The sequence below is a fragment of the Cupressus sempervirens genome, chromosome 8 (genome assembly GCF_028749045.1).
Source record: "Cupressus sempervirens isolate cs-2001-9-10 chromosome 8, ASM2874904v1, whole genome shotgun sequence".
NCBI lineage: Eukaryota > Viridiplantae > Streptophyta > Pinopsida > Cupressales > Cupressaceae > Cupressus > Cupressus sempervirens.
In genome coordinates this window covers 370,773,729-370,917,907 of record NC_143125.1, presented here as the reverse complement: position 1 = coordinate 370,917,907, position 144,179 = coordinate 370,773,729, and positions in this window count along the sequence as shown.

Sequence of the window (144,179 nt, the reverse complement as noted above, 5' to 3'; positions counted from 1 at the left end):
TTGTCCTCAAGCATTATACTTCCTTACCATATCTCTGAAGTCTCCCACTGTAGTTTCCCCTTCCTTCCCACTTCTGAAAGTGTAGAAGAATCCTTTGGTGTGCTTCCAATGTTCACTCATGTGTTCTTCAATCAATGGATCTATGTTGGTAGCATCATTACCAAAAAAGGGGCCAAAGAAGGGTAAGAAGCTGAAAAGTCAATGACATCCATAGTTCCTTTTTGATTTGTCTTCCTAGTTGGCCACCCTATTAAAAAATACCTCATAATTGATAGGTCTATGTGGTTCTACCTTTTTGAAAGCTTTTGGTAGTCATTTCCATCAGTTCCTAAGCCCTACAATAGCTCTTTTTTGTGCAAATTTTGGAAGTTTCTGGTAATCTCTATAAACCTTTTCTTTTTCTACAAACACTTTCTCCTTGATCTTTGGTTTCAATTTCCCATAGGTTAGTCAAAACCAATCTCTTAGAAGGTCATTAGGCTTATGTGATTTAGCCCATAGTGGTAATGGTTTCGATTTCTCAAGATCTCTAGAGGCATTTAATTGCCTATCATAGTTTATCTCATTGTACATCCAGGACATTAAATCTCTGAGGTGAACATCCCATATGTAGAGTGTTCCACTCTATCTCATGTGGTATTATTCAATTATGTAAATAAAGTTCACACAACAAATTCTTCTAGCATGAAGGAAAAGTCTTATACACATTTTAGAAATCTTGAGCATTTTTAAATTCTCAATCAACATCCTTTATTATCGTCATCAGTTGAAATTGTAAAAATTGCTCCTTTAGAAAAATGGAATACACCCTTGGTGTTGGCCTATAGGCCATTACCTAGTCAGATAAATTTAAAGCCTTATTCATTCATTGTTTCTATTTCTCAAGTTACTCTTTCAGTGACTCAATTTCCTCATCTTTGTCAAATATTGCTTTATGCATTTGGTCTCTTTCTTGCCTAGACAAGGCCTTTTGAAAATTGAAGTGATTGTACATACTGAATAATATAGATTGAATTATAGATGAAGGGAATTCTTGAGCCATAGATTTCTTCTTTTGTTCCTGAGAAACTTGTTGGAAGTAATGGGTATACCTGAAGGATCTATAAGGCATGATAGAAACATTAGAATATACAGGGACTGGTGGCAAAGCAGGTTGATCAATTTTAGGGGCTTTTTCTAAGACAATAACATGGTTTGATACACACATTTCCTAATTTCCTTTTGGCATTTCATTAATAGGCTCATTTTCAATTTTTTTTTACATTTTGGGGTTTCAATCGTATAGGAGAGTCATCTAGAATATTTTCAACCATTGATTCTACATGAGATTTTGAAATCGAAGCATTTATGTTTTTAGTGGAAACTAGGGATACTTGACCTCACAGATGAGGGCTTTAATCCATAGGAAACTCTTTAACTTCTACTATTTTGATGGAACACAACCCAACAATAGAATGGACACAATAGAAAAGGGGAATTATATTAACTGAGAAAATAAGCTAGTACAAATAGTGCAGAGAAAATAAACTTCAAAACATGCCCTATAGGCTTACAATAGCATAACTCTGGAGAATATTTCTCCTTTTAGCACCTCCTCTCAAGCTCCAATCCGAACTGCCTTTTACAATGCCAAAAATCTCCTTAAATAGACCCCGAAGGGTTAAGGACTAGGAGTACATTCTAGAAAGTGCTAGTAGGCATCCACCGACAAAATAGAAGGTTCCAGAAGCCGCGTTAGAAGTCGGTGCAAATCTAGAAGAATCCAGAAACGGTAGCCGAATTTTCGGGAGGCATAACTTTTGAACCGTAGCTCCGATTGATGAACCGTTTACATTTTTGGAAAGCTCTCGAAGCGCTCTATAGCCCTATGGACAAGATTTGCTTGTTCCCCATTTTTTGACCCTTTTCGAGGTCATTTAATGCCCCAAACCTGACTTTGAAGCATTCTTAGGAGGTCTCCAAAACCCAAAAAATTGCAATAACTTTCAAACCGTGGGGCCTTTTGACCTGATTCTTTTTCTAGAATGCTCTAAATCTCAATTACCTTCATCTGGCCAAGTCACACCTTCTAGGTCACCAAAATGATGGCCAAATTGCATGCTCCTATTTTTTCGGGATTTTCAAATGCACTGATAGTTGAACTATGAGAGTTGGAACCTTTATTTGAGCCAAATGGGTATCCAAAAATGTAAAGACATAAAACAGAAACTAAGTCTAAGTACATTTTTTTGGGTGACACAGGATTGCCCTTATACCTCTGGATGCTCCTGCATCATATTTTGTGGGTTCACTTTGGTTTAGGTGCTATTGGGGTAAATGTTGTAAGAGTGGTTGCTATAGGAAGATACCTTTTTCTCTTTGTCACTTTAACAAAAGGGTTTTGGGCTTCCTTTTCAAGATTAGGGCTCTCTTTACCAACCTTATGCTTGCCTTCATCTCTAGAAGAGCTAGGTATATCACACTTTGAAATAGGCTCAATAGGTTTATCAAGAGAGGGTAATTCTAGTTCTTTTTCTATTTCAGCCAAATTCTAACTAGGCTTTGCAATTTCTTCCTCATTCCCTAAATTTTGTGGAATAGGGTTAGCTTGAGGCTGCAAGGTTTTAAATTTAACAAGTTCTACCCATGATATAGGGGAGGAATCCCTAAGAGACCTTTCAACTAAAATTTTGATGAGGGCATGATGAGAAATAGAATTTTCATTTCCTTTCTGAGTTTCTTCAATGCTAATACACAACATATTATAAAGAAAATTGGGGACATTAACTTGAATGTTATGTCTTAGACAACTGAGCAACTTAAAATGGTGATCGTGCAATTTTAAAAACCTACCTTTGCAGGTCAAATACCTGATGATATACATTGCCAATTTTGGATATGGAGCTGGGAGAGAGATTCTTTTATACCCTTTCTTTGAAATTTCTAGTAGAAGGTCACTTGTTTGAGAGAACTACACCTACAAAAACTTAGCATCATGTGTATTTGGATAATGCTCCCCATTAGATGGTAGTCCCGTGACTTCTGCTATCTACTCCTTAGTAGCAATTACTATTAATCCCATACTATGGCTTCCCCTTCATAATGTCCTCATAAAATCCATTGCTACTTCTTCATTGAGCTCAGTTAACTATAGGAAATAGCGAAGCCATTCACAAGCATTAAATCATCAGATTGCTTCCACATCCGCAAGTAGAATACTATGAACAACTGACTCATGTCTCAACAACTGTCCTCCCATCTTCAAAATGCCTAGCCTGAAATTTCTATTTTCACCACCTTGATAAGTTTTACACCTATTAAACTTCTACAAATACCCTCTTCTCAAAATTTCAAATTGATCTTTTTGAGAAACGTCAATACCACATTCTCTTAACAAGACTCCATCATGTTTGGCATGTAAAATAATGGCAATTAATTATGAAGGACATCAGGGTTTAACTAGAAGTGTTCTTGAAATAAATCATAGTCCTTTTCAATCATGTTAAACATAGGAGATCTTTCCCAGAATCACAATGAAAAGGTATGACAGATACAAAAAGATTTTAAAATTAAAATCAGATTGCTACCAAAGTACAACCTATAATATAGACATGACTAAGGTGATGTGGATATGACATTTGAAAATTAATACACTATCTTGCCCTCCACTAAATTTTGAAAAGTGTCCACACTTAAAAATTTTGGCATAGGAATGAGAAACTAGATTAAGGCTTCTATGATACATTTAATGCATTACTATATATAAATATTGAAACTTATGCACTAAAAATGAATAAAGAGTAAAAATTTTGTACATAAAATTTTTAGAGCATAGTTCTGTATGTAAATTGGTGAGGTGGCAAAGTTTGGTGACCGCAGAAAAGGTGTTGATGGTATGTTTTATTGAAAGCAAGAAAAATAGAATTTGTGGGTGACGTGTAGTGTGAGTGGATGATAGATAAATAAATGAGATGAGTTGATATGAATAAAAAGAAAATTGAATGTAAGAATGGACCTCAGATTAAATGAGGTTTAAGTATGAGTACTTGTTAAAGGTTTGTCATGGTATTGCTATAGGAAGAAGGTTTGCAACCTCCGCTGTAGGAACTATGTCCATAGGAGCTAGTCAACTATTTAGTTGGAACTATTGCAGAAACTCATCTTTGGTCTATGGTTTATGATAGAGGAATAGCCTTTGGCTATTTACAAGAAATTTGAACTAGACATGATCAATGGTTGTCAAATGGACTGCTCCATTGTGAAATACATACTAAATTTCATAAGGCCCTAGCCACCGAGTGTACAACTTTTTCTAGATTCTCTTTCAAATGAGAATAATGTAGGAGAGCCCAATCTCCCACTTGGAATTATTTATTACTAATATATGTGTCATGCCACTTCTTTTTCTACTATTGAATGATCTTTATTCTTTCCAAATATATCTTTCTCATTTCATCTAGTGAGTTTAAGTGGAGAAGTATCTCTTCTTGTGCTATAGGAAGACATTATGTACAAATTTTATAGGCAAAATTCCTACCTTGCCATACACAATTTGAAATGGAGTGAATCTAGTTGTTTTCTTCCATGTAGTTTGGAATGCCTAGATAGCTTCAGTTAACCTGTTGCTCCAATCCTTCTTGTGTATTTGCACTATCTTGGTTAGAATGGCCTCAATTTCTTTATTGGTGACCTCTACTTGCCTATTTTCCTAAGGGTGATAAGGACTAGATTTTTGGTGCCTTATGCTGTATTCTTTCATTAGTTTAGTGATCAAATTTGATGTGAACTAGGTGGCTTGATCTGTGACAATTTCTCTAGGAACTCTATAGCATGTGAATATTTCCTCATAGGAGAATTTAGCTACTTTCTCATCTCTTGCATTTTCTATTGCCTTGACTTCCACCCATTTAGTTAAATAATCCATCATACTAAAATGTAGGATTTTCCATTTGATGGTGGGTCAATTAGATCTATGAAGTCCATACCCCACTTATCAAAGGGTGTTACAACAACTTGTGGATTGAGTGACATCTCATCTAACTTGGTTGGTTGGCCCATCCCCTAGAATTTTGGTTTTATAATTTGCTACATCCTTATGTAATGTTGGCCAATAATATCCAGTTGCAAGTACCTTCAGTGCTATTCTTTTTCCTACAAAATGGCCTTCACATGGTTGTACATGATAGGCATGTAGTATGTCATATATCTTATTTTCCTTGACACATCTCCTCGTGATCTGATTTGGTCTATTATAGAAGAAATTGTTATCTATCCATGAATAATGAAAACTTTTCTCTGCTAGCTTCCTTATATTTTTGTGAGAGAAGTATGGGGGCATTCTATTTGCAACAAGATAGTTTTCTATGTCTGCATACCATGGTGTATAAGTTGCTACGTGGAACAAATGCTCATCTAGAAAGTTATCTTCAATTGGAGTCAGATCTTCATCAACAATGTGTAGCCTAGAAAAATAATTAGCAAGTACGTTGGACTTGCCTAACTTATCAACAATGGCAATATCAAACTCCTACAACAATAAGAGCCATCTTGCCAATCTACCAGTTACAACAGGTTTGTTCATTAAGTACTTTATAGTTGAGTGGTCAGTATGAACAAAAATAGGATATCCATTTACATAATGTCTAAATTTGTTCAATGCATAAACTATAGCTAGAAGTTCTTTCTTAGTTATTATGTAGTTTATTTCAGGACCATAGAGGCTTTTACTAATATAGTGGATTGGATTTTCAAGGTTAGTAGGCTTTTGTCCTAATACAACACCTATAGCATAGTCTGATGCATTAGTATGGATATGAAATGGAATTGACCAATATGGTCCATTCAGAATTGGTGCTATGGTGAGGAGTTTCTTAAGCTATAGGAAGGCTTCATTACATGTGGGTGTCCAAATGAATTCAACTTCTTTAGTCAACAATGTATACAAAGGACTAGAAATTTTACTAAAATCTTTTAAGTAACACCTATAATAGCTAGCATGACCTAAAAAAGATCTTACATCCTTTGGTTTTGTAGGTATGGGAAATGTTAGGATTACCTCTATCTTAGTTGGGTTGACTTGTATGCCTGTAGCTGATATAAAATGACCAAGCACCGCTCCTTCCTATATGAGCATGAAACATTTCTCACTATTGAGTGATAGATTATTTTCTTTGCATCAGACAAGAACCTTTTCAAGATTCATCAAGGCTTTCTCGAAGGTGACTCCAAATGTTGTGAAATCATCCATGTATATTTCCATGCAATCATGCAATATATCAACAAAATATTGATTATAGCTCTTTGAAATGTTGTAGGAGCATTACATAGGCCAAATAGAAAGATAGAATATGCAACATACCCCATGGGCATGTAAATGTAATTTTATCTTGATCTTTTGGAGCTATACTTATCTAATTATAACCATTGTACTCATCAAGAAAAGAAAAATAGTTCTTACCAGCCAGAGTATCCAGAACTTGATCAATAAAGGGTAAAGGAAAGTAATCATTCTTGGTTGTTTTATTCAATTATTTGTCATCTACACAAATCTACCATTTCCCTCCCTTTTTACATACTATAACCAGAGGTGAGACCCATCTACTATTAGATATAGGTTATAAAAAACCAACATTAAGCAACTTTTGTAGTTTAATTTTAACTATTTCTTTGAGTGTTGGATTAATACTCCTCTAGGTTTGATGGAGTGGTAGGAACCCTTCATTAATATATATATTCTATGAGTGCATAATGTAGGGCTAAACCCTTTCATATCCCCATAGTCCCATGCAAAAGCCTTGTCATGTTTTTGAAGAAGCTCTGTTAATTGTTTCATCTATTTGGGAGGCAATTTGTTATTGACATGGAGATTATGACCTTTTGATAACTCAATAGTAGTTGTGAGATCAATCATAGCCGCTTTAGAGATTGGACTTATATCTAGTTCACATGGTAAAAGATGATGGATAATGTCTGTCTCCTTAGGTAGAAAACAATTCTTATTGTATTCCTCATATGTAGTTAGTTCCAACACAAAATTGTCAAATACATCCTTTTCTACCACACAATTATTAAGAATACTCTAAATTACTAAATCCTCCTCCTATAGCTTTAGAAAAGACTATTTATGTAACATTATAAACTGTGCTATAGAGTTTAACTCTTCCTCTTCATTCCCTAAATCTAGCCATACAAGTATGCTTAAATTTGGTTGGGGTTGTGGTGGAGGATCTAAGACAAATTTCTTTGTTGCCTATCCATTTAGTATGGTCAGACTCCCTAACCTCAAACTTATATTTGCATTAGTTGTAGCTAACCATGGTCATCCTAAATGATAGGGTAACCAACTAAGTTGACTTTTGGGGATAGAATCATGAAATTTGTAGGGTACTCTAGAGAGTTTAGGGTTACTATTATGTCTTCTATGATCGCATTAGGAGTGATAGTAGAACTATCTACAAGTTGTAGAATTGTTGGGGTAGCTCTTAATCCTTCTATATTCAACTTTTTCATAGTATCCTTGATCATAATATTTATAATAGCACCAAGATCAATCAAGGCATTTTTAATAGACTGACCATTTATAATCACATTCACGATTGGACTTCCTAGATCAGAATATTTAGGAATAACCAATTTTCCTGACATAATATCAACCAATTAATAGCTTGGAACAAAGGAATCTAGACATGCATGTTCTTTAGCTGATCAATGACGTCAAAGGATTGTTCCTCTATTTGTGCAAGTTTACTTTGTATGAGCTTTTGTGGAAAATAAAGTTCAACTATTGTTTGAGTTTGAGTTGAGCTAGTTATATTGGTTGGGTCAACAATTTGTGACAGAGAAGTTGCTAGTGTTGATATTGTAGGAGTATCTGGTATTTCAGTTATGAGAGGCTTTTTAGGTGCTAGTAGGGTTGTACCAGATCTCAAATGTATATCTACAACATTAATAGCATAAAAAAGATATTTCTAAGAATCAACATAATACATGGGTTGTTGTGGTTTTTGGTTATTTGAATTTGGTTAAGGTTGTATAGGCAACTGAGTCTACTTTTGAGGTCCAAAACTTGAAAGTGGTGGCATTAGTACAGGCATATTTGCTAGAGGTGGTAAAGGTGGGTATCAAACATTGTTAGGCCATTTTTGAGGTCCTCTCCATTAGTTTTTAGACTACCAATTCCCTTGGGGTGTTTTCCATTGGATTGGGAACTATAGCCATTGAGGCTATTGTGGATTATTTTGCCAAGCACTATTCTAATTAGGTTGACTATATTGTGGAGGACCTTGGACACTACAGTTTTTCCATTGATTACCATATGGATTTGAATTTTGTAAAGGGTCTTGAGGTATAACTTGATATGGGGCCCAGGGTTGACATTGAGCAACGAAGAATACTTTCTCATCCTCTCCTTTTATCTTGAGGTACTCAGTTGGAAGATGTTGGTTCTCCATACTAGCAACCAATTTTCATTGACAATCTTTCTTCTACTTTGGGTACTATGGACAGTACTTAGCTAACTATACCTTAGCCTCTACATGCTTCTTCTTTATAACCATTGTGTTGAGATGTGTAGCAACATCATTTATGATGTCTTGATTGAAACATAAGAGTAGATTAGTTATCTTGAGCTTTGAAATACCTTGACTGATCTCTTTAGTGGCTATGGACTGGTATTCTCTACCTTTCTTCATAGGTGATCTTGATTATTTAAGATAGATTTTCTTAAGGTCATCCTAAGAGGATTTATATACATCACCACTAGCCATTAGGTCTAATAATTCTAGACAATTATCATTTACCCCTCTCAAGAAGACTAGTTTTTGTGAATCCTTCACTAGTACATGTTGGGGGTTCTTTTGTAGTGTATACAAGAAATGTGAAACATAGTCTTCCAATGTTTCATCCTCCTTTTGTGATATTCTAAAGACATGATCTTCTCTTGGATCATTCCCCTTTCAATACTCTTTTTATTTCTCTAGAAACATAGTTTGCATTTCATCCCAAGTACCTACTACATTGGCTCCTAAGCCCATGAACCATCGTAAGGCTAGTTCTTTTAGTGTTTCTGGAAACAACTTGAGCTTATGGGCATCAATGTTATAGTCAAATCCATGAAAAATTATGTCAAACTCAAATAAGAAAGTATTAGGATCCTCAGTTACAAGGCCATAAAACTTTGGATGAGTAGTTGTGGCTACATTTTTGAGATTAGCATTGGTTATGAGGTTGAGGAGAGGAAATGGAAAAGTAGGTTGTGCTATTACTAGAGGTATTTGATTATGGTTGCTACTAAAAAGGAGTGTTGGCTATGGAATTGTTGACAATAGGTGGATTTGGACTGGAACTATAAAAAAAGCTGGCCAAAATTTTTAAAAAAGGATGAAGACTGCTTGAGTCAAAGAATTTTTCTCTAGAGGAAGATTCTATAGGAAAATCAGTGCTTGCATCCTCAAAAGGAAACTCAACTTCTTCAATCTCTTCATTCAAATTAATAGACTCCTATGGAAGAAATCTACCATATTCATCTTGTTGTCTTCCTCTTTGATGCATCCAATTGAATTGGTGACTTGTTAATCAAGCCCACAACTTTGTGGTTTTTAGCTAACAAACTAATATGAAAATAAAGGACTCATGAAGGTTCCTAGTTTGACACCATCTCCAAAAATGGTGCAAAAAATGCATGGTTTCATAATAGATAACGATAATCACACCATTGTCTCTCTCAATGATACTATATCTATTTTGAAGACTACCTATTCCATCATGAAATACACTTGAATTGTCAACCTACGGATGTAGGACTTGAAATGGGTCAGCATGGTATGTGTACTAAGTTCCTTTAAGAGTCTCAACACCTATGATGTAGGAGAGTAAAATGAATGAAAATAATCTATGCTAATGTTACAAAATAGTAAAAACACTTGGGCTAACAATAGGATAAATATAGAAAGCTTTGGAAAATGAACCTAAACTAGTTAACAACTCAAAACATCCACCATGATTTTTTTTGCAACTGCTGTAGGAACTTTCACACTAATAATGTTGTAGGACTAATACAGTAAATGTATCTTGAAAATAGGAAATTGCAAAAAATGAATCTACTCTACCTAAATCTATTCCACCTCCCAAGTGGCCCCCCTTGGATGGTTTCAAATAACTATGAACACAACAAGTATTCCAAAATCACTCTTTCATTAAAATCCTTCTTTGATTACATCAATTGAATAATTCATGAAGAACAAGAAAAGAGTAACTTTTGAATCTTAAACCAACATTGTCTATTTTCTCCTTAGCTTGCTAAGATGATCCAAATCCATTATATAGAGGATTGAATACTTATTAAAAACATGACATAAAAGTCTTGAAAAAACATCGCTAGAAAAGAAGGCAAAAGATAAACCATGACATAGTACATTTATTACTAAGCAACATAATAACAACTTGTAGGAAACATAGCAAGTTGTGCCTCCTAGATTTTCTAGAATAGTAACTCCTCTACAAGCATGACTTATCCATAGGAATTGAACTGCGCTTTCCTTACCATGATCAGTCTCCATCATCCTCTTCCTTTAATTTAGTAATGAACACCCTTTGCATTGCTCTTCATTTTCTCTAAAGTTAGAAACATCTGAGACATATATGTAAGATAACATTCTTACTCTTATTCAGATATTAGAATGTAGCTTAATATATTTATATGAGATACTACATTCTATGTATAATATTAAGCAAAATATTTCATACACACTACCCATAGGTTTAGCAAGTTCTAGCTGTCTCTGGCTTAAGTTCACAAGATGTTTACACAAATGTTTTGGAAATATTTTTAACAAAGCACAAAGAGTAAACGCTGACACTATGGCACACTCCCTTGGGCTCCTCTATCTGGCTAGATAGCTATTAGTTACTCAACTATGAAAACTATATCAAAATTAAGACATTAATATGCCTCATCAATTACATAAATTTTCAAATTTATTTGATGTAAACTCTCCATCTCTGTCAGATCTTAGACATTTCAAGATTTTACCTGTTTCCTTTTCAACTCATTCCAAATACCATTTAAACATTTGAAAAGCATTAGATTTTCTTTTTAAAAACATTACTACCATCATTCTTGAGTAATCATCAACAAATAGGATAATGTGCATGTCACCTTTATAGCTTTGTACATCAATTGGTCCACACAAATTAGTATGAATGTATTCCAGAATTTCTCTTGAAGTATAAGTCTTACTTTTAAAAGTAGACTTTGTCATCTTGCCTAACTAACATTGTTTGCAAATCACATTATCAAAATTATTCAATTTTGGAAATCCTTTGACTCTATTCATCTTATTGATAGTAATCAAATTCTCAAAATTTACATGACATAACGTTGTGTGCCATAGCTATACATGATCAAATTATACAACAAGACAAGTAGCATCATTCGTATAAAGATAAAATAAATGACTTCTAGTCCAATCTCCACTCTTCCAATTAGTTTTCCATTGTATCATAGATCTTAGCCCTTCTATTATCAAATTCAACTTTTCAACCTAAACTATTCAATTGTGACACTTTCAACATATTATAGTTAAGTCCTTCCGCATAATAAGCATTTTCACACATGATCTTGTCTATTAATTTTATTATGTGACTCATTACAAAATCTAACACTATTTCCATTTTAATACTCAAGGGTAATGAACTTAATTTTGGCTTTAGTCATGTGATGTGAACTAATGTAGAAGCATCCTGGGTTGCCTCGTAATCCTGCACTTTTGTTCATTATATCAGTTGCTACCAAGTTCTTAAGTTGATGCTGAGTCTTTGGTTGCCAAGTGATCCTTTGGGTGTTGAGTGATTCCTTTGGTTGTTGAGACTCCTTGGTTGCAAAGTGATTTCTTTGGATGTCAAGTTTGGAGTTACTATCGAGTGATTCCTTTGGGCTTGGAGTTCATATGGATGCTGAGTGCCAATTTTTGAAAAGCTTTCACATATTGAGTTATCCATGTTTGCTTCTATTTTGGGCCAAATTTTCTCATATTTAGTTTAGTATAGGTAGTTAATATTTGATATGGACCAAATTATGGCTTTTCTATGTTTTAGAATCTTCTGTAAGTCATTTTGGAAAGTATTTAAGGAAGTCTAGGATTGAGTTTTTAGAGAATTTTGAAGAGATGATGGGAGAGAAGAATTAGAAGATGCAAATTTACTGTTGAATCTTGGATTTGAATGTATTGTATCTATCCATAACCCAGAAGGCGTTACAGCTAGGCATGTATGGTAATCATTCGATGAATCTATAAGAAATATTTTGTTCTTCCTCTCCCTAGTGTTGTTCTTGTGTATGGTTTCTGTTGTGTTAACTCTTGCATGGTGGTTCAGATAGCTGGGTGTGCCTTTGGCCTTGGTTACATTCATCCCTTCCTATGTCAAGTGGTATCAAAGCCTGAGGTTTATCCTTGTGGTGATTAGATCATATATAACCCTAAGTGAATTAGGTTGTAGGGTTGTAGATCTACATATTTGGCCTATAACTTGTAGAGGGTTACAATCTTGCAAGAACATGATTTGCAAAGATGGTTCGTGGTAGAGGAAATGCTGATAATACTATATTGGATCAATTGAGACAAATTTCAGCTAGATTAGATTCTATGGAGATAGCCTAGAGTAGAGGAGCACATCTTGATGATGTAAGTGATGATGAAGTAGTAGCACCAAACCCTAATCCAAAACATGAAGAAGACCAATATGAAGAAAGATTGTTTAGAGTGTTTTCTAGGGAAAATTCAAAGCCTACTACAGAAGTTGTTCTTATGATGGAAAATTGGACACCAATACTATATTGAATTGGATGATGGATATGGAGAAGTTCTTTGAGTATCAAAACAAACATGATAATATAAAGGTGAAGATTGTAGTTACTAGGTTGAAAGGTCATACTTTACTATGGTAGGAGCATTTACAAATTGATAGACAAAGGAGAGGAAAAGAGAAGATCAAGATTTGCCCAAAAATGGTGAACAAGGTAAAGAAAAAATTCCTTCTTGCTGATTATCAAGTTAGCTTGTTGAGAAAGATGCAAAATTTGAGACAGAAGTACATGACTGTGAAAGAGTATACTGAGGAATTCTATAGATTGGACATCAAATCTAGACATGTAGATGATGATGTTGAGAAAATTGCAAGATACATAAATGGATTGAGATCTAGAATTGAAGATGAAATAAGTTTTGTAAAGTTGGGAAGTGTGGAAGAAGCATACCAATATGCCTTGAAGGCCAAGGAGATCTTGATAAAGAAGCATGAACAAAGACAAAGAGGTAGAGGTGGTAGATTCTAGAGAGGAATAGGTAGATCTTATGGTGAATGTGGCAGATCTAAAAATTTTGTATAGGATAAAGGTAAATTTGAGTGGAAGAATTATGGTAAAGGCAAGACCGAATGAAAAAGTGGTAATTCTTACTAAGGAGGTACTAATTCTTACCAAGGAAGAGGTAATTCTTATTCTAGAGGTGGTTTCCATGGTAATTTTTTTAGATGTGGTAAAGAGGGACATAGATCTTTTGAATGTAGATCCTTTGAAAGTGGGAAAGGTAATAGAAATTCTATGATTCAAGGAGATGATAAGGGTTCACCAAGTGGACTTGAGACTAGAGAAAATTTGATGATTAAAAGAACCTTATGTAATAAGAGAAGTGATGAGGAACCTATTTCAAGGAGAAGTCTTTTCAAGACTAGATGTAAGATGGATGGAAAATGTTGCAAGGTGATAATTGATTGTGGAAGTTCAAAAAATTTAGCATCAGAAGAGTTGGTTACAAAGTTATAGTGGCCAAGGCTGAAACATCCCAAATCCTATCATGTTTCATAGATCAAAGATGAGCATAAATTATTGGTAAGTGAGCAATGCTTTGTGAATTTCAAGATTGGACATTACTTTGATGAAGTTTTGTATGATATTATGCCTATGGATTGTTCTCATATTTTTTTGGATAGACCTTAAAAATATGATAGATATGCTATGCATGATGGAAGATTGAATCAATATACTCTTTGGGTAAATGGGAAGAAACAAATATTGTTGCCTTTGATTGAAAGTCCAGATGAGGTTAGTTGTACTACAATAAAAGTTTGTATGGTTAATGGAAAATAATTTGAAAAGGAAATGAAAAAGAATCAAGTCTATTTTGTTATTGTCCCAAGGAGACCGAGTTGTGTCAATAGTAGCTGAGTGCCAAAAAATAGTGCAAACTGAGTGCCAGTGAGTGGTGACTGAGTGACAACTGGTAGTATTGATCAAGTACCAGAAGAAATTGTAGAATTGCTAAATGAGTATAAAGAGATTGGTGCAGAGGATATACTTGATGGTTTACCTCCAATAAGAAGTATAAGTCACTGTATGGATCTGATTCCTAGAGCTAGTTTTCCAAACAAAGCACCATATAGATTGACACATACAGTGAATGAAGAACTTAACAGACAAGTGCATGATTTTTTGTAGAAAGGTTTGATTAGAGAAAGTTTAAGTCCATGTGCTATACCTATCATATTAGCACCTAAAAAGAATGAAAAATGGAGAATTTGTTCTAATTCTAGAGCTATTAACAAGATCACAGTAAAATATAGGTTTCCTATGCTAAGGATGGATAGCATAATGGATTTTTTGAGTGAAGCAAAGTATTTTACCAAAATTGATTTGAAGAGTGGCTATCATCAGATCAAAATTAGAGAAGAATGGAAGATCACTTTCAAGACAAAAGATGGTTTGTATGAATGGTTGGTTATGCCTTTTGGTTTGATTAATGTACCTAGTACTTTCATGAGGTTGATGAATGAAGTTCTAAGAAGATTTTTGGGTAAGTTTGTGATTGTTTATTTGGATGGTTTGATATTCTGTAAGACTAAGGAGGAACATCTTGAGCAAATTAGACAATTATTGTAGAGGTTGAAAGAGGAAAAGTTGTTGATTAATCTAAAAAAGTGTTCTTTTATACAAAAAGAGATTATATATTTGGGATTCGTAATTTCAGATGATGGTTTGAGAATGGATCCTGAGAAGGTTAAAATAATTTTGTAATGGCCTACACCTAAGAATGTGGGTGAGGTAAGATCATTTCATGGTTTGGCTAGTTTTTACAGGAAGTTTATAAGGAATTTGAGTTCTATTTGTAATACTATGACTACGACAATGAGAGGGGATAAAAAGGAATTCAAGTGGACACATGGAGCTAATAAGAGTTTTGAGACTTTGCAACAAAAGGTTGTTGAATTACAAGTATTGGCTTTACCTTATTTCAAATTGAACGTGATGCAAGTGGTAATGCAATAGGAGCTGTACTAAGTCAAGAAGGTAAAGCTATTGATTTCTTTAGTGAAAATTTGAATGATGCTAAAAGGAAGTATTCTATGTACAATCAAGAATTTTATGCTATTGTTCAAGCATTGAAGAAGTGGAGACATTATTTGATTCCTAAGGATTTTGTGTTGTATACTGATCGTAAATATTTACAATAGTTGAGAAGTCAACATAAGTTGAATTAGATACATGTGAAGTGGGTTGAGTATTTGTAAAATTTTACATTTGTGATCAAGCATAAGAGTGGAGTTTCTAATAGAGTTGTTGATGCATTGAGTAAAAGGCATTCTTTGTTGACTGAAATGAATGTTGAAGTTCTTGGTTTTGATGAAATGAAAGAGTTGTATGATGTTGATCCTAATTTTTTTAAGGCATGGAGAAAGTGTAGAGAACCAAATCTAATAGATCACATAAGTAAGTATGATGAATATTTCATTCAAGAAGGTATGTTTTTCTTGAAGGTATTCATTTGTGTATTGCTAAAAGTTATATGAGGTTGAATTTGATTAAGGAAAAGCATAGTGGTGGATTGGTTGGACATTTTGGAATTGATAAGACATTGAGTTTGCTAAAAGAGAAGTATTATTGGCCAAAAATGTCTAAGGATGTTTAGAAATTTGTAAAAAGTTGTGGGGTTTGTCAAGTTGCAAAAAGGGTAAGTCAAAATACTAGTTTGTATACACCTATTACTATTCCTGAGAAACCTTGGAGTGACATCAATATGTATTTTTCTCTTAGATTATCTAAGAGAGTGAAGGGGTATGATTCTATATTTATTTTGGTGGATAGATTTTTCTAAGATGGCTCATTTCATACCATGTAAGAAGACATCAGATGTTGAGCATGTTGCTGAACTTTTCTTTAAAGAGATTGTGAGATTGCATGGATTACTAAGAAGTATTTTTTCTGACAGAGGTAGTAAGTTTGTTGGTTATTTTTGGAAGACTTTGTGGAAGAAGATGGGAACTGAGTTGAAGTTTAGTTCTACATCCCATCCATAGGCAGATGGATAGATAGAAGTTGTGAATAAAAGCTTGGGTAATTTGCTGAGATGTTTAATTAGAGATAAGCCAAGTAATTGGGAAGTAGTGTTGGCACAAGCTAAATTTTCATAAGTATAATTTTGTGAATATGAGTATAGGGAATACACCTTTTGAGATTGTTACTAGAATGTAGCCTAGAGGAGTATCAAATTTGAGGGATGTTGTTGGTGAAGACAAAAGAAGTGCTGCAAGGGAAGCATTTGTTCATTTTATGAGGCCTTTACATAAGGAAGTGAAGTTGATCTTAGAACAAAGTAATTAGAAGTATAAGGAGAATGCTGATAAGTCTAGAAGACATCATGATTTTGGAGTTGGTGATGAGGTGATGGTTCATTTAAAGAAAGGAAGATTTCCTATTGGAACATACAACAAGCTGAAAATGAAGAAGTTTAGACCTTGTAAAATTTTGAAGAAGTTTAATAGTGGTAATGCTTATGAAGTTGAGTTACCTGATGACATGGATATATCTCCTATATTCAATATTGCTGATCTATATAAGTATCATGAGTCGGATGATCAAGTTGTTGTACCTAATGATTATCCTAAGAAGTAGATTGAAGAAGTTGAACAGATATTGAATTAGAGATTTGGCAAGAGCATAAGAGGAAGATATTACTATGAATATTTGGTGAAGTGGAAGAATAGACTAGTTGAAGATGCTACATGGATTTCTCAATCTGAGTTTGATGTAGCTCAGGTTGTGACACTTGCATGATTTGAGAGAATAATTTCTTCCAACCCTAGTTGTCTGATGCAAGAGCATCATGGGTTGCCTTGTAATCCTGTACTTTTGTTCATTCTGTCGCTTGCTGCCAAGTTCTTAAGTTGATGTTGAGTCTTTGGTTGCCAATTTATTTCTTTGGATGCCAAGTTTGGAGTTACTATTGAGTGATTCCTTTAGGTATTGAGCTCGTATGGATGCTGAGTGCCCATTTTTGAAAAGATTTCATTTGTCGAGTTATCTGTGTCTACTTCTAGTTTGGGCCAACTTTGATTATATTTAATTTATTATAGGTATTTAATATTTGTTATGGGTTGACTTGTGGCTTTTCTATGTTTTAGAATCTTTTGTAAGCCATTTTGGCAAATATTTAAGGAAGTCTAGGATTGAGTTTTAAGATAGTTTTGAAGAGATGATGGGAGAGAAGAATTAGAAGATGTGAATTTACTGTTGGATCTTGGATTTGAATGTATTGTATCTAGCCATAACCTAGAAGGCCTTAGAGCTGGTCATGTATGTTGATCATTCAGTGAATTTATAAGAAATATTTTGTTCTTCCCCTCCCTAGTGTTGTTCTAGTCTATGGTTTTCACTATGTTAACTCTTGTAGGGTTTTTTGGATAGCTAGGTGTACCTTTGGCCTTTGTTACATTTATCCCTCTTTGCATCATGAACATCCACTATCAATGATCCATCTATCAGTTGTTCACATATGATATCAATATAACTACCTCATCTTCATCAGAATCATCCTTTATAGAAACATAGACAACTTCATCATTATGATCTTTAGATTACTCATTAGATTCTTCTCTAGCAATGTAACAAGCCTTCTATTCCTTATCCTTGTAGCCTTTGTTACTGTCATCTTTTCTACCTCTGAATTTGTCTTCATTCTTGCTGTTTGACTTTTCAGGACATCTTGCTACAATATGACCAACCTCATTATAATTAAATCATATGATGGGTAACTTACGTTTGTATTTTCCTTTTCCTCTATGAAATTTACTAGCCAACATTGTATCTAGTTCTTCTAGCTCTTCATCATCCGTACCACTATCACTAGTAGTAGGTTTGATCTTTTTCTTTTTCTTATCTTTAGGTTCTTTTAGTGTCATCTTAGCTTTGAAAGTAGATTCAACATTCTCGTATTTGAAATTATCAAAATTTGAAAGTTCAAAAGAAGCGAGTCTACTAACTAATCCTTCGAGGGCTAGATTACTACTAGGTGTACACCTCAGTTCTTGTATAGTAGAGACTCTAATAGCATCAATAGGAAATAGGGCTCTCAAAACTTTTTGGATCACAGTCTCATCTTCAATATGTCCATTAGATCCTCAAATTGCATTAAAAATATCTTTGATTCTTGCATTATCATTTCATCAAATTTTCTTTTGAGACTTTTTTCTTTGGCTCCAACCACATTCTTGTCTCCTCCATAGATCTTCTATAGGGCATCCCACATCTTCTTAACATAATCACATCATTTTATGTCAACAAACTTTGAGTAGCATAAGGCAGATGCAATCTCCAAAATTGCTTGATTGTGTTCCTTGTTTTGTTTCAATTGTTTAGTAGTTGGAGCTTTTGTTGGATCAACATGCCTAGTGGTGATAGTTGAATGTGCATAATCTCCAAGACTTCCTAGATGTAGCTTCATCAAAATTTTCCATGAAGGAAAGTTTACCTTGTTTAACTTGGGCACCTCCTTTTTGTACACCTTGATCTTTAGCTTTGAGTACATTCAAAGTTTTCTCTCAAGAAATTGGTTCTCTAATACCAATTATTGAAATACTTTAAAACAACTGAGAGGGGGGTGAATCAATTATCCAAGGTCCAAATGTACAAATAAAGTTTTTTAGTACCTCGACTTATATTCAATATCTTAAACATATCCATATTATTGTCCTAGGTCAAAATAACTTTGCAAAAATGTAAACATGCAATACCACAATCTTTAATCACACATTTTGACACAAGGATTTTATTTGGAAATCCAATTTGGGAAAAAGCACCATTAACATGTTACCAATTTTCACTCTTTTGAAGTGAACCCTTTGAGGAGCCAACCCTATTAAAGGTTACAATGCACACTGTTAAATGTGACTTAGTTAAAGGATTTCAATCACCCTATTAGGAGTGAGCCTTATTAAATGACTTTAGAAAATTCCATTAGAATGTCACCCTATTAAAGGATTTACTAATGATTGTTAGGTCAACCTTAGTCCAAAGGATTTATTCAGATTGATACAATTGTTTAAGAGTAACAATAGAGCTTGATTTGATAACAATAATAACTCACTTGTAGATCATAGATATCACATTTAGTCCTCCATTCTTCTTGGCATTCATACTCTTCATCTCTAATAGGTTGTTTACTCTTCAATAATTCAACACCTTAAGCCTTCTTGCTTTGTATTCCAACTATAAACTCTTCTATTCGGTCACCATATGAAGCAACACCCTAGACTTGTTTTCTTTCTTAGGTTCTTGCACATGATACCAATTTATTTTAGCTTTTTACCTCCTTATAAAGATAGTTTAAGTCTTTTTATGCTTAACCACAATTGTTCATTCTAAGATTAGGTCAGATTCATTGAATCTACCCATCTTTCCATTTTATTCCCTTCTAGAAACATCCTCTATAATCCTCTTTGAATTTGCCTCAAAATGGTTTATCTTGAATTCTATGCCACTAGCTCATCATACTTATCTTACAAAAACTTCAAAAAATTCAAGAAATCAACTTTTTAAGATCAAATTTGTTAAATCTTAAATTTAATTCATTTTAATAGTACTTAGAAATAACACTCTGTTTGCTTGCTAAACACTGTCTTTTAATGCTCAGCCAGAACTGGGTTGCTCAACAACTACTAAGTCTTTATTGGTGCTCAACACATACTAAATTTATTCAATTGGAACCAACAAGATTTCTCTTGCTTGGCACAAACTGAACTTACTATTTGACTTCAACTAATTTTCTGCTCAGCCTACACTAACTTTTCTTAGCTTGCACTATTTGCTTGGTTAGGCTTTGTAGACATATTTCTTTGCTTAGCCTTCTTCAAGTCTTTTCTCAAGTATCCTTTCATTATAGCTTTATGTAGATAAATAGTACACTATATCATCAATGTCTTGCTTGGTCTTAGTGCTCCCTTTATAGACCAAATAACTCAACCTTTCTCTAGGTTCTCTTATTATGCTTTCTTTTCAAATCCTCTTGATTAATCAATAAATTGATAGCATTTAGACCAAAGTAAGCAATTGTCTTACCAATAAGTAGCAAGTTTGACACTAGTGACAAAATATTGATTGTTCCATAATAGGTTTCATCAATATTCTTCACTCCAACAATCTCGTTTCAACATTATATATTCTTGGACATTATTATTAGGAAAATATTGCAAGTCATCCTTTTGACTTGAACTACTCCTAAGATATCACATGTGGTTAATTCCAATTTGGACATGAGCACACTTATAGATTGTAGGTGAATTCTAGTTGGCTAATTCCATTAGGATTCTACTTCCTCCAAGTTGAGACACTTGTCTCAATCTTGTCCAAGCATCCTCCAAGTTCTTGCCTATATAAACAAGTTAGCTTTTATGTATTACACATTAGTAAATATTGATGCTATTATGCCTTTGAGAATTTACATAAGAGATTGTTCTTATATTGTTATTTTGATAATTATATTTCCTCTTGATTAATCTATCTCTTTCATTAGATTTTGGTTTTTATTTGTTTTACAAAAATTCTAATATGACATTAGAATAATTTTGAAAGAATAGAAAATATTTTTGTAGAGGTCTTGGAAAATCCCATATGCTCTTCTCTTGTGTTTTTGTACACATTGGAGAATTAGAAAGGAATTATGAAGAACTTGTAATCCCTTTTTTGCATGTATGTGTGTTTTCTTGATATGTTAGTAGCACTATGGTGGATTCATAGAGCCATTATGATAGTTCCATTACATTTAGAAGGTTAAAAATAGGTTAAAATTGGTTTTTATTTCATCCAAATCTGAGTCCTTTTGCATCAATTACAAACACATGCTTGTAGCTCAAATCTAGAGGAGACACACAAAATAGAGTATTTACAAGCCAAATAAACCTTGCCATTGCATTTTAAAGACTCAAATGGTGAATTTTGATATATAACTCGACCTCTTTTGAAGTTTAGAACTCTATGGGAAATTTTTGGTCTACCCTTGACACATAGTTTTAGTAAATATTTTATTATTATTAAAAAATATTAATTCTAGGCCACCCATAATGGAAATCATTGAACACACCATGGGTCAGTCATGTGAAAATCATCGACATTAAATGACCACATAGTGGGGCCCACACATAGTCATCGGCCACCAAGATAGACCACTGACCATCCATCATTGTTTCCAATTGGAGCACTCTTCAATATAAAGAGCTTTGAGCTCTTTACTCCCATGAATGTGGGATAAAACTTTTTACCAAAATCTGCTCGTTCACTATGGTAAATTTGATGCCCTCACAACCATTATAGCGAGTATTTTTTCTTTACCATGAAACTCATTCGACCATCAAGTTTAAACTATTAGTTTTCAAGTTTACCCTACTTCATTAGCATTTCTTATTTGATAGTCTAACTTTGGAAGACCATAGCTTGGTCATCTAGACTCTAAATTGGATGCAATGTTTTTTTAATTTTCGGTAGAACTCTCCATATAATGTAGTGGTGCTATTATTTTTAATTTTTTAATGCATATGGTATTGCTAAATTGGAGCTTTTCATGACTTTACCTATGTAATGCTACATTTTTCAACTTCTAAAGTATCGTAGGGATCATACCAACATATTTTGTAGTGCTTTTTTTGTTTTTTTTTTTTTTTTTCTGAAAGTGAATGATTTTTTGAGAAGAATCCAAGTATTCTATAAAAGGTAGTCTTATTTGGATGAAAATTGTACTTTCATCCTTTCACCAAAATTGGCACTTGTAATAGTTTGGATTCATAGAAATCATTTGTCCTGATTGTATAAGTCTTCATTCTCTTTAGATTGGAATTTTTAATTAAAAAGAAAGTCCACTATGATCCATATTTTGTAAAAGTGGAAATTTTACATGCACTGAATTATAAAGTGCCAACATCATTGCATCTTCCGGGGGTGTGTGTGTGAATTTTTATCTAGTAAAAAGGGAGACAGTCTTGTGTGTACTCTATTGTACTCTCATTACTCTCTTGTGTTAACCTTTCTTCTCTTTCATTCTAAAAAAAATCTTTATTTCTACACTAAAATGGATCAATCAACAATACCATTACTCACACCATAAAACTACTATGAGTGGAATTCTAAAATGACAATCTATCTTAATAATTTAGGGTTATACAGAGTAATAATGAGTTTTGAAAATGAACAAATATTACTTGTAGAAAATCCTAAATGAGACAACAAATGTGATGAACCATATGGTACCTTGCACATGACTATATCTGTAGATCTTCTCTTTCATGTGGAATCAACTACAAATCCTAATAATACATGGACAACATTAGAAGGATTATTTGGAAAACAAGATGAATTGAGAGAGTATTAATTAGAGAATGAATTGATGGGATTAAATCCATGCAATTTTGATTATTCTTCACTAAGTTAAAATCTTTAAGATTTTAGTTAAAATAAAGTGGAATTGAGAAGAATGATTCACAACTAATTTTAAATATTTTTTTCAAGCTTGGTCCTACATATTCTGTGTTTTCCTCCACCTTCTATGCCACTAAAAGTGTCTTAGGAAAAAACTAAATAATGTCTTCTCTTGATGAGTTTGCAAATGAACTCACAAAGGAGCAAGATAAGTTGATCCATATGGGTTTAATCAAGCCATCTAAGTCTCACTCCTTGACTGAATATTAGGGTATAAAGGAAAAAATAGGGCCTTCCAAGAAAGAAAATAAACAAAAGCATTAAGTTGAAAATAATCAAGAAAAGAAGTTTGTTACTCCAAGAGCAGAAAATGATGCTTCTTCTTCAAATCAAAATAAACCTAAGAAGGAAAGAACAACATGTTCCTACTATAAGAAACTTGGTCATGATGAACATAAATGTCTAAAGAAGTAAATTTATTACTTGTCCCATCTTCTTGAAATGAACAATATCAAAGTGCCTGATTTAGTCAAGTCAAATTCATCCCAAGAATATTCTAAGGAATCAAGCAAAGGAAAAGGAAAGGGAAAGGCCCCAAGAGTTATTGCTTCATAACCAAATTCATGGATTATTGATCTGGTGATTTACATCACATGGCTTCATCAAAAGAGAATTTTTTTCTCATTGAAGTCATGTTCTACGCCATCCATTATTTTGGGTGATGACACTCCTACTAATGTGCATGGGAGAGGGTTTGTTGACATGAGTGAAGGGACATTTTATAATATTCTTTGTGTTCCATTTTTGTTAACTAATCTCCTATCTATTTGTCAAACCCCTCACATAGGGTCTAGCAACAAGTTGAGTTTACTCTAGATATAGTGGTTATTAGTGAGATGAGAAATGGGTTTTAAATTATAGTGGAAAAGGTAGAAAACTAATCAAGATGGTATCACTTCTCTTACATTGTTCCTAATTTACCTTCATTTGCATTTTCACTCACTCAGATGAAGTGAATCGTTTGTGGCATCAATGGTTTTGCCACTTGAATTATTTCTATTTACAACAACTTAGTCAAATGATATGGTCACACAGTTGCCTTCTATTTAATTTTCTAATGGAGTTTGTCAAGGATGCATTTTTGGCAAGAATCCTAAAGAAAAAATTGATAAAGGCAAAGCATGGAAAGCCACACAACTTTGGAGCTAGTACATAGTGATTTAGTAGGACCATTTGCACATCCTTTTTTTAGAAAAGCCAAATATGTTTTAACATTCATTGATGATCTTTCTCGATACACATTTTTATATTTTCTCAAAAAAAATTCTAAAGTCTTTGAGTATTTCCAAGAGTGCAAACCTTTTGCAGAGAAATAAACTAGGAAGTTCATCAAGGTCTTGCACACATATAATAAGGGGGAATATGTCGACCAAAGGTTTGACCAATACTCTATCTCAGAAGGAATTTCCCTTCAACACATAGTTCCATATAGTCCACAACAAAATGGAGTTGTAGAAAGGAAGAATGGGTCCTTAAAGGAAATGACCAATAATATGATCCACTCCAAGTCATTGGCACCTCAGTATTGGGGAAAGGCCATCAACTATACATGTTAGATTTAGAATTGGGTTCATCATCAAGCTATAAAGAGAGTAATTCCTTTTGAAGCTTGGAATAGTTGAAAACTTGTAGTCAAACACTTTTGAGTGTTTGGTCTCCTACATGAGCCCACATTCCAACAAAGAAACAAAAAGCAATGGATCCATATAATATGTCCTATATATTTGTTGGGTATCTAAATGGTGTTAAAGGTTATAGGCTTCTTCATCCCACTACAAATGAGCTTTTCATTGAGAGGAGTGTTCACTTTGTGGAAGATACCTCCAGTTCTTCCTCTATCACTTCTCCATCATTCCTATGGAGACATTGTGACTTAATAATGATAGTTCTTATAAAGTTCTTGATCCTCCTAATCCAGACATTAAGTCTTCTTCTACTTCAAATGATGATGATGAGGATCCATCTTCCTCAAGTCATTACTTAGAGAATGATTCTCCTCCAAATTCTCTGCATGCTCCAGATATTGGGCCTCATCAGGCTTGACAACCATTAGAATAAACATGCAATTGGGTTGGTGATCCTTTAGATGAGAGAATAATAATGTCTTAGTTCAAGCAAGCTCCACATCTCTTTATTGCTATATCTTATGGTTCATAAACATTTCAAGAAGCTTCTGGTGTTCCTAAGTGGTATATTGCTATGAAAGAAGAGTTTAGTTCCTTAAAAAGGAAACATACTTGGGATTTAGTCCCTATTTCTAAGAGAAGAAAACTTTTTTAGTGCAAGTGAATCTATCAAATAAAATTTTAAAGGATGGGTTAGATGATAAGGCTCACCTAGTCACAAAAGGATTCTCCTAAGTTCTTGGAATTGACTTCTCTAAGACCTTCGCACCAATCACAAAGATAAATTCTATTTGACTTGTCCTTTCCATTGTTGCATCCCATAATTTAGAAGTTCATCAGATGGATGTGAAGAGTGCATTTCTTCACAATGACCTTTAGGAAGAGATCTATATGGAGCAAACAAAAGAGTTCATTGAGGATACTACACTTGTCTGGCACCTTCAAAAATCCCTCTATGTCCTTAAACAAGCTCTATGAACTTGGTATTCTATAATGGACTCCTTCCTATTATCAATTGGGTTCACTCACTACCATTCTAATCTAAACATCTACATCTTATTGAAAGATGATACTCTCACCTTCCTTGTCCTCGATGTTGATGATCTGTTGATCACATGGAATCACTCATCTGACATCATGGCAATCAAAATTGAACTTCATGATTAGTTCTTGATGTCTAACATAGGCCTTCTTTATTACTTCTTAGGGATTGAGATCTCTCAGTCACCTTCTGGTATATTTATTGGCTATCCTAAGTATGCTCTTGATATGCTCTCCAGATTTGACATGGCCGACTGCAATTTTGTACCAACTCCAATTCTATGATGGGTCAAACTTGAGGCTTCCTTTTCTTTGCCATTAGTTAATGATACTTTGTAACATCAATTGGTTGGTAGTCCCATATACTTGAATCACACAAGGTTTGATATTTTATATGTTGTGGGCATGGACTCTTGGTTTATGTAGAAACTACATGAGCTACATTAGAAAGTAGCTAAGATGATTCTTCATTACATCCAAGGTACTCACAATTATGGGATTCATTATGCAATAGGTGTGAATATTGACTTGGTGGGATATACAAATTTAGATTGGAGAGGTGATTCTTAGGATCGTGAGTCTACTTCTAGGTATTGCTTGTCTTTTGGTTCTAGTCCTATTTCTTAGTCAAGCAAGAAGTAGTCTGTTATTTCTCTTTCATCCACTGAAGTTGAGTATTAAGGAGCAATTAATGTAGCCACTAAGGTTATTTGGCTTCAACACATCCTTATTGAGTTTGAAATTCCTTTCTAGAAGCCAATAGTCATCTTCTATGACAATCAAAGTGCTATTTAGATTTTTTCCAATCTCATCCATTATCAAAGGACCAAGCACATTGAGATTCACATGCATTATATCTGATATTTGATTCATAAGAAGGTTCTTGACCTTTAGTACTTATAGACATCCATTCAAACTATAGATGTACTCACCAAACCCTTCACTGAGAGAAAGTTCATTCACGTACATGCCTTGCCTCAAGTGCGACAGGTGTCTTCTTCAAGAACTTTTTAATTTCATTTCTACTCTCTTTTGGGGAGGATTTTTATCCCACTAGGTTTTCTCCTTTTTCTTTGGTTATAAGGGGATTCTTTTTAGTTGTATATGGGTACCTAACATGGCTTTGATGCTAGGAGCCATTATCTATATATTGCATTATAGTACTCCCTAAGTTGTACTTAAAGAGAGGTGTTAGAGTAAATGATTCTTTTCTATTTCACTCTTTTATTAAGTTTACTTAGGTGAGCTCATAAATTAGGAGGAATTATATATTCTTGAATATTACTATTAGGAGGATATTGCATGTTATCCTTTTGACTATAACTACCCCTAAGATATCACATGTGGTTAATTCCAATTTGGGTACCACCCTTCCAGATTATAGGTGGATGATAAGTTGTTGATTCCATCAGGACTCTACTTCCTCCAAGTTGAGACACTTATCTCAATCTTATCCAAGTATCCTCCCAATTCTTTCCTATCTAAATAGGCTAGCTTTTATGTATTATACATTAGGAAATATTGATTCTATTATGCCTTTGATCATTTAGATCATAGACTATTCTTGTATTGTTATTATGACAATTTTATTTCCTCTTGATCAATCCATGTCTTCCATTTGATTCTACTTTTTATTTATTTTACATGAATTATAATAGCACACTAGTAAGTGATCTTGGTAATCTCATGGGGAAAACCTCTACCTAAACCAAATATTTTCAAACTGCTCTTAGTTGTTGGCCAGCTGGGTTGAGAGAAACCTTGGATAATCATTTCTTTAAATGACTAAAGTTTTGAGAATAATCAATTCAAAATTTGAGTTGGAGGCTGAGAATATTTTTTGCATGTATATGACACCTAATTTTATTTTTTACAAGAAAAAAATCTTTAATTGCTTTCGCAACACCTCTTCCAAATATTGAGGTTAGTTGGGATGGTCCACTGACCAGGATTAACACCAAGTACACATTATCACCCTGCCTTCGAAATAAAAAAATTGAAACACACCACACAACTTTAAACAAATGACATAAAATTGATTTTTTTGCTTGAAAATTTTCTTTAAATTAATTTATGGAGAATTGGCCATTAACTGGTAAGGGAACCCATTCCCCTTCAAGTGTACAAAACCTAAAAATATTATCCCTTAAAATTTTAGCGATCTAGTAGGGGCCAACCCATAGGTGTTGGAACTTGGTGTATCTTCCTAGTTTTTCCTTAGCTTTATTCCACATGAGGACTAGGTTAGATATTCTAAAGGATTTTACCACGGCCCTTCTATCGAACCAATTCTTAAAAATAGCCTGGTGTTTTGACATATGTTCTAGTGTAGTTGTTCTCTTTTCATCTAATTCTAAAAGTTTCATCAATCTAAGTTAGACCCTATTATCATTTTTAATATATCCTCTCTTGAATTTTAACATAGGGGTCTTGAGGTTCAGAGGAATAATGGGTTCTTGACCATAGATGAATAGATAAGGTGACATTCCTAAAGAATTTTTTACTCTAACTCTATTAGTCCAAAGCATATTTCACTTGTATGTGCCAACCCCTTAGGTTATCACTGAGTAGGCATTTTATTATAGTTATCAAGTCTTTGTTTGTAGAATTAGTGACACCATTAGCTTTTGGATAATTGTTAGAAGAGAATTTGATTATAATTATTTATCCAATGCTCATTGCATAAGAAAAAATGATGAAAAGGAGGATTCATTATCACATACTAGAAAAAGGGCATCTCAAACTTGGTGATGATGTGTTCTTTTAGAAAGTTAGTGACCACTTTAGTTGTGTAATTCTAAAATGTGTCTACCTCTATCTACCTTGTGCAATAATTAATGGCTATCATGATGAACATGTAACTAGTAGAAGATGGTGGGTTTATAGGCTCGATGAAATCCAACCCCCACTTGGTAAAGGGAGGACCTCAAATAATGGTTGCAATGTCATAGCTGGATTACTCTCTCTACTAGAACTGGTTTGATGAACATGAAAAGAATGGACATATTCATGAGTATCCTCAAAAAGGGTGGGCCAATAGTATCCTAAGTTGGACATCTAATGGGATGTAGATTTTTTTGACATTTTGCTAGTGAGGATATGTAATTTTTTTCATTTATGGCAATACATGATGTACATGCTTACATGAAACCTCAAAAATCAAGATACTTAGCTTTTAGTACTTAGAAAATTGTCCAAGTTTGAATTTGGTATACAATAGTGTATTGTTTTATTTGTAACTTGTTGCTAACATCATATTATGACTAGTGAAGTTAGATGGAGATATTATACATGTCGATGATGATGTTTATAACCTTGGAAGTTAGTAAAGACTATTTGAGAAAGAGATATTCATGTTTTAATCAAATAGGACTGTGAAATTAAAGGAAAATAATTCATTTAAAAAATAATTACTTGTTGAATAGGGGCTGACATCGCAGACGTTTATTGTAAGTTGGAAAATTGTATTATGGTCTTAGCCAACCAAGCATCAATTTTTGTAAAGGCATGGTATTTATGCAAAGGAAATCTTGTGATAATAAGTGAATTTGTGATGTAAGTTGTGTGAGTATTGTGATATGAAAACTTACTATAAAGAAATATAAGTGAATTTTGTGAAGCTATTTCAAGATCCAAGATTGAATTGAGAAAGAGTATATATTATTCTAGAAGTTTGATTACTTTTTTGGGCAGTGACCTCTTCTTATAATTGGAATTGCATGTTTGGGCAATGGGCTCATCTTGCATCTACTATACTACAACTCCTAATATAGTTGGTATAACTCTTAATAGGGTTGGAATCTCCTAATAGGGATTCAAAGTCTCGTAATAGGGTCTATCCTCTAACAAGGAACTTATATATTAGTATATTATCTAGTGGGTATCATCCCCACTAGGGTTTTCCCTTGGCCAAGATTTCTTTACTTAACAAAATATGGTGTTATGAATTATTTTTGTACATGATGACTATTACTGTTCACCATTACTTTACTACTTTATTATATATGGTTTAAAGTAAGAAATGATATCCAATTGGAAACCAAATTTTGTAGATTACTAATTCACCCCCCTCTCAGTAATCCCTTTTTCTAACAATTGGTAACAAAGTAGAGTTACTCTGAAGAGGTTTAATTGATTGAGTAAGCTCCCTATACATGTGGAATAGTTGATGAAGGACCTTGAAGAGACACTTGAACAAATTGATCTCCTTACCGAAGAAAGAGATAAGCTGAAGGATAAATATGAAGACTCCAAAGTATACATTGGATAATTAAAGGAAAATATTGAACATCTCAAATTTAAGCCTGAATCTACCAAATTTAATATTAGTGATGATGATTATTCAAAAATAAAGAGAAAGTACTATTGGAATAATTGATTAGTTGTATATTGTCTTTGATGTTGCAAAAAATATCATATCATTAATAGTCAGTGTATGTCAAGCTCACGTGGGTAGTAAATATAGTTTTTTGTGTCTACCAAGTGTTTCAAACCTTGCCAAGTTTAGAAGACAATTTCTACTAAGTTCACTTAGATGTCAAAGAAAAGTTTGCAAAAGATGAGTGTTAACCAAGCTCACTTGGTTAATAAAGGAAATGTTGGAAGGAACCAGTACAAATCGAGCTCACTTGGTTATCAAAGGATTTGTGCAATTATACATTATTAATTGAGTTCACTTGGTTAACATAGGAAAATTATTTTTGAGTTAGTTTCTACCAAGTAGGGTCGGCTAACAAAGGATTTTCTATTGAGATCTAATTGAAAAAGACCATTATTGAAGAAGAGATATTGTTTTCAAAGAGGGAGAGTTAGTTTCTACCAAGTAGGGTCGGCTAACAAAGGATTTTCTATTGAGATCTAATTGAAAAAGACCATTATTGAAGAAGAGATATTGTTTTCAAAGAGGGAGATTATTGATGAAGAATGTTTTCTATCTTTGTTTTGTCACTAATGTCAAACTTGCTATTTGTTGGACTGCTAATTACTTATAAGATCTAAGTATCACTTAATTGATTGATGAAGATGATTTAATCAATAGGATGTAACAAAAGCACCTAAGGGAAAGGTTGAGTTATGGTTTTGTAATAAAGTACAAGGATCAGTTAAGACAATGGTAAAATGATGTATTGATAATATACTTGAATATACAGAGGTTGGCTACACTTAGAAACTTTGGAAGAATAAGTTGTAACAAAGCTATTTGCAAAACTTGACTAAGTTATTTAGTGGGTTCCAAGCAAGCTAGTTCATGCCGAGTAGATTATCAATAAGTGTCGATCAAATGCAAAATCTAGTGTATGTTGAGTGAAATAGAAGGTGTTGAGCAAAGAGTAGGTGATGAGCATCAGTAAAACATAGTAGGTGCCAAGCATCAGTAAAATACAATAGGTATTGAGTAACATAGTATGTGCCAATCATCAAAATTTCAATAGTTCTGAGCTGGTGCATTATTTGAAAAGTTAAAGATTCACTAAATTCGAGCTGACAAGTTTGTTACCTTGAAGTTTGTGAACCAGATGGAAGGTAAGAATGATGAGATGGTAGCACAAAATTTTAGATAAACTATTTTTGGGAGAATACAAGAGGATTGTTCATGATGTTTCTGGAAGAAACAAGATTATGGGTAGATTCATTGAATCTTACCTTATTCATTCAAACTCAAATTAAAAGTAGGAAAATTAAGAGTGGGAAAAGTATTCCAAACTTCTATTTAAGGAGTTACAAGTCAAGAAACAAGAGTTGTTGTTGAAGTTTTTGGTAAGATGTCAAGGTGAAGGCATTGAGAGAAAGGAAGAACATAGAACAAAGACTCTACTTCAATAGGTGACCATAAAGGAGATTGCATTAGTATATCGAACATGAAAACTGAAGGAGACAAAGCTTGAAAGGAGGACAAGCTATTAGAGTTGCAGAGATTGAAAGCTGGGAAAATTTGAGAGTTAAATTGATATCTAAAATTTTCAAATTATGTTGTGAGTTGTATCAGATTGAAAGCTCTTGTTGTTACTCTCTAAAAATTATTTTAGTTAGGGTAAAATCCTATGTACTTAGGTTGGTTTAACAGCCATTTGCAAATCCTTTAATAGGGTGACATTCCTTGTGAGTGTTCCAAAGTCCTCTAACTAGGCCCACTTCTAATAGGGTGGTTAAATTATTTAACTAGGTCATATTTAATAGTGTGTTATAGCCTTTAACAAGGCAGGCCTTTCACAGGGCATCACTTCAAAAGAGTTAAAATTGAGTAGCATGTTACTGGTGGTTTTTCCCAAATTGGATTTCCACGTAAATAAATCACTATGTTATGTGTTGATTCTTCATGTTTTATTCTTGCATGTTGATTTTATAGTAACTTGCTAAGTAGGAAAGTTTAATCTTGGATGCATGATCAGTTAAATGGGCTCACTATATTTAGTGAAAAAGTTTTATCAAGACATTTGGATTTTGAATAACCGATTCACCCCCTCTCCTCTTAGTTATTCTAAAGCATTTCTAACAATTGGTATCAGACCCATCTACTAATTTGGTTTAAAGGTACTAGAAGTAGGAAGATCAAGATGTCCAAGAGAGAAGTTTCCAAGCTCAATAGAGATAACTTCACTACATGGGAAAGTTTGATGAAGCTACATCTTGGATCAATAAGTGACCATGAACAAACCTCAATTGAAGTGGAACATGTTGATCTAGTTGTTCCCACTATAGAAGATATGAAGAAAAAGAAGGAGCACAATCAGGTGATCCTGGAGATTTCCTCTGCCCTCAACTATGTTGAATTTGATGACATCAAGGGATGTGACTCTACATTCAAGATGTGGAAAGCCTTGAATAATATTTATGGAGGAGATCATAATGTTCAAAGAGCAAAAAGAGAAAGCCTCAAAGGAAAGTTTGATGACATGAGAATGGAGGAAGGTCAGAACAATGCTCAATATGCCTCTAGAATGAAGGAAGTAGTGAGTGCAATAAGAAGTTTGGGTGGTCATTTAAATGATGATGCTATTAATAGAAAATTCTTAAGAACCTTTCTTCCCATCTATGCTATTAGAGTTTCAGCCATACAAGAATTAAGATTTTTACCAAGAACCACACTAACTCTTGAAGGTATAGTGGAAATGCTCACTACATTTGAGTTGTCTAACTTTGATAACTACAGACCTGGGAATCTTGAATCTTCTTTCAAGTCCAACCTATTATTGAAAGATACTAAGGAGGTGAAACCAAAGAAGAAGAAGAAAAAGGTAAAATATGCATCTAGTGATAGTAGCATGGATTAAGAATATGTAGAACAATTAGAAGCACTACTAGTCAGAAGATTTCATAGAGGCAAAGGTAAATTCAAAGGTAAGTTGCCCATCATATGTTTTAATTGCAATGAAGTAGAACATATTTCAGCAAGATGCACATAGAAAAAGAACTATAGAGAAGGTAATAAGAACAAGAATAGAAGAGAAGATGATAACAAAGATTACAAAGACAAAGGAAAAAAGTGGTATATTGTTGAAGAAGACGATTTTGATGAAAATGATGATGAAGTAGTCTATGTAGCCATGAAGAATGAATTAGATGAAGATGAAGCAACAAAACTGATAACCTATGTGAACAAGAATGATAGATTTCATAGACAGTGGATGCTCACATCACATGACAGTAGAAAAAAGTAAGTTTGTTACCTTTACTCAGTATGATGGAAATAGTGTTAGATTTTGAAATGATGCTCCATGTCTAATCAAAGGAAAAGGTTCTATTAAACTTAAAGAGAAAATTTCATGTGATAATGCATACTATGTTGAAGGATTGAATTACAATATTTTGAGTGTGTTAGCATTAGGCAATGTAGGATGCAAAGTAGAATTTGGAAACAAAACTACTAAAATCTATAATACTGATGGAAATCTGATAGGAAAAGGAGGGCAAACTAAGAGTAATTTATTTTACCTAGATATAGAAGATGCATATTGTCTTGTTGTTAGACTTGATGATGTGTGGCTATGGCATAAAAGGCTATGTCATGTCAACTTTGATAATCTGATTAGCATCAATAAAATGAAGAAAGTTAGAGGTCTACCAAAATTGAAGAAGCCTAACAACATAATGTGCAAATAGTGTCAACTAGGAAAGATGACCAAGTCAAGTTTCAAAAGCAAAAACCTACACTTCCAAAGAAGTATTAGAGTTAGTCCATACATATTTATATGGCCCAATAGAAGTGCAAAGCTACAAAGGAGACACATATATAGTGTTTTTTGTTGATGACTACTCTAGGTTGATGACTATCATGTTCTTAAAGTAGAAATTAATACATTCAAATGTTTAAGTGGTATTTGGCCAGGGTTGAGAAGGAAACAGGAAATAGTCTGAAGTGCCTAAGATCAGACAGAGGAGGAGAGTTCACATCAAAATAATTTGAGACATTTTGCAATGACAAAGGAATTAAAAGACAAACATCAACACCAAGAACTCTCACACAGAATGACATTGTAGAGAGAAGAAATAGATCAGTGATAGACTGTGCTAGAACATTAATGATGGAGAAAAATGTTGCTCTAAAGTACTGGAGAGAAGCTGTAAGTAAAATTGTCTACACCTTGAATCAAGTACAAGTTAAGATAGGTACAAATGCAACACCTTTTGAATTATGGTATGGTCACTCACCGAATGTAAAACGTTTCAAAGTATTTGGTTGTAGATGCTATGTTCTTGAAAATAATAAAAATGACAAGTTTGATGCAAAGAGTGATGAAGGAATATTCCTTGGATACTCCACTAGAATTAAATCATATAAGTGTTTGAATACTAACACTAACAAGATTTTGGAGATTGAAAATGTAAATTTTGATGAGCATGTAGAAGTTCAAGATAATGAACCAATCAAGAAACCAGAAGAGTACACATCCTTTGTATACTTCTATGAAGGAATGCCTACTGAAGAAGAAACTGCCAATTAAGTTGGAAATCGACAACAAGTTTTAGTATCAATCGAGTCACAACCAATGAATGTCAAGCTGCATTCAGAAGCCGAGTTGCAGAATGAAGATAATGCACATTCTAATTCTAAATTAGTACATATGAAAGAGATGGTGAAATACTAGAAAGAGATGTGCACAATGACTTGGAAACTAAAACACCAAACTTGGAAATGAGGAAAGAACGAAGGTTATCAAAGTATGTGAGAAGACATCACCCTATAGAACAAATCATTGGTGACAAGGAAGCTAGACCAATGACAAGGAATAGACAAAGGAATGAATCATGTCTACTAAGCAAGATTGAACTCAAAATAGTAAAAGATGCACTACAAAATGAGAAATGGTATAAAGCTATGAAAGAAGAGATTGAATAGATAGAGAAAAATGAAACTTGGACTTTAGTTTCAAGACTAGCTGATAAGAATGTGATTGGTACCAAGTGGGTATTTAGGAACAAGCTAGATCAAAATGGTGAGATCATAAGAAATAAGACTAGAGTAGTCTACAAAGGTTATGCTCAAGAGGAAGGATTGAATTATGGGGAAACATTTGCCGCTATCACAAGGATGGAAGGAGTAAGAACTCTACTTGCATATGCTAGCTGCAAAGGTTTTAAAGTCTATCAAATGGATGTAAAGTCTACTTTTTTGAATAGTATATTGGAAGAGGAAGTCTACATAGAACAACTAGAGGGATTTTTTGATGAAAAACACAAGGATATGGTCTACAAATTGCATAAAGCACTCTATGGTTTGAAACAAGTGCCTAAAGGATGGTATGAGAGACTTCACAAATATCTTGTGAAGATAGTATATGAAAGAATAGATGAAAACAACAACCTATATATCAAGGCAAGAAAAGGTAAAGAAATTTTGATATCTAAAATCTTTGTTGATGATACAATATTTAGAGGAAAAGATTCCCTATGCAAAAATTTTGCTGATCAAATGAAACATGAGTTTGTGATGTCAATTTTTGGAGAAATCAAATTCTTTGTTGGATTGCAAGTTGTTAGTAAACAATTTTGTCCTTTCAAAATTAAATACAAAGAATGACTCAGGATGCCCAAATAGAAGAACAATTACCACTAACAATTGGATAGATTATGATTTTATTGATAATCTTCCTCTGAATTGAGAGGTACAACTCCCTCATAAAGATATTCAATGAATGTGATATATTCTTATGTCTTTAGCCTGAAGACATGAAGGATATTTTGACATTCACCCATAGACATGAAATGAATGCAATTTCAAGATTTAAAACTAGATAGAAAGAGAAAGATGAATAAGCAACCACATGATTACTTAATTAGTCTTTCAAATTACAAAAGGGAGAAAAAAGAAACTAAAAATATGTTTATGCAAAAATGTGAGTACATAATTGAAAAATTACATACATTACATTCAATCTAGTAATAAAAGACTGTATTTGAAAAAGAAATAAAGAACATAGCATTCTTCAAAAACTAGAAATATAAATGTTCAGACCACAAGATCAAATACATATATATTCCTTTTCATTTCAGAGACATGATAAGACAACAATAGTACTATCCTGTCCTTCTATTACAATCAATCTGCAAAAAAACAAAACAACTCTTCCCTCCATATTACAAAACTCTGACTACCTTTTCCTGTAGTAGCTATAGAACTTCCCCCAAAAAATGAAAACAGAACCCTTTACAAATGTTTTTGCCCCTATTAAATAAATTTTCCAAGAAGTTGAGCAACTGCCCTAACTTCTTACCGAACCTATTTTCCCATTATAGTGATAATTAATTCTCTTAAAGAATTAATTATATTTGAACTTTCTAATATACCTTGACTAATACAAATTACAATAATAATAATTAATTATTTTTAAAAGAATTAATTATTTTTAATCATTCTTTTCCAAATATAATCTGCTTCATCAACTTGGCCAATTAAATCTTCTACTTTCACCCTCATATTATAATTAATTCATTATAGAATTAATCATATGAGAAATTAGAGTAATGTTTTAATAATTAATTACTTTGCATTTAACTTAATATAAATGCAAAATAATTTGTAAGTTTTAAAGGTTTCTAATTTCTCATGTTGTGAGCTAAGAGGGGAAATATTTAGGGTTCCAAAACCCTAGCTAACACAAGTACATCAACTAAAACATGGCATATTTGTGACCCAATCAAAATATATCAAGGAGATACTCAAGACATTTGGCTTAGAAGATTCAAAATCAATCAGTACACCAATGGTAACAAGACATAAGTTATCCAAGAATGATGAGTTAGCTAATGTAAATCAAAAAATGTACAGATCAATTATTAGAAAGTTACAATATGTTGTGCATAGTAGACCAAACATTGCATTAGATGTTGGAATAGTGGCAAGATTTTATACAAACCCAAGAGAAAATCATCTTATGGCAGTAAAAAGAATATTGAGGTACCTAAAAGGAATTGATGAATTTGGATTATATTACAAGAGGACTAAAATTTTTGAATTGAAAGCCTACACTGATGCAGTTTGGGGAGGCAATATTGATGATAGAAAAAAAAAAAAAAAAAACTAGTAGAGGAGCACTTTTCTTAGGTAAAAGATTAGTCACTTGGACTAGGAAAAAGTAGAGTTGTACCTCACAGTCCACAACAAAAGCTGAGTATGTTGTTGCTTTTATCAACTGCACCAGTATTGTATGGATCAAGAACTTGTTTTAAGGTATGAAAGAAGAGGTAACTAAACTTGTGATACTGTATTGTGACAACACAAGTGCCATCAACATATCAAAGAATCCTATGATGCATGCCAAAAAAAAGTACATTGCAATTAAGTATCACTATGTAAGAGAATTGGTGGAAGACAAGCAAGTGAAGATAAAACATGTCAACTCAAAAGAACAAATTAATGACATCTTTACAAAAGCATTACCTAAAGATAAATTTGAGTATCTTAGAGGTAAGTTAGGGGTGATACCCCTATACAAGGCTATTTAAGCAATAACAAGACTACCCTGCATCAAATGAGTTGCTTGCTAAAATGGTACAAATTGATGCAGATGATACTTTAGGTTTTTGCATGAAGTAATTAAAGTACTAAAATTACAAATCAGTCACAAGCAAGGTGGCAGAGGGAGAAATTGGAGCTCTTACAAATGCTACACTTGCATGACAAGATCTAAAATAATAGCTCTTTGATATTTTTTTCAAAGAGGGAGAAATAGCAAAAATTGATCAAATCTATAGAATCAAATGAGTAAAGGGAGAAATAGAAATCAAAGTTATAAGGTATAGAAAAGAGGGAGATATACAAAAATGGATTTGACATGTAGAGGGAGAAATGTTCAAAGGGAAAATAATAGAAAACACGAAAAGAAAATAGCAGCTAAGAGGGAGAAAATAACACATCAATCAGGATGACAAGATCAGAGAGGGAGGAGAACAAAAAAAAGAGAGAAGATAGTGTATTAGCAAAAGAGATATTCCTAATACTTTGAAAGAGGGAGTTACTTGCAGAATTTAGAGGGAGTCACAAGCTAGTTTATGTTGTTGATAGAATGAAAATTTCTTGATAAAGTTTTCTTTTTGGCATTTGATTTACTATTTTATCCTAGTTAGCATTTTGATAACATGGTTGATCAGTTTGGTTTTCCATTAATACCAAAAAGGGAAATTGTTGAGATTTGATTGAAAAGATCATTATTGAAGAAGAGAGATTGTTTGCAAAGAGGGAGATTGTTGATAAAGAATGTTTTCAATCATTGGTTTGTCATTGATGTCAAACTTACTATTTGCTAGAATGATAATTGCTTATAAGATCCAAGTTCTATCACTTAGTTGATTGATGAAGAGGATTTAATGAATAAGATGTAACAAAAGTACCTAAGGGAAAGGTTGAATTATGGTTTTGTAATGAAGTAGAAGGATCAGTTAAGACAATGGTAAAATGATGTATTGATAATATATTTGAAGATACTGAGGTTGGAAATACTTAGAAACATCTAAAGTTTTCATACTAAGTGTTTGCTGAGCATATTCAGTATTTTCCTGATGGAGACACAATGCAAGTACAGAATGGACACAACAAGAAAGGGAAACTTTATTAACTAAGAAAATATGCTAATACACTTAGTGCAGAGTAAATAAACTCCAAAACATGCCCTATGGGCTTACAATAGTATAATTCTAGAGATAATTTCTTCTCCTAGTACCTTCTCTCAAACTCCACTCCGAACTGCTTTTTTTACAATGCCAGAAATGTTCTTAAATAGACCATAAAGGGTTAAGGATTAGGACTACATTCTAGAAAGTGCTAGTTGGGATCCAATGCCAAAATGCAGCATAACTTTTGAACTGTAGCTCCAATTGATGAACCATTTATATTTTTGAAAAGCTCTCGAGTGATCTATAGCCCTATAGACAACTTCACTTATCCCCCATCTTTTAAGCCTGTACAAGGTCATTTAGTGCCTCAAACCTTACTTTGAAGCATTCTTAGGAGGTCTCGAGAAACCAAAAAATTGTTATAACTTTCAAACCGTGTAGCCTTTTGACTTGATTATTTTTTTGGAATGTTCGAAATTACAATTTTAATCATCCCTCCAATTTATACCTTCTAACTCACCACAATTATGGCTCAATTACATAGTCTTATTTTTTTTGCATTTACATGTATCCCAAGGTGCTTAAAAATTCTAACCCAGAACACTAGTAGTGGAACTGTGATAGTTGGAACCTTTATTTGACCCAAATGCATATTAAAAAATAAAAACACATGAAACAAAAACTATGTGTAGGTATATTTTTTTTGGGTGACACATGATTGCCCTTATACCTTTCAATGCTCCTACATTAGACACCTAGGGTAGATTAAAAAGTGACCCCGTCACTTTATGGATGGTAGAGGAAATCCCAAATGGAAAACCTCAACTACTAATATCCAAGTTGAGTCTTCTATTGGCTGTCCTATACACTTAACTAGGACTCTTTATACTTTCTATTTCTGGTACTCCTGCCCACATGACTATCTAGAATATCTTCTATCTCCTCCTTCTTAGAAGTAGGAATTGGACATGGCTCTAGGATCAACCCCTCATCTACACCATCATCAAGATATTCTGTTAAGTCCGCAATGTTGAAGATAGGAGAAATGTGAATTCCATCTAGCAACTCCACCTCATATGCATTTCCCGAGTCATGTTTCTTCAAAATTTTGCAGGGGCCAAATTTCTTCATCTTCAGCTTGTTGTAAGTAACTACTAGAAATCTTTCCTTTCTTAAGTGTACCATGACTAGATCCCCTACTTGAAAATCCTTATGTCTTATCCTTTGATCAGCCCTAGCTTTATAATGTTGATTCATCTTGATAATGTGTTCCTGGACCTCCTCATGTAGGTGCTTGATATGCTTAGCAAATTCTTCTGCTTCAGCACTTGTCCTCTCCCCTTGCTCCATCTTCTTCATTTCTGATGCAGTCCTTGGGCTACTTCAATATACAATTTGGAATGGTGATCTACCAGTACTCCTATTTATAGAGTTATTGTAAGGAAATTCTACTTGTAGTAGAATCAAATCCCATCCCTTGGGCTTATCCCCAACTAAACATCTTAGCAAATTGCCCAGACTTCTATTTACCACTTATGTCTAGTCATTAGTTTGTGGGTGATGTGTGGAACTAAATTTCAAGTCCATTCTCAACTTCTTCCACAATGTTCTCTAGAAATACCCCACAAATTTAGTATCTCTGTCAGAAACTATACTCCTTGGGAGACCATGTAGTCTCACAACCTCTCTAAAAAATAAGTCTGCAATATTGACGACATCATGAATTTTGTGGCATACAATGAAATGTTCCATTCTGGAGAACCTATCAACCACCACAAATATTGAGTCATTACCCCTCTGTGTCCTTGGCAATCCAAGAACAAAATCCATACTTATGTCCTTCCATGGCTTTGATGGAATAGGCAATGACTGATATAGTCTAGTATTGTGACTAAATCCCTTGGCTGCTTGACAAACCTAACAACTCTGTACAAAATTCTTCACATCATGTGAAATTTGAGGCCAAAAATAATGTTCTCTAAGAATGGCAATGGTCTTATCTCAACCAAAATGTCCTGCCATTCCTCCACTGTGTTTCTCCTTGACCAAATTTTTCCTCATGGAACTCCTTGGAATGCACAATTGACTGCCCTTGAACAACATACCATCCTGAATAATAGTCTAGCCACTTGGTTCTTTCTACAACAATAGGTTCTTTACAAGCTTTCCATGCTTTAGCAAAATCAAGATCCTCAGGGTATAGATTCTTGAGTTAATCAAACCCAACTACTTCAACCTGTATTACTGTAAGCAACAACTGCTTTCTACTCAATGCATCTGCAACCCTATTAGACTTTCCACTTCTATGCTTCAACATAAATGTATATCCCTAAAAGAACTCTACCCACTTCATATGCCTTCGGTTCAATTTATCTTGGCTATTTAGGTACTGTAATGCCTGGCGATTAGTATATAAATTTTTTTTCTTTGGCAATAAATAATGACTCCATTTCTTTAAGGCTTGAACTATTTCATAGAACTCTTTATCATAAACATAACACTTCTTCTTCGCATCATTCAATTTTTTACTAAAATATGCAATAGGCTTACCTTCTTGGCTCAATACAACCCCAATAACATTGTCACTAGCATCACAATCCACTTGGAACACCTTACTAAAATTAGGAATTGCCAACATAGGTTGTTCTGTCACCTTCTTCTTCAACAATTCAAAACTTCTCGCAACTACTGTAGTCCATTTGAACTCTTTTATATCCCCTCTTATTATGTCAGTCAGGGGTGCACATATGCCACTGAAATTCTTAATGAACTTCTTGTAAGAACTAACCAGACCATAAAATGATCTTACCTCAGTAGCAAACCTTGTAGTAGGCCATTCCAAGATGGCTTTTACCTTCTTTGGATCCATTTTGAGACCTTCAGGTGATACAACAACCCCTAGGTAGACTAACTCTTTTTTAGCAAATATACACTTCTTTAGATTAATTAACAGTTTCTCCTCCCTCAAGCTTTCAATGACACTACGAATATGGAATAAATGTTCTTCCAAAGTTTTGCTGAAAATTAAAATATCATACAAATAAACAATAAATTTTTTTTACAAGAACTTCCTAAGTACCTCATTCATAAGCTGCATGAAGGTGTTTGGGGCATTCATCAATCCAAAGGGCATGACTAGCCACTCATAAAGACCCTCCTTGGTCTTAAACTGAATTTTCCACTCATCTCCTTCTTGTATCCATATCTGGTGATAGCCACTCTCGAGATCCATCTTTGTGAAGTACTGAGCTCCACTCAAGCAGTCCATAAGATCATCCATTCTTGGCAAAGGAAATCAATACTTGATGGTTATCCTATTTATAGCTCAAGAGTCTGTACACATTCTCCACTCTCCATCCTTCTTTGGTGCTAGTACTGTAGGTACTGCACAAGGACTCAAGCTCTCTCAAATCAAACCCTTCCTCAATAGCTCCTGAACCTATCTATTTAACTCCTTAGTTTTAGTAAGAGTCATCCTATGAGCATCCTTGTTAGGAAAACTAGCTTCAAGGATTAAATCTATTAAATGACTAATTTTCCATACTGGTGGCAATCCTTCTGGAACATTATCAGAGATGATATCTCCAAACTCACTTAATAAATTTGAAACTTCAAGTGGTATTTCACTACTACCTTCCTTATCTTTTCTAGGAATCAAAGCATAAAACATATGTTGATGTTTCATGCCATCCAAAAACTTTCTTCCATCAACAAGACAGATCCTAGCACTACTGCATACCTTTTTGCCCTCCTTTGTCATGGGATTTAGTTTGTGGCGAACTCCATCCTTTATCAGAGAGTATGTAATTGCATGACCATCATGTACTGCATGCCTATCAAACTGCCATGATCTTCCCAATAATAGATGGTAGATATCAATTGGAATAATATCACAGAGAACTTCATCATGATAACTCCCAATTTTTAACTTCACTAAACATCGTTCACTTACCAGGACCTTATGATCATCCTTCACCCAAGTGATCTGATAGGGCTAGGGGTGTTTCTCCCTTGTGAGCTTTAGCTTAGAGACCATCTCCTCTGACACCAACTTATCAGTGCTACCACCATCAATGATCACATCACAACATTTATCCTCACACTTGCACCTGGTATGAAATAGATTCCTCCTTGGTCCTAGTTCAATCTCACCACTTAGTAGGACCCTTTCATTTACTAAAGTCTCTCCTCTTTCTGCATCCTCTGAATGTGATGACTATGCATCCTCATCCACATGAGCAACCCTAGTTTGGCCCTCAGATCTCCTATATGTCCTTCCTTGTCATTGAGGACATTCAAAGGCACGATGACCTTGTTCATTGCAATGGAAATAGGTACCATGAAAGCCCCCTCTTCCTAAACCTTGTCCATGTCCTCTACCTCTTTCTCTCTGATCTCCAAAGTTTTGATCATGAGAGCGGTTGAAATCCGCATTCCTCTGGTTCCTTCTTGTAATGCCCCGCCAAGGAATCCAAAGAATTAACCTAAAATTTCACTAAGTTTGGTAGCATTTTTTTTTTAAAAACATTAAATTAATATTATTTACAACTAATACAATTACAACTAATACATAAATATAGAAGGAATAGCAATAACCATCTAAAAGTAAACATAACAGGTTACATTCTTTAAGGATCCCTTAACATTGAGTTACATCTAAATCAATTAACATTATCGAATCCATCTACTACAACAATCCACATGAAATGATAAGTCCAATGTTTATACATTACATTTCTAAATGCTCAATCATCCACTATACATGTCACAGGGTATGAAAGGCTTTAAAGAATATACATATGTGAAACAACATTCATCATCCTATTCTAATCCATGATACAACAAGTAAATACAATCACATGTCACCCATGATACATCAACATAATAAATTAAGTGCACAGTTCCTCTCAACCATTAATAGCATCATTAGATCATCGTGGGTCCTAGCCATCCCTTCATGCATAACATTCCAAATCACCGAGGAGATGATCAATATTAACATAGTAGGAATGTCACTCCTAACATATACTACATCATATGTAGAAAGTAATCTAACATGAAAATATAAGCATAAGATAACATCATCTAACATATGCTAATAATCAATGAAAGGATACATATCCACCGTCATAAAGGACACATCAACCACAATGTCTCAAACGGATCTCAAATGATAATAGTGGAAAAACACTACCACCCAACCACGTGGTACCTAAGTGGTCCACTCCGGCCATGCCGAGGAGATAATCTCAAGTCCCAAACAGGCTATCCAAAACACATAGCATAAATCTCTATAAGTCCAAGAATCCTAAAAGTATACCAACTCAAAGGTTCCAATCACAAAATCGACATCTAATTCCTAGAGGCACACAATGACATGTATGAAACCTACTATGCAAGTGGGAAAGTGTCATTGCATATATCATGTAGAAGTTACCTTGGTAGTTAGCTATACTCCATGGGTCCCTACTAATCCTCATGCGGCCACTAGTGTCCTCTCATACTGATAAGGCATACTATGGAATGCAAGGTCACAACAAAGCATTCTCGCTGCTCCCATCGTAGTCTGTACAAGCACTCGAGGCATGGGTGAGAAAAAAATAATTATCCTTTTAGGTTCATTAAGTCAGTATTAGGTGTGAATGTTTTCACTTATTAAAACAACTTACAATGAGTTACCGTGGTAGCCTGCTAGGGCTCTGGCCCCCATTGCAAGCCACTTCTCGACACTACAAGCAGATAACCTACCCTAAGCTCATGGAATTATAAATCACCCGAATCCTATACAAGCGACTGGAAATAAAAATCAAAAGATAATCCAAAATAAGAACATCAAATATCCACAATAATAGCATTAAATCTCCATGAGCAACTAAAAAGCATTCATAGAAAATCATGACCACAAGAGCTCTCTATTGACAACTAAAGCATCATTGATAATCAAAAGTATCCATTGGTTCTCAATAACCAAAATATATCTTAAATCATACTGATCAAAGACTCCAAAATGGTTGAGTCAAAACATGTCACAACATGACATCATAAATCAACATTTCAGTCCCGTCATGGCGACTAGAAAACATCCCAAGGATAACTGACCGATGACTCAAAAATGGTTAAGTCAAGTGTCTCATACATATGAATTTTAGCTATAACAATCAGTAATTACAAACATTACATAGAGCATTCCATCACATAACCATGGTTGGGTTGATAAAGATCGGAAATAAGACATCATCATGACATCACAATCATAACCCCCAAGCCTCTGGTAGACGTCCTATAACTGGTCAACACTAGTCAACCCAAAACCCAAAATAGAAATATAAAGAATACACAATGCAAGCACATGTTTTGGTTTTTCTAAAATTACATACTTGAATTAAATGTGGAGGTTTTTAGTTTCCATTTCCAATTTTGGATAATGAATGGAGGAACATTTTGTACATTTTCCCAACCCATGTTTTTTTTTGATAGACAAAAGTTTCTCTCCCAAAACCATTAGAATTAATTTTCTAATTGTTCTATTGTTTATATAAACGTTGTTTAAAAAAGACCCCTATCGAGTTCCAATAATCAATTAACAATTCTAATGAACCCAATAATTACATAATTCAAAACTTCGATTTATAACACATTCTAATGATTAATCTTAGTTAAACTAAGTTTAATTAAGTTAATTATTAATATCTTTCCATTTTAAATAATAATTGACAAACTATTATTAAATTTTAAATCATTTATCTTTTAAAAGAATGACCCATTAATTCAATCTTTTAAATATAATAATTGTTTATAACTAATAATATATATATACATATATACTTATATACATACATACATACATACATACATACATACATACATACATACATACATACATACATACATACATACATATATATATATATATATACACACACACACACACACACACACTTATATATATACATAAATATATATATATATAATAATAATAATAACATTTATAAAAATTGAATCACAAATCGCTTCATAACTTTTACCCACGTTAATGAAGTCAATTACATATATATATATTTATGACAAAACGTCACCATTAAAAGGGGAGTACCTTGCGGGCCTGCGACAGTGTCATAGAGCCTACGACAGTAGTGGCGCCAGCCTCTACCATGTATACAGAGTGGGGTGGGGGTACGGGCTCATCCCTCCCTGCCCACTTTAATTTACATTTTCTCTCTTTTTAAAACAAACCAATCATATCATATACGATTTGGTTTTAATACGATTCGAGTTTAATTAATTAATTTTTATATAAATGTTTTAAAAAATATGTAAATTGCAGAATGATATGACATTTGATCTTTCAATAAGATATATATATATATATATATATATATATATATATATATATGTATATATATATATATGTATATATATATATGTATATATATATATATGTATATATATATATATATACATATATATATAAATGTATGTATGTATATATGTATATATAAATGTATTTATGTATATATATACATATATATGTGTATACATATATATATATATACATATATATATATATATATATACATATATATACACATTTATACACACACACACACACACACACACACACACATATATATATATACATAAATACATTTATATATATACATATATACATACATACATTTATATGTGTGTGTGTGTGTGTGTGTGTGTGTGTGTGTGTATGCAGATCTGAATTAACATGTCCATATTAACACAATTTATAAGGGCTTTCAATTCTAAGAAATCCATAAAATATTTGTTCTCCAAATTTCTCAATGAATTTTCTAATGGATTTGGCTATAATTTAAACCCTAGCCCCATGTTCTCTTCAGATCTATGCATATGAGGTTTTCCAAAATAGATTTTACTACCCATATTAAGAATACATACAACTAAAATAGGAGAAACCCTCAGAAAACCTATGGAAGACATGAATAAGATAGGAAGTACAAGATGCATAAATAGCATAAGTAAAATCACAAGATTCTACCTGGATTCTGATGCTAATTCACTTTTCCTCAGAAAACCTGCAGAGCAAGCTCCTCCCTTCTCCAAAGTTCTCGAGTCCTCTAATGCTCCAAAACGCTCTCCCTAAGCCTCTAGGAGTGCCTGAATATAAAGGACTCTCAGGAAGCACCTAGAATGTCTCTAGAAACAACTAGAAGGTGTAGACAACTAAGCACGAGATTTTTCCAACGTTCTATGTTAGTCATAAGGTTGTAGACACCATGTGCTTAATTTGTGCGCTAACCCCGTGTTGTTGACATAAGTGAAATCAAGAGGTGCGTTTACTCCTAGGAAAGCTTAGAACTTTTATTTTAATTTTTATAACTTTTATTATTATTATTTATTTATTACTTTATTATTATTTTATAATTATTATTAATTTTAATTTCTAATTTCTTTTATTTAATTATTTTTCTCAGTTAATTCTCATTTAATTAATTATAGTCAAAATATCAAAGATCATGATATTATATTAATCTTCCCCAAATAATTAATTTATTAATTAAATCTATTTATCAAGACTTAATTAATAGAAAATTCACCATACACGTCCAAGATAAAATATGAAAACCCATCATAGAACAATTCATACAAAATTAGTCTAAAGGGTTAAAAATCACAAATTATGTCATCCGACACATTCAGAAGGTAAAATATTCAAATAATTGTCCTATCTCTCTAGGACAATGGTTTTAAGGGTTTGGAATTTAGACTTGAGAATTTATCTCCCTTCTCTTATCATTGAGATAATATAATAGGGTACGCTCATCCTGGCAATTCAAGGAAGTCGATACCCGGTACCTACAACCTGCATAAAAACCATGCATGTACATACAATATATATAATGCTAAGCTAAATAGGCAATGGCAGGAAGTGGTGCATCATGTAGATCTCGACTAGCAGGTGACTATGACTCCCTTCCTTAACCATATCAAAAATGCCATACAATAAGAGCAAACATGCACACCATACACATGCAAGTATGGGGTAAGTATCCATAATAAAACACATGAGATAATAAACCATCTAACTAATCATCATCAATAACTGAAAGCAATGTAATGATCATCATGCATACATGAAATGTAAGGTCTAAATGATCTCATCATTTATCAACTGAATCCATAACATAATATCTGATAGTCTCAAAACAATACCACTAATCCATCAACATAAAGCTAGTCTAACATAGTCTAATAACAATAGCAACAATGTGTCCAGAAAAATGTGAACGAGGGAAGGAACTACACTGCTAGTACCCACATCTTCATTTTTCTTTTGGGTCTCAATTTGGCGTCTAGATGACCTACCACTGCCTCTTCCTCCTTGACTGCACCCTCTTTGTCTCCCTTCAAACCTTTTATTTAGCTTCTCTTCAGCTCATAGGGCAAACCTGTATGCCTCTTCAACACTGGTCATTCTTACCTGACTTAATTCCTCTTGGATGCTAGGTTGCAACCCACTAATATAATGAGCAACCTTCTCCTTATTTTCTTTTGCATGCCCTGCTCTAATCAGAAGTGGGTAAAACTCCTCCGTATATTCCTAGACTAATTTTCCTGCTTGTTTTAACCTATCCACCTTGTGATTTTTTCCTTTCCTCTTCTATTTATTTCCAATTGAACCTCTTGCCACCAAATTTTGGCATGGCCTTTCAGTTTGGCCTTTGCAAATTTAACCCTGTTTGGATCCCTGATATCCTCATACTCAAAGTACTCCTCTAGTTCATTGATCCAATCGATCAACTCATCCGATTTCAAATTTTTTGAAAATACACCCACATCAATTGTAGGTTATTTTCCAAACTTGTCAATGGCCCTAAAAAGCCTCTCTTTTTCCTTATTCAAAACTTCCCCTTCAACTTCCCCTTTGTGTCCAATGTCTTCTTCTTCATTTTCGTCCTCACTTTCATCTATTGCGGCAACATTTGTTCCTCTACGGAGCTCCTCCTACAATGCTTGAACTTGCCTTTGGAGGGCTCTAACCTCCTCAAGATTAATAGCTCTGGCCCTACCACCTCACTCTCTTCATGGAGGTATCTTCTTAACTCAAAACTCACAACCAAACAGTCCTGGTGCAAACTGCTTCATAGTCGGTGCTCTATCTACACACTCAGGAAAACCTACTCTGATACCACTTGACAGAGACACAACCCAAGTATAGAATGGACATAATAGGAAAGGGAAACTTTATTAACTAAGAAAGTATTCTAATACACTTAGTGCAAAGTAAAAAAACTCCAAAACATGCCCTATGTGCTTACAATAGTATAAATCTGGAGATAATTTCTTCTCCTAGTACCTTCTCTCAAACTCCACTCTGAACTGCTTTTTTTACAATGCTGGAAATGTTCTTAAATAGACTGCAAAGGGTTAAGGATTAGGAACACATTCTAGAAAGTGCTAGTTGGAATCCATCACAAAAATGAAAGGCTTCAGAAGTCTCTTTAGAAGTTGGTGCAAAATTAGAAGAATCTAGAAATGATAGCTGAACTTCCGAGAGGCATAACTTTTGAACTGTAGCTTCGATTGACAAATCGTTTACATTTCCAAAAATCTCTCAAAGTGCTCTATAGCCTATGGATAGCTTTACTCATCCCACATTTTTTAGGCCTTTACAAGGTCATTTAGTGCCTCGAACCTGACATTGAAGCATTCTTAGGAGGTCTCCAAAAATTGAAAAATTGCGATAACTTTCAAACTGTGCAGCCTTTTGACCTAATTCTTTTTCTAGAATGTTCTAAATTACAATTTTAATCATCTCTCCAATGGACGCCTTCTAACTCACCATAATTATGGCTCAATTACATAGTCTTATTTTTCTAGCATTTACACGTATCCCAAGGTGCTTAAAAACTCTAACCTAGAATATTAATAGTGGAATTGTGAGAGATGGAACCTTTATTTGACCCAAATGGGTATCCAGAAATGAAAACACATGAAATAGAAACTATGTCTAGGTATATATTTTTTTTGGGTGACACAAGATTGCCCTTATACCTTTGGATGTTCTTGCATCATTATCGAGTTACAACATATTTATCAAGCATCAGCAGAAATAAGCTTTCATAGAATTATTTTGTACTAACATCTAAGGGATCTAGAAAATATTTTTGTAGTAACAGATTCACCCCTCCCCTCTCAGTTACTCCTCTCATATTTCCAACAATTGGTATTACAGGTTTTGGTGCTTGCAGAGAAGGTTTCAAGGACCTAAGCTAAAGATTGGGATGTCTTACAGAATAGATATTCCTAAGTTGAACAAAGAAAATTTTGTAGCATGGAAATGAATTATGAGATTAAATTTGTCTACTATTAGTGATTCAAGTTGTAAATATCTTGATATTAAATACGAGACTCTCACTGGAACATTGTCAATTAAAGACATTACTGAAAAGAAGAATCATAACATCATGATGATTGATATTGTATCTACTCTTAGTTATGCTAAATTTGATAAAGTAAAAGGCTGCAAAATAGCTCATGCAATGTGGACCAAATAGAAAAAAATCTATGGAGTAGATGACAATGTAAGAAGAGCCAAAGTAGAAAGTCTCAGAGATCAATTTAATTAGATGAAAATGAGAGAAGATGAAAACATTGCAAAATATGTGGAAAGAATCAAAGCAAGTGTAAGCATAATCAAAGCATCCAGAAGAGACATTAATGACAAAATAGTTGTAAACAAGGTACTCAAAACTCTTCTTCCTATTTATGCAATTAGAGTGTCTGCTATTCAAGAGATGCGATGTGATCTAAATAACAAACTAACTTTGGATGCTCTAGTTTAAAGATTGACAACTTTTGAGTTGGATAACTATGATAACTATATTCCTAGTTCCAAAGGTATTGAGTCTAAATTTGAAGCTAAACTCTCACTCAAAGAAAAGAGAAAGAAATCAAAGACCAATCATTTAAGAAGTGAAGAAGAGATAGAAGGAATTTCTAATAGTGATCTTGAAGTTGTTGAAGCCCTAACTACAAAGAAATATACAAAAGGTAAAATAAAGTACAAAGGAAAGATTCCTCTAATATATTTTTCTTGTGAAGAAATTGGTCACATTGCTGCTAGGTGTCCAAATAAAGAAAATCAATAATTACAAAGGCAAGAAGGAATTCAAGAACTACAAGGATAAAGGTAGTAAGTCTTGTTTTATGGCTAAAGATTTTGATAATAGTGAATATGAAATGGTATATATTGTTGTAAAAGATGAATTTGATGATGGAGATAACATGAAACCTATCTTGGATGTTAGAAAAAATGATACATGGATTATTGATAGTGGCTGCTGACATTATATGACTGGAGATAAAAAAAAAATTGAACACATGGAATATTATTATAGTGATAGTTTGAGATTTGGAAACAATGAACCTTGTAACAAAAGAAGAGGATGTATCTCTTTGACTAATGAACTTGTTTGTTATAATGCTTATTGGGTTGAAGGACTAAAGCATAATCTACTGAGTGTGGCAGAGTTGAATAAAATTGGATTCAAGGTAGAATTCGTAGATGGAAAGGCCAAATTACTAGATAGAAAATGAAATCTAGTTGGATCTGGAAAATAAACAAAAGATAATCTATTTTGTCTTGATCTCAGTGAAAGTCCACATTTTATTGCTCAAGTAGAAGAAAGATAGTTATGGCACAAAAGATTATTTCATGTAAACTTTGATAATGTGGTTAAGATAAGGAAACACAAAAGAGTAAGATGTATTCCTATTTTGAAGAAACCTAATATGGGTCTATGCAAGAATTGCCAAATTGTTGTTAGGAACCTGTGTGTTCCTTCTGTTTATTTTGTTAGAGTAGTGTTGTTGGACGCATATGATTTGTAAGTCGTCTCGTGAGTATATTTTATTATCCCACATGCATAGGTAGTATTACTTTTCTAGATCGTACCCAGTATATAAGAATAGGTTGAGGCCCTTGATGGGCACGGACGAATTTATTGTATTGAGCTTGCTCAAAGGAGGTTACCCCCTCGAAGTGGCCTGCGATCAGTAGATTCATTCTGAGTTCTGCTATCACTTTGTATTCTGTTATTCCGAGCATTCTCACGATATTGCTATAAGGAGGTTCCTCACAATTGTTAAGATAGGAAAGACTAGTTTCAAAAGCAAGAATTATCATTTTGAAAAAATATTAGAGCTTGTGCATATAAACTTTTGTGGAACTATTAGAATAGAAAGTTATAGTAGAGAAAAGTTTTTCATTCTTTTTGTTGATGATTATTCTAGAATGATGATTGTAATGTATCTAAAAGAAAAATTAGAAGTTTTTCAAAAATTCAAGTGGTATCCAAAAAGAGTAGAAAAAGAATTTGGAAAGAAATTGAAATGCTTGAGATTGGACAAAGGTGGTTAATTCATCTCCAATGAATTCAATAAATTTTGCATTGGAAAAGGAATTACAATACAAGTATCAACCCTTGGTACACCTCTAGAGAATGGTATAGCTAAAAGAAGAAATAGATCCATCATGGATTGTGAAAGAACATTGATGATAGAAAAGAAAGTTGCAATCAAATACTAGAAGGAAGAAATTAGCATTCTAGTTCATATATTAAATAGAGTATAGCTTTAATAAGACTCAAATAAAACTCCTTATAAACTATGATATGGATACAAACCTAATGTAAGTTACTTGAAAGTATTTTGTTGCAAATGTTGTATCTTGAAAAAATTCTAGAAAAGGAAAATTTGATGTAAAAAGTGATGAAGGCATATTTCTAGGATACTCATATAGAAGTAAAGCATACAAATGTTTGAATTTGTGTACTCATAAAATCATAGAAAGTGCACATGTAAGAATTGACGAGTTTACAAAAAAAGTGAAGAAGAAAGCAACTAAGAGCTAGAGGATTACAAAAGATTTGTCTACTATGAAACTGATACCCTACCAAACCTATCTGGAAGGAAGGAGGCTTCACCTCTTGAGTTCCCAAAATCTCCAATAACTACCAAGTTATAGACAATGCAACCCAAGTCATAGTTTGAAGAACTCGAGTCATAGTTAGAGGCTACTGAGCTAGAGAAAATTGAGTCTAATGGATCTGAGTCATTAAAAGTGGGACTCGAGCTTGATAATGAAGTTCGTGATGAAATTAGTGAAATTCATTCCAAATCCAAAGAACCTATGTTAGCAAGATATGTTAGAAGGCATCATGCACCTGATCAGATCATTGGAGACAAATCAGATGGAATAATGACAAGAATCAAATTGAAAGGCACATGTTTATGTGCTAAATTTGAACTGAGAAATGTTAAAGGTCCTTTGGATAATGAAATTTGGATTGAAGCAATGAATGAAGAAACATAATAGATAGAGAAGAACAAAACTTGGACTTTTGTTCCTAGACATAAGGATAAAAATGTAATTGGCACAAAGTGGGTGTTCAAAAACAAGCTAAATAAAGATGGAAAAGTTTCTAGAAATAAAGCAAGGTTGGTATGTAAAGGTTGTTCTCAAGAAGAAGATATTGACTATGGTAAAACTATTTCTCTTGTTGCAAGATTAGAAGGTTTTAGAACTTTACTAGCATATGCAGCTCACAAATGATTTAACATGTATCAAATAGATGTAAAACTTGCTTCCTTGAATGGAATTCTTGATGAGGAAGTCTACATTGAACAACCTAAAGGTTTTGTAGGTCCTAGCAAAAAGGACATGGTCTACAAGTTACACAAGGCATTATATGGTCTCAAGCAAGCTCCTAGAGCTTGGTATGAAAGACTTCATAACTACATGATAAAAATAGTTTGTATATAAAAGAAGGACAAGGAATGAAGATTGTGTTGGCAAAAATATTTTTTGATGATACCTTATTCATAAGAAATGATGACTTGTGCAAGAGATTCTCAAAAGAAATGAATAAAGAATTTGAGATGTCTATGTTTGGTGAGATAAAATTCTTTGTTGGATTATAGATTCAACAAAAGAAAGATGGTATCTACATTACTCAATCTAAGTATATCAAGGAAATATTAAAGAAATTTGCAGTGGAGGATTTGAGACTAGTTGGAACCCCTGTGTCCATTGGATATAAGATTTTCAAAAATGGTGATTCCAAAGAAGTAGATTAGACCACTTACAAATCAATGATTGGAAAATTGTAGTATGTAGTACACAAAAGGCCTGATATTGCATTAGTAGTTGGTATGGTGGTAAGATTCTTATTAAATCCCAAAGAAATTCACATGATAGTAGTTAAAATAATCATGAGATATCTAAAAGGTACTGAAGAATATGGTTTATGGTACAAAATAGGAGGCTATTTTGGCTTAAAAGTATTAATAGATGTTGATTGGGCAAGAAGTATTGATGACAAAAAGAGCACTAGTGGTAGAGCATTCTTTCTTGGTAAAATAATAGTGTCTTGGACAAGCAAGAAATAGAATTGTATCTCTCAGTCCACAATAGAGGCAAAATATGTGGCAACAACAGTCAATTGTTCTAATATTGTTGATTCAAACAACTATTGATAGCTATGAAGATAGAGATAAAAGATCCAATAGTTATATATAATTATATACTATGATAACACTAGTGCAGTCAATATATCAAATAATCTAGTGATACATACCAAAACAAAACACATTGCTACAAAATATCATTTCTTAAGAGAACCAATACAAGATAAAGTAGTCAGTTTGGAATATGTAAATACTAAAGAGAAAATTGTAGACATATTCACCAAGCTATTACCTAAGGATGCATTTTTGTATATAAGAGGTAAGCTAGGGATCATTTTCCTATTTGAAGCTCACTAAATGAAGTTTAGTGATGCATCAACTAGAGCATGTTGAAGATCAATTAGTTGGTCCAGTATTGATACAAACATATTGCAAATGAATTAGTACTTGAGGTACATTGATATACTCTAAATAGTGTCTTTGGAATGAGATGTCAAAGAGGGAGAAGTTTTTCAATGAGGGAGATTGAACTTGGTCTAATATCAAAGGAAGAGTTTGCTATTAGAAGAAGTTGTTGCAAATAGGAGTTTTCCAATAGAGGGAGAAACTGAAGGCAGAAAGAGTTCACATTGATAGAGGGAATTCTCTTGGATGAGAAACAAAATGAAACTAATGATATGTTCCTTACTTTATTCTTGCTCCAAAATTTCATTTTTTTATGACATGTTGTGTTGCCATAAATGCCAAAGAGGGAGATTGTTGGAAAGATTGATTAATTGTGTATTATCTTTGATGTTACACAAAATTTAATATCATTACTAGTTAGTTTATTTCAAGCTCACTCAGATAGTAAGGACAATTTTCTATGTCTATCGAGCATTCCAGAGCTTGCCAAGTTCAGAAGATAGTTTTTGTTGAGTTCATTCAAGCATCAAAGGAAAGTTTGTAGAAGATAAGTGTTAACCAAGCTCACTTAGTTAATGAAGGAAATGTTGGATAGAACTAGTGCTAACCAAACTCACTTGGTTACCAAAGGATCTATGCAAGTATGCATTGTTAACTAATTTCACTTAGTTAACACAAGAAAATTGTATCTAAGATAGTGCCTACTAAGTAGGGTCGGCTAATGAAGGATTTTCTTATTTTGGAATATTGAGTTTATTTAATATATCTATTGGTTCTAGCTAACTAAGGAGATGAATATTAATTATTCTAAGTTGTGTTCTAGCCAACTTGAAAATATGAAAGATATAAATATAAGGTCAATTTGAGGATTAGAAGTGAGTGAGTGTGTGGAAGATTTGATGATGCTAAGAAGAAGTGAATCAGAAGGATAAGAAAAATATCCTTGTGGAGCTAAAAAGATATCTTTGATTAAGAAGGATCAACTATACAAGCCAAAATTAAGATTTGTAATCAACAATTTAGTTGTATCTAAATCAGATCATGTCATTGTTACTCTCTAACCATTTCAACCATGATCAAAATCTCTTAATAGAGTTGGCTTACTAGCTATTTGTAAATCTTCTAACAAGGTGGTAGTTCTATTGAATTTTCTAAAGAACTCTAATAGGGCCACTCCTAGTAGGGTGACTAAATCCTTTAATAGGGTCATACCTAACATTGTGTTTTGTAACCTTTAATAGGGTTGGCTCCTAACAGGGCTCAATTTAGAAGAGTGAAAATTAGTAACTAATTGCAATTGGTGGTTTTTCCCAAATTGGGTTTCCATCTTAAATCTTGGTGTAAAATGTGTTCATGCTATTTTATTTTATGTGTTTGCAACTAAGTTAGAGAAATGGTAATCATAGATAACATCTAAAGTTTTCATACTAAGTGTTTACCAAGCATATTCAGTATTTACTGAGTTACAACATATTTACTGAGCATCAACATAAATAAGCTTTCATAGAATTATTTTGTACTAACATCTAAGGGATCTAGAAAATGTTTTTGTATTAATTGATTCACCCCTCCCCTCTCAGTTACTCCTCTCATGTTTCCAAAAAGTACAAGATCTTGAAGCATGAATTGAACATTATGAATTTGAAGTTAACTTTGAGGAATGATCCTAGAAAAATTGAATTTGATTTGAAGACTAAGAATTTAGATCTTAGAGAAAGTTTGGAATAGAAGATATCTAAATTTGAAACATTGAAAGAAGATCATGAAGAACTTGATAAGTACAATACTATTGTGAAAGATGATTTAACTCAGTGCAAGCAACAACTTGAGAAGCTTTATTCTAGCCATTTTTTTTTTGATGATTTAATGTCAATACAAAACTTCACTACTATAGTATAAATTTGGCGTATTAAGGCTTACATTGACCACTTCTGATGATCTACCCTATTAAGAGCAATTTGGATTGCTAGATCCACCTTGTTAGAGGTTTTACAAACATACAATGAATTATGCACTCTATTAAGAGATTTAGAAGAAGACTGTTAAGTCTACCCTATTAAAGGATATAGAAAATTGATTCACCTGTTAGGATGAAGTAGTAGATCTGAATTACAACTTGATTGTTGATTAGATCCTTGAAGTATAGACCACCTCTTGTGATTGATATAACCTTACTACTCTTTGTAGACCTTGTTGAATACTCTGCTCTACTACTGATTCACATTCACTCTTCTCAAAACATTACATATCCATTCTTTGATATACTTCTACATATGTTGCAAGTGATACAATACATTACATATATACCATTCCAATATTTACAGTTACAAGGTTGGCTAAAACACAAGTAAACAAAATATTATTGAGTCGGCCAAATAGTAGAAACTTGGGTTCTATAAGCTGACTTGGTGAACTTCTGATACTCGATGTCCATTGCATTACTTGACATCATCATGCACTTGATAGAAGTACAAGCTCAGTCCATACTAATCACACAACATGGCTTCAAACTTGGTAACCATTGGAGACTTGATAGATATAGTGTCACTTGGTAGATACTAAATCCTTTGTTTACCTTGCTTTTAGTCAGTAAACACTATACATCCATCACTCGATAGAAATTGGCTTCTCATCACACAAACTGATGACTTGGTAGACACTGTGAAGCTTAGTGATCACTATCTACTTGGTAAACACTGCAAGACTACACATTATTTGTATTCACTCGATAGCTTCAAGAATGCTCGATATGAACTGATTAGTTGATGAACTAACTTGGAAACCATTAAATGATTGGTATAAGCTGTATACTAAGTGATGATCTCAGTAACCATACAAAATTGAATAAGTGTTATCACTAATGAAAAACATAACTCAATGCCAACAATCTTCCCTTTGGCATTAGTGACAAAAACACTTATGAGCCAAGACTTATGTAAACTGACATACTAATTTTTTATTTTTCAAAATTGATCTTTGTAAAGATGCTATATATACATTTTTCACATATCTTCCCCATACATATGATATAATATATGCATAGTCTTTCTCTTCCTTTTATTTTGTACATATATCAATCTACTTTCTCCCTTATTGTCTCCACAAGTCTCTTATCATTTCTTACTTCCCCTTTTTGACAATAATGCCAAAGAGTTATGCAATATATTCAAATAGAGACATCAAAATGTGAGAGAAACTTAGAATGTACCTTGAAAATAAGAGCTAAAGTCTTATTCTAGTTGACTTGAAAAATTTTGCAGGTATGGAGAGCTATTTGAATCTATTCTGAGAGTTCAATCATATGATCTGTAATAGAAAAATTATTATCCTAGACTAATGTCTTTGAATATGCAATATGTTTCTACATTGTGTCCATTATTGGAAGGATCATGTTTTGGGTATCTATTAGTGTGGACCTGATCTTAGCTTCCTCTCTTAGCAATTCTACCTACATAACTGACAAAAATCTCACCTCAATGTGATGTGTTGAGCTTGAACTAGGGTCAGGCTATAACCTTTGAGCACTAGCTGTCATATCAATATCAATCTTATTCAATTTCTCCCTTATCTCCTTGGTATGCTTGGTAACATCACAAAGCTTAGCAAAGAGTGATGTCACATTGGTGAAAGAATGTTCAAGATTACTCAAAATTGAAGATATTTCTACCTAGTTTATAGCAATGTGCTGAGTAATGCACTCAAGCACCTTATTATCAAACTTTTTCTCTGCCTTTTCTATTAGCTTCTGTTGGCCAAAATTATCCTCATTGAACTTATTGACTACTTCTTCTAATTGTAGCAAAATATGTTGAGATGAATCCACATCAACACCTATAGCCTCTATTATTATATTCTTTGCATTTTCAATTATTCTAAACTCTTTATCTCTTTCAGCTCTTAGCTAGTTTTGCCTTGCCTTCTGTTCCAAAAGTTGACTAACCAATCTCATTTCATCAACTATAGCAATATCCAGATCCAATTTAGGAATTATAATTTCTTTGTCCAAATCAATGTCATCATCAATTTTTTTACCAGTAAGCAGAAGTTTTAGGGGTGTCCTTGGTTCTACTTCTAACCTTACTGCCTTTGACTTAGAAATGGAAACAATTGTAGAGATAGTTGGGCTTGTAATAAAAACTTGAATAAGACCAATTGAAGGAAAATTGAAAGAAGTGCTAATTCAATCCAAAATTGATGTGCTATCCAAAATTGAAGAAATAATAGGTGGAGCACAAACTAGAGTACTTACAATAGAAGAACTAACTAGAACAAAAATTGATGCTAACAAAGCTATAGTAGTCAAGATTGTAGAACATGAATGTGAACTTACTATATGTGCTGATGATGAAGTTGACAAAATTGTAGAATTGGGTGTTGCTGATGTTTTTGACTTGGGAGTTGATGAAGAGGAGGGCTATAGCTCAGTAGATGAAGTGGTAGACACTTCCATTATTGATACCTGGAGCTAAGAGGTAGCAAATAGTGACTGAATAGATGATGTGTCTATTGTAGTTCCTATCACATTTTCTAAAGCTATCTCCAACCCTGATGATGTAGCAGTATTAGGTGGAAAATGAGGAAGGGAGGCTATAACTTGTGCTACTATTCTTACTGGATCAATTTCTTCATCCCCTTCCTTGTCTTCCTCTTCAGCTTCTTCCTCTTTCTCTTCATCATCATTCATTAATGCCTTTGGAGCAATTTGTGATTGAGCTCCATTTGGGTCAAGTGACTCCACAACTGTTAGTACTATCTTGAAGTTTGATGCTTTCAATTCCACACCTTTTACCAACATCTCAGATCCTCTTTTTTCCTTGCTACTACTACTACTTATAGATGCCATGGTTGCTTGGTAAATGAGAAAATATTTTCAAACAAATCTTCACTACAAATTCACTTTTGATTGCTTGGATGCACCTAGAATCATTTTGCTCTGTGTATTCTGAACTTGTGGTGAAAAAATGAAGTCAAATTCTGCCCTTTTTAATGAAAAATTCTCCATTAATGCTTGGTACCATAATGACATAGTGCATGATAGATTGTCATCCACTCACTTGCTTAGTAGAAGCTTGTGACTCAACATTTGAACAAAACTTTTATTACTCCCAACCTAGTGCGGTTGAGTCTATGACCAACCTTGCTTAGTGAATGTTGATTTCTTATGATCCATCTATATATAAAATACTAATTTGGACCTTCTACTTTATTTCATTGGAACTACTCAAGATTTGACTTGAAGATACAGTTCTAGTGCTTCCTTTGAGAATCTAATTGGAAATGGTGGAGTCACCCACTTCTTGAGTGACACGGCCATCATTTGAACTGGTTTGCTTGGTAGATTTGGGAATCCACTGCTATCTCATCTACTTCATGATATTATTGGCTTTAGCTTTCTTTTCATCTTCAACCTTTCCTATGTTCATGCAGTTCTTAGCTATATGACTAAGTTTAGTGCATGTATAACATCTTACTGTTGTATCCTTCTTTCTCAAGTGATGCCTTTCACAGTTTATGCCAATGTGTCCATATTCTCCATAATAGTGACATCTAAATCAAGTATTGTAGTCCCAACCAAATATTGCCTTTATAAGTTGTTTAGCCAGATTGAATGGTTTAGATCTACATTCATATGCCTTGTGACCTTTTTTCTTGCATTTGTGACATTTGCCTTCAAATTTTGGTTTCTCTTTGTAGTCATTAGCTTTATGACCATGTTGACTACAATTGTAACATTTTCTATTGAATTTGCCTTTCCATTGCTCTAATATTTGTTTGATGTATGACCTAACTTACCATAGTGATTGCAAGTAGGTCTTTGATTCCTTTGGGCACCTTGTTTGAAAGATTCACCTTCTTCTTTGTATCCAAGTCCTGCTTTACCTTTTTTCTTATAGAGATTCTGCTCACTCTACTAATTTAATTGATCCATGTCTGCTTGAGATTTCATCATCCTTTCATTGAGTTTTTTTTTAGAAATTAGATCAGCTTTTAATCTTTCATTGATTTGTCTTTTAGTGATTAAATCATTCCTTAAACTTTTATTTTTAGATCTTAGACTCATGATTTCCTCATTTGCATTGGAGCTGATTGATAAGACTTGCTAAAGGGATTGATTTTGATTTGTATTGTTCCTTGCCTCCAAGTCTTCACTTGCCTTATTCCTTTGTTCTAAGATTTCACACATTCTTATTGATTGAATTTCCTATTCTCTTTTCAATTTTCTTACCTCTTCTTACAGAGAGCCATTCTTTTCTAGGAGTTCTTTGATTTCCTTATTTGCTTCATCTAAACTACTTGAGGGGAAAAAGTCTTCAATCTTTTCTTCAACATACTGGTGGTCATTCATCTATTTTACAAGTTCCTTTCTTCATTTTAGGGATTGGGAAAGATGCTCTTTTGCTTCCTTGAGTTGAGCTATGTCCATCTCTGGATCTAGCATCTCATTTTCAATGGATTTGTCAAGTTTGAATATCTCCATTGTCCTTGATCTTTGCTCAAGCCATCAAACTTTATCCTGAGAACCACAAAGCTTTGATACCAATTGTTGAAAATAATCAAGACTAGCTAGGTTACTGAGAGGGGAGGGGTGAATTAGTAACCTCAAAAACTTTAAATTAATTCAACACTTAATCAACATAATCTATTCACCATTAATTCATCTAATCTACTACATGCATAAGAAATTGAAAGATAAACATTCATGGCACATGAACACAAAATTTGGTGACCTAGAAACCTTCCAAATAGAAAGTAAAACTGGGGTGGGGATGATACCCAAAAAACTTCACTATTGTAGTATAAAGTTGGCCTATTAAGGCTTACATTGACTAGTTCTAGTGATCTACCCTATTAAGAGCAATTTGGATTGCTAGATCCACATTGTTAGAGGTTTTACAAACATACAATGAAGTATGCACTCTATTAAGAGATTTAGAAGAAGATTGTTAAGTCTACCTTGTTAAAGGATTTAGAAAAATGATTCACCTATTAGGATGAAATAGTAGATTTGACTTACAACTTGATTGCTAATCAGATCCTTGAAGTACATATCACCTCTTGTGATTGATATAACCTTACTACTCCTTGTAGACCTTGCTGAATACTCTGCTCTATTGCTGATTTGCATTCACTCTTCTCAAAACATTACATATCCATTCCTTGATATAACTATGCATATGTTGCAAGTGATACAATACATTACATATATATCATTTCAATATTTACAATTACAAGGTCAGCTAAAACACAAGTAAACCAAATATTACTGAGTCAGCCAAATAGTAGAAACTTGAGTTTTGTAAGTTGACTTGGTGAACTTTTGATACTCAACATCCACTACATTACTCAACATCATCATGCACTTGATAGAAGTAGAAGCTTGGTCCCTACTAATCACACAACATAGCTTCAAACTCAGTAACCATTGGAGACTTAGTAGATATAGTGTCACTCAGTAGATAGTGAATTCCTTGTTTACCTTGCTTTCACTTCATAAACACTACACATCCATCACTTGGCAGACACGGGCTTCTCATTACACAAATTGATGACTTAGTAGACACTGTGAAGTTTGGTGACCACTATCTACTTGATAAACACTGTTGGACTACACATTATCTATATTCACTCGGTAGCTTTAGAAATGCTCGGTATGAACTATTTAGCTAATGAACTTACTCGGCAACCACTGAATGCTCAGTATAAACTGTATACTAAGTGATGATATTAGTAACCATATAGAATTGAAAAAGTGTTGTCACTAATGAAAAACATAACTCAATGCCAATAGTATCAAGATAAGTTTAGACTATATCTAAGCTCATTTATAATTTGGAGCTTATCTAAACTAGTTAAAAAGGAATTAAGAGTTACTATTATTATAAAGAAAGTCAAATCTGTAGCAGAAGATGAAAACTATATTTTTGCTAAGAATTTATGGAGTGAAGTTTTTTGGAACATTTTCATGATGAAAGGAAGCTATGGAAATCATCAGGTAGCATCTGAAGATCAAATCAAAGATCTTGAGAAGATATTTGATTTTAAATGTAATTGACAATTTTTTCATGTTTGCAAAGTACACAATTAATGCAAGTTCAAGTCTAAAGAATAAAATGGAGTACAAACTTGATTACTACTTCATTTCAATTACATCCAAAGCAAATAGCACTCAGAAGTGACTTGTTAAGGAAACTTTGAAGCAAAACCTATTTTTCAAAGGGGTATTTTATCATTTATCTACAAAATTTATTTGATAAAAGTTCATATTTGTTAGAAGCATGGATATGTTTTTCATTCATAATATGGAGAACTAGGATAGACCTTTTTTAAGGATTATTTCCATGAAAAACATAGAAGGAAAACCTAACTCAACTTTATCCATTACTCTGAAGAATGTAGTATATTTGGAAGATATAGGAAGTTATCTTACCAAAATGTTTGAATCTATTGGGAGTGAATATATGAATAGGGATATGGAATTAAATTTTGAATCATGATATTATTGTGAAACCTAGATTTAAACATTTGAAGGAACTTGACCTATTGAAATATCATTTCTACCATGAATTAGACATAGATGAGTGTAAAAAGATCATATTAAGTAGGATACATGATGATAAACTATGGATGCAAGATAGTGTAGTTGATATTTCACCTGACCTTATTCATGAGGTAACTAGTCTTAGTAAACAAGGTAGTGTACCTATAGGTGAGAAAATGGTTAATAAGAAAGTTGATAGATACACTAAAGAAATATAAAATGGAAAGACCATGGTGGTAATCACCATCAAACAAGATGATGTAAGATTCCTGAGTAGAATCATTGCCTAATCTATATGTGCAAGTTCAAAGATTAATGAATTGTTAGCCATATTCATCTATGCAACCTACAAGATATGTGTAGAGAAGGAACAAGTTAAGCTTAGTGAAATTATGAGAATGCAACTACTTGAGAACCTAGAAAAGATCAAAAGGATTAAAAATGTTTAGATTTTAGTCATTGATCAATCACATATTATTTCATGTTCTTAAAATATTTTCATATTTGTCAGTCACAAAGATTATGAGCAATGATAGATGTACAATAGAGAAGATCATAGAAGTATGTAAAAGACATCTAGTAGATAAGATATTGGATAGTGGGAACTTGATAATGAAGACATTTCAGAATGAAATGAGACAAAGATTTAGAATTACACTTTTAATTGTAGATAAATTTAAGGAAGATATCTGTGTCATGGTTGATATATATTTTACTTATATTCAAGCAGTAGAACCTTGGGAAACATTTTTTGATCCCTTATGTTATGAATTAAGTGATGATATAGCATTTTTGGGTACACTGATTTATTCTTGAAATCTGAGAAGGACCAAGCTAAGAATAGATTTGGAACCTATGACAAGATTACCTAGTTAGCTCATTAGGCATCCTTGGAGAAGGCTTCTCATAAGAAGATAGAGACAATAATGAAGAAAGCCTTATCATAAGCCAGTATGACTAAGAGTGAATCACACGAAGTCAAACAAACCATGAAAAAAGGTACAATGAATGTGCAACCTTTGTTAGTATCTATTTCAGAGACATCTTAAAAAAAAAGCGTTACCTATGCAATAGTATGAAATGTGCAACCAAGTGTATTGAAGAGAAAATCTAAGAGACTAGTGGAAGTTGCGGTCATAAAGAATAAAAGGGTCAAGTGACAAGCCATTGGACCAGGCAAGAGACAAAAGACATTGTTGACAATTTTTTAGTCTAGCAAAGAAGAAGAAGAAGAACAAGAAGTTAAACAAGCAGAGAAGATTAAAAACTTTTAAGAAATTAGTAGCAAAAGCTTAGCAACCTTGGAAGCTAAAGATAAAGGAAAAAAAATGAACTATTGCTAATGAAGGCAACTTAGTGCATATGAACAAATTTTATGATTTGTATAATAGCTTTGATAAAGATAAGATTGATATCTCTATTGTGATATACATTATAGCCAACAATCTAAAACTAAAGGATATTGAAGGCATGGTGAAATAGAAGGTCTATGAAAGACTTATTGAGAAGAAGGCCCCAATTAGAGAAGAAGATTTAGAACTTCAAAATTTTATGCTAAGAATAATATGCAAGACTAATGACAAAGAAGAGATCAAGAGATTGATGAAAATTCTTGCACCATACTTGAGGAACAATGTGAGACCATTTTTATTTATGGTGGGTAAGAAATACAAGTTAAGAAGTAAAACTATGGTAGCTATAAGTTAGATGATGGCATAGTCCAAGGCAACATCTTCACCTGCACCAAGAACCTTAGAAATGTCAATGAGTAGTGACATAATACAGATAGATTGGACCACTGTTACCATTAACATTGAGGATATTAACCCATTTGATAGTTCTGAACCACCTGAATCTCATTCCAAGGATATAGAAGACAAACTAAGGAAAATTAAAGAAGAGAAGAGGTTATTAAAGGAAGAGAAGAGGAAAGTAGAAGAGACCAAGTAGAAGTTTCCTGAAGATGACAAGAAAAGAAAAATAGAGGAAGAAAAGAAAAGATTAATTGAAGAAGAAATGAAAAGGAAAATAGAGGAAGGCAAGAAGAAGAGATTATAAGAAGGAGAAAAGAGAGAAAATGAAAGGAAGGAAAGAGAAGAAAGAGAGGAAGAAGAGAGAAGAGTCAAGGAGCTATCCAAGAAGCAAAGGGAAGGAGACACTAAACCTTCTAGTTCATCTGCTCTACTTTCACTTGCCAGCCTAACAACTGATGATGATGATCAAACTGAATTAATCTCATCTTTGTAAAAACTCATTTAAAAGACTAGAATAGTGAAGAGATTGCATAAATCATTGACGGAGGTTACTGACAGACTACATAGTACTCTGCCAATACAACACATAGAGGTAGACCCAAAAAAAAGGGCATAGACAGTGCTAAAGTTATTTGATGAAGAATTAACTAATTTTTTGAGAGTTGCAGAAACAAAGGCATGAATTTCATATGATGCTAACTTGTTTAGCACCATTTGTCAAAATATTAAGAATGATTTGATAATTCTTGATACTTGTATCAAGGAACTTTAGAAGTGTCAACATGATGGTAAGATATTGTACATTAAGTGTACCCTATCTTATAAAATGACTAAGGATATTGATAGTCAGATTGGAGGAAAGATGAGTGAGCTAGAGGCTTTATCTAGCTAGTTACAACATCCATCTTGTAAAGTTGATGATTTTGAAGGACAAGTGGCCAGTATTCACAATGATATCAGGAAACTAGAACTTTAGAAGGAACAAATTTTGAAGAGAGTATTGGATTTTAGAGAGTCTATTGCTCTAAAAATATCTATGGTAGAGAAATAGTTGGAGGAATGTGTCAAGGAAAAGGACACTTATTCTAATTTTTTCTACTCAGACCTTAATGTAATTAAGATTGCATCATATGACCTATGTGCAATTCTCACCTTTGTTGAATCAAAAAAGGATATATGGACAAAAAGTGTGACCCATCTTAAGGCAGATTTTGATGATTGCATGAAGATTCTATCAGCTTAAGGAAAGAGGACAACATTTTTTACAATAGTTTTCTAGTAGTTTTTGACATTCTAGCCTTTGTCATTGATGTCAAAGGGGGAGAAAATGCATGAGAAAATTGTAAATCAGATAAAGAAAAGACAATAATATAAAGTATGAAATCATATTGTGAGGAGGAGCATATGTAAAATGAACAAGTAATGTTACTGTATTATTTTTGTTAAGTTTTTGTCACTTAGCCAATTTTCCCTACTTCATTTTCATCAATGCCAAAGGGGGAGATTGTTGACAATTGGTTAATGAGGATATGTAATTGTTGTCACTTATGGCAACACATGATGTACATACTTATAGGAAACCTTAGAAATAAAGATACTTAGCTTTTGGTACTTAGAAAATTGTTTAAGTATGAATTTGGTATACAATAGTGTATTATTTTGTTTGTAACTTGTTATTGACATCATATTATGACTATACATGTTGATGATGACATGTATAATCTTAGAAGTCAGTATAGATTGTATAAAAAAGATATATTCATGTTTTTAATGAAATAGGACAATGAAATTCAAGGAAAGGAATTATTTTGTTACAAAATAATTACTTGTTCAATTAGGGCTGACACCGTAGATGTTTACTCAAAGTTGGAAAAGTGTATTATAGTCTTAGCCAATCTAGCAACAGTTTGTGTGAAGGCATGGTATTAATGCAAAGGACCTCTTGTGATAAGAAGTGAATTTGTCATGTAACTTGTGCGAGTATTGTGATATGTAAACTTACTATGAAAGTGATATATGTGAAGTTTGTGAAGCTATTTTGAGATCCAAGATAGAACTAAGAAAGAATCTATATTCTAGAAGTCTAATTAGTTGTTTGGAAAGTGTAATTAGAAGTGCATGTTTGGGCAATGGGTTAATCTTACATCTACTATACTACAACTCCTAACATGGTTGGCACAACTCCTAACAGGGTTGGAATCTACTAATAGGGATTCAAAGTCTCCTAATAGGGAATCCTTATACTAAATTTTCTCATTGACTCCTAACAGGGTCCATCCTCTAACAAGGATTTTATATATTAGTATATTATCTTGTGGGTGTCATCCCCACTAAGGTTTTCCCTTGGCCAAGGTTTCCCTAGTTAACAAAATATGATGCTATGAGTTATCTTTGTTCATGGTTATTGTTACTATTCAAAATTACTTTATTACTTTGTTATGTATGGTTTAAAGTAAGAAATAATATCTAGTTGGCAATTAAAGTTTGTTGATTACTAATTCAGCCCCACTCTCAGTAATCCCTATTTCTAACAAATTTTGCCAACCCATGCTTAGTGCCCTATTTATTGTGATAATATTCCAACACCTCTTTGGCTTCCTTATGATTCAAACACTTCACATATATGCCTTCATAGTTTTTTTTATAGAGTTTCCCATCTTTCAACATGTAATACTCACATTTCATTTTTAGAGCCCTACACTACAAGTTGTTCATCCCTTGAGGACATTATTTTCATAAGAGGTAGTGTAAAATGTATTGATACTAGATATTTAATATGACTACTTTGTTCATGTATAGATAGGAAACCACACCTTGTTCTTCATTGTGGGCCATCATCTTAGTTAGGCCTTGTCCTCTTACAAGTTTTGTAGGTTGAATTTACAACTTGAATTCTTGCAAGATAACCATCCACCTTCTTGTTATTTTTCCCAACTCATTCTACATTAACAATGATTTAAGCATAAGATTGGGCACAATGGTGTACACCTTGCCTCATAGTATATAGTGGAAAAAGCTTATTGATTCCTTTCACAAGAGTTGATTGTTTTCTAGATTGGGGTAGTTCAATTCAATATTTGTCAAAGGATAACTCATGAAAGCAATTGGCCTCTCATATTGGTCATCCTTCTTCTACATGAGAAAGCCTACACATGAGTGTTCTAATGCAAAGGAGTATACCTTGAATGGTAACTGATAATAAGAGATTACAAGCATTGGAGTGGTAGAAGTGGTCACCTCGATGTCCTCAAAGGCTTTATTGACCTTGGGTATCCACTTTATCTTCAATATCTTCTTCAACATGTTGTTGAGGGGATGTACTATCTCTACAAAACAACTGATGAATTTTATCACATAGTTGATCTTCCCAAAGAAAGATTTTAATTCCTTGTGACTATTAGGTGACAACAATGTTCCACTTGCTCTGGGTTGATGGAAATACCAACTTTAGAGATTATTTATCCTAGAAGTCTTCCTTTCATGACCCCAAATGAATACTTCTTGGGGTTGAGGGAGATACCTAATTTCCTACACTAGTTGAGTACTTGCTTCAGATCTTCTATATGATTTTTTTTGAAAAGATGATTTAGTCATCCATGTAGATTATGATACACTTGTTTACTAATCCTTTGAAAGGTTCATCCATGGCTCATTGAAATGTGGTTCTAGTGTTGATTAACCTAAAGGGCATTCACCTATATGTGAATATTCCCCACTTTGTAGTGAATGTTATTTTCAATCTATCCTCTTCATCCACCCTCACATGATTATATCTCAAGTACCTATACAATAGTGACATCATCTTAGATCCATTCATGATTTGTAGAACTTCATTAAGTGAAGGTATTGGAAAATTAACCTTTCAAGATGCTCAGTTTAGGTTCCTAAAGTCTATGTAGATTTATATCTCCCCACTCTTCTTTCTTACTAGCACCAAGTAAGAAACCTAGGTATAGAAATTCTTTTGTTATCAATGGTTTAAGGATTGGGTTCATGAGCCCCTAGCTTTAACAAAAATATTTGGCATCAAGTTTTAGTGGGATATTGTGTGTAATAATGTTCAAGTTATATCTTTTAAGTTTTTTACAGTTCCATTCAATAACATCCCTATACTACATGAGGAGATGCAACATTTCATCACTTTCTTGGGCATTGCATGCTTTCCCAATCTTGACCATTTTAGGATCATCTTTAGTGCCCAGTTTGTAAGAATCACCCTCACCATTTCCCCCTTCCTTAGGAGTGAGTCCTCTTATGGTGTGCATATTCATTTTGGTAAAAATGTACTCTAAGTCTATCATCCCCTTAGGAATAATGTTGGTTTTTAAGTTTATATTGGCATCCTAATATTCTTCCTCATCTTCCCAATCATCTTTAGATTTGTCATTGATTATCTACCTTTCAAAAAAATCATTACACATGATGAATTATGGAAAGCGTTGGTCATCCTAGAAGACCTAAAAAATAGTGACATTATCCAAGATGGATAGAGGGACCACCAGTTCAATGGAGAAACTTTTAAGCTTTTCCTTCTCAACATGTTGTAATTTTCTAACAAAAACAACAAGCACATTTTCAACTAAATTTCTCCTCTTGGGAATGGATTTGATGTTTAGTTCCTCAAAGTCATATATCATACCCCACCTCTTTCAACAAGCCATCAAAATTTTATTATTGTAAGAATAAATTTCTTTGACTTGTCAAATTACTAGTTATAAATATGCTTCTACCACAAGCTCTTTGACATTCTTTTCGAGTGCAAAAAGAAGACCTCTTATGAGGGCCTCATACTGCACCACATTGTTAGAGTATATAAAATACAAGTGGTAGATTAAATAGTAGGGTTTACCTTTAAGTATGATAAACTTAATCCAAACCTTGACTCCTTGTTTTATTTGGAGCCATGAAACCACAGAGTCCAAATCTCATCTTCTTTAGGTACTTTGGCTCTATGCTTATTTGGGCTAACTTTCTAGTTTACTTGATCCTTGAAAAACCTTTTCTTGGGGACCCATTCCATCTTTCCTTGGATTGGCCTAGGTGTGCTTCTTGTAGTAGCCTTCAATATAGGGATACATTTTTCATTATGTTTATCTTAGATTTCTTCAATCAACTTAGTTATCTTGGAAGTTTGGGGTTCAAAATGCACTGCTACCAAAACCCAACCTCATCCTTTTATAAAAATACTTCCTAAAAATAATGATTAGTCCTTCAAGGGGACAGAATAAGACCCCACCATCTAAAGACATATTATTTTAAGATGCATAATTAGGATAATATTCAATTTCTTCTTGTACAAAGACATCATTCATCATGTCTAATTCTTCTTGGGGAATCAAAATGTCATTATTATTTTGGTTCCTTGTGGTATCTCTAGAATTTTCATTTGTTCTCTCATCATTGACAACTAGGAAGTTGTCAATTTTCTCACCTATTAGTTGTGTCAATTAGATCAACAGTCTAGTAATGGCATCTTGACATCTCAAGAATTTGAACTCTCAATAGTAATCACCAAAATGTGGAGAGTGAAAAGATATTTGTGTCCACTTCCTCCACTAGATACTATAAATTAGTAACCATATTATCTATAAATTGAATAAAAAATCTGTTGTATGGGGAAAATTCTTGCATCCCTATAGTGGGGATGTCATCAGATGTTTCTATCTCAAGCACATCAAGTGCCTAAACTCTATAGAACCATGTGTTGGATTAAATAAATAATACTTATTTAGGAGAATTATATTCTAAAATCATTTTCTTCAACTTAGTCTTAGCATCAATCTTGATTTGGTTGTTGAGAAATTTTCATGGAAACCACAATCAAGTGAAGTCAATAGAGAACCATTCTCTCAAATATATGGTCCATTCTCTGCTAAGGAGCATGTTGTAGGTTTCTAGGATGTCTACCACATGAATATCAATGATATATTGAATATTAGGATATTTAGTCAAATAAATGCACAAATCTTTTAGTACTCTAATGAATTTCACCTTTTTTCTGTTGAGTTGTATTACCATTTTGTTGGTAGTATTTAGAGTGACCCCTAGCCTTTGAGATATTGAAAGTGACATGAATTTACATGAATCACCTAGATCAATGAGGTAGTTATAGATATTTTTCTCAAAGATTATTATGCTTAATAGGAAGGGAAGTACTTTGATATTATCTTTGAACATGGTGGGCATAACTTCAGTGGTGTTGACCTAAGGGGCTAGTGCCTTTTGGGTGCTTGTGTTGATGGTTTCCTAAGTATGATTGAATATTTTTGATAAGGCTTCCCCTTTGGCTGGGGTAGCTTTTTAACACGTCATACATATAGATATTTTCCTTGGTCCTTTCCAACTCTTTTATTACACTATTTTTCTCAACCAACCACATTGGATTATTAATCATAGTGTGAGTATTATTGAGAATTAAAAAGTGTTGCATTAGGATGGGCACATTTTTGGGCTTAGGGTTGTTGCTAGCTCATGGATTGGGAGGAGTAGGCTATAATCTTGGAGGAATCCTATTCATCAAAGGTTCTCTCTAGCTATGCAAGCTATAGGTGATCTAATTATCATTATAAAATATTTCAACTAGTTTGGGTTTTGTTTATTGGTTGAATGAGAATACAAATTCCTCATTTGTTGAGTCTTCTCCCTCTACATTTAGTGTGGTGTCATAAGACTCCAATAACATCATGTTGAATTCTATGGGAGGCATGTTATTAGAATCTTAATAATCCTTGCTCAGGTCCCAACTACCCCCAAAGAAGATAATATTTTGTTGTTTTTGGAGAAATTCTAGTTTAAATCCACGTAATTAATTTCAAAAAATTGGGCATTGGTTTTATTGTCATCAGGAATACTTTGATTGTTTGGGTGAGTATTCCATTGTTGAATATATCTGAGAGGCCTTCTATTACAATTTGGGGTGCTGAAATGATTTCCTATAGTGTTGTTATTGTAAGAATTAAAGTTTTTTGTGCAATTCTTCCCATAGTTGCTATTATTTGCGGCAACATTGGAGTATCAAAAATTATCATTTTGTCCCTATGATAGCCACAAATGAGTGGGATCATTTGTGATATAGGGAGGTATAGGGAATTTAGTAACAAACATGTGAAATAAGCTCAACTTAAAAATATTAAGCACTCCCTACTTAGAGTTACATACAAAAGATACACATTGATTGAAGAAAATGACAAAGAACACAAGGCCAGATGCACCATATTTGTAGGTATAATTTTTTCACTTCACATTTAGAGAAACCATAACATGCCCATCTGTGAGACCTTCTGGGTTGTATCCTTATACAAAATAAGAAGTATACAATCTCAAAGTCTTAGCTTACATCTTCTATCTTTTAAACTCTAAGAATGTTATTGTCCTACATCTTACCAAGCTTATTTTATATCCATCTAAGAAACAAGTCGGCTAGTCAAGCATTTATTTTTAATATAGGTTCATAATTGGAAGAGTAAACCAAAATTCACACAAGAGACAATATGAGATGATATGCACTTGAAGGTACATTCACATGTGTGTTAGGAGTTGGCTCCTAATAATATAAGATGACATGTAATCCACCAAAACCACACCAATCAAAACAACACACTACAAAAGGTGGAAACAATAGGAAAATATAAAAGTAGCAATGACTACTTTGTGAATAATAGACTAGTACAAAAAACTAGAAATATTTTTGTGTGATGCAAGATTTCTCAAAGACCCAAGATGTTCCTTCATCAAATGCCTAGGGATAATAAAGAAATGATGTCCCCATCAAGCATGACTGATTTTCTAACTTGGATCATAGAGATCCAACTTAGCTTGTGTAATCCATGAACTATCTTCAATTGGTTTATCTTTTGACTAAACTAGGTATTCCATGTAGTCTTTTCCTCTAGTGCTTTTACTTATTGGGCTACTCAAGATATTTTCAATGCTATTTGTTTTCTTCTATGGGTAATCCAAGTTACTTTTCATCTTATCATATAATTCAAAATACTCAAAGATATCTTCAATTTTTAATATAGGAAAAATATCCATGTCTTTTTCTAACTCAACTTCAAAGGTATTTTCACTATCAAACTTCGTTAGAATCTTACAGGGAACAAACTTCTTCATCTTTAGCTTACTATAGGTACCAACTAGAAATCAATTTTTCTTCAAGTGAATCATTATCTTGTCACCAAATTCAAAATATTTATGTCTCCTCCTCTTATCTTCTCTCCTTTTATATTCCAAATTACTATCTTCTAGGTTCCTTTTAACTTCCTCATGTAAAGCCTTCATGAAATTTGCAAATTTTTTAGTTTCAACACTTCTCTTTGTCTAAAGGTTTATATTTTTCAATTCAATAGTTCCTTTATGATTATTTCCTATAAAAATATCAAAAGGTGTGTTCTTAGTTCTCCTATTTATAGAATTATTGTATGCAAAGTCTGCTTGTGCCAAAATCAAGTCCCAATTAGTAGGCTTATCTCCAACCAAGCATCTCAACAAGTTACCCAAACTTATGTTCACAAATTCAATTTTTCCATCTATTTTCAAATGAAATGTAGAACTAAACTTCAACTTTGTGTTCAAATTCTTCCAAAGTTTCCTCCAAAAATCTCCACTAAATTTAGTAACTTTGTCTAAAATAATAGTTTTAGGCAATCCATGCCATATCAACACTTCCTTAAAGAATAATTTTTCTACATGTATTGCGTCAAATGTTTTCTTACAAGGTATGAAATAAGCCATCTTTTAAAATATATCAGCTACCACTAAAATAGGATCATTACCTCTTTCGATTCTAGGCAAACCAAGAACAAATCCATACTAACATCTTCCCTAGGCTTATCGAGTATAGGAAATGGTGAATATAATCCCAATTTTTGGCTAGTCCCCTTTTTTTTTGACAAATTTTGGAACCTTTTACCATCTTTTGCACATTCTTATATATCTATGACCAAATGTACATGTCTGAAAGAAAATTTATTATTTTATTAATCCCAAAATGTCTAACAAGTCCACCACTATGTTTTTATTTTATAATGTTGTCTCTCATAAATCCTCTAGGTATACATAATTGAATTCCCTTAAAAAAAATGTCTTCTAAATGAAATAATTAGTCCACTTGTCCCTCACCATCTGTCCCTTACAATATTTTCAAGGTTCTACAAAATCAGGATTAGTTTCATACAAATACTTTAAATCATTAAAAAAAGTACCTTAATTCACATTTATGTTAGCAAATTCTTTCTTTGGCTCAAAGCATTAGCAACCTTGTTTGACTATACAATATTATGTTTCTAAGAAAAGGAAAAGTTTTTTAATAACTCAACCAACTTCATATATCTTTGATTCAATGTATTTTGGCTTCCCAAATACTGCAAAGATTTATGGTTAGTATACAACACAAAACCCTTAGGCATTAAATAGTGTCTCCATTTCTTCAAATATTGAACAATAGCATAGAATTCTTGATCATAAACTAAATGTTTTTTCTTAGAATCATTCAATTTTTTACTAAATAAAGCTACAAGTCTTCCTTCTTAACTCTAAAAAACTCCAATAGAGCTTCCATTGTCATCGCAATCAACTTGAATAACTTTACTAACATCAGGAAAAGAAAGTGTAGGCAATTTTTCAATCTTTTGTTTCAATGTTTCAAAAATATTTTGTGCTCCATGTATCCACTTGAAGTCTTTTTTATCTCCTCTCATATTATCATTCATAAATTAAAAATAAAACCAATATTTCTGATGAACTTCCTATAAAAACTTACCAATCCATGAAATGATCTTACCTCTCCAATACTTTTAGGTGTAGGCCAATCAAGAATAAATTTTACCTTTTCAGGATCCATCTTCAAACCATCAACTGAAATAACAAAACTAAGATACACAATCTCTTCCTTCATATATTAACATTTCTTTAGGTTAATCAACAATTTATCCTCTTTCAATCTCTACAATACTTTTCTAACATGCTTTTTATTAGTCTTGTTGAATATGAAAATCCTATCCACATATAAAATCATAAATTTACCTAAGAAGCTTTTCAAAACCTCATTCATCAACCTCATAAAATTACGAGGTGCATTAGTTAAACCAAAGGGATTAACCAACCACTCATATTAACCTTCATTAGTCTTAAAAGTAGTTTTCCATTCATCCCCTTCTCTAATTTTGCTATGATGATAGTCACTTTTCAAATTAGTCTTAGTAAAACAGTTCACTACACTCAAACTATCCATTATATCATCCATTCTAGGCAAAGGCAATCTATATTTCACTGTTACCTTGTTTATAGCTCAAGAATGAATGCATATTCTACATTCCCCATTCTTCTTAGGTACTAACACAATAGGTACTATAAAAGAACTCAAATTTTCTCTAATTAGACTATTCTCAAGCAATTCTTTCACTTGCATATTCAATTTAGCCTTTTCATTAGGTGTTAGTCTATGTAGTTGTTTATTAGGAAAATGAGCTCCAAGTATTAAATCCATACAATGACTTGTATTTCTCATAGGTATTGAACCATCAAGAAAATTATAAAAATGATGTCTTGGAACTTCACTAACAAGGACTCAATCTCAGGTCCATGCTCTAGCTCATCTTGTTTCTCAATCCTTCTAGGATTCAAAGAAAAACAAATATTTTTTCCTTTTTATTTCTAGACAATTGATTACCTTAAACAAAACATACTCTAACTATGATACAATTATTCTCCTTAGGTTTCTCTACCAAATATAATTGTTAGACTAAATGGTTCTTTTCCATTTCACTCTTATATTAAGTTTACTTAGGCGAGCTCATAAATTAGGAGGAATTATATATTCTTGGATATTATTATTAGGAGGATATTATGTGTCATCCTTTTGATTCCAACTACTCCTAAGATATCACATGTGGGCAATTCCAATTTGGACACCACACTTCTAGATTGTAGGTGGATGGTAGGTGGTTGATTCCATTAGGACTCTGCTTCATCCAAGTTGAGACACTTGTCTCACTCTTGTCCAAGTATCCTCCCTGCTCTTACCTATATAAATAGGGTAGCTATTATGTATTACATATTAGGAAATATTGATGCTATTATGCCTTTGATAATTTACATTAGAGATTATTCTTGTATTGTTATTTTGACAATTTTAATTCCTCTTAATTAATCTATGACTTTCATTAGATTCTAGTTTTTATTTGTTTTATACAAATTCTAAAATGGTATCAAAAAATTTTTGAAAGAGAAGATTATTTTTATTAGAGGTCTTGTAAAATATAATATGGTCCTCTCTTGTGTTTCTAAATGAACTGGAGAATCAAAAAGGATTTATGAGGTCCCATTAATCTCTTTTGTATATATATTATTTTTATTGATTTGGTGATTGCAACACTTTGAAGGATTGAAATCTTGAGGATAACATGTCAAAAGAGAATTTTTCTATCAGTAAGGCCCACCATCCTATGGGTCCCACCTCTAATGGGGCCCACAACAAGTGGGGTCCACCTCCAATAGGTCCCACTTCTAGCAAGACCCACACCAAGTGAGGTCCATATCTAGCAGTGTCCACCTACCTATGGTGTCCCACATCACATAGGACCCACCTCCAGCTAGCCTATATTAAGTGGGGACCACCTTAAGCAATGCCCATCTCTATTGAGGTTCTTGATGATAGTCCTTGTACACTCCTAAAATTTTCTAAGGCATCATTCGAGCTTATAATAACATTTTTTCGAGTGCTATTTTCTTAAACTACATGATTTTTATCTACTTCTTAGCTTTGGTATCAATTCTAAGATATTATGGGTAGATGTAGTACTTTAAGAATTTGGTCAAAATTGGCCTAATTTGGAACTTGTACTCTATTAGATCCTTGAGTGATCTAGTCCTAATTCTATGAGTATCTTATTGCTTCATATTTGGAGTTGTAATTATCAAAATTAGAAGCCCACTTTGGTTCATTCTAGCAAGTGGCAGTTGTACATGCACTAAATTATTAAGTGCCATAATTATCTATTCTAGGGGGTTATTTTTAATTCATTGCATTTTAGGGGTGCATTGATTTTAAGATCTCACTCTTTCATGTGAGAAGTGCATCATGGATGGTTTAATTATTTTGACAAAAGGGAACTATATGCAATACAATGAGTTAGTTATTGTTTATCTAAGTGGGAAAATTTTGTTACCCTATTTGTATGAGCATAAACATATTAGTCCTCATTTCAATTGGATATCTTATAGAAAAATTCTCAATGTTATCTATTGGAATATTGATGGAGATATTTTCTCTTCAATTATTGAAAACAAGAGGTTATTTGGGAAATGTATTCCTAAAAATTGGACCTTTATTTGGGAAAGCTATGGAGATCCACATGTTTCTACCCTTATTGAAAGTCCATAACCTCCTATTGCATCTCATACTTCTCCTATTAAGATCACTTCTCCTCATGATTCTTGTGATTTAGTGCAAAAATAAATTCCTTGTCTTCCAATTATGGTTCCTAGGAAAGAATTCGTTATAGATATTACAAGTTAATTTGTGGGGTCCCACATTGAGGATTTGGGAGACTACATTGATGACATTCATCTTGTATTTGTTGATAATGATCCTAGTTCTTATTTTGAGGATACATCTTTATCTTTGGAGTTTGACCCACATTAATACATGGATCAATTGGCATTAGTTCCTTATTTGTCACCTTCTTCTATTGGGCTTGATCTTGATTGGTTTGTGACATCTTCTTTTAGCCTTGACATGGATACACTTGAACATATTCCAATGATTCCATACTTTATGAGGTTTCTTCCTTCAGATTTGGGAGGCTTCATTGATGCACCTTTGGTTTTATTTCTTCCTAAAGGGAGGAATGTTGTTATTTAGTCATGTCACATTTTCTACATTGATCCTAACGTATCTACTACTAGTTGGCATTCTACATTTAAGAAGGGGTATTATGTCTGTCTTCTGCTCATAATTTATTGTAAATTTATGATGTATGTCGTAATGGGAGGATTTTGATTACCTCTCATTTATGCATCTTACCTTTCTAATTTTCTCTTTTTGGGGGAGGGTTTTTCCCATGTAGTTTTCCCTCTTTCTCCTCTTTTTGAGAGATTGCATACTATTAGTTGAACATGGGTACCTAACATGGCTTTGTTGCCAGGACCCAATAGTTGTATATTGCATTATAGTAATCCCTAAGTTGTACTTAATGGGGGGTGTTAGAGTAAATGGTTTTTTTCCATTTCACTCTTATATTAAGTTTACTTAGGTGAGCTCATAAATTAGGAGGAATTATATATTCATACATATTATTATTATGAGGATATTGTGAGTCATCTTTTTGACTCCAAGTACTTGTAAGATATCACATATGGTTAATTCTAATTTGGACACCACTCTTCTAGATTGTAGGTGGTTGATTCCATCAGGACTCTACTTCTTCTAACTTGAGACATTTGTCTCACTCTTGTCCAAGTATTCTCCTAGCTCTTACCTATATAAATAGGCTAGCTCTTATGTATTGCATATTAGGAAATATTGGTGCTATTATGCCTTTGAGCATTTACACCAGAGATTGTTCTTGTATTATTATTCCGACAATTTTATTTTCTCTTGATTAATCTATGACTTTAATTAAATTATAGTTTTTTTTTTTTCATACAAATTCTAATAGTAACAATATTTGTTTCTTTCCATCTAAAAAAATAGTATATTGATTCAATCTACCACCATGCAAAGCTTGTTGATCATAGTGCCAAGATCTACCTAAAAGAATATGACAACAATCCATATACGCAATATCACACAAGACTTCATCCTGATAATTCCCAATTTTGAATTCAATAAGGCATTTCTCACATACAAGTCATTTATGCTCCTTCTGGATCGAAACAACATGATAAATCTTAGGATGTCTCAGTCTCTATAGCTGTAACTTGTTAATGAGCTCCTCAAATGCCAATTTGTTAGAACTTCCATAACTAATGATTACCTTACAACATTTTCTAGCTACTTTACATCTAGTTTTGAACAAAATTCTTAAAAAAGCTTCTCCATCAATTTCCTCATTCCACAAGATTATTCTTAACATTAAGTTCTCACATTTTTTAGGTTCATTAGGCATTTTAGCAACTTCTTCACAAGACAAAGTGCTAGCACTATTACCTCCAGTCTTCTTCCTAGAGTTAGTACATTCAAAATCCCTATGTCCTTCTTCCCAACATTTATAACAAGTACCTTTAATCTAAGATCTTTATTCACTTTTTCCACCATTATTATTCCTAGTCTAACTCATATAGCTACCTATGGCATAGTTACCTTTTCTAACAATAGGTTCTTCCTTCCATTCTAATTTTCTTTTATATTGCATTACCTTGTTAGATATGCTATGTTCTCCATATGTTCTGCCTCTACTTCTCTAAAATATGCCACCACTTCCTCTCTATCTCTGATCATGTTTCTTTGCCAATATTTCTTCAACATTCAAAGCATATTGATATGCTCCTTCCATGTTGTCTATCTTAACATAGCTAATCTCATCCTAAATTGATATCCTTAAAAATTCAGATATCTTTCCACCTTATCAACTTCTTCATCTACATGCCCAAATCTGATATCTAGTCTATAGAATTCCTTAGTATATTCCTTCACACTCATGTCCTTTTGTCTCAAATTTTGCATTTTTTCTTGACAAGTTAACTTGGTGATCAATAGGGAGAAACTTTATCATCTTTTAACATGTCTTATTATTTTATTTTCCCATTTTCCTTATCTTAGTTTGTAAATGATCCCGCCAAAGTGAAGCATGACCCTTAAACTTTGTGACTCCTATTTTAACCTTCTTATTATCAAGAGTACCTTCATACTTAGAGTATTTATCCATCTCAGTAATCCAATCTAACATAATATTTGTCTCAAGTCTTCCATCATAAAAAAAACTTCAACAGTAGTTATAACATTCACTCTAAACAAAACTCTCAAAATCATTTCCTCATCTTGTTCAATCTTAGGTTCAGGGTAAGGATTTGATGATGCCTCTTCATCATCACTAACATCTTCAAGATGTACATCTCTTCTCTATACTATCTCCATAGCTTAAAGTCTCATTGTAATCTACTTCAACATGTCCATAATATCATTATCAACATTTTCCCCACCACAAATCATCTTGACAATAGTTCATGTAAGATCATAACCTTCTACAAGTTATACGTCAGATTACATATATGTTTCTCTACAACCAAATTCAAAAAGGTTTTCCACAACCCAAGCCTCAAAAACTCACTCACTCTTATACTACCTGGCATAAGGAGATACAAGAAATTAAGTAATAACATGTGTAGTAAACTCAACTTAAAATCATTTAGCACTCCATGCTTAGAGTTACACACAAAAACAACACATGGATTAAAGAAAACTATAGAGAAAACAAGGCTAGATGCAACTTATTTGTAGGTGTAATTATTTCACTTCACATTTAGAGAAACTAAAACATGCCTAATTATGAGGCCTTATGGGTTGTAGCCTTATATAAATAAGAGTTATACAATCTTAGAGTCTTAGATCGAGTCTTCTATCTTCTACTCTCTAAGAATACTATTTTCCTACACCTATCTAAGCTTTTTTATAGCCATCTAAGCCACAAGTCAGCTATTCAAGTAAACCAAATATGCATAAGTGATAACATGAGATGATGTGCACTTGAAGGTAGGTCAACACATGTGTTACAAGTTAGCTCCTAATTGTGCAAGACACATAATTTATTGATTAGTATTTGTATGTTTGGCTAATAAATGCTATGATGACATAGTACAACCAAAATTGTACCAATCAAAACAACATGCTACACAACATGGAAACAATAGGAAAACATGACCACAAATAAAAACACAAAACTCAAAAAATATAGAACATAATAATTCATGCAATTGCGAAAAGGATCTATGATAGGTCCTCATATGATGACAATTGTGCATAACATGGAAACAAAAACACTAACAACTACTTTGTGAATAACATACTAGTACAAGAGAACTAGAAATATTTTGGTTGATGCAAGATTTTTCAAAGACCCAAGATGTGCCTACATCAATTTTTTATTTGAGACATAGTCACTTTCATCAGCTCAAATTTAGTCATCATTTTATTTTTAGTTTTGGTGGGTGGTGTAATTTTTTATCTAAAAAATCCCTCCTTTGGAGGCTCATATCTTGGATATGTTAGGCTAGGGGTTGAGATATCAACCACCTATTGCATTGGTATGGGAGTTAGTGGGGTAAATTGGTTTTGCATTAATTGTCCCCTCATAGGATAAGGGGGGATTATTGTGATACCATTGGTGGGGATTACCATACTTCCCCCATCATTGGGACTAGCTTTCTTTGTGAAGGTAACTGCCACCTCTTGAAAGCCATTTTCTAATGTATCAATATCTATAGTGGTAAGCCTTCTTAGGATGATATATGTGATTTGATCCATGGAATTTAAGTATATTTGTATTGTAGCTCTAGGATGTACTATATAAGGGGATTCAAACCTCTAGTATATCATGCAAAAATGGTGATTGAATTGAGAGATGGTTTCTAAGGGGTCCCTCATGATGGATAAGAACTAGTGGTGTACGATAGTCATATTGATAAATATTTTAAACTAGTCCAAGAATAATTTCTCAAAATTTCCCCAATTAGTAGTGGAGGCTGATGATAAATTTATGTACCAGTTGAATTCTATTTCTCCCAAAGTGTATGGGAACAATAGAGGACCACGCCCTCATGCTGAATTTGCTTCTTGTTACATATTTTCTTAAGAAAATTGATATGGTCTTCTATTGTACAAGTTTATCCATAAATAAATTTTGGATAGAATGTTTTAGGATTTTTAGGTAGGTGATGGAGCTAACCTTGCAAGTTGATGGGTGAATCCTAATAATTGGAAAAGAAATCCATGGGTGATAGTGATGGTAGCTAACTTTTCTATTAGTGAGGAATGAGTGAAATGGTGTGAAGAGAGGTAGTGGACTATGAGGTAGTTGATGATGCAACATGAGGTGTGAATAGATGGGTTTTGAGGATCCCTTTGTCACTACGATTATTATAAAAATGGTTGAGTTCTAAAAAATCACATTTTCATGGTGAAGACCTTACTGTTTGTGAAAAGGGAGATGGTGGATCTAGATTCTCTAGTTTGTGAACTTGAAGTTGTGGATGTGTAATGCTACAAAGATATAGACCTACCAAGATGTGGACCTATGAAGCTATGAACTTGTGAAGTTGTCAAACTATACACCTCGTTAGGTCCACCCTCCTTCTAGTGTCATTTTTGTTGAATAAGTATTTTACATGATGACAAAAATAGAAATTCTTATGAATCTATCTCTTAAAATGTTGATCAAATAACTAAATACAAGATTCCAGATGGCTTTTTTTCAATCAAATGGATAGCTTAATTGAAGATAAATGTTTTTCTTTACAAGGAGGCCTTTTTTGGTATCTATAAAGTCTACATTACTTGGAAAAACATGATCACAAACCAATATATTTTTGTATTTTCAGATTTTATGATGAATGTAAATTTTCTAACCATGGAACAATATGAGTTCCTATTCTAACCAAGTATTTGAACAAAATAAATTAATGAGATAGGGTTACAAGAAATTATAGTAAATTGTCAAAAATCAAATTCCTAAAGGACATAAGTCATACTTAAAATGCATCTCTAAATTAAATTTTCAAAAGGATCAAGAAGGAAACTAATGAAATTAGGAGTGATAGATCCTAAACTCCATTGAAGCAATCATCAAAAGAAATAATGAAAACTATATGATGTTTCAAGATTCATCAAATCACCATATGAGGGAAATCATTCTATAAAGCTACAAAGTGATCCTTTCTCCAATTCATCACAATAGAAGAATTATACTACTAAATATGAAAATCACCAAAAACTAAATAATTGCATGAGCATTAAAAACCAATAAGACTATTATCTTCATCGCTATTCAAGACCACACAATTTATAAAGGAAACACACATTCTAGTAAGAAACACTACACACATAATGAGAGCACCAATTGCATAGATTTATTACAAAATAATACTAGCCTTGAATAATATTCCATCCTTTAATTTATAGGAAATCATCTCCTTCAGGCAATTTTTGGAGCTAGGAATCTTTTCTTACAAAAAGCATGCAAAAATCACTAATTTTATGAAAACTATGTACAAAAAAATTCCTCACATGGTGCTAAATGGTCATGCACTCTTATTTTTATTCATTAAATGGTGCATGAGCCTTTACAATGACTTAAAATTGACATAGAAGAAGAAGATGAGTGTGTGTGTGTGTGTGTGTGTGTGTGTGTGTGTGTGTGTGTGTGAGAGAGAGAGAGAGAGAGAGAGAGAGAGAGAGAGAGAGAGAGAGAGAGAGAGAGAGAGAGAGAGAGATCCAAGTGGAACTTGAGCCTCAAGATTTTTTTAAAATAAGAAAAAAATGTTCTTCATGTGTTTTCATCAGTTAACCTACCATCAAACTCACAAAAAGATAGTTTTGGTGCATGAAAATGCCCAAAGACTAGAACCGAGAGTTAATTGTCTTGCAATTGCAAGTCACTGAAAATTGTCACACCTACGAAGTTACAAAGTTGCACACCTATGAATTTACACACCTTGAGAAAAAAAATTCCTCAACCAAATCTTAAAAATATGGAGTTATGAAGTTGTACATCTTCAGATGTCTTAGGATCAAAATTGGTAGAATTTTTTCAAGTTTAAAATCTCAATATCTAGCATCTAAATCTTATTGATTTTCAACCAAAATGATGTCCAAATAGCTACCTTGAACTTTTATATAGCTATAGTGATTTCTTGGTGATCTAAAAAATCTAAAGCTTGATATATATTGCTCACTTCCCCATGAAAGTCATGAACCTCTTGTTGCACTTCAACAAAACAATTCATCTAGACCAACTCTTTTAGTATCTCCTCAGTCTTGAATATACATCAAACATCATCATCAAAGGATATTGCCTCAAAAGATTGTTGGAATTACTATACAACTACTTTCATCAATCATAAGAATTCTCTGGAGTCATCATAAAAAATCTCCAAGATGGCTACACTATAGTTATTATCTTCTTCTAATAATTGGGCATGAGTTCTCCCCTACATATCCTGGATGTTTTCATACATAGATAAGATGACCTTATTCTTAACCTGTATCTTCTCAATCTAGTCATCAATTTTTTCTAGCTCTTCCCTTGTATAGATATAAAGAAAAATTCTTTATCTTTTCCCTTTAATTTTTTCCAATGCCTCTAAATCATTAGTCCGACTGGATACTTCCTCCACCAACCCAAAACCTTGGTTAATCATAGTTGCTAGCTTATCCACATTCATTTGTAAACTATGAAATAAATACATGTTTTCCTGTATGATATCTGCTCCCTCTTCTTGAAAAATGAGATGCCATATCTTGCAAGCATCTAAAAATGAGTCACTTTGTGTAGGGGCTAGAGCTCATTTATTGATGCCATCCTTTGGAGATATCTCAGGGTGAGAAGGGTCAATGAAACCTGCTACCTTTTTCACAAACTCATGCAATTTATATCATTTTCTTTTTGCAAAAATTAGATCTCCTCTTTGCCTTGATATTATTGGGTAAATACCATTTAGAGACCCATGGTTGTTAGAACTTTGGTTGTATCCTTAGTGGCCTTCCCCAACATAATCCCTTTCATTTTGTAATCCTAGGGGGTTATAGTTTTTGGATTTGTAGAAGGAGGAGGAATAGATATATGCACAACCTAGTCATTTTTCTTATTCTTTATTATAAAATAAATTTGGTGTGGATCCTCTAGAGGGGGCACTATTGGTTACACACCCTTTTTCAAAATTGTCATTCCTTCCTTGGGAGCCTTTACATATCTCCTCTTCTAGTATTCTACACTAGTACATTTGACCCCATTTTTAGACCGAAAATTTTGACCATCTATTAAAATGTTTTAGATTGGTTGGAATATGCAAGAAAAAATATCTTCTTTTTTTTAAATGAAGCCCGTGTTGGTCAAAAATTTGACCAACATGGGCTTCATATGTTAAAATGAAAATGGTTAGTTTCCCTCTTTCATTGTTATGAGAAACTTCTATGCACGGGAAGACTTCAAAATCTACTATGTACATTTTTTGCATCTTCCTCCTTACATTCAAAGGCATTTACTTAGTCAAGTCTAACATTATCTTCCACTACGTCTTTTCTTCACAAAACAAGGTAGGATTCTTGATGTTATTCACGGACAAGGTAGGATTCTTTTCTTCTTGTGCAGTTTCTTATTGCAATATCTTCTACTACGTCTTTGAACATTAGACTTAGATGTATAACATATTTTCAAGTGTTTATGGGATTTGGGCATTAATCGATGGAGAATTGTTCAATACACAATAGTTGTTCAAATTATTTGCTTAGTTTGGAAAGAAATAAAATAAATCTGTGATAGGATTATTTATAAATCATATGCCATGAATTTGAAATGCACTGTAGGTATGCTTCTTACAAATATTTCCTTACTCCTATTTCTATTGTAAGAAATGCAACTGCAAATCACTTGATTACAGGTAACTTCTATTACATAAGGTTTAAAGTGGACCCATTTGTAGATGCAATTTCTTGAGCTAACCATTTTTGTGTTCATTCGATTTAGTGCCTTATTGTTTCAAGGATCCAAAATATTTTTGTGCACATAGTTAATAGTTTTTTAAAATATATACCACACACATTCACATGAGCCAACATTGTCTTGACTCTTTAAGTTATTGTTTATACATTTTAGTGTTCATGGACAATATAAGGCTAGTTCAGTGTTATCTTTTGTTTATAAATTTTGATCTCATATCTTCTTTTTTATTTATATGCGAGTTTATAAGAATACTATATTGATATTGTTCATGTGTTAGGGAGTCATAGAATGAGGTAGAAATTTTTGGGGCCAAGGGGGAAAAGGATCCTAATTTGGGAATTATTTGGTAGGGGCCTGGGAGTAGAGCCCCTAATTGGTTGATTGGAAACACCTCTCATTGTATTTGGGAGCAGTGCCCTTTGTGCATTCTTTTACATGGCATATGATGGGATGGAGGGGCTGAGCCCCCACCCCCAAATCAAATTTAAGGTCTTTGATGTTACATGCCCTTAGTGGTCCATGCTATTTTCATAATTTATCAAATTATTCTCTCCAACACCAAGTCCACACTATTCTAGTATTTCTAGCCAACTCACCACTGTTTAGAGAACTAACAATGAAATTGAAGTATCTTGTTGGTCTAAATGAAAAGGGATATGCAATTTTTATAGCTATTTTTTATGGTTTAGGGTGTGGGTGGGGTAAATCAGAGTATTAGAAATTATGATTAGTGACCCAAAATTTTAAAAATGCCCTTTTTAAATGCTAGATGTGGTGGACAGCGCAGAGTTTTTAAGATGTTTAGGAGATATTGATTTTCTTTATTATCTTGGAGGTTAGGGGATGTCCTAGCATTTTCCCAATGTCCTCACTTTAAGGGAGTGGTGGTGGTGGTGGCATAGCGAAGGTATGTTTTATTACCATTGTGGGGTCTTGAGAATGTTGCTATCAGATGACAAAAATATGGTGGAAAGGTTAAAGCTTTTGAAATGCTATTGGGCCTCTTGAGTCCTTGGAGAATCCTAGCATCCTCTTGAAATTCTCACTTTGAGGGAGACATCTACTACCTAGTAGTGGTGGTGACTGCACACTAGGGGAATGTTTCTTTGACATCTTGGGGTCCCAAAAATTTTGTTAAATGGCTAAAAGTTGTGGCAGATAGCTTAAAGTTTGTGAGATATTCAAGAGACACTTTGTTGATTTTCTTGAGTATATTAGGGAAATCCTATCATCCCTTCAATGTCCCCACTTTGAGGGAGAAGTCTCCTATGTGGTAGTGGTGGCACATTGGAGGAATGTTTCACTATCATCTCAGGGTCTCGAAAAGACCATTGTTAGTCTACATTTTTTTTGGTGTGGGGTAGGGTGTCACTTATGTAACATTTGATCTTGTGGATGGTTAGATGGATAAGGTATTTTTTGTTGTTGAAAATGTTAGTTGATTATAGAAAATTTATAGCAATTTATATGAAAACTGTCATCAATAAGATAGTATTTTGATGCTAATAGTTTTTTAGCACAAGGTGTGATATTAAATGGTTCAAACTTCTTATATAGTATGATGCATTATTAGGACTTAATGCATATTTCATGAGTTGTGGTTCATAAAAAACCATACTCATAAGCTTGAATTGTTTTTTTAATACCCAATGCATTGAGGTGACACTTACAAGTTGAATTCATAAAAATCGTTTCTCATCAACTTAAATTGTTTGTTTAGTACCCATTGCATTGAGGTGACATTTACAAGGTTAAAGTATTGCAACTTCCTAGAAGGTCTACCTACTCAATTCCGTGATGATCCAAGTTTCCTTGACCATAAAGTTTTACCCAAGATTAAGCCTTCTTAGCTTGCCATGCCATTTGCAAAACCTTCAAAAAATTATGTGCCTTATGAACCATTGATCATAGATCTGCTCAATTCCTTCATTAATAACTAGGTGGTATTTTTCATCATGTCAAATTATGTGATGTTTAATTAGTACCGATCTTGAAACAATTGCAAGAGTAGTGGTTTACAAGAGCTCATCTCTTGTGATTAAAAATAGTTCACTTAGCACTCATTGCATCCATGTGATCCTCATACATTCAAAGTATTTGAGATTTATTTGGTGTTGTTGTTGCAAGACCAATACAAATTTGTTTGCATCTGTAGAAAAGAAAGCATGGAGAGTGTGAAGGAGAAAATGTTGTAGGTCTAGGAGCTCAAAATTCTGTTAATAAAAAAATTCTAGGTTCCCATTGTTTAAAATTTTATGGAAGGTTCTCCAAGGCTTAACAACCATGTTTGAATCCTTCAAGTGGGCTAGAGTTTGGTAGGACAGATTTGAAGCAGAGGAATTTGTCATGGAGTTGACAGCGATATCATTGAATGTTTTGGATAATCTACACTCCCCATTGGATAGCCAATGACATGTGTGTAATATGTGCAACCCAAAATCATGTTATATAATAAATTTATATAGAAATCAATAAACTAATTAATTAATATAATATTCTTGTAATTCTATAAAGATATATAAGAGGGATGTGAAATATATATCTTCCAATTAGTTTATTCATTATTGTATTTACATATAAATTGTTATATATAAATATATATAGGAATATCAAATTATATATTATATTGTACAGCAAACCTAGCTAGACTGATTTTGGGATTATTTTTCCATATTGGCAAAAGCAATTTTTGTAAACTAGCAAATCACCACAGAGCAACTAGATGTTTTGTGACAAAAACCTAGAAAATATAGTTGCATTTATATAGGATGAAGGTTTCTTAAAATTTAAAGAGGGAAATATGTAATGGATATAATAGTCCAAGAGATTTGACCAGCTGGAGATGAATACAATAAAGAATTGGGGGATAGTAGATTAGATAATATAAAAAAATTACAACACAGTCCACATGAATAAGAAAGGAAATTAGGAAACTAATGGAAGTCTCATCATTCTAGCTTCATCATCACCTTTACCATATATTTGCCTTAACAATATTCCCAAATGAAAACACTAAAAAAATCCCAATTTCTTGTGGCTTGTATCAGATCAAAATGTCAGCATCACAGTGAGAAAATGTGGTTATCTGGATATAGGAAGAAAATTAGGATAAGATTGTAAGAGCATGATGGCACATTGGGCTGCCTCTATGTTTGATCTTTTTGATTCTCAAATGGTTCATGATGATCTTGTTGGCATTTTTGCAATGATCACTACTACATTTAACCTTATTTTTCTACTCCAATTGTGTTTCTTTTTCTCTGCTTCATTTTACTAAACATTCCCTATCAACAAAATATTGATTGTGTTTCAATATTAAAATATATGAGGGTATGTGAAGACTTTTCCTATTATCCACAGAAACTGATTGAGAATCACATGAAGTTTTGACAACTCATGCACCCTTACCTCCTCAACTAGTTTTATTTTTAGGTAATAGGTAATAAAATTTCTCTCATTCTTGTTGTGCTTTACATCCATAGTAGAGGTGTATTTCACTAGTCGAGCACAAATTTGATGCAGCATAAATGCTTTTTCTTTTATTCTAGACAAAGTGGGTCTACATGATGGAAACTCACATTGGTTCCTATAAAGGCATTAACTCTGTCTTCACAAAAAAAAATTTAGGATATCCAAATTCAGGAAAGAATACTAATTTAGAAAGGAAAAATTGTGTTGTTTTCATTAATAAAAGAAAAGGCTGTGATTCAATGTGGTAGTAATTGGTGAACATTATCTTCAGCAATAGTAGCTAATAGTTGTTTTCTAACTTCAAATAGACCTAACTATAAGATTTATTGTGTGCACTAGAAAAATCATGTGCATTTGCACCATTTTTTTGAATGTCATCTTCAAATCCTCTATTAGTATCTTTTAGGTCTATGTTAATTAATTAGACATATCTTTTGTCTTCATATTTTTTGGATCTGGATTGCTTTGCATATAATATTGATCTGTGTGATTTAAATATTTTCTTTGAAAAGAAGCATAGTTTGTATCATGTTCAGACCTCATCTATGATGCTTTTTCTTGACAATCCACATAATCAAGTTGAGAAACACACAAAAATTTAACAAGTCGTGCACCCTTGCCTACTGAAATGATTTTATTTTTAGCTAATAGGTAACAACATTTCTCCCAATCAAGATTGTGCCATTCTTTTATTTTTAGGTGAATTACAAAACTAGCTCAACACAAACTAGATGCACCATTGATGCTTTCCTTTTCATTCTAGACAACATGGATCTGCATGATGGCACCTTAGAATGATTCTAATTAGGGTGCTTATCTTGTTTTTGTAAATTAGTAACTAGCCATTCAAATTCATAAAAAAATGCTAGTTTAGAAAGAAAAACTTGTATTGCTTTGGCCCCTTATTAATAAAATCAAAACTTTTTTTTACTTTGGTAATAACTGGTGAATATGATCTTTGGTAGGGAGTAGCTAATAGTTGTTTTCCAGAATCAAGTGGACCTGAGATGAAGAATTCTAGTACAAATTGGCAAAATTGTGGTTTTTTGCACTATTTTTCTTAGTAGCATCCTCAAATCCTTCTTGATGATCCTTTAGGATTGCTTTTTTATTTACGCACATATTTCCTCTTCATCCTTTTTGAATCTATATTACTCAGCATGCAATGTAAATCTGTGTTATTTAACTCACTTCTATTTTATCTTTTCCTTTAAAAAGTAACCTAGTTTTTTTTAATGTACAGACCTAATCTATGACCTATTTTTCCTTCAAACTACCATTTCAGACAACCTAAGATCCAGTTTTAAGTGTAGCACTGGAGTATTCCTTATTAAAATCTCATATTGTTTTAAAGTTTAGTGGTTCTACCACTATATACGGTCACCTTCCTTTGTTAATCTATCATGACCTTTGTTTTTGTAAGACAGGTATGAAACTTCTCTTGACAATCACTACTTTCTAGCATAGAAGCTTTGTAGCGATCCTTGGATATATTTAAAATCCTATGGAAAAAAGATGAATCATTTCTTAAAAAACTTGCTCCTTCCACACAAAAAGATACTTTTGAATTGTAGATATCAACCAAGTTATTAACAAGCTCCTGCCATTCTCAACATCATGGAACTCATAAAAATTGAATCCTTAAAATTAAGCAGCTTACTATGTTTATGCCTGAAATATCTTTAGGTTATAACCAATAGCTTGGACAGGATTATAAACTAGCAACACCAAGTAGTACAGTTAAATAAATGTTTGTCATGAGCTATGGCTAATTGGCCACATTCTAGATAACTAGAGATTCCATTTTTTCTCTTTTGTTTGATGCTCATTGCAAGTGTACAAAGTGATGTTGCACATAATTCTGGATAACTACATAACTTTCAACTACTGTAACATCAGTATTCTGGCTTTACATGAATTGGTATGGTGGAAACAAAGCTACAAAGTAGATTTTTAATAAAATCTATAATAAGATTTACTGAATGCTCAAATTCTAGCTTAATTACCAATCTAAAATAGATTGAGATGATATTTACATAATTACAGGGGAAATATTTCTTGGCATAATAGTTGCATTATGAGGGATCAGTCCATCTGACCAACTAAACTATGAGTGAACTAGGGCCTTACCACATATATTGCACATGAATTACCTTTTGAACTAGGGCGTTACTACATATATTGCACATGAATTATGAGGGATCATTTTCTAATAGTATTGCACATGAATTACCTTTTGAACTAGGGCCTTACCACCTATATGTCCTCTAGTGGGGCCTGAATGAGCATCTAAAAAAATGAGTGGTATCTCACCCTTGGTAAAGTATCATTGGAGGAGACCATTATATGATCTCTGATATAAGAAATTTGACAAGAAAAGATAGCAACCAAAGAGTTTTCTTATCCTAATATAAGCATTTTCATCAACTCTATCAAGGAATTTTTTTTCTCTTCAGATACCCATAGATGCCAACAAACCATTCATCTGAGTCTACATGTACACAAATGGGATCACCAAGGCTTGGCAATTCTGATACTACATGAGATCTCCACACTTGTAGCAAAAATTGACAAAAAATTATTGTGTTTTAATGGTAAAAATCAAGCAGAAGATCTTCTTCTTCATGTTCAAAGTTTATGCTCATCTATATTTTAATCTTGATTGACCCAAAACTAGTGAATCTTGTATAATCATTATTCGATTGTATGAACATGTATTCATTTTCTTATATGTTTTAGCTTAACTTACTTAATGTTCTTAGGATTATTTTGTTTTAAATCTTATTGATACATAATCATTTGGATTGGAATGCTTAGGACTCTGGCTACAATTCTAAAGAGGAATTATTGGAGCTTGCTTTCCTACCTTGAAATCATTCCACCTTTAGCTCTTGACATTGATGCAAAGACCTAGGTGGACTTTTAGTATTCAAAATAAGAGGGACTTTCCTAGTGTTCTCATAACACAATCAACTAACCTGTTTCCAAGGTTACCAAATGCTCATCTTATTATCTGATACCAAAAACCCACTACAAGCCCTTCACTAGGCCTATTTCCTAATTAGCTCTACCTAATCAATTTTTCACACTTTTCTCTCACTTTTACCAAAAATATTAGAAAAATAATACCATATCTAGATACCTTTTTGGATTCTACATAACATACTTCAAATGGTCATGCTACTCCCTTGGACCAAATGCCCAAATCAACATTGCTACCCCACAATTAACCCTCTTTTAGCCCTTATGTTACAAAGAAACCACTAACATATCTCATCTTACAAACCATATGACCTCAAAAAAAAATTTCTTGTCATCCAAAACAAAGGATTTTCAAATTCATAGGAGATTCCATCAAGTTTTACACACCCAACCAACAAACCCTCCTTCCTAGGTGCCTAAACTAAGGGTTTTACCAAACTCACCTTTCCAAATGTTTCCTAACCCTTCCAATGGATCCAACACCTTCATATAGCCCTAAAATGACCTTCCTTGTCATAAAATATAATCCTCCTTCAGATGGAACCTCCAGACCTATGACTCTCCCAACACCTAGTAACCCTCAAACAACCCTTTGTCACCACTAGTGACCTCTATCTTCCATTTCCTTGCATATCTCTACATAAAAATCATAATATAGATACATTAGACATTAAATTACCCTCTCCCATGAGTCTCAATTCAATTATAGTAGTGGGAGGGGTTAAATCAATTAAATGTAACTCAAACTGGTTTCTCTGTCATGTAACAGTGAGAATTAATTAATTCACTACTACAAAATCTTCAATAAATGACTGTTCTTATAGGAAAGAAACCTTAAAAAATTCTAGTTCTTTTGGAGATTGAAATCAAAGGCTTCTAAAACCAAATAAATTTTACAATAAAACAAAGACAATCAAATATAATGTCATTGCTCTGTGACTCATGTTCTGAACAGGTAGAGAAATATTTTTTCTTTATTTTAATTTTCAAAGCTTTTACAATATGATCTTCGAATCCTTCCCCTTTGGATACCACAATACATCTTTTTTTATAATCTTTTTACCCTTTCCAAACTATCTAACTTCCCAAAGAACCAACCAAATCCCTAATTGTCTCCTAACAACCACTTTACAGTTTTGAATAACTTTTAATAACTTTTAATAATAGTTCTGCACCATAACCTTGGGTAGTCATAGACTAAAGACCTTTTAATACAATTCCTAAATGACTCAATACTCCTTAATAAGACTTAATGACTCTCAAATAGTACAATGTTCCTAATGACTCCTTCTTAACTTCTTGATTCCCTTATTGTGGCCTATTGTTAACACTTTTCCAATTTGACATATTTTGGTATTGTACTTATTTGCATTACATATGCTAATTATGACCTTTTGACCACATTTAACAATCCTAATACCTTCTAGGATTCCATTTTCCCTTGAAACATCATAAATGACCCTAGGTACATTCTAATTCCCATAATGCCATTTAGGCTCACATAATTGTTCTTAATACAAAAATGATCATAAAACATATTTGAAGGATCATTTCATGATCTCATTATAAGCAATGACCTATCATGGTCATGTTGACATCTTGTTGCCTTTAGTGTCTTCTCGTGTCCTCATCCTTGGCCTTGATGCTCCTGCATTAGACATCTTTAAACTACAAGACAACACCACTCTTCAAACATTTGGGTTTTATATTTCATCTAAAATCAAAATGCTAGGAAGAAAAATCCAATGAAGACATCCTACTTAGATTATTTCTATGAGTTTAATATCTATTCTTGAAATACAATTTGCATTCTGTGGTTTCTAGAAAAAATGAGAATTTCAATTAGAAGACTTAATCACAAAATTAATGCAGTCTATTTTCTCCTTAAAGAAGATATTTAACAACTCCTTTCTCATTTATGGATTCCCACAAAATATTTATCAACACTTACCTTGTTGCTTGTAACAAAATGTTGCATTTCTAAATTCATATCTACAAGCATTTGACCCCTCCAAATATAATATTCATTTATAAACTCTACGTTTAACACTAAATCCATTTGAGTTTAGATATCTTGATCTCTAATTTCTTTTCCAAAATCATCCTCCAAGGTGAAACTCGCCAATCTTCTCTTCTAATATGCTTATGGAATTATTTTGGATGTTCCAAAGAATTTCAACATCCAACCTTTATAGACAGTTGAGTCCTAAATTCTTGTCCCTTGGTGTTAGGCCCAAATGGTCTAAGGATTAAGTTTTTTTAAATTGTACAACCACCATGAGGCCAAACTTGCATAAGCTAATTGATTTGTAATTAAGTGAAATCTAAATTCTTCTTTTGAACCTTAGGCCAACCCACTTAGGCCCATTTTTCAACAAATTTCAATTGCAATTATTTCATGGCTGAAATAGTAATGATCTTAGGCTCATGAGTTTTTGAGATTTACCCATCTTTTGAGCTCACATGTTTTTGATTGAAGATTGCATTAATATGTTTCAATCTTTTAGTCATCTTCATTAGTTGATGCATTAATCACATTAGTCGTTACTATCAGGATTAGTCATGGTATGTTGTTGTTAGCACCTAAGTAACTTTCACCTTGTGACATCTCTTTGAGGCATTTTGGAAATAATTAAGATACATTGTCTATAAATCCAAATTTTGCAAACATCTAGGCCTTCTAGAAATTATAGGATCATTTTTGTTACATTTGAAAATATTAATCAACAATTTCCATATGTGTAGATATAAAAATTAACTACAACATGTCCAATTTATTTGTAGGTATATTTTCCTGTGAAGAAAGATCACGCCTAAAAATATGAACCCAGAACAAAATAATGAGACAATGGTTGCATTGTGGGCTCAATTTCAAAGAAAACTTGATAAATCTTATTGTCCTTGGAAAAAGTGTAAGGGCTTAAAGAATCAAAGAATTCTAATCACAATAGCCTAGAGTCATTGTAGGCAATATGGTCATGTTGAAGGGGGCCATGATTTTCATCCATTACTAAATGTGGATTTCCTATTGGAGGACCATGGAGGTGTGAATATCCAAGATGAGGATAACACTCCCATAGAAGAAGATAATAATGTGCCAGAGCACATGATTGAAAAAGATGGTATTGGGGCAGGTGATGAAGAGGCTCATAATGATGATGAAGATGGCCTTGATATACCTTTACTTGAGAAGGCACATGAGCCCTTATACAAAGGCTCCCAAAAAAATTTACTCTTAGCTATAGTGTTGTTGGTGAACTTAAAGGTTATGAATGATATATCTAATATAGTAATGTCACGTATGCTAAGGTATTTCCATTTTTTCATCTTCAATGTTAGCATACAATTACTACTCATTATATTAACAATGCATATTTGTTGTTTTAGGTTGATTAGTGAGTTTTTGTTACCACCATCAAACATTTTGCCTCTTTTGTACCGAGAATTATCTAACATTATGGATCAGATTGGGATGAAGTATCAGACAATACATGCATGTCCCAATGATCACATTCTATATCATAAACAACATGAATTTTCAATAGAATGCCTTGATTGTCATGTTAGTAGATATTGGTCAGATCAAATAACAAAAAAAGTGCCTCACAAGGTTCTTTGGTACATTCTCATTATTCCACATCTTCAACGGTTATTCAGGTGCACTAGCTTGGCACAATTTATGGATTATCATGCACAGAATAGAAATCAGGATGACATTATGCAAATTCCTACCAATGGTTCCACATTTAAAGAGATAGAAGAAACTTGGTTACACTTTAAAGAAGAACCTCATAATTTGAAGCTTTCATTGGTGGTGGATGGTGTCAATCCATATGGAGATATGAGATCTATTTACTTAGTGTGGCCTATTTTTGTTATTAACAATAACATTCCTCCTTGGATGACCATAAAGAGGGAGCACATAATGTTGTCAATGATTTTGCCAAGTATTTTTTTATTTAATAGTTATCTAAATTAATTTATAAATAGTGCATGAAAATGGTTAATTATAATTGCGTGATGTTTATGGTCATTCAATTGCTAGGGAAATACCAAGTTAAAGATATGAATGTGTATATTGAGCCCTTAATTGACGAGTTGTTGAAGTTATGGAATGACATCACTATGTATGACATCTCTAGACCAATAAGACATTGACAATTTCAATTCCATGCAATGCTTGAATGGACAATACATGATGCCCTTGGGCTAACTCATTTTTGTGGTATGTTATATTGTTAAGATCACATATTTTTTGGTCTATTATAGTTCTTACACATTACTATTGAATCGTTAAGTTACGCATGATAATTGTACATGATCCAATTATACATGATCTTTTAGGTCTTCAGACAAAGGTAAAATTTGCATGTCCAGTTTGTGGTCTGAAGATTAAATGTCGTCATTCGAGAAGTTTAGGAAAGTAGGTGTTTGATGAGTTTAGACACTTTCTCCACAATAATCATAGGTATCGAATTGCCAAAAAATATCTTTTCAATGGGAAAGAAGAGACATCATCAAGGCCATGAAGAATGACACTTCATTTATGGAAGTTGGAATATGATCGACTAAATCATCAAGGTAATGTCCAATTTGTCATTCAAAGTTTAAAATTTGTATTTTGATATTGTCATTATATTTACTAATGCTGTAATTGATGCTCTCAAAGGTTGTCAAGGCATCAACGACCAAATTCCTAGAGGAATAAAAAGTTATCCTACTCAATTTAGTAGGTTACAATATTACAAGGATCTTTCAATCGCGCATTTGTTTGATGCTATGCATATTGGAAAGAATGTAATAGAGACACTATGGAAAATGTTGGATGGAAGGCGTGATAGAGAACAAATTGCCAAAATTTGTACTAATATTCATTAATCCAATCATGCACTAAAAGTTTTCATTGAATCAAATAGCAATGGAGATTGCATGAATAGAAGTGTCCTTTCTTGGTTATTAACGGAGCAACAAAGTGATGTATTAAAAGAAGTCATAAAAAAACAAAATTTCCAATAGGATTTTCTACAAATATAAGCACTCTTCTATTAAAGAAAGGCGATTTTTGGCCAGGGTTGAAAAAACATGATTGGCATACCTTCCTCAAGGTAAGTCATGTTCTCTATTTACAGTATATTTGTAAGATTGAATGTAGTACCAATTGCATTATTTAATAATATATTGAAATTATCATTTTTTAATGATTGCAGTTCATCCTACCTCTATCCCTTCCACAACAATTTGACAACAGTATTAAACAAGTTACATATGATCTTGAAAAATACATGAGGTTAGAAGTGTTAGAATTCTTTAGAATAACTAAGAGGGGGGGTGAATCAGTTATTCAAGGTCCAAAATGTCCTATTAATACCTTTCTTATACTTTTATACTCTTTTCATCTGTTCAAACTTAAAATAGTCATATAAGCAAATTACTGTAAATCAACATGCTAAGATAAAACATTCAAGATCAACACATAACACAATGATTTACGTAAAAACCCAATTTGGGAAAAACCACCAGTAACATGCTACTTGATTCTCACTCTTCTGAAGTGATACCCTGTTAAAGGCTTACAACACACTGTTAAATGTGACCTTGTTAGAGGATTTTACCAAATTTTTAGGAATGGGCCTGGTTAAAGGTCTTTAGAACATCCACTTGGAATGTCACCCTATTAAAGGATTTATCTAATGGCTATTAAACCAACCTAAGTCCATAGGATTTATCTTACTGTTACAATTGCTAGAAAGTAATGATAATGGTCTTTTGATTTGACATAACTTACAACATACTTTGCAGATTTTAGATCACTCTTTCAGTTCAATCCTTATGCTTGGCTTCAATCACTTTAGTTCGAACTTGCTTGTCTCTCTCTCAAGCTTTGTCTCCTTGAGTTTACCTATTCATTCTGCTAATCCAATCATCCTTGTGGTTGTCTATCCAAACAGAGTTCCTCAGCATTTCATGCTTTAATGCTTGACCAGGGCTCTCTCTCTCACTATCCCTTCTTTTTCACTCTCTTCCACACTTCTTCTCTCTTAACTTATGTCTTCTTATATACAAGTCTGATTTTCCTTTGCCACTCAATTCTCCCTCTCTAATTTTAGGGTTTCAAAAATGGATTAGGTAGGATACAATGTATCTACCCCATATCTTGTTTTCTTCACCAACTGTACCTTGAAAATGTTCTACATGTTGTTCTGTGCCACCAACTCATCATTCTTATCCTCCTTTCAATTCACCGATTTCTAGATAACAACTTTGTCGACTTTGATCTGATGAATCTTCAATTTTCTAAATAATGCAGCAACTTGGCATTATTTAGTTACTGGTGCTTAGCACCTCTATGTTACTTGGCATCATTGAGTTACTAGTGCTTGGCACTTGAACTTGCTTGGCACTTGAACTTGCTCGGCACTTGAACTTGGTTTGAGATTTACACAAGACTTAGCTAAAATCTTAGATCTTTGATATGTTTCAGTGTGCTCATTCTTTGTATCTTTTAGTATGTCATCCAATACACTATTTCATTAATGGCTTGACTGATCCTTACACTTCATTACAACATCATAACTTCAACCTTTCTCTAGGTGTTCTAGTTGCATCTTATTGATTGCTTCCACCTTAACAATCAACTAATTGATAGTATTTGGATCACTAAAGAAATTGTCATCCCTGCAAGTAGCAAGTTTGACATCAATGACAAAATAATGATTGAGGAAATTCTTTACCAGTTCCATATATTATTCCAACAATTGTTCTTATGATCATTTCAATCATTTCCAACAATCTCCCTCTTTGGCATTGATGGCAAACCAAACTGATCAAGTAATCAATTTAGTTACCACCAAGATTGTCTGCATTTTCACTACTGATCACATATATCTCCCTCTTTCGTATATATCTCCCTCTTACTTTGCATTGATTAGTTTTCTGCATATTTCTCCCTCTTTGACATAAATGCCAAAGATGTAGCATCTTTATTATGCAAAATATAAGCTTTGGCATCTTGTTGTCTTTCTCCCTCTGTCACCATGCTTGTGACTGATTTGGAGTTTCTGTTCCTGCTGTCATCCTTTGATTCAACCTGTTAATATTTCAATGATTTATTCCTTTTGATGCAAGGCAGCTTCCTTGTTGCTTTAAACTGCTTGAGTTAGGGGTATAACCCCTAGCTTGCGTCTAAGATATTCATAGGCATCCTTGGGCAATGGTTTGGTGAAGATATCTATAGTTTTTTCCTTTGTGTGAATTTATTCCAACTTCACTTGTTTGTATTCTACCAATTCTTTGACATAATGATACTTGATTGCAATGTGCTTGGTTTTTACATGCATCACTAGATTTTTGGATATGTTTATAGCACTTGTATTATCACAATATAATATCACCGGTTTTGTTACTTCTTCTTTCATTCCATTCAATAGATGTGTGAGCCATACCATGTTTGTACAATTGACTATAGCTGCCACATATTCTGATTCTGCAGTGGACTGGGATATACATGTTTGTTTCTTGCTAGTCCAGGTAACTAGCCTTTTGCCTAAAAATAATGCACCTCCACTTGTGCTCTTTTTGTCATCAATGTTTCCTCCCTAGTCTGCATCCTTATATGTGTTGAGTTCAAATTTTCCATTCTTTTTGTAGTATAGACCAAAATCATCAATCCCTTTGAGATATCTCATTATTCTTTTTACTGCTATTAGATGATTTTCTTTAGGATTGGCAGAGAACCTAGCCACTATTCTGACTGCTAATGCTATGTCCGGTCTACTATGTACAACATATTGTAGTTTTCCAATCATGGATCTATACATTGTTTGATTGACTTCAACTGACTCATCCTTTTTGGATAGCTTATTCCCTATGGCCATTAGTGTGCTGACTAGTTTGGATTCCTCCAATCCAAATGTTTTAAGAATTTCTTTGATGTATTTTTATTGTGTAATAAATATTCCATGTTTGAGTTGATTAACTTTCAATCCAACAAAAAATTTGATTTCACCAAACATAGACATTTCAAATTCATGTTTCATTTTGTCAGCAAAGTCTTTGCAAAGTACTTCCTTACCACCAAATACTATGTCATCCACAAAAATTTTAGATACAATAATGTCTTTACCTTCTTCTGCTTTGATGTACATGTTGCTGTTATCATCAGTTCTTTCAAATCCAATTTGCACTAGATACTTATGAAGTCTCTCATACCATGCTCTAGGTGCTTGTTTCAAACCATAGAGTGCTTTATGTAACTTACACACAATATCCCTATTGTTTTCATCAAAAAATCCTTCTAGTTGTTCAATGTAGACTTCTTCTTCTAGTATACCATTTAAGAAGGTGGATTTTACATCCATCTGATAGACTTTGAAATCTTTGTAGGCAGCATATGCAAGTAAAGTTCTTACTCCTTCCATTCTTGCAATAGGAGCGAATGTTTCTCCATAATCTATTCCTTCTTCTTGAGCATAACCCTTGCATACTAGTCTAGCTTTATTTCTGGTAATCTTACCGTTCTCATCTAGTTTGTTTCTGAATACCCATTTGGTGCCAATCACATTCTTGTCAGTTGGTCTGGGAACCAAACTCCAGGTTTTATTTTTTCTTATTTGATCAATCTCTTCTTCCATAGCTTTATACTAGTTGCCATCTTGTAATGCACCGTATACTGTCTTGGGTTTAGATTTGCTGATCATACATGATTCATGTCTTAGTCTGTTCCTTGTCATTGGTCTTGCATCTTTGTCACCAATTATTTGTTCAGCAGGGTGATGTCTTTTTACATATTTGGATAATCTTGGCTCTGTCCTTGTTTCCCTGTTTGATCTTTCGAATTCAGGATCACTATGCTCTTCATTATCAGGTTGTTCTTCATCATGTATTCTATCTTCTGAATTGGATTGTGTATTTTCTTCATTCTGTAACTCGAATTCTGAATGCAGCTTGGCATTCACTAGTTGTGAATCAGCAGAAACTGACACTTGTTGTTGACTTTCAATTTGATTGACATCATCCTCATCAGCAGTTATTCCTTCATAAGAATATACAAAGGTTATGTATTCTTCCATTTTCTTTGGTTCTTCAGCTTGGACTTCTGTGTGCTCATCAAAATTTACATTTGCACTTTCCACAATGTTGTTAGTGTTAACATTCAGACACTTATATGCCTTACTTCTTGTGGAGTAACGAAGAAATATAACTTCATCACTTTTTGCATCAAATTTTCCATTTCTAACATCTTTAAAGATAAAACATTTGCAACCAAATATTTTGAAATGTTTTACATTTGGTGAGTAACCATACCATAATTCAAAGGGTGTTGTATTTGTATCTTTCTTGACCTGTACTCGGTTCAATGTATGAACAACTACACTTACAGCTTCTCTCCAGTATTTTAGAGCAACATTCTTTTCCATCATTAATGTTTTGGCACAATCAATTACAGATCTGTTTCTTCTTTCAGCAATTCCATTCTGTGGGGGAGTTCTAGGTGTTGATGTCTGTCTTTTGATTCCATTGTCATTATAGAATATCTTGAATTCATTTGATGTAAATTCACCACCTCTATCTAATCTTAGACATTTCAAGCTTTTTCCAGTTTTCTTTTCAACTCTGGCCACATACCACTTAAAAATTTGAAAAGCATCAGATATTTATTTAAAGAACATAACAGTCATCATCCTGAAATAGTCATCAACAAATAACATTATGTATTTATCTCCTCTATAGCTTTGTATTTCCATTGGACCACATAAGTTAGTGTGAACTAACTCAAGTATCTCTTTAGATGTATAGTTTTTGCTTTTGAAACTTGACTTTGTCATATTTCCTAGCTAACATTGTTTACACATGATATTATCAGGCTTCTTCAATTTTGGCAGACCTCTGACTTTCTTCATTTTACTGATTTTGACCAGATTGTCAAAGTTGACATGACATAATCTTCTATTCCATAGCCATTCATCATCAAATTTTGCAAATAGACAAGAAGCATCATCAAGGTAAAACAAATTACTCTTTGTTTGATCACCTTTTCTATTAGTTTACCATCATTGTCATAGATTTTTGCAGTTTTGTTTTCAAATTCCACTTTGCAACCTATATTGCCTAATTGTGAGACACTCAGTAAATTGTAGTTTAATCCTTCAACATAGTATGCATTGTCACATGAAATTTGGTCTGTGAACTTAATGGAACCTTTTCCTTTGATTTGACATGGAGCATCATTACCAAATCTAACACTATTTCCATCATACTGAGTAAAGTTAAAAAACTTACATTTGTCTCCTGTCATGTGATGTGAGCATCCACTATCTATGATCCATCTGTCATTCTTGTTTATACATGTCACCAGTGATGTGGCTTCTTCTTCATCAGATTGGTCCTTCATGGCTACATAAACAACTCCATCATGATTGTCATCAGAATTTTCTTCAACAATATAACACTTCTTACCTTTTTCTTTGTAATCTCTCTTGTCATCATCTCTTTTATTCTTTTATTTGTTGCCTTCCTTGGAATCCTTTTTCTGTGGACATCTTGCAGCAATATGACCTACTTCATTGCAATTGAAACAAATGATAGGCATCTTACCTTTGAATTTTCCTTTGCCCCTGTGAAATCTTCTAGCGAGAAATGCTTCCAATTGTTCCACATCTTCCTCATCAGTGCTACTATCACTAGATACATACTTCATTTTTCTTACTTTCCTTGATTTCATTTGTTTGGTATCTTTTAGTGATAACTTGGCCTTAAAAGCAGATTCAAAATTTTCAGGTTTGTAGTTGTCAAAGTTAGATAACTCAAATGCAGTGAGTCTACCTATTATACCTTCAAAGCTTAGATTATTTCCTGGTATACATCTTAGCTCCTGTATTGCTGATACTCTAATAGCATAGATAGGGAGTAAGGTTCTTAAGAACTTACTATTAATAGTATCTTCATCCAGTTGACCATTCAAGCATCTTATTGCACTTACCACTTCCTTTATTCTTGCACCATACTGAGCAGCATTCTCATTTTCTTCCATTTTCATGTCATCAAATTTTCCTCTAAGACTTTCTCTTTTTGCTCTTTGTACATTCTAATCTCCTCCACAGATGTCTGATAGGGCTTTCCACATTTTGAATGCAGTGTCACATCCGTTAATATCATCAAATTCAGCATAGTTGAGTGCAGAGGCAATCTCCAGCATTGTCTGGTTGTGTTCTTGTTTGTTTTTCATTTCTTCAGTAGTAGGAGCACCTGTTGGATCTACATGTTTAGTGACAATTGAATTTTGGGCATAATCTCCTATGGATCCAATATGTAGCTTCATCAAACTTTTCCATGCAACAAAGTTATCTTTGTTGAGCTTGAGAACTTCTCTCTTTGGCATTTTGATCTTTTCTGCTAGTAGTCCCTTTAAACTGAATCAGTAATCAGGCTCTGATACCAATTGTTAGAATTATTTAGAATAACTGAGAGGGGGGGTGAATCAGTTATTCAAGGTCCAAAATGCCCTATTAATACATTTCTTATACTTTTATACTCTTTTCATCTGTTCAAACTTAAAACAGTCATATAAGAAAATTGCTATAAATCAACATGTCAAGATAAAACATTTAAGATCAACACATAACATAATGATTTACGTGGAAACTCAATTTGGGAAAAACCACTAGTAACATGCTACTTGATTCTCACTCTTTTGAAGTGATGCCCTGTTAAAAGCCTACCCTATTAAAGGCTTACAACACACTATTAAATGTGACCTTGTTAGAAGATTTCACCAAACTGTTAGGAATGGGCCTGGTTAAAGGTCTTTAGAACATCCACTTGGAATGTCACCCTGTTAAAGGATTTATCTAATGGCTGTTAAACCAACCTAAGTCCATAGGATTTATCTTACTATTACAATTGCTAGAAAGTAACAATAATGGTCTTTTGATCTAACATAACTTACAACATACTTTGCAAATTCCAGATCACTCTTTCAGTTCAATCTTTATGCTTAGCTTCAATCACTTTAGTTCTGACTTGCTTGTCTCTCTCTCAAGCTTTGTCTCCTTGAGTTTACCTATTCATTCTGCTAATGCAATCATCCTTGTGGTTGTCTATCCAAATAGAGTTCCTCAGCATTTCATTCTTTAATGCTTGACTAGGGCTCTCTCTCTCTCTCACTATCCCTTCTTTTTCACTCTCTTCCACACTTCTTCTCTCTTAACTTATGTCTTCTTATATACAAGTCTGATTTTCCTTTGCCACTCAATTCTCCCTCTCTAATTTTAGGGTTTCAAAAATGGATTAGGTAGGATACAATGTATCTACCCCATATCTTGTTTTCTTCACCAACTGTACCTTGAAAATGTTCTACATGTTTTTCTGTGCCACCAACTCATCATTCTTATCCTCCTTTCAATTCATCAATTTTTGTATAACAACTTTGTCAGCTTTGATCTCACGAATCTTCAATTTTCTAAATAATGCAGCAACTTGGCATTATTTAGTTACTGGTGCTCAGCACCTCTGTGTTACTCGGCATCATTGAGTTACTAGTGCTCGACACCTCTATGTTACTCAGCATTATTGAGTTACTGGTGCTCGGCACCTCTGTGTTACTCGACATCATTGAGTTACTGGTGCTCGACACTTGAACTTGCTCGGCACTTAAACTTGATTTGAGCTTTACACAAGACTTAGTAAAACCTTAGATCTTTGATATGTTTTAGTGTGCTCATTCTTTGTATCTTTTAGTATGTCATCCAATACATTGTTTCATTAATGGCTTGACTGATCCTTATATTTCATTACAACATCATAACTTCAACCTTTCTCTAGGTGTTCTAGTTGCATCATATTGATTGCTTCCACCTTGACAATCAACTAATTGATAGTATTTGGATCACTAAAGCAATTTTCATCCCTGCAAGTAGAAAGTTTGACATCAATGACAAAACAATAATTGAGGACATTCTTTACCAGTTCCATATATTATTCCAACAATTGTTCTTATGATCATTTCAATCATTTCCAACAAGAAGTATTTTTTCTTAGATTTGTAGCTTTTTATCTAAAATCTATTGTATAATTTTATTTGAAATCTCTTTTATGTGTTTTTGTGTCTTGAATCTCTTTTAGGTGGTTATCATCTAAAGAAATTGATAAAAAAGATATAAAATATTGGAAGAGGAAAATTCCACAGCTTATGTGTGAAATCCAAAAGTGTTAACCTCCAACATTTTTCAATGCTCAAGAACACTACCTCTTACATCAAGTTGAGGAGATTGAATTGTGTGGACCTGTACAAGCTAGATCAATGTGGATGGTTGAGAGGCACTTGAAATTTATGAAGGGCTTGGTTTGAAAAAGAGCATGTCCTGAGTGTTCTATGATAGAGGGATATATGATATACCAAACAATGATGTATATTAGTGAATATCTTCCAAAGTTTGTAGTAGATATCCATGTACATCACATTTAGGATCCCAACTATGATGACAAATTCAAAGGGGAGTACTTGATGGAGAAAGGTAGATTGAGGAGGGTGAGAGGTAATTAATTTTTTTTTTTGTAATTTAATAATTCTTATCCATCATCAATATATATATAAGGTTTTTCTAACTGGTGTAATTGTCTTCTTTATAGTTGGTCGTGAGTGGGATGCACTACACTTGTATATTGCAAACAATCTTGATTGGATGATAGTATGGATTTAATAGTCTCAAGAAAATGGTCACTCATTAACATGGGATGGTGTTGCATAATTGGTTAAAGGACCTCATTGTAATGGAGATCCCAATGTTACACCAATGGTACTTGATCTAATATATGGCTTAAGAGATACAAAGGTATGCATAAGATTACTAATCATGAGACACAAGTTTAATATCAACTCAAAGATCAATGAGAAGATTCTTGACATGTTTGAATAATTATAGGTCAAACACCACAAAGCTATGTACTACCACGGCTATAAATTCTGCACAAAAAATTTAGATGAAACAAAGAAAATGTGTGATTTTAGGATAAGTGTTGTCTTTGTGGTCACCAAGATTTCATCTAGAACTGACATACATCCTCAACAATCTAAAAAATTGATACTATGGCATTTTGGATGATATAGATGAGTGAAACTTTAATTCATTCAAAATAGTTCTATTTGTCATCAAATGGTTCAAATTATGACTGAATCAAAATGATCCCAATAGGATTGTTATTGAACACAATAGTGGATTTACTATGATTAATACAAGGTCATTTGAGCTAGTCAGAGATGAGCCCTATGTTCTTCCAAACCAATGTGAGCAAGTGTTTTACTTTGGTGTTCCACACAAACTAGGTTGGTTATTTGTTGTTAGACATGACCCAAGAGGAAGGTCAGTAAAGTATAATGTGATTGAAGAAGAAGATATTGAAGAAGCACAAGAGGAAGTAAATGATTATCAGGAATGACAGTTACCCAGTGATGAAGAAGAAGAAGATGGTGATGATTTTGGTCATGCTAATGATAATGGTGATAATGATGATGATGATGATGATGATGATGATGATGATGATGATGATGATCATGATCATGGTGATGAAGATGGTGATGATCATGGCGATGATGGTCATGATGATGATAGTGATCAAAATGATGATGATGGTGATGAAGATGGTGGTGGTGATGAGGATGATCAAAGTGAAAAGTATGATGATGGTGATGATGATGATGATGATGATGATGATGATGATGACATGGATGAAGATCATGATGATCAATGAAATGTCTAGGTAGGATCAATGTCAACTATGATGGGGTCTTGTATGACCAAATTTTTCTTTCCAAACCATATGTGCACATATAAAAATTACGTAGAACATGTAAAATATTTTTTCAGATATAAACATTAGTTACACTAAATTTTTAACTTAAGACAAATGATTTACATATAAAATCTACTTTTTTTTTTTGTTGGTATGTCTATTACTTTAATTTCACTGCTGATTTCAAGACTAACTAATTTTTTTCACAGGGTGATATGGATGCACCATCTCAGACACCTTCAATAGAGGTAAACATTAATTATTATGAATTTTAATGTTAATATAGAAACAAATTTTGTATTATTATGTTCTTTTCTTTATGGCTTTAGAGTTATTATATTGATATTTGATGTCACAAATGATAGGAACAAGCTAGAATGATCGCTGATCAAATGTGATTTGAAATATGAGCATCATATCTACATGACATTGCCCTTAGTACTGACCCTGTATTCATCACCCAGAAAATTAAGTAAAGATACACTGATGAACTTGTTAACATTATCATCAAGGGTGACAGAAGTGAGGAGAAAGAGGCACTGAAAATAGAATTGGACCGTAGAATCCAATCTTTGAAGGTAAGCAGTAATTCGACTAAAGCCGTAATAGAAGTTCAATAGATATTAATATTTTATAGTATCTTATGGATCATGATCTCTAATTTTATGTGTTCTTGTATAGACATATGTGCCAGTTGTGACATCACATGGTGAACATAGTGAGGGTTGTTGTGCACAACCTTCGTGTAAGTAACACTTTGTTTTTTCTATCAACATTATAACACTTACCTTTTTTTGTGTGGATGTTTCTTGCTAGTATCCCATTTGATCTTTATCCATTTCAAATGTCTTTGCTAACAATATTCTATTCTTCAGCTCATTATGAAGTGCAAACTCCTCCTTCGGTTGGCAATATAGTATTGCCTGGTGCATTTTTGGCAACAAGGACCATGCAAACATCCTTGTCTATGCCCACTAGAATTGGTAAAACCTTGTTTGCTATATTTTTTAATGTGCTATTTGTAATGTATTTCTACAAGTTGATGAACAACAAAGTAGCATATCAGTTCTTGAATGATGTCTACAGAAGCCTACATACACACAAAGACATGCATACACACACCATACATACATACATACATACATACATACATACATACATACATACATACATACATACATACATACATATATATATATATATATATATATATATACCCACACATAGAGAGCAGTACTAGAATTGTCATTTAATTGTCATGATGTTTCAATTGATAGACCAATAGAGAGCAGTACTACTAAAGCTGATCCATTTCCTGGAGCAGTTCGTGTGATTAGTATTGGTTCATATGAAGGGACATTGTTGCTGAATAAGAAAACTATGTTTATGTTAAAAGAACGAAAGATTCTAGATGCTTTAAAATTGTTATTATTTAAAGTGTAAATTTAGTTTAATTTTACATTAATCATTTTGGATTGATAAATCCTTTATGTTTTTGTAGGTAATAATGCTTTCTTTGAACATCTTTTTCATATGACATTAAGACTATTTGGACCCACCATACGTAAAAGGTACGTAGTTTCATATCATTGCTACATAATTTTTTTTTCTTCCATTTATTGTAATATATTAAAGTTATTGATCTAACAATCTATTTGTTTTTATAAAGGTGGAATGTACAAGCTGTGGAATTAAAAAATCAGCTAATTGCATCTTTTGAGGAGAAATTTGGGAAAAACATTTTTGACACTACCCTACTTCTTAAAAGAGCAAAAAAGCATATAAAGACTATGAGGGATCAATATAGAAGGGATCTTAAGGATAACCCAAAGTATGACCATCCTCCTATGATTCCACCGATGAAGTGGAATGAAATAATATAAGATGCAAAGGAGAAAAGGCTATGTAAAGATAGAGATAATGAAGCAACGCAAGGCAAAAAGAGGTATGTCATTGTAATATTAAGTACATTGTAATCATGCACTAATTATTGATATTTGTAAATATATAATCTAAGATGTTTGAAATTGTTCATAGATTGCAGGACACATCTGTGGCTACAAAAGTGAGAGTAGAAAAGGTTGGCCAACACAAACTTGGCTCTGGTGGCTATATGAATCTGCAGTCTCGAATTGTAAGTAGAGCAATGAAATTTCATTTTTTTAAAAAATATAATGTTGCAGATAGTTTTGTTTAATGAAACCATACATGGAAAATTGACGTTATCAAACAAAAAATACAGGGCACAAAATTCAATGTGGAGGTCACAGATGAATATAGAAAAATTGCCTTGAAGGAAGGCTATAAAGTTGTGGTTGCATGCCTACACAAAGAATCTGCAAGCCTTGCCCAAGAATCCAATGCACCAAATGATATCTCACAGGTAAATTGGTCAGATGAAAAGTAAATGAAATTGAAAAGTTGAGAAGATTCTTTTTTGGTATTAGTTTTAAACCTAAATTGACTACATAACAATGTGCATAACATTTTACTATAGCCTTCATATCCTACCATAGAACCTACTCGTGACGAAGGCCATGATGTGCATTATAGTGGTGGAGGTATTAATTTTCTATTGGAAATTAATTATGCAATTATGAATACAATTTAAAATCTTCAATTGCAATTTGATGTGTATCCTTTTTTTGAATATTTCAGAGCATGTTGAACATCATGCTGAAGGAGTGGATCATGTTCTAAGTGTTCAACATGTTGACATGATGGTGGATAAAAATGTTAATGTACATGATGTGGCATTTTTAGGTAAGAAAAATGCATGTTATGTTGTATTCGTACTTAATTACAGACTTATCATAGTTAGAAAAAGAAAAAAAGTATGCCAATTTATCCCACTCACTTTTTTCTTGCAACAGATCCCCCTTTAGTGTAGCAACCTCCTACTTCTCCAACAAGAAGGAGCCATCATAATTTGACATTACACATGCTAGAAGAGGAGGAGAATGATGCAGATATTGATGCTCCTATGAGCGCTTTTCTTATGAGAGCTCAAAAAAACAAAAAAAAGAAATGATGTTTTAAAAATCTTCTTTGATAAACCTTGTTGGATAATGAAAGAAATTTGTTTTAAGTAATTATGTATGAATGATGCGTATTAATACAGATTTTTATTTTATGTTAATGAATATTATTATGTTTTAATGAAGTCTTGATTAGTATTGCGTATTAATGAATTTTATATCATATTAATGAATGTTATGTGATTGTATTGATTGAATGTTATAGTTCATAAATGGATGAATGAATGAATGAAGTATGTAATTAGATTATAATGGGTACTTTAGATTGATGTTAGGGGGAGGGGGGTGAGGCTAGATGAGCTTCCACCTTCATGTGGTTGGCCTTGTTAAGTAGAGAATATTATAGTATTTTTGAAACCACGTGAAGCTCAAACTAACATAAAATAGACACTTTGTATGTTGTAGGTCTAAAATGATCCACAACTAATGCTGCCCATAACATAGAATGCAAATGTGATATGGGATTTATGTGTGGCTACCTACAATGTTTGATATTTGATCATTTTGTTCCCTTTATATATTTGCAAAGGATGAAGGCTCCTTAAATAAGCAAATACAAAAACAATGTTTCTAAAAGAAACAATCAGTAATTGAGAAGCAAAATAAAAATATACTAAACTATCTAATTGATTAGATACATTAAGTGACCATATACATTAGGTAAATACTACAATATCATTCTAATAAATATGTATATATATCTGCCTTTGACAAAAATTGTCTATTCAGGGCATATTATCTTAGGAATAATGTGTTAGTCTTACTGCTAATTCCTTAGCTAAAATATAATAAGACTTATTCAAAAAAGTTCTAGGTTTCCAATGGTTGATCAAAGATTCATCTCCATCTTTGAGGAAGAATTTGATAACTTGTCTATTGAATTCTTTATAGAGGGAACATACTTGAATGGCTTCCATATAGAAACCCAGAAGTTTAGCATATATCTAGTTAAGTTTGGCTTTTTAAAACTCTATAGGAAGACCATCAATATGTGGGTATTTACCATACTTGAGGGATTGCACAATAGACCAAATTTCTTCCTAAAGAAATGCCTCTTTCAAGATTAGAGGCACCAGATTTGTTTAGGTTCATGAAAATAATTTTTCTGCAAATAAGTCTAGGTTTCTCAGCTTTATAATTGTCATAGCTTTATAATTGTTCTCATTTCATCAATTTTATTAGGTGAATTCCCTGCAATATCAGTTGACCTTATATGATCCTAGATAAATTTAGGTGTTGGCAAGTTGAAAAATCCTTCAATCCTTTTAGCACCACATTTGATCTAGATGAAGTTTGGATCTATTTTTTTCTCTTTGAGACATATGGTTCTTATGGAATCTTTACATATGTTTAGCAAAGGCTAGGAAACCTTAGAGTAAGCTATAATTGGATTATATTGTAATTTCTATTCGAGTCTCACCATTTATTCCTCAAAGATTCTACATCTTACTTCTTAGGCTTTGTTTTACCAAATATACTCAAGAAAATTTTCTTAGACACCAACAAAAGGATTTCATTGCACAAATAAATTAATAATGTTCAAACTAAAATTATTGTTTTTCAAATTCCTTTATATGACTGACAATTCAGTGTAAATTACTCAATATCTTCTTTAGGATGCGTTTTTCATCCCCCCAAATCTCCATAATTTTTTTTGTAAGTTGTTATTTATACTGTGCATGGTGACACTCTTACTAATTGTTATCAACATATGATCAAACATAAAAGAAGCTCCTAAAAGGACCTATTTAATCTGGATTACAACCTTTTATATCCCTTTTTTATTACTACACCAAGTAATCTTGATATACCTACAGCCTTTTTCATTATGTTCAAGAGGGTCAGACAAGCTAAGGACCCTTTTCATTTTAGTCTAAAAATTAAGTGTATTTTGTTACAACAAGATGTATCTTTATTTTCCTATCATATTGATGTCCTCACTAGAATCCAAGGAACTTTAGGAAGTTTATAGGTTAAAAAATTCCATGTCTCTGGCCCATCAAGAGTCCAAGGAACTTTAGGAAGGCTAGAGGCTAATTGACTTTTGTCCTCTATCCATTCTCTATAATAGCCATTACCAAAATGGAAAAATATAAAGAACAGATCCCAAATTTATAACCTTGACACTCAATAATGACCCACATGGCTTTGTTACATGGGGAGTAGCCAATGTCAACAAACTAAGACAACAAAATAGTAGACCCCCTTTTCTTTGTATAATATATATTTACAAAAGATGACATTTTTCAAAATAAATTCCAGAGTACACTCCAAAGAAAAGCTAGCAAGTTTTACTTGCTAAAGCATATTAAACCCAAATTGTCTCTTGAGTTGAAAAATGTTTAAATGAGTAACAATTGACCAAGGCCTTCAAAATTTCAACAAATAGAATTTATCTTCATTTATGGGGCAAAAGAGGAGAGGATTTGGCATCCTTATGTATTGTTTCAAAGTAACTCGCTATTTTTCCCTCTAACTAGTTCACCAGATTTTGGGTTATGATGTTAGATTTAGAGAGTTTACTCTTTTATCTCTATGAGTTTATTATTCTTCTAATTGTCTTCATTATCATCACATTTCATGCAGCTTGTTTTATTCTTGAATTCCTCTTAAAAGTATGTTTTTCTAAGGTAAGTGTTTGCCTTTTAGACTCCCCATTAATATAATATGATTTTGTTCAGGCTGCTCAATAGAAGCTACAGTTCTCTAAAGTACTTGCTTACCTTGCCTGCATTTTATCCTATTCTTGACAAAAAATTGAGACTTCAGAATGTATAAGAATTCTAGGATTAGGCCATTACATTTTTACTTTGAAATAGGACAATTTTTTCTTTGATGGTCATTCTTTTTACAAAGAAAAAAGGTGTTTCCCAATTGAATTAATTTATGCTGCATAATCCTATGTCTAATTGGAAGAATAAAACTTCTACCAAGTTTGCAAAAATTAGAACCCTAGCATCTAGGTAAGCTAGGGTTAAATCCTATTTCATGTGCAAATCTTCACCAAACAATTTCAAAGAAAATGAGGTTAAGGACCAATGCTGGAACACTCAATACCTGAAGCCATTTGAGCATCATACTTATGATGACTAACATCACAAGGAGTCAGCTCAAGATTTCAATACAATTCCCTAAAAACAAATGTTTCCATATTTCAAAAAGCCCTATTTAACACCTTTTCTTGTAATTTTAGAAATCTTAAGGATCACAATGCTTTAATACCAACTCTTGATCTCTATACTCAAGACTCCCCTAATCCTTACAATGCTTCAATACCTTTCAAATAACATAACTAAGGAGTTCCAACTCCTACCAAACATTAGTTTTTTCTCAAACTTAAAACTGCCTTCAATAGGCCTGTCCTATTAGCCCTGTCCTGCAAGTAATCTGTACTTTACTTCCAAAATTCTCAAACAACCTAGTAACCTCTTCACCTTTTCAAATACCCTTTATTGAGTTCTTCAAAACCTATGAATCTTAGTCCTTTCATCCTATGATTGATGAAACTTTCTATGACTACTCCTACATGCAACTAGGCCTAATTAGCCCTCCATTTACAAAGTAACTCCTTTTTGCTCTTACTTCCAACATTCCAAACCTTGACATAGTCTTAAGGAATCTAAAGGATTCCTAAATTTGTTTGAACTTCCACTCACATCTAAGAATTCTTTCATCAAACCCTCATTTTAAGGGTTTCTAGCCTAGGGCTCTCTAGAAAAGACCCTTAACAATTTCACCAAACCTTTCTAATTTTTTAGACACCTTATAATATACTCCCTCAATTGTTTCCAATGCTCATTTATCCACTCCAACCCTCAGATCACTATATTCACCATGTGGTGTTTTCTAAGTGCACCCTCACTATTTGTTCATGAGTCGCCCACTGTTCCTTTCTTTGTTCACTATCACTTGCATCTAAATCATAGTAAAAAAATCATATTTATAGGCTTAATTACATCTCCCACAAGTTAAATTTTAATCATAGAAAGTGGGAGAGGCATATTTCCTTAAATTTCTTCAAAACAGTGACAGGCTGTTATGTTTCCTGTGACAGTAGAGAACTTCAAATAGATCTGTTAGAAGAAACTTGCAAAGATCTTTGAATAGAGTTGTGAAAGACTTGAAAAATCATGACCACCATTCCAAGGAAACAAAACAATAATTTTTAAATGGAAAGAACCTTATTTTATTGTCAAGTTGAATCTTGAAAAATAGAAAAATTCTCACTGTGATAGTGAATTACATAATTCTTTTATTTATTTCTTTTCTTGATACATTCACCTCTCGTCAACTACCACTCTATTGTGTATTATAAATACATTACTTTAGACTCTTTTCCCCCTAATATAACTTACCAAACTATCTTCCAAGATCCCTTGGGTCGGCCAACTACCCCTTAATTGTTAGGTGATAGTAAACAAATAGTTTTTATAACATTTTAATAACAAATGTTACTTGTTTGTTTAGCCTTCATGACAAGGACTTATGAAAATTAGTATGGTATTCCTAAAGACTTCTAAAATATTTTAAAACAACCTTCACACACCTATAACCTCAACTAACCCCATTAAGCCTTATTTGACTTATGTTGCCAATATTGGTAATTTTACACAATATTGCACTTTTAGTGCCTTTTACATCCTCTAGAAGCTTTGATAGCCTTGTTACATTTGTAAACCACTATCATTCATTTCCTATAATTCTAGGACTTCAAATGACCCTTCATATCCCTTACAACACATTGATTCACTCTTGACTCCTCACTTATGCCAATTTGCCCATTCTTAGCAATGTATTACAATTTGACAACTTTATGAAATTCCTTACATTTTGATGGCTTCAATAGCCATAATTCATCATCAAATGAATTGAAATATCTTCATTAGGCATTGATTGCCCTTGTTACCTTCATTGTCTCCTTCATATCTCCCAGTGTACCTTGTAGCTTCATGTGTCCATTGGGTGCCCCTGCACCAAACTCCCTAACTTTTTATCAAGGACCCTTCATCTATCATATTTGTTAGCTTTTTTTATTGTCCACCAAATGATAAACAAATATCATTCTAATATATATAATCTTTAGGGAACACATAACCATGGCTTTCTATTCTTCACTCTGACCTTTGGTAGGTCATGCCTCATCTTCAAGTCATCTTCTGTTGACAGATCACTAAGGGCTGGAAGCATAGGAGTATGTTGTGAAATTCCATACTCTATTGGAAGATGGTTAAATGAGCATGTTAAACCACTAAAAATAGAAAGAACATAATGCATACAAAGCTTTCTAACCTTCTTAATCATGGTAGCCATTGAGCTAAGGGCTATGACTTTGATATATTCTATTTCTGTTTTTTCACATTGGTCAATTACCATTTGCACATTGTTGTGTTAACAATTTATATTTAAGTGATCTTTTACAATTTTGAATATTATCATAACCTTGAAGTTGAGATGGCATAGATGTTTTGGTACCATATCCATGCATTTATATATGGGGAAAATATGAGCTCGTATGTGGATTAGTTTGGCTAAGATTTCCATGTTGTGTTCAAGAGCTCTGTAATTATACTTGGTGTCTCATACAAGGGCACATGTATCTAGGAAAGCTAGAAGGAGAAATATATGTGAACTTTGCAGTTCAACCTTATAATTTTTCTTAGCTCATCAACTTCTCAAGGTTTGCGTGTTTGATAGTAATGTTGAATTATCAATTTATCTTGAATATACTTGTTTATTTGTAATTTGTGACTGGAGAAAACTTGTGTAGTTATTGTGTTTCAGATACTTATTTTTGTTGTGAAATGATTTAGAATAAATGTCACCTAGTGATTTTAAATACTCTATTACTTTGAGAATATTAATCTTTTCTTTCATTGTAGTTAGTTAATACGTAAAGACTCGTAAAATTTTAAATATTACAATATCTTCTCACATGCTACTCAGGATCACACCACATTGTAATTTTTCTAGAAACTATAAACTTTGATGGTGAACTCAACACAATGTTTAAAGAAATGGTCTTTGTAACAAATATTACATCAAGTACAAATTAATGAAGAAAAGGGTGAGATAGTATGCACAATGAATTTGAGAAAGAGCAGAGGATCGTCATAGTATTCTCAAAAAAAATTCAAGGATGTTTGATTATCATGTTAGTTAATGTATATTTCATGCTAGTTAGTTTTAACAATGTTATTGTTCAAGAGGATTATTTATTGAAAATTTACTTACATTATCCTCTATGTATAATTCACAATGTCATGTACAATATAAAGGCTTTGACAAGAGTGTTGTATGCCCTCTATCTAAATTTTAAAAATAAAATCATAATGATGCAAGAAAGAGAAGAAAAATGCATTGCATTAAAAAATATCATGACACTAGATCTGTATTATATTTATAAAATCTAGTGGAATACATAAAAAGTAGAATAATAATATGTGCTTGAATACATAAAAAAAATAGTAATAGTAGTGTTGAAATGATAAGAAATTAAGCACCTCGTTGGGCATCTTTCATTAGATTAGAATTGACACTTCTGTAAAATGTTGCTCTACCCTACAAATCAATCCTTGTTCAGTAATAGGCATAGGAAGTAGTTAATGGATCTTAGAAAACACTTAAGGGAGTGATCACCAAAATTGAGAAAAAAGCATATGACAACAATTGTAAACTAGCTTATTTATACCTAACCAGTCAAATTTAAAATCTCAAGAACATAATATTACCTACGCAGTTAAAAAAATTTTTAGGAAATTTTTCTTATTCTAAGCCTCACACATTAAAATCAAGTAGCCATTCAAAATGAGAATTAAATTTCTATGGCTACTAATTTTAAGAAATGTGTTGCAAATCTTTGATGCATAGTTTAGTTCCAGTGCTCAGCTAAGATGTTTCAAGCAATTTTCTTATAACTAGACAACTTTATTGCATGGTTCTGAAATCAAAAGACAAGAATATCTAAATTTAAAAATAGAGTGACATGATAACCACAAATTATATTTAACAAAACCTTATGAAGTATATGAAAAACTTGGAAAATCTTCCTATTTGACAAAAATAAAAAATAATTGAATAGAGAATGGTATACTAATATGGAACATCCTCCACCACTGAGGAATTTGTATGCATACATCTAGATCACATATAACACAACCACAAACCAAAAACTATATGTTTAATTTGGAAAAAGTAGAGGTCCTTTTCAAATGCATGATTTCTTGCCCCTACTGTTACCAGTAATAGTAATTTTGTATATGGGCAAATGAAGTATCTGCCTACAAGGATTTCAGGGGCAACATCCTATATTGATTGTATTATGTGTTCCTATATTATATAATTGTTAGAGGTTAACTAAATTGTGTGATGAATATTATGGTGATTTTTAGTTTGAAAAAAAGACTTGTCTTATCTAGATTCCTTGTTACTTTGGGAAAAATAAAAATTGTATAGATTCACATCAGCCCCCACCCCCAAACCCCAAATAAGTGCACATTCGTTAGAATTATGTTTTTATTTTTGTCGGTCTATAACTCTATAACTCATGATAGCTTCACAAGAGCCAAGTGGAAGACATAATGAGACATCAACAAAATCTGATTCTCAACCATCATGTACAAATATCCTTGCAATTCACTTGAATATTAACTTGGGGGGATTAGAACCAATGTTTTTTTTACAATGAAGCCATGAAACTAGATAAGAAAGTCATGATGATTCAGAAAAAGAGAGTGCAGTAATTATCCATCCAAAACTAGAAGGCATTTGTCTTGTCACTAAACCATTTGACTAGGCCTTGCACTTTACAATTGTTAGCCTTTTGAAAGTGTAGTCATGCAACTAGAACAACATGAACCACATCAGTACAAGTTAATAGCAAGCTGGTCTTCAATGGAATTAATAAGAAAAATATTAAAAAGGGAAGAAGGATAAATAGATAGTATGATGCCTGAGGATAGGCTATTAAATTATTTATAGAAAGCATGAGATCTCACAAATAATGCAACCAGAGAATTCAAATTTACAAATGGCATACCATTCAGTAGAGGAAAAGAAAATGGTATCAACTACTATCCCCCTTATACCCCTAACTAATATAGGAAGCCATTTTTGTTTCTACTTCTTCTCATGGATGTTGTCTTTTGAACCCTCATTTCTCTTTTGCAAGAACCTTCATTAGGGGTCTCCTTAATCTACAACAAATAGTAAGGCTCCCTATTTTCCTGTGGTGGGACATGAGGTAAAATAGTTATTAATGCCAATAATGACAATGCAAACCATGGAGGGTTGGGAGTGGCTAAAAAGGGAGCTTACTATTGAAGTGAAACCACTCAAGACCTGGTTGAAGCTAAAGGAGGTAATGATTTCATGGCAAACTATATCAATGAAAAGAGGCATTACATGGCATTTGAAAGGAGGATGCCAAAAACATATAGTTTTAAATAAGTTATGCCATATAGTATATGAAACATACCTTAAAATATAAAGTACCATCCTTTATTAGTGGGTAGGGGTTTTCCCACAATCAAAGCAGTAAAGATACTAGCATCTAGATTCTCAAAAAATGGTGAAACATTAGAGCCACTGGGAGGAATATAAATAGCAGGTTCATTTCTATTGGTTGTGCTAACTTCAGATTCATGCACTGTAATAGTGGGGAATGGTATTGTGGAAGAAGATGGTGCCTTTAACTGCAAAGGTACCTTATAGCTGCAATTAAACTTTCAATCTTTATGTGTCTCCTTTATCTTACTTTCTTTGATCTGGTCAAGAAACTCCTTGAGTGTGATATCAAATTCATCTCTCGATTCTTGAGGTTTGATGGAAGTATACCCATATGCTACTTCTTTTTTGTATAATTTTGCTCTTTCTTCATTTGACAGCTAAATGAACATGTTCTCCTTGAGTTTCAAGATGGCTATAACCTATGAAGAAATATTGAAATAAATGAGCCTTTGTAGAGACTTAGTAAGGTATCTAACATTACCATTGAAGAAGTCATCATTCCTAAGTTTACATAGATGCCAAAGTATAACAATAGAAAGAATAGACCAAAAGAAGTTTATGCATTTACTGCTACTCAAGATATCAACAAAAATATTTGAATAAAATTGAAGTTGCCATTAGGTGTAAGTCCAAATAGGTTTGAAATTTACATAGCAAAGAAACAATAAAAAAAGACATGGATGAGAACTAATCCAGTCTGTCCTAAACAACTAATCATTTACTCTAAACACATCGAAAGGACTATACACTTCCTGTTAAGACAATTTTCTTCAATTAAAAGAATACTATTTTTGTACTATTTTTTACAAAGTATGAAACTAGCTAGGTTGATAACATGAGGGAAATGGGGTGGGGAAAGAGAGTGTTGGAACTAGAGAAGAGAGTCAACAAAAACTTCTTCAATTGTTAAATAATTATTTCTATGAGCAAATGATTTCAAGAGTTTGGCATTTGTTTCTCCAATGTAATGTTGTTGTATAGAAATAATTGCCAAACTGGTATTTGGTCAATCTTACATATCATAAGTAGTCTATCAGTTAAAATATTATATCATTTGAAATACATTGTCATGAATTTTATGAGTGAATAGTATATCATTAGTATGTTGGGGCCTAGCTCGATTGGCAAGAACTTCTTGTGGTAAAGCATGATGTCTAGTCTCACTATGGATGAATAGTATATCATGTGTGTTGGACCATTGGTAGGCTAGCTTGATTGGAAGAACTTCCTGTACCACAAGGTCACAAGGTATATCTTTCAAAACCCATGTGGTACTAGAGAACATGTCATGCCAGCATCACTGGTCATGGTAAACTTTCATGAGTCATGTTAAAGATTTTATTGTGCCACCAAATCATGTTAAAAATTTTACCCGATCATGTTAAAAATTTTGAGGGCAATGGAGTGGGGAAAGAGAGTGCTAGGACCAAAGAAGAGGATAAACAAATACTTCTTCAATTTTGAAATGATAATTTCTCTAAGCAAATAGTTTCAAGAGTTTGGCATTTATTTCTCCAATGTAATGTTAGTGTACAAAAAATGTTGATAGATTGGTATTTGGTCAATCTTCAACACCATAAGTAGACTATTTGTATTCTACAAAAGGATACATCTCCATAAAACTTTTCAACCTTTGTGTGTGCAGTGATTTCCATACTGTTATCAAGATTATGTGCAAGATTGTTAAGAGAGAAATTGTATTGAGGGATAGTAACCGATTTCATCACTTCAAGGATGGGATTTGTTCTTGTGGTGATTATTGGTGATGCTAGTGGAGAAGAAACTATAGGAAGGCTCTTCATGTTTTGGTAGGCAGTGAGCTATTTTAGTATGTGTTATGCGATCATACCATGAAGACATAAACTGTAAACATACATGCTAGCAGCCAATACTATGAACATTGTCAAAGTTCAAGCGCTAAAATGGGGCTAATAAATTTTTTTAATTTGATTGTGAGTCTACTAAAGAGTGTGAATTTTTTGAACTACGTGAGGGTCACTACCAATGACAAATGTATATGAGTTATGGCCATTTGAACTAGTTCACATAGTGGGCATTAATTATGTGCATTGAATGAAACCATTACTGGAGGCAAATATGACAAGGAATTATGGACATAAAATAAAATTATATGAAGATTGGTTGGCCTTAGAACTAGGTGTACTTCCATATATAGTGTATAGATGCAAGAATCATAGGTTGTTATTTGCAGCATCTGGGCCTAGAACACAAGTTCTAGCTAGATCATTTGGGACATAGCCCTCAAAATTGTGTTGGTTGCAATTGAGATATTCAATTCATTAAATACATTGTTGAAAGATGGAAGCCTTCTTTCCATGCTGATGTACTATATTTTTTTAATAGGTGAGACATGTGATTCTATAGTCACATATTCAACCCAAGCATGTAATGAGGAAGACACACAAGCTCCCACCTGGTCGAAGATAGATTTGCAAAACTTTGAGGTAAACTTTCTAATCAGTTTAGATTGGAATAACATAAAATTCTTGACATTTATTTATATGGAACCTATTGGTAGAATAGAAACTATTCTCTAGATTACATTTTTTCCACATAGAATAGTTAAAATAAAACTTGATGGTGCAAAGAACAATGGGAAAAATAATAAAGAGTTTTTCTTGCTAAACAGATGATTTTAGTTGGAAGATGGCTAATTTTAACATTAATCTTATGCAATTTTAATGTGATTGGTATCCTTCTATAAGATGATTGTTGTTCTGATCACTGGCTTTGAGTGAATGTGTTGCACCATATAACAAACTTTTGCTTGATGTTGCATATAAACTTCACCAATAACTAAATGTGTTCAACATTTTTCAAGACCTTGGCACTTGAGCTGCAGTATCTAGTCTAAGTGTTTCAAGTGCTTGTACCATAAATTTTTATCCATTCAATTACATGTCATGTGTTTCTGCAGGGATCTAGACTAGTTTAAGCCTTCATTAGGAGAACATGTTCACTTAAAAGGATCAAATGCCTACAATGTTCACATTTCAGGTATCAGTTATGATTTCTTTCTACTCTCTTTTACATTAATTAATGATATAAATCATTTTTAGGATTGATATGGTTTACATTTTGTTTTAGGAAGACTTTTGTATCAACATTTCAGATGATATTTCATAATCTATCTTCTAGATTAACTAAGATCACATGTCAATTGAGCCTCTATAGTTTCTTTTCATCTAGAGGCAATTCTAATACTTTGTGAACATTATGTTATGGTAGAAGAAAACAACATGGACAATCTTGGCATCATCTACAAGGAGCCATGGGGACAATTCAAAGCAATATGCTTCTCCAAGTAAACATAAAGAAGCCAGTAAAAGAGATGAAGCTTCCTTCCAAGGGGCCAAAACACCTTCCACTCCATGTGAATCACACAACTTCTCAACATCAAGGTCTTCAACATACCACTCAAATGAAACTGATCTCTCTGACCTTGTTGATATGGACTATGGTAAAGTGTATGATATGTAAGTGTATGATGGAATAGAGCAAATCTAGAGCACCACTATAACTTACAATATAGAGGGATGGTGATAGTAGTTAGTTGGAGGTCAGTTCCAACATTCCATCCATCCCTTTTTGGGTACATGATGATAATTTTATTTGGTGGTTGATGTTGAGCAACATAATAGTTCTTTTCACATTATATATCAAGTAAATAAATGGCTTGACATTACTTAAAATTTTCATGCTATCCATTTCTTTATATAATCAAAAGGCTTGAAATGTGACAAAATGTTCACCATTAAATGGGGACAATCCTTGTGGAAATTAACTAAACTTAGTTGAGTTGTGCAGTAATAAGTCATGTTATGTGTACCCCATATGTTCAAAACATGAAAATAAGTCTTTTTATCATATGTTTTATCTTTTGGTGGGCCCTGTCAAACATGGACTGCCATCATACAATATACATGATTTTTCTCAATCATAAAACTAATTATATATTCTTCATATTAGTTACTGTCGGTGTTTTTCAGGCATTCTATAAAATAGTTCATATGCCTTGCATATGATATGACATTTTGCATGCATATTGCACTCTCTCTCATCCGGCTAATGATGGATTATGTAGAGTGATATGAAACCATGATGTTAAAAAACACACAATCAAATCCAGAATGATCTTGCACTACAAATGGATTGTGGAAAATCTGATATTGGTAATTTTGCATGCATGTCTACTAGGACAAACACAACTTAAACATATATTTTTCCTGGTAGACATGCATGCAAAATTGACAATATTAGATTTCCACAATCCATTTGTAGTGCAAGTTCATTTTGGATTTGATTGTGTGTGTTTTTTAGAATCATGGTTTCAAATCACTCTGTATAGTCCATCATCAGCCAGATGAGAGAGTGCAAGATGCGTGCAAAATGTCATATCATATGCAAGGCATGTGAACTATTTTATAGAATGCTTGAAATTTTTTTTACACCTAACTGTTGGTTGAAATTTCCACCAACGCCTGGGTTTTTCTACCTTTGTTGGTGGAAATTTCTACCTTCATTGGTTGAAACTTTCTACCTTCATTGGACAAAATTTCCACCAATGCCTAAATTTTTCCTACCTTTGTTGGTCAAAATTTCCACCTTCATTGGTCAAAACTTTCTACCTTCATTGGTTGAAATTTCTACCAACACCTGATTTTTTCCTACCTTTACTGGTCAAAATTTTCACCTTCATTGGTTGAAACTTTCTACCTTCATTGGACAAAATTTCCACCAACGCCTAAATTTTTCCTACCTTTGTTGGTCAAAATTTCCACCTTCATTGGTCAAAACTTTCTACGTTCATTGGTCAAAATTTCCACCAATGCCCAATTTTTTCCTACCTTTGTTGGTCAAAATTTCCACCTTAATTGGTCGAAACTTTCTACCTTCATTGGTCAAAATTTCCACCAACGCCTAAATTTTTTCCTACCTTTTTTGGTCAAAATTTCCACCTTCATTGGTTGAAACTTTCCACCTTCATTGGTCAAAATTTCCACCAACGCCTAAAATTTTTCCTACCTTTGTTGGTCAAAATTTCTACCTTCATTGGTCAAAATTTTGACCAATTTTTGATTGAACTTAGACAATGGCTCTGGAAGGTTTTCAACCAATGGACTAGTTGGTCAAAATTTTGACCAATGGGTAGGTCAAATTTGGTCCAAAATTGGGTCAAAAATTCCACCAATAAAGGTCAAAAAATGAACCCAAATGTACTACTGCTAGTACTCACTTCAACCATTTCAAAGTGTTTCCCATTAGAGACATGTATTGACTAGATAATAAAGTCTTCATTAATTTTACTACTTTCCCTCTATCTATCCTCTCTAAAGTCTCTTCCAATCTTGGTTTTTCAACCACAAGAGTGGGTGTTGTGGTCCTAGGAGGGGAAGAAACTAGTTGCATTATACGAGGATCTTGTTCTCTATTGCAACCAATTGTTTTCTTGATAACTCACTACTACATTTGATCTTGGATTATGATAGAAGGTCATCACAATTGTGATGGTCACCCATGACAATTGTGATGGTCACCCATTTCCCAAGCAACAACACCATGAATTAGCTCCTATCAAATGGGCGTCAAACTTTTGTTGTCACAATTTGCAATGACAAGGGTGTCTATTGCAATTGTGATGGATGAAACTGTCATAACTTGGAAGAAGGCAAGGGGAAGAGTTCATCTTCATGCCATCCTAATTATGATAGTAGACTATCACAATTATGATGACTTAAGTTTTCAATCTTCCATCACAAGTGCAATGGATATATGACTATTGGTTGCAGGAGAGATGGCTATCCATTGAAACAAGTTATCAAAAGTGCGATGGACATGTGATAGCTATGTTGTGAGAGTGATGAATATCCATCGAAACAAGTTGTCACAATTACAAAAGGTAGTTGAATTATTTTTAAAAAGAATTTTTTGCTTGTCCAATGAGTTCCTTTTACAACTAAGAATATTATCTATTCTTTTTTGTAGAAATAAAGACTAGTTATACATGACCTACCTTTAAATTCAATGGGCATATGTTTTATGTACAAAATACCATGGGATATTGGAGTTAATTTGTTTTATAGAGCCATATTATAGATGATATTTCTAAAATTATAATAATGAGTGGCTTACACCTTTTTTTCTAGTTGGTTCTATGAACAGGATTCAAGTGCTCATCTACTTTTGAAGACCATAGGAAAAAGGAGCCAAATATGTGTTTAGCTTTAGATCATCTTGAGAGCAGAGTCATTTGAAGTAATCCCAGAGGCTACATGACCAAGTTAGATATGAAAATATCAATAATATAAGAAATTTTATACAAGAGACAAAGATTTTACATGTCTTACAAATGTCTATAAATGGCTATTTGTAATCATTTGTCATACAAGTGCCAATTGATATTAGTGTATCCTTTATAGCTGTGGCATCTATGTGGATGCATGTTTTTGTTATCAAATCAGTCTATTTTGGTTATCATTCACATATAATTGTGTACAAGGTTCTATTCTCAAAACTTTAAAGATATTTATTATGACAATGATATAATAAATATGAAGTGTAAATGGAATTCAATTAGATGGTTTTAAAAGAAAAGAAAATAGTATACATTAAGAATAATTGAAATATAAATATAGAAAGAAATTGTAAGTGTTATTTTGATGTCAAATAAAGTGAAAAGAGAAGCACAACTCAAATTTCAATTATAAGACATAAATGTTCCATTTTGTCAATTAGCCTTGTATTGTACTTTCAAATTTTAGTTGTAGGAGTACATATTGTCATAGAAAAAACATAATTGGAGAATAGAGATAGCTTATAAGATAGTGGTTAAGTCTATGCACTAGCATCTATTTTCTCTACACAAGTGTGATTGTGGCCATTCAAAACTTCATTTAGAATAGCCAAATATCCCATTAATGAAGATTTGTCATTGGTTGCAATCCATAATGAATTAAAATTAGTCTTAATGAGATATATTTGGCTGATTGTACTTGATACTCTTTGAGGTAAACAATGACAAGTCAAGTCATAATGATTGAATTCATAATTAGGCAAGTTAGAAAATATAAAAATGATTCAAAAACATTTTTCCTAAAACAATAGATTACTTGATTTTAAAAAGATTGTGGAAATTATTAATTTTAATAAGAAAGACCTAAAAGCCTCTCAATGTTGAGGTAACACACTGAAAAAACTAATTCGAGGATTGATTATGCAATAAAAGAACACACATATGCACAAGATTCTAAAAATAGTTGTTAATATTATAAATTTTTGAACTTCCATTTGTTGCAATCAAAATATTTTTGGAAAATATATAGTGTTCATCAACATGATAATTTTCTATGTAATATAAATGACATACTGTGCTATTAAGCCTGTATTTTTTCACATGATTTAATTTATATGAATGATGTTAACTTAAAATACCTAATTAAAGACCTCTAGCATAAATGCAAACTTTTTGAATTTCTTTAGTTCCACCTAATGTCATATTCATATGAATTGAGATTGCATATTGAACAATGGTGTCCTTTTGCATTACCTAAAACCAATAGATACACACAGTTACTTGTCATGCAATCATAGTTTAATGTTGAGATTCACTTGGTTTTGATAATAGTTTAATATTCTCTACTAATCAGGACTAACCACGTGAAGGTGGAATCTCATTTGGCCCCACCCCCCTAATATCTAAATTTCTCATTAACATCTAAAATATTTATGAAAGGATCAATCTTTAAAGTACAAAAAAGGTTCTATACTTGCAAAAGTGACATCATTTTCCCATCTTTTGGTGGATGTCATTTTTTCATTGCATCCAAAATAAGATTCTACCACTTTAAATTCATAATGCATATGCAACTACATTTTGTATGCATGGATAGTAGATGGAGCTAAAAAACCCCACCACATTTACATTTATTTAATATGTCTATTAAGCATTTAAAATTATAGACCATCATAAACATTAGAACACTAGTTTCTATGGAATAGAGAATATCCTCAACAAGACAACACATATAAAGTCTTGATTTTGTTGCATGCTGAGGACATTACCCTTTCCTATAAGAGTCAAAGTTACAATGTTTATGATGGTCCATAAATTAAAATATCTAATTAAAGACCTCTAACAAAAATGAAAACCTATTGGGCTTTTTCAACTCCACTTGATGTCATATGCATATGAATTGAGATTGCATATTGAGCTATGGTATCCTTTTGCATTTCTTGAAACTAAGAGATTCACATGGTTAATTGTCATGAAGTCATAGGTTAATGTTGAGCTTCCCTTGGTTTAAAGAATATTTTAATATTCTCTACTTAGAGATCACTAGTTCTGAAGCAAGACCACATCATTTTCTCCCAATGTCTAGCAAGGTATAGGACATGATGGAGTAACAAGTTGGTGAATAAGTAGAGATGAATAGGCAAGGAGTATGAAGCAAGTGAAAGTGATCCTCAGGAGTACCCAAGCTAGCGAAAGATATCCATATAAAGTAGGTTTTAGATAAGTAATGGAAGAAATGAAAAAGATAAAATATAGGATAAGCAGTGAGGCCAACAAGAAAGATAACATATGGCATAAGTAGCGGAAGAAAATAAGTGAGATAGCATGAAAGCATGTAATCCAAGAGAGTAGACATGTCAAGAGGCCTAAGAAGCATATTTTTATTTATTATGATCAAGACCGAGGGGACCAATGGATAAGATAGAGATAAGATAACAATAGGGATAAAGTTAAATATAAATGATATGATCAAATGAGAAGGATGAGGTGAGTGATAGATAAGATAGCCAATGTGCTTGGATAGCTCAATAATGTCAAGATCAAAGAATAAGAGGGAATGGATGGATTATGAAAGAATTATGCATGACACTTTTTTGCCACATTTTCATCATGGTACTTATCCAAGGTGCCATAGGAAGTGGTTTTCACCAAGGCACATTTTCAACAAAAAAAAAATTCTATTTTTTTTATAGAAAAAGGTCAAGCTTTTTCAAGTTAGATAGAGTTTCTCTACAAAATATAATTCATGATAAGCCAAGACCATAGAAAGGTGTGTTCAAAGATTCTGAAAGGGAAATGGAAGGGAGATGGTAGTATGATAAGTATATGGAGGATAAGAGTTCATGTCTTGAAAGAACCAATCAAGCATGGATAGAAAGTAAGTGTAAGCTATAGAGGATTTCATGAGGGTAGCTGAAATATTGGGAAAGATCAACATTGGAACACACCTTGAAGGGTGTTCGAATGATGGAGGAATCATGGATGGAATAGCTTGAGGTTTAAATGTATGAGGTGATAAGAGAATTTTAGAGGAAGATGGAGTGTAAAGATTTGAAATCATTTGAGGAAGATGTTTGGAAGAAGATGGAGTGGAAGCCTTTGGAAGCTTGAATGTCAACTTTGAAAAAATTTCAATATTCAATTCCTTTAAGAAAGACTTGGGAATGCATATAGATTTGTTATATTCATTGGATGTTTTAAGGTTCTTTTCTTTAGTAATGGATTTAGTAACCCATACTTTCTTTGGTTTATCTCTTTGAGTAGTGGACCTTTTCGGTCTCTTTTGCACATTTTCCTTCTTAGAATTCACATGTTGATTAGATGGGACATAGTGATATTCCTTTTTCAATGGATTCTTATGTTTATTTTCACTTCCAAAATACTCGGGATTTGTGGATGAACAAGGCCAATAAGATTGGTTTAGATGGAAAGGTGAATGTGAAGAGTTCAAGTACGTCTTTGTTGACCTTAAGGTATAAGAGGAGAGGTGGGAAATGGTAACATAGGAGAAATTTGCAATGAGGTAGAAGTGGAAAATGGAGATGAAGGAACATAAGATCCTAATACAGAAGGAAGTTTTGAAGGTGTTAGCTTAGATGGATAAGGACCAAGGATAGACTTAGAAGATGCAAATGGATAGTGAGTAGGGATATCAACATATTTTGAGTGAGAAACATGGCCAAGTCCATCAATAGACTCATTAGGAGCTTTGATAGGAGCGTCATTTTTAGTTGGAGCATTTGAAGCTTGGGCATAGTTTTGAAGTTGATATGGAGAAGTAGAACATGAGGGGATGCTTTGATCTTGACAAGTAGCTTTGGATAGCATAGGAAGATAAATTTTCTCATTATTTTTAGTAAGCTCAAGGGAAATAGTGGAAGTGATGTCTTAATCATACTTAGGAGGTGGATAAGACATAGGATATAGAGGAGTGACATTTTGAGGGAGATGAAAGGGTGCTTTATCTTGATCTTTCTTGATATTTATGCTTTTTCTTTTTTATAGTTCTCTTGAAATGGAGCTACTTTTAAGGAAAAAGAATCTTATGAGGTTTGCATGATAGAATCTTGAAGAGGTAATGAAGGACTAGATAGAGAAGTAATAACATTATACAGAGGTAGAGGATCTTTAGCCTTACTAGCATTGAAAAGGTTTGCAACCAAGTAAAGGTTAGCTTGAATTTCTTTTATAGGTAGCCCTTGAGGATAGGAACAATCAATGTGGAAAGAATTAGGTTCTTCATTTGATGGAGGTATGCTAAAAATATTTGAAGTTTTTGGAAGCTTATGCATGTTAGAAGATGTGGAGGTTTCAAGGGAACTACTACTAGACATAGATTCATCAATATGATCTTGCTCAAGAAAAGTATCTTCATCACAAGATTTAGTAAAGGTATCAACAATCCCATCATCAATGATATTTTGAACTTTATGTTTCAGCTTGGTGCAATCTAAAGTACAATGATCATTATTTTGATGATAAGAACAATAGATATTCAAGAATGGGTTTCCATATGAGCTAGACTTAGGCAATGTGATGAGCTTCGTGCAAAGAAGTGTTTGCAAAATGACATTGTAAGAATCTCCTAAGGGAGTAAAATTTCTCTCAAAACTATGTCTAGAGTCTTTTTGTTGTTTCTCAAAAAAATAAAAAGCTTTCATGTCTTCATCATATTGGTCAAAGATAGGCTTGTTTTAAAATTTTGGCATATGCTCCAAGGATTTATCATTTTCTAGCTCTCTAAAAAGGTTTTAGGATCCAGTAGGCAAAAACAATTGATGTCTTGAAGTAGAGCATGTAGACCTAGAAGAAGAAGATGACCTTAAAAAGGGAGACTTATATGCATATAGAGAAATAGAAAGAGAATCATCTAATGATGTTTTTTTTCCTCAAGTATTTTCTCAAATCAACCCTATGTTTTTATCATGCGCTTAGTGAGACTAGTGTAAGTAGGATTAGGGATCTCTTCAAGTTTATTGTATTGAATGTATAGGCTTTGCAATTCCTAAAGAGCTTAGACAACTTAGGATAATCTAGACTTGGTTGAAATTTGATAGCACAAGATTTAGATTTGATAGTTGTAGATGAAAGACCAAGCATGAAAGAGACTAGAAGATAACTTGATGTTCAAACTATAGGAGGTAGAGTGTTCACTTGTCAAATAGAGGGTAGCAATGAGAGAATGACTTGTTAAAAAAATTTTCCAAGAAACTTATGACATGAATGACTCAAGTCAAGAATTAGGCAATAATCTAAATATCCAAGTAGCCAAGTAGATAGTTAGGTAAAGACAAGTGAATGACTCTTCCAATCAAGCAAGATAATCAAGAGGTCAAGGTAGCCATTTTAGCAAAACATACTCTAGCATGTAACTTCTAGACCCAAGGAACCATGGTAAAGAAAGTATAGATACTTTAGACAACCTAATAAGAAGTTCAGAGCAAGATAAATCTACTTTAGCAACTATAGAAGAGAATACAGTAACTCAGGCAACTGTTTGACAATGTAAAATGGTATAGGATATTGTTCATAGTAATAGGATGACACTTTTTCTTAGTACAATTTTTTTTCTTTAGAAATGTGAAATAACTTAGTATAAGAAGGTGATATTACTCACACTAAAACCCTTCTATCCAAGTGATTCCATGAGTTTGAAATACTTGGATGCTAGCTAGAGCTCCCTATTGACGGATTGCAAGAGAGTATGTTTCAAGCATAAGAAGGCTCTCAGTTGAGATTTAGAGATAATTTTCTTTCTAGTAAACTATAAAATGGGAGGTTTCATTGAGAAAAGATTCAAGAATGAAAATTTCCACAAGAGAACTCTCAAAATGCAATGCAAATGTAAAGTAAGCTAATATGAAATGCAAAATGCAACAATAGTAAACCAAGATGAGTGTATTACAAACTAGCCTAGTTATGCTATGTGAGATATATTATTGCAAAATAGAAGCTAAAATAGCATGAAACATGATAATAAGCTAAAATTATATGGTATGAGAGAATTTAGACAAGAAAATGGAAGTTATCCACAAATGCTCTCAAGAATTTAAATGATAAACCTGCAGCATAATAGTACTCAAAAGTGTGGATCCTTTGTCAATGGAAGAGATCTTCCTTTTAAAGTAATATGGATGGTAGAGATCAAGGTTAGAATGGTGGATGATCAAGGGTGGAGTTTGAAAATAGGAGTGATCCATGTGCACACACAAGTCAACCAATAAAATAGAAGTTGACTTCCCATATAAGACAAAAGTCGCAAGGCCTTTTCTTTTAATTTGTAAAATGGAAAAGGACTTTATGTGTGCACTTTAAATGGTTTATGAGAAAGTTGTTTTTTATTTAATTAAAAGGGGACATATTCTTTTAATCAAATAATTGACTTAGGATAGCATAGTCAAACTATAGATCATAATCAAATTAATTGATTTAGCAATTTGTCCTAGGTAAATGATTAATTAAATTAGCCAAAATGCTAAGAAGGGGGCTAATAGTTTAGATGACTATTTTTAGGTGATTATACATATATAGAAACACATATATGTGTTTGTATGTATGTATATATACACATATACATATACATATGTATATACATACATACATACATACATATATAGAGATCACAAGGGCACGACAACAAAATCCTAGATCTCCACTAATCTCCACAATCCACAAGATCTCTCTCTATATGCATACATACATACATACTTAGACACACATACACGTGTGTTTATGTATGCATATATACATATACATATACATATACATATACATATATATACATATACATATATATATATACATATACATACATATATACATATATATACACATACATACATACATACATACATACATACATACATCTGCATATGCAAATTTATCACCTTGGAAAATTGTATTTAATCCTCTTAGCTGAGAATAATTGATTGTTCATTTTATTGTACCTAATTTGATGACAGTTCTACAAGAATTTGTAATAAACCTAGCTAATCAAAAACTAGACCAATTTAATTGATTTCTTTCTAAAAATATCTACTATGATATGTTTTTGTAAAATTTTTGTCAAACTCTACCCATTTTTCCTAGTCTACATTATTTTTGTGCAGGACTAGCCAAATCACATTTAGGCACATTAAACTTGGATTGAGTAAGGGAAGTTAGTTTTTGTTGCAAGGAAGAAACAATTTGAGAAATACTAATGATAGTGAAATCAGTAGAGGAAATTGGTGGTAATGACACATTCAACATACTAGGAAGAGTGCAAAAATTAGCTAGAATAGAAGGTGCTATAGGTGGGACATTAGGAACCATAGTAGGAGGATTAGGATAAGTGTAAGGAACACTATTGTATGAAGGTTTTGAGATAGGAAATGAAGCAGGTGGAACACTCACATGTAGAGAATAAATAATAAGACTACTAATAGGAGGATTAAATGGTTGAATATAAGTAGTTAGAATAGGAGCAACATAAGAAGGAATTCTAGAGATAGGTTTGGAAAGAGACAAGGTAGGTTCAACTCTAGTGATACATTAAGCCATTCCTATTTTAGATGTGGCTTGAGCTGAAGGCTTAATGTGAGTGTGGACAAGGTGAGTAAGATCATGCAAAAGATCCATGTCCATAATTATAGATTACTTTCTTAAGAGCATCAAAAGTAGACATAGTATCAATATTGTGATTCTCTTGAAGAATTCAATCATGCATTTTATCAATATCAATAGCAATCTTATGAACTTGTTCAAGAGGAACCCTTAAAGCCTCATCCTCATCATGAGATGAATGAGAAGATTTATAATCCATATAAGGATTAGCGGCATGAGAAACTATAGGATCATTAAGGTTCCTAAAGAGAGGAGAAGAGGAATCTCAATCAAAGTGAGTTGTGAGTCTATGAATTCTCATAAGGGGATAGTATAAGTAGGGCTTAAGGTAATATAGCCGAAGGATGCAAGATTTCCAATAGCCCAAGGATGCACCTACATTAGACACCCAAGGTTTCAAAAGTAAGATGTTCCATAAGGACTTATTTACATTTGAAGAAATTCAAAACATAAATCCCATGCAAATTCTTAATCCACAAATTCTCTTCATTAATCATCATAGAATTTTATCCAAACTTAGTGTTATAACCAATTGTATCATCATAAATATCAACTCATCTCTTGCTACTGTAACTACCAGGATCAAATGAATCATAATTGTTGTAGGCCTTCATCTGATTAGAAATCTTCTTTCTTCTTCCTCTTCTCTTAATCACAAGATTAGATAATTGTGTTTCAATAGTAGGAACCTCAGCCACAAGTTTTTCTATCTTCAAACTGAAAGTTTTAAAAACACTTAAGTTCTCACTATAACATTTGGGGTCAAATTGCAATGAAAATTTATGATGGTAGGGTAGTTTGTGGATTTCCATTTTTTTGCAATTATCATCAATGTTAGCACAATAACAAGATTTGCATCACAATTACAATATCTCAATCACAATTACCATGCCTACGTGAGTATAAAAAGAAAACAAAAAAAACCATGACATAAATCATTCCCTATTTTTTTTTATTGATTGTGGAGAGTTGCATGTGAAAGAGGGTGGACATCTCTGAATGAGGGTAGAAAGAATTGAACATTGGTGGAGAGCTCTAAGATTTGAATTTTAGTGGAGATTTCATTGTTGTACCCTTGTGATTACTACATTTCATTGTTGTGCCCTTATGATCTCTACATTTTGTTATCGTACCTTTGGTGGGAATCAGTGGAGATCTAGGATTTTTTTGTCATGCCCTTGTGATCATTGCATTTGATTACCATGCCCTTGTGATCTTTGCATTTATTTGTTGTGCCCTTGTGATCTTTGTGCCCTTGTTCTATAATTTTTTGGCCATGCCATGCCCTTGTGATCTATATGCCCTTGCCCTAAAATTTTATTCAGGGGAGAAGAGGTACCTATGTAAATGTTCTTTCTATTCCTTCTAAACATGTATCTCTTTATATTCCCCCCAGCAGGTGATTAGACAAGCTTCTCTTTAGGTATATGTATGTGTATATATAGATACATACACACACATATGTGCATGTCTATGTATGTATGTATGTATATATACACATATAGACATATACATATGTATATATATGTATATACATACATACATATACAGAGATCAAAAGGTCATGACAATGAGATGCAAAGATCACAAGGGCACAACAACAAAATGTACCGATTACAAGGGCACAACATATATACATAGACACACATATGTGTGTATGTATGTATATGAATATACATACATACATATATATATACATACATATATACATACATAAATACATATACACATATATATATATACACACATATATATATATACACGTACATACATACATACATACATCTGCATATGCTATTTTATCACCTTGGAAAATTGTATTTGATCTTGCTAGTTGGGAAGAGGTGATTATTCATTTTATTGTACCTAATATGATGATAGCTCTACAAGAATTTTTAATCAACCTGATTAATCAACAACTAGACCAATTTAACAAGGGTATGGCTTGTTTCTTTCTAAAAATATTTGCTATGATATCATTTTGTAAAACTTCTTGTAAACTTTGCCCATTTTCCTAGTCTGCATTTTTTTTGTGTAGGATCTTGAGGTAAGCCACTTAGTATAGGTTGAGTGAGTTTTATTCTTTTATTATTTGGATTCTAGAATATGTATACAACTGGATCAATTTTTTTGTTGTGCCAAGATCTCTTTGTATATATACATACATATACATATGTTTATACATACATACATACATACATACATACATACATACATACATACATACATACATACATACATATATATATATATATATATATAATAGTAATATATGTATTGCATCTATATTTGCTTTTCCATTTCTTATAAGAATATTTCAAGGTTGTGAACCTCTTCAACATCCTTTGCATGGTTTAGAGGAAATGCCATTGTGGTAGAGACTTTTACAAGGGAATGAGCCTTGTGATTATGACATTTACATAAAAGAAAAACTTTCTTCTTTAACTCCTTACACTCATCATTTCAATGAAGTTATTCTTCTAGTAATGAGAATAATTACTATAAATTTCTAGGAGCCAAGGGACCTTGAAGCCATGCTACATTTTCTAAAGACATGGGAGAATTTACTACCAACTTCAGTACTTCATAATATTCTAGATCATATAGTGATGACCAATTAACAACAATAGTAGATACTTGGGATCCTTATAGGGAGAGTGTGCCAAGACATGTATGGTTACATGCTTGGCTTCCATAGTTGGGCTAGTGTATGTGATGTAGGAGCATTAGGACATGCAAGGATCCCTAAAGAAGACAAAAGATGGATCAAATGCATAGAGGATTTTAAACTAATCAATTTACATGTGTTGAAGCCAATCATGGCCTTATAAGGCTTTAAAGATGATGAAATTGTAATGAATCCTAAAGGACTTGTTAAAGAACTTAAAATCTTTGATAGTGAAATATGGGCATAATGGCATATTGGAGTTAATGGGGTCCTTAGGAGGATTAGAAAGGTTTAGGATTGGTTAAATTGGTCTTGAGGACCTTATAGGAAATTTTAGTGGGTTAATTAGTTATTTTATTAAATAAATTGTAAGTTGGCAAATTTAAAAATTTGAATCCCAATTGTTAGTTCCATTTTGGGGGGAAATTAGAGTTAATAATTTTTAGGCATAACTAGGCATTGATCAGATTCAAATTAGTTGGGATAGTTGTAAGGAATTCTATTAAGTCAAGTTTGAGCCATTGTATGGAGAGAGCAGTATTGGGATTGATCAATTGTACAGATTGTGTAAAGAGAGCCAATAAATACTTCATTTTTCAAGAATTTGGTGCATGATGGCTTGACTATCATTGATTTCTTATAGTCTTATGATCTCATAAGCCTTTTTTCATATTGTTTGACCAATTCCTTATGCACTAAGATTTGTGAAGTTCATTCCTTTTAATTTTGTTATTGCTACTTTAAGGGTTTCATTATTTTCATTAACAAGTTTGAGTTTCTACTTTAAATGTTGATCATTTCATGAATGTAGGAATCTAATTCTCATGGAATAATCTTGTAACAATGTCTACAAATCATATCTAACAATGTTTTGATAGGAAATAAGGATTGATTATCACCACTGGAGTTTTTGAAGTAAAGGGCACTAAATTCATGGCTATGGAGTAGTAGCAGGAGTTCTACCTATTAGAGGTCAAGTTTTAAAGACTGGACATGCTTCTCTATATTGGAGACAAGGTAAAACAATATTCTATTGAGTCTAAAGGTTCTTGGAAGGCACAAATTTAGAAAAGCCTACCTTTAAGGGTTTGTAGGAGACTAATTTGGGGCTTTTTGGGTTATAAAATTTTTGGTACTAATTCCTTTTGGATTTGGAACATTTAAAACATAAGGAGAGATTTTCCAAAGTTTGGAGTCTTAGGAATACAAGAAACTTGTAGTTGCTTTGTTAAATTGCCCTATTTTCATGCTTTTTTGAGCCACAATATGATAACAATAGGATATGATCAAAAGGAACACATGGAACCCTTCTAATATGTCTTAGTATGGCTTAATGGTTATCTAAATCTATAATTTTTTAGGGGAGTGTTTTCAAAAGTTTGAAAGTTAATTTTTGTAGGGCTAATAGGAAATTAAATAGGCCTCTAGGATAGTTTGAGGGATTTGGGTGTTGGATGTTACTTGAGGACCAAGAGTTAGTTGAAACCTTTTTAATCCACCTTGATTTGGCTTAAGACACCTACCCTAATCATTGGGGAGGTGATGGAATTGTTTGTGTACTTTTTTCTTTGTATGGGGTTTGGGGAACCTTGTACTTCCCTTATAGGTTTAAGTAGGATTAAATTGGTTTTGACTTCCACTACCCTTACCTCTAAATCAATATGGACCCTTTATATCCAAATATTTATTTTAAGTTGGGGAATTCTCTTTATGCCTGCCATGCAAGTGATGTATTTGTATATGGAATTTTATCACCTTAGAAAACTGTGTTTGATCTTACTAGCTAGGAACAACTAATTGTTCATTTTATTGTACCTAATCTGGTGACACTTCTATAGGAATTTGTAATCAATCCAACTAATCAAAAAATAGACCCATTTGACTAGGTTATGGCTTGTTTCTTTCTAAAAACATCTACTATGACATGGTTTTGTAAAATTTCTTACAAACTCTGCCTATTTTTCTTTGTCTACATTATTTGTGTGTAGGATTTTGAGGTAGGTTACTAAACATGGGTTGAGCAAGTTTTATTTATTATTATTTGGATTTTGGAATATGTATGTAGCTAGATCAATTTTTCTATTATGTTAAGATGTAATAAGCACCTTTAAAAAATATCTTTGTATACATACATACATACATAGACACACGCACATGTGTGTACATATGTATATATACACATACATATACATAAAGGGAAGTTTCTCTATTCACCTACTGAAAAATATAAAGAGATACATGTCTATAAGGAAAAAAATAACATTTACATAGTTACCTCTTCTCCCCTTGAAGAAAATTGCAGAGGAAGGGGACAAAGATCACAAGGGCATGAAACAACAATGAAATGTAACAATCACAAGGGAAAGACAACAAAATCCTAGATCTCCACTGATCTCCACCAATGTTTAGAGATCTCCACCCTCATTTGGAGCTCTCCACCCTCTTTCATGCACAACTCTCCATAATTGATCAAAAAAAGGGGAATGATTAATGTTGTGTTTTATTTTATTTTTATTTTTATAATCCATAATCCACAATCCACAAGTTCTCTCTCTATACATACATATAAGCGTACATAGATACACAAATATGTGGGTTTATGTATACATACACACATATATACATATACATATACATATATATATATATACATATGTACATATACATATATACATACATATATATATGCATACATACATATACACATAAATACATACATATATACATACATATACATAGATTCATACATATATACATATATACATACATACATGAAAATAACAATACACTTTCTAAGAGTTTACAATTGTTCAACAAAATTAATGTTTTGCAAGAAAATGCACCTAAAGAACTATCATCTCAAAAGAAAGAACACAATATTCAAACAATATAGAAAATGCTTGACATGAGAGGTCCACAAGTGAGGCTGTTGACCAATCTTGGAAACTTGAATGCTGAAATGAAAGCTATCGATGATCAAACACCTATAGCAGAGTTACAACACAATGTGAAAATTATTTTAGATATGGTACAGGTAGATATTCAAAATTTTGATAATCAAAATTTAAGGCATAGGAGAGAAGGAGAAGGAGAAACTTTAGAAAGAGATTGTATAGTAGAAACAACAACTAGAGAACATAAAGGATATTATGAGAGACACTGGATAGAATCTAGGAAATTTTTGTGGTAGGTACCATGACATTGGAATCACTTGTAAGTGTCTTTGAAAATTTACATTCTAAAAATCAAGATGACTACAAGTTGCATGATTTTTCATGTATGGTATATATATTTTCTTATAAGAGTGTTTCAAGTATTAGCACAGTCTCCCTATGATGATCCCAAGTATCTATTACTTAAAGAGTGATTCAAGGTTGGAAACCATGTCAACATCCTTTGCATGGTTTAGAGGAAATGTCATTGTGGCAAAGGCTTCTACAAGGGAATAAGCCTCATGATTATGGCATTTACATAGAAGCAAAACTTTCTTCTTCAACTACTTACACTCAACTCTTTACTGAAGTTATTCTTCTAGTAGTGAGAGTAGCTGCAACAAGCTCTTGGGAGCCAAGGAACCCCAAAATAGTAGTAGATACTAGGGATCCTTGCATGAAGAGTGTGTCAATATGTGCATGGTTAAATCCTTGGTTTCCATTGTTGGGACAACATATGGAGCCTTTATATCCAACCATTTATTATAAACTAGGGAATGTACTTTATGCCTAGCATAAAAGTGATGCATCTAGATATGCAATTTAATCAACTTGGAAATCTATATTTGATCCTATTAGATGGGAAAAATTGATTAATCATTTTATTGTACCTAATTTGATGATAGTTCTATAGGAATTTGTAATCAACCCAACTAATCAACAACTAGACCCATTTAACTAGGTTATGGCTAGTTTCTTTCTAAAAATATCTGCTATGATATGATTTCCTAATTTATTTCTTGCAAAATTTGCCCTTTTTTTTGGTCTACATTATTTTTGTTCTAGAAACTTTAGGTAAGTTACTTAGCATAGGTTGAGTGAGTTTTATTGTTTTATTATTTGGTTTCTGGAATATATATGCAACTAGATCAATTTTTCTATTGTGCCAAGATGTAAAAAGCACCTTATAAATAAACTTTAAGATATACATGTTTAGAAGGAAATATAAAGAGATACATGTTTAGAAGGAAAAGAAAAGAACATTTACATAGCCCTTGAGGAAAATTGTAGAGTAAGGGCACGGAGATCACAAGGGTACGAAATGATAATAAAATCATAGAGCAAGAGCACAACAACAAAATGTAGAGATCACAAGGGCATGACAATGAAATGCATTGATTACAAGGGCACAAAAATGTTTAAAGCTCTTTGCCCTCATTCAAAGCTCTCTGCACTCTTTCTCACATAGCTCTCCATAAAAAAATAAGGAATTTTTTATGTCATGTTTTTTTTAAATTTATAATCATGCAAGTGTCACAATTATTATCTCAATGTCATTATTGTGATGATGTTAGGGACAATTGCAAAAAAAAATGAAAATCACCACAAATTACACCATCGTTACAAATTTCCATTGTAATTTGACACCAAATGTTGTAGTGACTTCTTTTGTGTGATCCATGATGCTTCATCCCATTCTTTTAAAATTGAGGAAACACTAACATGGTATCCTTATCTGGTAGAGGTAGAGGTTGTATTTTTGGCCTTCTTGGAGGTGGAGAAGGTATTCCTACTAGACCCTATGGGAGAGAAGGAATTTTATTCCAATCATCATCTACCAACTCTTGGCACAATGCATCTCTTATTTCTCCACCCTCTATGTGGATCCTTACAAGAATGAAGTTAGAGTTAATCAAATCAAACATATGTAACCCCTCCCCTATTGTTGATGGGGACACAACCCAAGCACAGAATGGACACAACAAGAAAGGGAAAATTTTATTAATTGTAAAAATATGCTAGTACACTTAGTGTAGAGAAACAGACTCCAAAACATGCCCTATGGGCTTGCAATAGCATAAATCTAGAGATAAATTCTTCTCCCAGTACCTCCTCTCAAACTCCACTCCTGACTGCCTTTTACAATGCCAGAAATGTTCTTAAATAGACCCCTGAGAGTTAAGGATTAGGAATACACTCTAGAAAGTGCTAGTTGGCATCCATCGACCAAATAAAAGGATCTAAAAGTCGCATTAGAACTCAGCACAAAATTAGAAGAATCCAGAAACGGTAACCAAACTTTCGGGAGGCATAACTTTTGAACTGTGGCCGATTGACGAATCGTTTACATTTTTGGAAAGCTCTCGAAGCGCTCTATAGCCCTATGGATCAGATTCACTTCTCCCCCATTTTTTGGCCCTGTTTAAGATCATTTAATGCCCCTAACCTGACTTTGAAGCATTCTTAGGAGGTCTCCAAAAATTGAAAAACTGTAATAACTTTCAAACCGTGGGGCCTTTTGACCTGATTCTTTTTCTGGAATGCTCTAAATTATAATTACCATCATTCGACCAATTTACACCTTCTAGTTCACCAAAATGATGACTCATTTACATACTCCTATTTTTTTGGCATTTACACGTATCCCTAGGTGATTAAAAACTCTAACCCAGAACACTAATAGTGAAACTATGAGAGTTGGAACCTTTATTTGACCCAAATGGGTATCCAAAAATGAAAACACATGACACAAAAACTAAGTCTAAGTAAATTTTTTTTGGGTGACATAGGATTGCCCTTATGCTTCTGGATGCTCTTGCATCAGACACCCAAGGTAGATTGAAAAGTGACCCTGTCACTTTATGAATGGTAGAGGAAATCCAAAATGGGAAACCTTAGCTGCTGAAATACAAGTTGAGTCCTCCATCATCCATCCTTTCCACTTGACCAAATACTCTTCATACTGCTTATTTTTGGTACTCCTACCCACACGATGATCTAGAATGTCTTCTATCTCCTCCTTCTTAGAAGCAAGAATTGGACATGGCTCTAACATCGGCTCCTCATCTACACCATCATCATGACACTCTATTAAGTCTGCAATGTTGAAAATAGGAGAAATGTGAATAGCATCTAGCAACTCCACCTCATACGCATTTTTTGAGTCATGTTTCTTCAAAATTTTGCAGGGGCCAAATTTCTTCATTTTCAGCTTGTTGTAAGTACTGGCTGGAAATCTTTCTTTCATAAGTGTACCATGACTAGATCCCCTACTTGGAATTCCTAATGTCTTCTCCTTTGACTAGCCCTAGCTTTATACTCTTGATTCATCTTGGTAATGTGTACCTGGACCTCCTCATGTAGATGCTTGATATGTTTAGCAAATTCTTTAGCTTCATCACTTGTCCTCTCCCCTTGCTCTATCTTCCTCAATTCTAGTGCAGTCCTTGGGCTACTTCCATATACAATTTGGAATGGTGATCTACTAGTACTCCTGTTTATAGAGTTATTGTAAGAAAACTTTTCTTGTGGTAGAATCAAATCCCACCCCTTGGGCTTATCCCCAACTAAACATCTCAGCAAATTGCCCAGACTTCTGTTTACCACTTCTGTTTGGCCGTCAGTCTATGAGTGATGTGTGCAACTAAATTTCAAGTCTGTTCTCAACTTTTTCCACAATTTTCTCTAGAAATACCCCTCAAATTTAGTATCTCTGTCAAAAACTATACTCCTTGGGAGGCCATATAGTCTTCCCACCTCTCTGAAAAAAAAATCTGCAATATGGATAGCATCATGAGTTTTGTGGCATGGAATGAAATGTGCCATTTTGGAGAACCTATCAATCACCACAAATACTGATTCATTACCCCTTTGTGTCCTCAACAATCCAAGAACAAAATCCATACTTATGTCCTCCCATGGCTTTGATGGAATAGGCAATGGCTAATATAGTCCAATATTGTGACTAAATCCCTTAGCAACTTGACAAATCTAACAACTCTGTATAAACTTCTTCACATCCTATGAAATTTGAGGCCAAAAATAATGTTCTCTAAGAATGGTAATGGTCTTATCTCGACCAAAATGTCCTGCCATCCCTCCACTATGTTTCTCCTTAATCAGATTTTACCTCATGGAACTCCTTGGAATGTATAATTAACTGCCCTTGAATAACATACCATCTTGAATCAGATAGTCTAACCACTTAGTTCTATCTACAACAACTGGCTCTTTACAAACTTTCCACACTTTAGCTAAATCAGGATCCTTAGGGTACAGATTCTTGAGTTCATCAAACCCAACTACTTCAACCTGCATTACTATAAGCAACAACTGTCTCCTACTTAGTGCATCTGCAACCCTGTTAGATTTTCCACTTCTATGCTTCAACACAAATGTTTAGCTCTACAAGAGCTCTTCCCACTTCATATGCCTCTGATTCAATTTACCTTGGCTATTTAGGTACTGTAATGCCTGGTGATCAGTATATAAAACAAATTAATTTGGCAATAAATAATGCCTCCATTTCTTTAAGGCCTAAACTATTGCATAGAACTCTTGATGATAAACAAAATACTTCTTCACATCATTCAATTTTTTACTAAAATATGCAATAGGCTTACCTTCTTGGCTTAATACAGCCCTAATAGCACTGCCACTAGCATCACAATCCACCTGGAACACCTTTCTAAAATCCAGAAGTGCCAACACAAGTTGTTCTATGACCTTCTTCTTCAGTAATTCAAAACTTCTCGCAGCTGTCGTAGTCCATTTGAACTCTTTTCTATCCCCTCTTATTATGTCAGTCAGGGGTGCACATATACCACTGAAATTCTTAATGAAGTTCTTGTAAAAACTAACTAGACCATGAAATGATCTTACCTCAGTAGCAGACCTTGGAGTAGGCCATTCCAAGATGGCTTTTACCTTCTCTGGATCCATTTTAAGACCTTCAAGTGATATAACAAATCCCAAGTAGACTAACTCCCTTTTTGCAAAGATACACTTCTTTAGATTAATTAATAGTTTCTCTTCCCTTAACCTTTCAAGGACACTACGAATATGCAATAAATGCTCTTCCAAAGTCTTGCTGAAAATTAAAATATCATCCAAATAAACAATAACAAATTTTCCCAAGAACTTCTTAAGTACCTCATTCATAAGCCGCATGAAGGTACTTGGGGTGTTCATCAATCCAAAGGGCATGACTAACCACTCATAAAGACCCTCCTTGGTCTTGAAGGCTTTTTTCCACTCATCTCCTTCTTGAATCTATATCTGGTGATAGCCACTTTTGAGATCTATCTTTGTGAAGTACTGAGCTCCACTTAAACAATCCATAAGATCGTCCATTTTTTGCAAAGGAAACTGGTACTTGATGGTTATCCTATTTATAGCTCAAGAATCTGTACACATTCTCCACTCTCCATCCTTCTTAGGTGCCAGTACTACAAGTACTACACATGGACTCAGGCTCTCCTGAATCAAGCCCTTCCTCAATAGCTCCCGAACCTGTCTATTTAGCTCCTTAGTTTCAGTAGGAGTCATCCTATAAGCAGCCTTGTTAGGAAAACTAGCTCCTAAAATTAAATCTATCTGATGACTGATTTGCCTTACTAGTGGCAATCCTTCTAGAATGTTATTAGAGATGATATCTCCAAACTCATCTAGTAAATTTGAAACTTCAAGTGGTATTTCACTACTACCTTCTTTATCTTTCCTATGGATCAAAGCATAGCACATACATTTATGTTTCATGCCATCTAAAAACTCCCTTCCATCAACAAGACAAATCCTAGCAGTGCTACATACTTTTTCACCTTCCTTTTTCATGGGCTTCAGTTTGTGGAAAACTCCATCCTTTGTTAGAGAGTATGTGTTTGCATGACCATCATGTACTGCATGTCTATCAAACTTCCATGGTCTTCCCAACAATAGATGGCAAACATCCATTGGAATAACATCACAGAGAACTTCATCATGGTAACTCTCAATTTTGAATTTCACTAAACATTTTTCACTTACCAGGACCTTATGATCATCTTTCACCCATGCAATCTGATAGGGCTGGGGGTGTTTCTCCCTCTTGAGCTTTAGCTTAGAGACCATCTCCTCTAATATCAAGTTATCATTGCTACCACCATCAATGATCACATCGCAACATTTATCCTCGCACTTGCACCTAGTATGGAATAAAATCCTTCTTTGTCTTGGTTCAATCTCACCACTTCGTAGGACCCTTTCATTTACTAAAGTCTCTCCTCTTTCTGCATCCTTTGAATGTGATGACTATGGATCCTCATCCACATGAGCAACTCTAGGTTGACCCTCAGCTCTCCTATCTGTCCTTCCTTGTTGTTGAGGGCATTCAAAGGCACGATGAACTTCTTCATTGCAATAGAAATAGGTACCAAAGAAGCCTCCTCTTCCCTTGAGTACCTCTTCCTCTTGTATAACCTCCCCTTGAAGTAGTTTCACTACCCTTCTTAGAAATTTTAGACTCACCTTGATTTCTTTTATCATTACCTTTTTTTTGGTATCCACATCTATACCCTCTTTGGTCTTTTCCTCTACCTCTAC